At 36.6% G+C, this 105,050-nt stretch overlaps 2 protein-coding genes across 5 annotated transcripts; both read left to right on the plus strand.

The window, feature by feature from the left end:
* Window positions 1–3,380: 3,380 nt before the first annotated feature.
* Window positions 3,381–28,208, plus strand: LOC122138276 (KAT8 regulatory NSL complex subunit 3-like). 4 transcript variants are annotated; one of them, XM_042730172.1, is made up of 22 exons: window positions 3,381–3,600; window positions 5,031–5,315; window positions 7,443–7,613; window positions 7,740–7,830; window positions 9,190–9,375; window positions 9,484–9,615; window positions 10,010–10,126; window positions 10,333–10,431; window positions 12,498–12,569; window positions 12,659–12,733; window positions 12,853–13,010; window positions 14,397–14,460; window positions 14,656–14,844; window positions 15,640–15,796; window positions 16,276–16,353; window positions 19,310–19,489; window positions 20,151–20,238; window positions 22,287–22,411; window positions 23,186–23,274; window positions 23,387–23,597; window positions 25,891–26,002; window positions 27,640–28,208. In XM_042730172.1, the coding sequence occupies exons 2-22, from the start codon at window positions 5,101–5,103 to the stop codon at window positions 27,653–27,655; spliced, it is 2,625 nt and encodes an 874-aa protein (XP_042586106.1). In that variant the 5' UTR covers window positions 3,381–3,600; window positions 5,031–5,100; the 3' UTR covers window positions 27,656–28,208. The 4 variants fall into 4 exon arrangements, with proteins under 4 accessions (XP_042586106.1, XP_042586105.1, XP_042586109.1 ...); XM_042730171.1 differs by having other exon boundaries at window positions 3,382–3,747; XM_042730173.1 differs by lacking the exon at window positions 3,381–3,600 and adding an exon at window positions 3,972–4,104.
* Window positions 28,209–35,677: 7,469 nt separating this feature from the next.
* LOC109104348 (bone morphogenetic protein 1-like) lies at window positions 35,678–101,757 on the plus strand. Its single transcript, XM_042730170.1, has 20 exons — window positions 35,678–35,890; window positions 57,003–57,116; window positions 57,449–57,577; window positions 59,600–59,717; window positions 68,070–68,248; window positions 69,963–70,068; window positions 77,276–77,400; window positions 81,988–82,103; window positions 83,460–83,562; window positions 83,654–83,770; window positions 84,030–84,175; window positions 85,493–85,688; window positions 85,974–86,099; window positions 89,180–89,340; window positions 90,826–91,006; window positions 91,246–91,371; window positions 92,560–92,687; window positions 93,935–94,148; window positions 95,062–95,312; window positions 98,764–101,757. Exons 1-20 carry the CDS (start codon window positions 35,746–35,748, stop codon window positions 98,899–98,901), a joined length of 2,919 nt encoding a protein of 972 aa, XP_042586104.1. The 5' UTR covers window positions 35,678–35,745; the 3' UTR covers window positions 98,902–101,757.
* The last annotated feature ends 3,293 nt before the right edge of the window (window positions 101,758–105,050 follow it).

Consider the following 105,050-nt stretch of genomic DNA (forward strand, 5'->3'; position numbering starts at 1 on the left):
ACCGCTGGTCGTGAAACAGACCATGTGTGTAGTGGCTAATCATTTGAAAAATGATAGGCTCATATTCAAGACCTAATTTTCTTAACCCACATTTGAATTTGCTTAAACAACTATATTCGCTGATTAAAATGTCCATTTCCATATTTTACTCATAAAGCATGTCAACCATTTTTAAATAGAGCATTGCACCACACATGTCTCCTAATATACATATATATATATATCTGTTGAGGTGAACGCTGTGATGTTTTTATTTTTTGAGTATTCAGAATTTGCTTAATGATTTGCCCGGAGGCTGAAAATGAGTCAATAGAAAATTCATAGATTCCAAATGGACTAGGGAAAAACCAGCAACATGCTGTTGCCGTATAGTTTACATTTTTAGATTTGCTTAACCCAGTTTGTGCATAAATTTAAATGTTTTACATACCTCACATTAATCTCAGGGGTTAAAGCAAAAACAAAAAATAGACTGAAAATGTTTTTGATGGCCAAACCCCATTCCACAGCCATACCTGTCACACACCCAGTTTAAGAGCAGTTTTTAGTTTTCTTCTTCTTCTTGTAATTAGGAGTATAGTGAGTACATGCTTTACCTACACAAATTAAAGGGATACTCCACCCCAAAATGAAAATTTTGTCATTAATCACAAATTAATCCGCCATTTTGGAAAACACCTGCTAAACGCAAACCTCATTAGGTTTTGAATAACTGTGTGTATATGATATTTGCAACGTGAGATAAATATTTGTGTTTAAAGAAAAAAAAAAAAAAAAGTTATCAGTTGGAAAAAAAAAAACGCAATGAGTGTTTTCACATGTGAGGAGTTAGTGTGAGACACTGATTAATTAGTGTGGCATTTTGATTGGTTGTGTCTGAAAAAGGAAATCAAGATACTTCCTGTTAGATTTTTTGTGTTACATAGAGAGTGTCAGGTTTCAGAAATTGTGTGACAAGTAAAGATTTTGTGTGTAAGCAGTTGAAAAAAAAACGAACTATCTAGAAAACTACTCACACCAAATCACAGATCTCAACAACATTTTCAGCTAGTGTCTAGTCTTTATGATGTAAAAGTAACTTGCTCAAGCAGCATGTGGCTAGGTGGTTAAACCAATGGCTTGGGACGGAGCACTTCTTTTGATGGGAACTGCTTCTGTGATGTTGTGCTGTAGTATTTTCCAGCCAGATCAGGCCTCCCGAATGTAACATTGCTCAAAGTCCTAATACTGGGTCCATCCACATGCACTGGGAACTCTGAGCGGTTAATCTGATAAAACAAATATCCCTGAGTTAGAAACAACACGCTTTGTATTATTGTAATCTTTAGGCAGGAATAATTTGCAGCGGGTCACACACCTCTAAGAAGAAGGACTGGTTTGTTGTTGACAGTCTCTCCTGGTTGTCTGTAAGTTTTTCTCCTTTGAACACAGAGCTGAGAGTCGGGCATCTGCGCTCCAGGTGAATAGGGCCTGGTAAAAACAAACTTATTAAAGTGACACACTTGATACACTTGATGAATATTTCATACGTTTACTTTCTGGAAAACTTGTGAGGAGCCACAAGTTTCATCATCATGAAGTTCCCGAAGCTTGAAAGGCTGAGGTTTCTTTCTCTTGTAAAGCAGACATTCAGAGCTGTTGAAAAAATATGTTACTGATTCTCTACATGGTTTCACATTGATCTTAATATAACAAGGTGTGATAAAATGTTATTTCTAGAGCTTGAATTTTCTATAATCAGACTTGACACAATCCTATTGTTAAAATGTGGTTGTTTTGTGATGTTGCATCAGTACCTGTGGTCACCTGACTGTCTGAAAAACCTGGAATAATTGTCTTGTATTTTATCTCGGTCTCCCATTGGTACAGCTGAATACTGAACTCATTGCTGAATGAAATACAATAAATAAATAAATTAAATGATTGAACTGCTACTTTAATTGCACTCTCTGAAACCGCCACCAAAGGATTACTCTTGCTAAGTAATTAATTACTAGCTAATTACATCTTCAACAGTGTAAGATTAGTGTACTAAATACTCTAAAAATACTGGACCAACCTGCTGAACAATACAAGGATAGACATGAAACTGCTCTTTTAATAAATAATATAAAATGCATAAATTGACCAAAGGGAGATGGATGCATCAAACACATACATTTTAACATTAAATGCTAAAATTTTGATGTTAAATCCACTATTGCCATAAATAGTTACATAATTGTTTCATGGTTTAAACAGTATTTATTGCAATTAAATCAGAAGTAATTGTAATTACCGAAAAATTAGGAGTAATCCCTTATTAAGTAATTAAATAACAGTAATTAATTACTTACAAATGCACTACACCCAACACTGCAAATTATGTCTTTACCTTCTCTGTGGACTCCAGAGGAGAAAGAGGAGGACATCCGCTGTACAGGAACTGCTCTTGATAACTACAGTCATATCTTTTCTTTTTATCCTGCCGTGGACTTGATCCAACACCTGATTAATAAAAAAATAAAGCATCATCTGTTCAAAAAATAGCAAAAAAACAAAAAGGGCAATAAACATTGTGAGTGTGCAATATTGACCTGCGCTCCCTGAATCCTTTGCAATAAGTTTTGGAGACACCTCATGTTTGGTGTAACTGGATCTGTATGTTGGCTCAGGATATTTTCCTTCCGGCACACTTATTCAGAGTTTGGTATTTGGTCAAACAAGTTTGGCTTTAGACATTGGCAGGGTCTTGAAATCAGAATGAGTGGTCACAAAGTCACCACTCCTGTCCACAAAAGTCATTTTAAAGTTTGTCCTTTGCATTGTGAGGTTGGTTATCTTAGGTTGAATGACAGGGATGGGGGTTCTGTCAGTGAGTCTAAAGTGGCTCTTGGTGGTGGATTCATAGATGCCATCTGGTTTATACAAAAATGGCAAATTTGAAATTCTTGAGCAATACATCTAAACAGGATTTATTTATTTATTTATTTTGCAGATTGCAGATAAAAAGTAAAAATGTTTGACTGAAATCTTTTGGAAGCTTTGAAGCAGCTGTTAATCACTGATCTCTGTAAACAATAATTCCAAATAGAACCGCAAGGTCATAATAAGGCTGGTTATTACTCGAAGTGGGCGGGGCGACACAACAGCCAATGTCATTGGTTTATACATATGCAGATGCTTGAAGATGCTCGCATCCAGCATTTCATCCTGACTAGGCCTACTGGACCATTAGCAAGAGCCAAATATAATACAAAATAAGCCTAGAGTAATGGTATGAAGAATGTCAAAACAAAGCACCAGAATATTTAAGTGTAGTACTTGGATAATAATACCTACGGTAATTACGAAAATTACAGGATTGACATCTGGAATGTAAAATCCAGTCCGGGTTTCTCGCAGCGCCGCTGACGCGAGATACACTCCAGCTCGGGTCTTCCGTTGATCCGCTGTGGCGCGGTAGAAAAACAAAAGCTCAACCTTCTTTACAGTGGATATTATTTTGTTACAGTTTATTGTTTTCTCCTCGCATGAACTCGATTTCCTCGGTATTGTCTACATTACTTAGAAGACCGTTCTTTGGACCGAAATGACATGAAAGGAACCCGATACAGGGCAGTGAGTAATGTGAAATGAGTTAGCCTCCGAGCTAATAACGTTAGCCTGCCAGACCATATTATAGCACTGTAACGACTAGCTACACGTAAACGTTTCCGGTTTCGTACGCATTGCTTCACAAGTCAAGCAACACAGGCGATATTTCAGGTAATTTATTGTGATTTAAAAGCTTAAGTGTATCACACTGGCATGAATGTGAGGAACTGTGCGGTGCGGGCCGTTAAACACGCCCATGACTCGCGCCACTCCCCGGGTCACATCAACACTCATGGCCCGCAACTGAAAATATTTACTTACTTACATTTAAATACAATTTAAAGTCAATTAACTAAGCTCAGCGCTGTAACACCAACCACCTTCGTATGCTGTGCTTTAGAAACTACTTGAGCAGTGTTTGTTTCTGTCAAGAACTGTGTTTGTGCGGTTTACAACAAGTCCTTGGGCTTACAGAAGCATTTAACATGGTAACTTTGTTTCTGCTTTTGTTGCTGCAGTAAACCTGTGGTAAGTTTGCATTAGCCACCGTTGTCATTAACAAAATAAATGCCAGAAAGATCTTAACAAAGATCTCAGTAATTTAGCACTTTACTCTAGTATCAGGACCCACTCACGGTTTTTAACAGAAACGGTTATCATTGAGAAAAGAGTACACTTAACTGTATTGAATGTGCACTTGTTGTGTATTTTAAATTGTAAAAAATAGCCTATATTAAAAAAAAAAAAGTGCTTAAGATAAACTGTAATACATTTTCACTTTATTGCAAATAACGTGCTATTAAGTGTCTGAAAACGTTACATTCAGTTTGCACGTAAATGTTTTCTTTTATCTCAATAAGTATATTATTTCCACTATACCTCATTTGTGACCCTGGAACACAAAACCAGTCATTAGGGTAATTTTTAATTATTTTTTTTATTTTTTATTTTTATAGAGATTCAGGGCTATACACATTCATTTGAAAGCTGAATAAATAGGTTAAGCCTTCCATTGATGTATGGTTTGTTAGGATAGGACAATATTTGGCAATATTTGACAACTATTTGAAAATCTGAATGTGCAAAAAAATCAAAATATTGAGAAAATAGCCTATGAAGTTGTCCAAAATAAGTCCTTGGCAATGCATATAACTAATCAAAAATGAAGTTTTGATATATTTACTGTAAGAAATTTACAAGATATCTTCATGGAATATGATCTTTACTTAATATCTTAATGATTTTTTGCATAAAACAGAAAAATTGATAATTTTGACCCATACAATGTATTGTTGGCTGTTGCTACAATTATACCTGTGCTACTTATGACTGGTTTTGTGCTTAAGGGTCACATTTTATAAAATGCAGTAAAGTATGTAACGATGACACTGTCACATGAATGCAAACACTTTATTTAGCAGGATGCTTGATATTGACAAATTGTTTCATTGCAGGGTTGATGTTTACGGTGCAAGCGTCCCATTTTGCGGGAACCGCAGAGCCTCCGTGTGGGGCTAGAGGACCATGTTTCGTCCTGTAGGAGAGAGAGACTTCCAGACGTCGGCTCGAAGGATGGGAACGTCCCTGCTCTTCCAGCTGTCGGTTCATGAGCGAGAGTTGGACCTCGTGTTTCTTGACCACAGCTATGCCAAACCCTGGAATGCCCACCCGGATGCCAGCAGTGCGCGGCCCACCCGCATGCTGTTCGTCACCCCGCGGCGGCAGCCGGAGCCCTCTGTGTAAGTGAAGAAATGGCTAGGGGTGTGCTGGTATGAGTATCGGTACCGAACGGTTAATGGGCAAATTCCAAATGGAAGTGAGCAGAGCACGTGCAAGCCATTATGTAGTCGTTAGGAATGCACTTGGCAAAAGGAGCGACATAATTTTCTCATTATCTTCAGCTGGCATGTTCCCATGACAACGCAGCACGGTGTCCTTCAGCAGATGTCGCTGTTTACTGTCATAAATGTCTTTTTATTGTTGTTAGCGTTACTGTTGCAAATAAACATACATTTTATATTTTAAAAAGTTTTTAAAATATTCTATGTAATATATAAAAACTAATATATATATATATATATATATATATATATATATATATATATATATATATATATATATAAAAACTTTTAAAAATATAAAATGTATATTGTTTTTATGTTAGTGTCCATCAGCGAATCTGAAGGATACATGCTGCATTGTCACGGGAACATCCCGGCTAAAGATAATGAGGAAATTATGTGTCTCCTTTTGCCAAGTGCATTCCTAACGACTACGTAATGACACGCACGTGCCCTGCTCACTCCAAAGTCCCCACTTTAAGGGGATAGGGATGACACTTCCATTTGGAATTTGCCCCGTGAACCGTTCGGTAGAGATACTTGTACCGGCACATCCCTAAAAATGGCACAGCTTTTTATATATCTAAAAGTACACTCTTAACATCAGTCAGTCAAGCATTACAATATGATATTAGGATAATCAAGTATTATATAAGGATAGAACTTTAGTAATTAGAATGAAAACTGGGTGACCGTGTATTAATGCATAGACATTTTAACTGAATTTAGGACTGATGGTGGTGCTCTTTTGGTCATTCAGTGTTTCTGTAAAAAAAAAAAAAATATGGGGTAAAAACTAACAATAATACAGATAAGATGATGACGATGATAATTATGGGTGTATTCACACTAGGGCTGCTCGATATATCGAAATATCGCAAATGTAAATATCGCAATATGCGTATTGCAAGGGCGTGCGATATCTGAATCATTTTAATAATAGGCTACTTAAACCGTTGCAAAAGGTCAAAGTTTTAGTTCAGTGCATATAGCAGAGAATTGCTTGACGTTAAAAAGTTAAGTGCAATAAGGTACAGAAAACAACTCTTTGCCGTCTCGTCTTGCTGTCTGACTCACACCTGAAGCGCGCGAACAAGCCGCATCTGCACAGTGTCTCTTCATTTCTGCCGTACACATGCAAAGCGTGCGCGCACACACACACAGACACATTTTGTTGATACAAGATCCTCGTCTTTGGATGCACCCCAGCACAGGGAGGTTATCACGGGGCAGACAGCACGTTGCTTGTTATATTTTGGGCTGCCTTGAGCGCAATGGCACTGAGAACATTATATTTCACACACTTTAAGCCCTTTTATTTTCCAAATGTAATAGGATTAGTCCAACGAATCGTTCGGTTTGTAATGCGTATCGAACGAAAGCCTCGTACTGAACGGTTCAATATGAATACTTTAATCGTTACACCTTTACTAATCAAGCATGTCTAATTAATCCAATTCATGAAACTTGTACAATCTAACAATAATTTATTAAAAGTTTATAAAAAGATAAATTTTTTGGGCCCATATGCTATCCGTTATATTTTTTCAGTATTATTTTGTATAATTTCCATATTGTTTTTCCCCACATTCTGTTTTCTGTTTTCATTTTTCCATTTCAGTGGTTTAATTTTTTTTTTTAATAATCAAAAGACATCTAATCTAACTGAATTCCTGCAGTTTTATCTTTTGATTCATTTAGTATACAATAATAGACCTTAATCGGGTGTTTTTTAATTTGTTGAAAAATATTGTATATACATTTATTATCAGCAATGTTTGTAATCAAAAGAACGCATACAATTGAAAATAATTTGTGAATGAATAATTTAAAATTAACAATTTGTGAATCAATGAAAGGTTTTTTAAGGATAATGAAATTAAATGAAATTTTTTGATAAACGAGGTGTTGCACAACAGTGCTTGTGCTGAAATCATAATGCCCTAGACATTTTAAAGCTAATTAACTATCAGTAAACGTATATAAGTCATAATTCATAGTGGGTTGTGATGTTGTCTGCTACAGTGATTCGGATGTTTCCATCGACGTAGAGGCGGTCACACCCACTACAATGCCTCTCTATGACAATCAGAAAGCCCGTAGTGTGATGAACGAGTGTGAACGTCACGTTCTGTTTGCCCGAACCATCGCTGATGGACCACCTCCTCCCGATGATTGGGAAGAACACATCAACAAGTAAGAAAAGCTGCTGACAGGTCACTACAAGATATATGAGAACGAGGGAGTTCATATAAAAATATAGTTTTCCTCTTACATCAGAAATGTTTTGTTTGTGATCAAAATTTCTTCAATCTGTTTTAGGGCTGGCTGGTCATTGGCTCAGAACAAGCTATTCAATAAAGTATTGAAAGCACTGCAGGCAGAAAGACTCAGCAGACTGGCCAATGAGGGTGTGAGTTTTCAGAACTGGGTTTAACATGCGTGTCTGTTTTGTTCAGTTGACTGTAAGAGTTGCTTTTTATCAAAGGCTGTTTCACTGGCTGTAATAGTGGTGGTCTTAGACTGTATTTAGAATAGACTTAGAAGTCTATTCTGGTCCTAAGATGTGTACCTGATCACTTCTTACATAAACCTGACATGCGTAAATTATTATTTTTTAAACAAAAGAAAAACCCAGCCTGAGTTGATCAAATATGAAATCCCACATCAGATCCTCCTCCCTTTTTTTAAAGTTAAAATTAATTCTCTGATCCTCCTCCTTACCACTTTAGGTTTGGTAATTTACAGATTTACAGACAAACAGAGAAAGAAAATAAATATTTAAAATTACTGAGGCCTGATCACAATATATTTTTCTGTATCATACGATATTGATGATATTTATCTTGATGTTCATTAATGGGGAGGAAATGCTTTCCACTTGCTTATTAGGCATTGACAGTGAATTTAAACATAACTTGTTTCTTTACAATTAAACTATTTTAATTTAATTAAGTTTTATTTTCTACTAAATTCTTTTTGTTTACTGATTCATTACAAATGTATCATCAGAAGGTGTCTAATGAAATTAAATAATTCAACTTTAACAATTTAATCTAATCAAAGGAAAGTATAACAATTAATCTAGATTAAAATAACCTTGGTTGCATGATATTCCTTAAAAATAATAATGTTACTTTGAGAAGTACGTTTTAGTATATAGTAGTAATATATATCTGTCATAATTTCTTTAAGTTAAACCCAACTTTGATGTGTTGTGAAGCAATTGTACTTTTGAAGCCTACTGTCATAAAAAATGGGAGGCATGCGGTCGTCCGCTCAGAGCCTCCGTACACACTCTTTGATGATGATTTTTACGTCACGCGCACCATAGCGGACACTAGCAGACTCGCGGACGCGGAAAGTATAACAGAGGCTTTAATAGCGAAATGCACAGACCGGCCGCTGTTGCCTTTATTTCTGTTGTGTGATAGACTGTTAAATGTCCAGCGCTTATCATTGTTATCAATATTAATTTTATCGAGGTCTCGATATGATATTGTTTATCATCCAGCCCTACTAATATCAGTATCAGTTTAATGTCAACAACAAAAGATATGAGATCCATTGTTCCCTTTTAAAAGTTGATAATCCTATTTGTTTAGCTATGCATGATTATTTTCTTAGATTAGATTATTTGCTTGTAGCATTTTTTGTTCCTGCTGTCAGAACAGACCTGCCATAAAACCAAATGAGAAACATGATGATGGATAGATGGATGTTCTAATGCAAACATTCTCTCACTCACTCTATGTGTCTCTGCTCTTCACAGGCCTGTAATGAACCTGTCTTACGCAGGATAGCGGTGGATAAATGTGCTCGTAAGGTCCGCCATGCTCTGGCCAGCATCAACTGGGACATAAAGCTGACACATTGGCTTCACAGCACACTTGTGGAGTCTTTGAGTCTTGCTATGCTGGCGGCTTACCTTGATGTACTGCAGACACTCAAAAGCAAGGTGGGAAGCCTTATTATTATATTACCACTGTTTGTGTAGAGTCCATAGCAGTAGGTTACAGAAGACTGTTTTTATTCTCTTGTGACATCTCCACATTTACCTTTTTAGGTACCATCCCTGATCGACAGGATGTTGCTGTCATCCTCTGTAAAAACAGGAGCGGCAGGGGCTGAGGCTCTTTCTCTGCTCCTTAAGCGGCCATGGGACCCTGCTGTGGGTGTGCTGTCACACAACAAACCAGTATGTACTGCACTTTTCTTGCTTTAGTTCCTCTTATCCCTATACTGTATCATATTTGATTTTTATGCCATCTAAATGATCAACACAATCAAAGCTTTCTTTAAAAAACTGTTGTATGCAATTTACTACATGCCTTCTGTCGTCCAATTAGTAGTTCATACATTTTTGGGAAATAAAAGGTATCTAGTAAAAGGTGTAGTTTCTCTTAGTATAACTGTAAAAATGTCCCCGTTCAGGTTGTGTTCCTTAGTGCATTGGATTATTTGTTTGCATATGAATTTGTATCAGCATATGCACCAAATTGTTTGTGGTAGGATTTCTGTAATATAAAAGACTTCAACTGGAAATGTCTGTTTTCTGAATCTAATCTGAATATTTATGTTTATTTTTTCAGAGTAAACTTCCTGGATCCCCCCTGATCCTGATAGCTCCATCAGGACCAACAAACCCCGCCTTCTCTACCTCTCGACGAATGAGATTCTGGCAATCTCAGCTCTCCTGTCTAGGGAAGGTATGCAAAATCACAGGCAAATACAGCTGTCACAAACATTTTGATTTTGTGTTCATCATAATTTCTGATTTAGGCTTGGCTTCATTTACATTAGAATCATTTGTAAATAAAATATTTTATTAATGTTATCATTCTTGCATTCATAGAGTCATTTTAGGTTCTGTTTCAAATAAAACTGATTCAGTGATTTGTTTTTGGTGATTCAGGTCATTCCCATTAACGTTCATGTGGGCAGTGGAGCCAACATCGGAATTGCGCAGTGTTTAGAGCACATGATCGGCACAGTCAGAGGAAAAGTTATTGAGGTACAAAACAACACACAGGACTAGCTAGACAATTGCACTGTTGCTTTACAGAATAATATATGGTAACACTTTATTTTAAGGTGTCTTTGTTACATGTTACATGCACTTACTATTATAATAACAATAAATTCTGCATATTTACAAGCAAGTAACCCTAAACCAAACCCTAATCCTAACCCAAAACTCTAACCATATAGTAAGTACATGTAGTTAATTGATTTTACTCCGTACTTAAATGTATAAACACACTGTGACAAAGACACTTTAAAATAGTGTAACTATTTTTTATATATACATATAAAGTATTAGGGCTGGGCAAAAAATCGAATGCGATTTTCATGTGCATCTCGTCAGTAAAGCCGCTCCTGTGATAGGTAGGTAATCTCCTGCAGGTTTAGATCAGAGTATGTGACATAGTGGAGCAGCAACAATTTTCCCTCCGTGCTGTGAGCATTTAATTTTCACTCCGTTCCCGGGAGCGGCATTTACAACACAGAGCCGTAGTTCACTGACAAACAACACAAAATTGGGTTCAAAATCGCTGGGGATTCATTGCCGATTTTAAACGCGATTTTGTGTACCCCGTCTGGCACCAACAACCATTCCACATTCAAAGTCACTTAAATCCCCTTTCTTCCCCATTCCTGATGCTTGGTTTGAACTTCAGCAAGTCATCTTCACCACATCTAGATGCCTAAATGCATTGAGTTGCTGCCATGTGATTGGTTGATTAGCTATTTGTGTTGCAATTGAATAGGTGTACCTAATAAAGTGGCCGGTGAGTGTGTATGTGTATATATATATATTAGGGATGTCAATTTTCGATCATTTCCATGATTGATCGTCGTTTAAATTAACAATCAATTAATCAATTAATCATTGACCTTAATGCTGCTAAATGTGTCTATTTCAATAGCATGCAGTCATCGTTATGGCAGGATGTGCAATAGCCACTCAAAAAAAAAAAAAAAAAAAAAACTTTCTCACTTGATTTAAAGGTGTTTTAGTCTGAATAAAATGCTAGTAGCAGGATTATAAAATGAATAGATGTGATTAATCTACGTTTTGACTGTAGTAACCGAATGCAGCATGCTGTTGAATGCTGAATGGAGGATGAAAGACAGCCGCAGCAGAGAGAAGAGTTTACGTGAACTTGAATTTAATGACTTAAATATTAAAGTTTCAGAGTTTCGCGCTCAAGTTCAAAAAGACCGAGACGGCAGAAAGCACAACCTGTTTGCTTTCATTATTTTAAAATAAGGCAATGTTTTGTTGTTATTGTGAGTGCACACAAATAAACATAGTCTCTACAGATTCGAAAGATGTATTACTCTTATCTGTATGACCATCTGTATGAGGCACCAGCGCCTCCATCTGTCCTGCAGTGAGTGCTACTATTTATCTTCCACTCCCCGCACAGACACTATAGTGCACATTTTTCTAGGTTAACATTAGATTGAGCAGCCATGTAAAGTTGCTAATACTTACATGTTTCGGATGATAAGCCATATTTGAGGTCGATGAATGATAGTCGAGTGTTTGGAGGTCCTGCCCAATATACTGTATTACCATAGACCAGCTGTTAACGATCTGTCCGTCACGATCTGTCCTGTCTCAACTGTGTGACTTCACCGTTTTTTTTTTTTGTTTTTTGTCTGCAACTAATCAACTAATAACATTTTGGTCAACCAAGCCTCTTCTGGTTGACTATTAGGGGGCAGCCCTAATATACATGTTGTTTTAATTTTTGTATATCATTTATAAACAAATTAAGCATATTTTACCAAAATGTCCTGCTCTTAATATCATTAGACAAAAATTATATTTTTGAATTGACTCTAAGAAGGTCTCACCAGCATATTTGAATTGTAAATGATAGAAAATTAAAAAGTATCAAAATACAGTTCCTTTTGTAGTTTCTATATATTCTTAAAACTCCATTTATTATTTGTCATTGTGTTTTAAATGATTCTGTTCTTGCCATAAAATTAATCTTAGGCTATGACATGGCAAATAATAAATAAATCATGTTGTGTATTTAAAGATTTGTTTATTTTTTGTTCCAGGTTCACAGTCACTTTCCTCACAAGCCGATCATCTTGGTGGGCTGGAATGTGGGCTCATTGATCTCTTGTCATGTAAGTCTCTCTTAACATTAGTTTTCTGATTTGTCGTCTATGATCAGGTGTAAACTGATGAATTTATAGATGTCTGTGTTTGCGTCCAGGTGTCCCTTATGGAGTATGTGACTGCTGTTGTGTGTTTGGGTTTCCCTCTCCAAACTGTCAATGGGCCCCGAGGGGTAAGAGGAAACAGTTCATAGTTTCTCACTGCTTTTTGCCTTGATGTGCAGCATGAAAACATTTAGATGATACATTTAACATTGCTGGCTGAAGTATAACGTTTGTATTGTTTTGTCAGGATGTTGATGATCCTCTGTTGGACATGAAGACTCCAGTGCTGTTTGTGGTCGGTCAGAACGCTCTTCAGTGCAGTCCTGAGAACATGGAGGAGTTCAGGGAGAAGATTCAAGCTGATAACAGCTTGGTAGTTGTTGGAGGGTCAGATGACAACTTGAGGTTTGTGTTTAGACATGTCTGTTTAGACTGGTTGAAAGTAGGGCTGGGCGCCACATGGACCGTTTATCCACTCGGATCACAGTTCAAACTGCTGCGCAGCACGAGCTCACTAGAGGAAATGTGTTTCAGTGATGTGAGATCCAGGTGCGAAGCATGAATTCAGAGAAGAACAGAAGTGACTTAAACAATGAAACAGCGCTGTCAAACAGCAGAAACACTGTTCGCAACGATACAGTCAGGAGGCTTTTCAATCTACAAATCGTCATCATTTACCATGTAGTATTGCTGTAGTAACACAAACTGCATTGTGGTATTGTGTCAGAAATGTGGGTATTTGTATTTTGTGGGTATCTAATTTTATTACATTATTAATGTAGACATGAATTAAATGTATTAAAAGTAGTGCTGTCAATTAGTGCAGTTTTTGTTTACATAATGTATGAGTGTACTGTGCATATTTATTATCTATATATAAATACAAACACATGCATGTGTATATATATTAAAATATGTTATGTTTATATATAAAATATTTATATAAAATATAATAATATAAATATGTAAATGTATATATGTGTAAATATTTTCAAAATATATACTGTGTGTATGTATTTATATATACATAATAAATACACAGTACACATATTGTATGTAAACAAAAACTTTTATTTTGGATGCGATTAATTGTTTGACAGCACTAATTAAAAGAGTAATGGAATATAATTACAGTATTTATATAATAAAGATATACAAACAAATAACTAAAAACAATATAAATATTTTTAACACTACTCTTTTTCATACAAATACCTAAAAACCATATAGTTATATTTTTACCATGGTATTGAGGTGTGCTATATGTGTGGTTTTAACTGTTTTTCATGATTTAAATTGTGCCGCTATAGAAGACCTATGATTAATTAAAAGAAAGACTCAGAATAATTAAATTTCACCATTTAAATATGAGGTTGCTACAATTTTTTACAGATGTTAATGATTTTGATCATGAACTTAAATTTACATCTACATCCTAACTCAAGCTGCTACTACTATCACATGTGCATTCCTAAGAGACAAAAAAAGTTATTTTGTTATTAATGTTATCAGGCAACACAAGCCTCTTTCTTGATTTAAACGATATTACATGCAGAAACTAAAAAATATATTTTTCTATTAAGATATTTATTTTCTTAAGGAAAATGAATGGGCTGGTTTCTACAACTTTCACTTTGGAGCAAAAAATCTGGCTTTAAACTTGGAAGAAATAAAGATTGACATTTATCGTGATAATTATAGATATCGACTGATATAAAAAAAAAAATATTGTGATAAATTTGTTAGCCTTATTGCCCAGCCCTAGTTGAATGCATTCGGCTTTGTTTACAGGATCAACTCCACTAAGATGAAGACGGAAGGCCTGACGCAGACCATGGTGGATCGCTGCATTCAAGTCAGTACTTCTCACTTCTCTTTGCCACATTTATGGTGTTAAAATCAGTTAAGCATGATTTCAGCTGTCATTCAGAGTGAAAATAAAGGCCAGAACCAGCTAAAATCAAATTTTAGGGAAAGCTGAATACGTGATCTGTCTTGTGTGTCCTCTATAGTCTTTAGCCATAATCTTTTTGTTTTCCTTTGTTTTCAGGATGAGATAGTTGATTTTCTGACAGGAGTTTTGACCCGTACTGAGACCCATGGCCACGGCTCTGGTGAAACTCGAGATTTGGATGCTGAGAAGAAGAAGAAACCGCGTCGTGAGCTGCCCTTTGACCTTGAGAGGTCACGACCCTCTTCACCTGCTGTGAGGGTACCTATCTCCCCATCTGGGTCAGAGGTAAGAATATAATTTTGAAAACAAATGTTGGATACACCAGGCGATATGTGTAAACTTTGTTAGCTTTACCTTCAACTACATAAAAAACTACATAAAAAAATATTCTGTTCTGTTCGGCTTTATTTCTCCCAAATTCCATTTTTTTTTTTTTTTTTTCTGAATTCCATTTTTTCTGGATTCCATTTTAATGGTTAAATTAAATTGTAGTAATTAAAAAGAATATCTAATTAATTGAAAGAAAAAAAACAACTATTTATTACAAGTTTAATAAATAATACACTTGTGGGGTCCTGTGAATTATTATTTTTTTCTTCTAAATTCCATTTTAGAATTCCATTTTGGATTTATGATTTTAAACAAATGTATTATATACAGTGGTCAAAATGAAGACATAAATCCATAACAATTTGATCTTTTAATATGTAATCAAATAAAAATCTTACAGTTTATTTTATTTTTTGGCAAAGTGTTGCAGAACAGAGATTTACTTTTTAAATTTAAACATTGAAGAAAAAAATTTGATTTTTCCTTAAAGTAATAATAATAATGATTATTATTATTATTATTAGATTATTATTTTTTCAATAGAAGTGTACAGCTCTGCTTTTGACTTTGTTATAAGGTGAGAATTCAGTGTTTATCGCCACCTTTTCCACATTCATAGGGCCCCAAAAAAACTCTAGTAACCACATAGTAACATGCCTAAAACCAATCAGAACGTAGTTTTAGTTAATATAAAGAGGCAGTGGATCATGTGAAGTAATTCAGACCTGTGCAATAATCTTTTCCCTACAGGATATGTCCAGTGTGTGCAGCAGTCCTACAGCCAGTCCCAAACCCAAGATGGTCGGACTTTCTCCAGCTCAGAAATCCAGTCTCATTACTGCCACACAGCTGCTGAAGACCCACATGCAGCGCTCAGGAACTGTGCTCACACAAAAGCAAGCACAAGGTGTGTAAACACACAGATTCAGCCCCAGAACCCCACACACAGGATGCTGTTATTTGTGGTTGTTTTTGTCTGGTGGAATACAAATGTGTGAAATATATGACTGGCAACCAATTTTATACATTACTCATAACAAAACCAGTGGTAATGTGTCTCTTGTGCCCTGCCTTTAACTCTATTTTTGTTTTTGAACGCGAGTTTGTCCTGTGTTTATCAGCATAACTGATTCATGATTACGCCTGATGGGCCTCTTTTAACCCTGAGCTGTTCTGCCGATGCCTGTGCATGTTAAATGATGAGGGCTACACAGTTTACAGTTGAAAAGCTAACGTTAACCCTCTGGGATTTGCAGTCACGTTCTCCCTATATTGAGGAGAATCTCAGATCCCATCAAGCTGTAATGTTGTGTGTGATTCCTGTCTTTTCTATCCCCTCTACTTTCGTTCTTCACTCTCTCCATCTTTGTCTTCCGTTGGCCACAGCTCAGTTTGCTGCTTTTATGAAACATAATATGCTGGTGAGGAAAAGCATTCCTCCTGGCAGCACATCATGTCTCTTTGGTGAGTATCTCTCAATCTCTTTTTCCTTCTGTCGCACATCAGTCTGCCCCTTTCATCTGTCCTTCTCTACTAAAAATTGTTTGTCTTGTCTGTGTCACATGTAATTTTTACGGTTTCACCAGCTTGTGTTTGCTAAAGGCACTAACAATAGTGAATGCTTAAAGTAACGACTGCTTGCAAACTTACATTCTTCTTGGCAGAATCCATCTTAAATCAGTGGGAGAGGGAAAAAAATGTTTGTTTGGTTTTTTTATTTTATTTCCCCTAACAGAACAGATGCAATGTTAGTCTTTTGACCCTTCAAAACATTTAAAGTAGTATTTGACTGATAAATCGCATAGGCCTATTTTATTTTTATTTTTTTAAACAGTGTCTATTTAAACTAAGTGCAAATAGCCTGCCTTGTTGGCAGAAGCTATTTACACTTACTCTGCCCACCAACAAGTGAGTGGGCATGTCAACACTACAAAAGACGATTATCTTACAACGGCTCCAGTGGCATAGATGGTAAAGCACATACCACAGACTTTTTGATGCGATCGACCCGAGTTAGACTCCGCCTTTTGCCAAACTTTTTTCCTGAAACCTTTTCAAATCTCATATCACTTCAGAAAGGCATTTATTTTCAATAAAAATGAAGGAAATAATCGAAAAGTTGAAAATAAAGTATTGGGTAGGGTTCGGTTAGGCGTGGGGGGGGGGCTTTATTGTCCTAATAAGGTGGCATCCATTTAATAATTTGAATTAAAATTATAATTTATACTCAAAACATTATTATTGCTTACTGTTTTATAATGTACTACCAAACTGAGGTGGAGATCATTGCCACTATATGCAATAAGAAGTATTAACAGCAGAAAATCCTGTTATTTTTTGAGTAAAAATCACATCGCTAAAAAAATATGCTATTTTCACTTAGTGAAAATAGCCACTGCTTTTTTAAACTATTGGTATTGACCAAAATGTTTTTCTGTTTGGCTGATGAGAGTCAAAAATAGGACTTTTATTTTATTTTGACAGTTAAAAACCCAGCTCTCATTCTCCGTCTTCATTAATGTCTTTGTTTAACAGATCTGTCTAATAATTGAAAGGTATACCCTATAGTACTTTTTCATACACTGTCGCTATTCTCAAATTTTTGAATATCTAATAAACAATAGCAAGCTTCTGCAAAGCCAGCTGTTAGATCTTCTAGTGTGCACTGTAACCTGCATACGATTAGGGCTGTGACCGTGGTAATGGACCAACTAACGCCGGTGGCGCTGTTGATGCATATAAACGTAATAATATTTGAAACACAAATAATAATAAATTAGGCTCGATCATCTATTAACAAAAGTGCGTGCTTATTTTAGCACTTCCGTCAGTAAATGCAGCCTGCAAAACACTAAAATAATATCAAAGAAATAATAGTCAAACAAGAAAGTATTTGGTCAGTTTGGAGAAAGCCTCACCAAACCTGACCAGCCAGGCATTTGCGATCACGGGAACTTTAAGACACTTGTACAAACGCAGATGGATGACTGACATGAATAGAGATGGCTCCACATCGGCGATGTATTATTTGGTTTCCCAACAAGGTCCATTGCCCAACACAAAATCAATTTGCTGAATGCATAAACTTTATTTTCCTGCACTCAAACCTACCAATCTAAAGGAAACGCTGTGTATGTGAAAATAAAACAATTGGCAACTATTACTGTTGTTACACTTGTATACAAAAGAAGTGTGCGTAGAGTGCGTGACGTCATGAGCACTACCGCCGGTGGCAGGTGACGCGGTTGTCACGGCGACCGTCACAGCCCTACATACAATATATGTGTGATGGTCCATCCATGCAAAGGATCCTGTGGGAATTAGAAGCGGACAGGAGAGTTCAAATGTCACTGGACATGCACATGATAGCAACATTAAATTCTTGGCCTCAATCTATGCTGTGCTTATGTAGTTTGCCACTATGTCATGTTCACTGTGTGCTCTATGTAAAATGTCACATGGCTAGTGCACACGGATCAAGCAGATTACAGAGTTCATTACTGGTTACAGTGTTTACTTCGTTTTTGTTCAGGTTTTTAACAACTTTTGTACTTGTTAAATTTACTATTAATAGAAACTATATAAAGTTCAAAACTTTTTTCAAATTAATCTGTACAGTGTTTGTAACTATCTTAGCAAATTTTACGTAAAAAATAATAATAATAATAATTGAATTAATCATGCATGTGCAAACTATCTTTAAATTAAATATTGAGATATTGGCTTTATATCGGCCATTGGCCACTCTGCTCTCTAAGATATCAGCATCAGCCAAAAAAAAAGTTTATATCAGCTGAACACTTTTATTTATCAGCTATTGTTTATATATGTTTTTGTATTTGGTTTAAATGCAGTTTCCAAAATTAAGTTCAATTCCACTTTTCTCCCCTTACAGCGACAGATCTTTCACACTGTATTATTTAGTGGTACAATAAATATGATGTACCAAAATGAAATGTCTTGGTCAAAACGTAAAATGTTAGATACTAGACATTAAACTTGGATCATTTCACACAAACATTGTTTCTCCAGATCCTTTTATCAGATTTGAAGTTTTTACTACTTTGTAAGACGCTCGTCAAAAGTACAGTACACTACACTATAATTCTGATTTACTTCTGCAAATAAGGCCTGATAATTTTCATGCTAAAATTGTGAACTAAATGGTCCATATGAACTATGCACTACTGTTGTTAAGCAATCTAGAGTGAATTTCCATGTTTTGCAGTGGAGTTCAGAAAGCATCTTTCACACAAACCAAACACTGATGTTGAAATGACTTTAGGTCTGAATGCATTGAAAGCATCTTAATCTGTACCCCAGACCACTGCGGTATTTCATATTGCCTGTATTGGCACCTTCTGAGCCCTCAGTGAGCTTGAGACTGTTGATGCTTAACCTTCAGCATTTTTTGTTTCAGTGCCGGTGCCCAGTGAGCAGGTGGAGGGTTTGGACCGAGACGACCCGAGGCTCCACCTCAAGAGAAGACAGACTCCTAGTCCCACTCCCACCAAAGCCTCCAAAAAAGCCAAGATCAAAGTCACCATCGTCTCCCACGGAGATGTGGCAGGAAACACGGCTGGATCCACTTCTCAGGAAGGTAATGAAAACATTCAGCCCACTGAGCCGCTGGTTAAACTATATGAGATGTATTGATGCATTTGGGTGGAATGAGAAAATATTAATTTATGCAGTTTTCAGTCAGATTGATAACTTTATAATTCACCCAAAAATGAAAATAGTCATTTACTTTTTTACATTTATTTTCTTCAAAATATCTTCAACAGAAGAAAGAAATTCATACAGGTTTGGTGCAACTTGAGGGAGAGTAAATGTTGACAGTTTTTGGGTGAGCTATGGGTTTCAGGCCTGTTGTTACACACTATACAAAATAATTCTGTCACAAATAATATTCTCAATTTAAACAACGCGATGGTTGCGCCAGTGCGACCGCACACAAAATCTTGAAAAGCAATTATTTGTTATGCATGTTGAAAACCGTTGTTTTCTTTGGAAACCATGATGAATTTTTCAGGATTCTTTGATGAAAACAGCATTTTTTTGAAATAGAAATCTTTTGTAACATTATAAATGCCTTTACTGTGACCTTCGGTCAAGCCTTGGTAAATAAAAGTATTACTTAAAAGAAAAAAAGAAAAAAAAAAAGATAAACTTGCATAGAACATAATATTTGGAAAAGGTGTCTCAGACTGTCTTGCTGCCTCAAGGTGTTTACATTTGTATTGGTGTTTTCTGTGCAGTGGGTTTGTCAGGAAAGCCCCTCGGACTGACAGTGGGCCAGACGGTATCGGGGGCCAAAGAGCTGTCTGAGCTTCTCACTGCACAAAGGTACCTTTATCTTTTCACACCAGACTGTACAAGAGAAACAAAGACACTTAAGGCTCTTTACACCAACACAAATGCACAAAAATGTAGTCGAAATTCGTATGCCATTTGTCTGTTCAGGAAAATTCGTACAAAATTGAATGAAAATGCAGATTCCTTCTGACAATAGTTGGCGCTTACAGAAAAGCAGAAATACCCAGGTTACTCCGGTACACAAAGTGATTCTATCAAAATAGGATTTACATGCTTTTAACAGCTGTTCAGATTTTTGTATTTGTGTCGGTCTGAACAGTGCATTAACAGCAGTTCACTCAAATTAAAATGGTTCTCACCAAATTTTCCCACGGAACATTCATGATGTTGTGAAAAGTATTTTAATCTTAAGGAAATGACCAGTGCTGTTTGTATTCTTGTGTAATGATAAGGCATGGGCCGGTATGAGATTTTGATGGTATGATAACCTTAAGCAAAAATATCACGGTTTCACGGTATTATTGTATTGTTGTTACAGCTCTGAAATGTGTTATTTTTAAATGACTGGGTAAAAAATAATTAAAAATTGTTTTTGAGCAACATACAGAATATTAGAAACAGTAGAATTAGTTTTTGTTTTCTTTGATTTGTTTCCTAAAAAGAAAAAAGATAAAGACTGACATCTTTATTTAACCTAAATCTGTAATTACAGTTATTTAATTTTAGTTATATAATTCATATACATATCACTTATATAAGTTCATATCATTTAGTTATTTAACACATTATTTGATTTAATAATAACCCAATTTGAAGCAAAAACAGAAAACCCCCACAAGCTTTGTGAAAATATACCACCAAAACTTTTCAGAAGACAGTCAGCTCCCCTCAGAAACACATTCATATAAACCCCCAAATCAATATTGAGGATTTTCTTACAATAGTTTGTGCATCATGAACCGTGAGTGATCTGCCTGCTACAGTATTTTTCTCTGTGCGTCCGTCTTCAGCGTCTCTGGCCTGTGTTAACAGGCGTTAACAGACTTTATATTTTCCCATAAATGACATTTTGGAAAATGATTGCATTTGTGCAAGTCCAAAACAGAGAGTTGCAAAAAACATCCAGTTGCCGATCGCGTAAAGGCCAGAGTATATTTCGGCCGTCTGCGCACCGTCTGCATTACGTTATTTTCGTCATCAAGAGGGCTTGCGGACTGACCACTCGCTCGCACCAACAGGAGGAGGAGGGGTCAGTGTTTCTCTCTACACTGCACTCAGCCTGAGGGATTCCTACACTTTCAGTCATCGAGGAGACATGGAAAACAGCGATATAATGGAAAATATTAGTGGTTTTGAAACCGTGAAATTTTCAAATCGCGGTATACCTTGAAACAGGTAATCGGCCCATGCCTAGTAATGGTAATCTTGCTACATCGCCTAATTGTTATATTTTGATAGCTGTTTTTATTGTGACATTTGTGTGATTTATGTGATGTCATGCCATATGTGACCCTGGAGCACAAAACCAGTCATAAGTATACAAGCCAACAATACATACATTGTATGGGTCAAAATTATCGATTTTTCTTTAATGCCAAAAATCATTAGGATATTAAGTACAGATCATGTTCCATAAAGATATTTTTTAAATTTCCTACCGTTAATATATCAAAATGTAATTTTTGATTAGCAATATGCATTGCTAAGAACTTAATTTGGACAACTTTAAAGGCAGTTTTCTCAATATTTAGATTTTTTTGCACCCTCAGATGCTGGATTTTCAAATAGTTGTGTCTTGGCCAAATATTGTCCGATCCTAATAAACCATACATCAATGGAAAGCTTTAAGCTTAGTTATTCAGCTTTCAGATGACATATAAAAAAAAAAAAAAAAAAAAAAAAAAAAAAAAGACCCTTATGACTGGTTTTGTGGTCCAGGGTCACATATTGGATTTGATAATGTTCTCCATTACCCTGCATCTGCACTGTATTTTGTAAGTTTCCACTTGTACATACAACTCATGTATAAACTATAAACTTTTAGAAAATAATAAAACAAAATTGTCTTGTGCTATTAGGTCAGGTTTGGCAGACGTGTCTGGAGCTTTGGGTTCCAGTGAAGGGCCGTTTCACAGCCTGCAGGGGAGTGTGATGTCCGGTTCTTCCTCTCCTGTCCAGGCTCAGGCCCCTGCCACTGCACAAGGTGCCACCACCATTACATTCTCCCAACAAGATCATTTGAAAGCTCTGTTTCAATTAGTGTTCATTTCGTTTATGAAAATTATGAGAAATATAGGTTTGTTGATTACCTAGACGAGACAATAGCGATATCATTAAACACTCTGACTATATTAACATGCAGTATTCTTGATGGAAAAAAGACAAGACCAACTTAATTTACAAAAATAAAAACCAATTTCAACAAAAAAAAAAGTGGAAGTAAAAACAAAAAGCAAGCCTCTGAGTTTTATTGCTTGGGGTTGCCAGATGTCAGGAGTTTAAATCCATTTATCTTTTCTCTGGATGCTGTTTGTGCCTTGTGTTTTACCTAATCCAGGCAACCATGCACCATGTTAATTTAGTAAGCAAGTCGAATATTGTTGACATGCTCAAAATTTACCCAAATTTGCCCATTAAATTTCATAGAGTAAAATTACATGTAAATGTGCCTGCACCTTAAAGGAATAGCTCATGCAAAAATCAGAGTTTGCTGTTTCTTCATTAGAACAAATTTGGAGAAACTTAGCATTCCATCATTTGTTCACCAATGGCTCCTTTGCTGTCACTGGGTGCCGACAGAATGAGAGTCCAAACAGCTGATAAAAATCACAATAATCCACACCACTCCAGTCCATCAGTTAAAATCTGACGGCACCCATTCACTGCAGAGGATCCCTTGGTGAGCAAGTGATGGAATGCTTCATTAACTAAATTTAAACCTTTCTGTCTCTCTTTGTATGTGTGTGTTTGTGTTTAGCTCCCTCTGCCAGTAGTCTGCTGCAGGGCCTCAGCCTCAGTCTGCAGGAGATCAACACTAAATCACCAGGCGTCCCCTCCACCACACAGGTGCCGGCCGTCACACCGCACATCTCTGACTAATACTCTGTTGCTTGCTTTATAACAAACCTGATGTGTAATTCCCACTGAGCCGCTCCCGTCTGTGTGTGGTGGTGTTCAGGTGTGCGGAGGGAAGACGCAGTGTCAGGGGCAGGTGTTGACCTCGCTCAGCTCGGGCGGCAGCGGCACACTCGTGCGGACGGTGCCGGTCATGTCGACAGGATCCGGGATGACCAAAACCACAGCCATCCACCAGCTCCTCACCAACGGCGGCCTGGCCAAACTAGCCCATAGCCTGCCAGGACTGGCCCACGTCTCCAGTCAGAGCACGGGTACGTCCTCGTCACCGCTGATGACACAGCGATCCAAACAGAGGCGTCCGCGATGAGTAGGGACACTAGAGTAGCTGCAAGGTTAAAGGTCAAGTCCATGAGTAGCATCTGGGCTGAGCATGTAAATATGTACCATAAACGTTTGTGTAGATTTGTACTGTTTTTTTAATGCATGTAAAGAGCCTTATTGGGTGATCTTCTACAATACCGGGCTGGTTCAGCTTACAAACTAATGTACATTTTGAAGTTGTTCATTTTAGGGGTCGACCTTTAACTCAAATGGCTGTAACGTCCAGAAGACCAGAATATTTATATGGCAGTGATGTAAAAATGACGAGTCATCATCATTTCCCACATCAGCGGCTTCATTCATGCTTAATGTGACTACTTCATGGTTGTGTTTTATGCTCCATTTTTATGTTTGCTTCTGTTCTCAGTTTTGTTATTTGTTTACCTGTTTTTTGTTGTTGTTGTTGTTTTTTGTTGGATGATGAGTATGTAAATCATAAGGCTTGCTCTACTCACAGACATTCATTAAATCCCCAACAGCAAACCATTTTTCCTACCTCTTCTTTGTGTCATTATTCTGTTTTCTGTTCTCTATTTTTTGCAACAGTTGTAAATACAGTCCCCCCCACCCCAAAAAAAAAAAAAAATATATATATTTATTTATATATATATATATATATATATATATATATATATATATATATATATATATGGATTAATACCTAGTTGTTTGGTCAAATGCAATACAAAGCGTTAGACTGTAAACGGTATGCTGATATTTTGTATTTTTAGGCGGTGTATACTGTGCAGCAAGCAGAATTGATCTTATTGACAAGATTTAAGACAACAGTTTGATTCACAGTGCAAACTAAAGGGTATTTAGATGGATAGCATTATTATAGTGCATAGCATGTTTAATGGTGATAGTATCCTGTATGTAGTTTTTAATAGTATGCAGTATAGTGTTACTGTTCATCATGCAGCTCTATCTTTGGCGCCCCCAGCTGACACCTCATCACAATGCAGTCACATCCCACAAACATACAGACTTTTGTATGGGACCTTTGATTATGGTTCACAAAATGGATTATACACAACATGAACAAAAAAAAAAAAAAGAAACTGGTATCTTTTCATCAAATACTGGAATGTGTTGGACTAAACGCTTCAAAATAATTAAATCAGCAGGGATTCATTTTTGTTTGGTAAGTCTTTCAATATTGGTGGAGTTAAAACTAAAAAACTATGAACAGAATGGCCTGTTTCGCTCTTTCATAGGAGTCAGGATCCAACGTGCGTATAAACTATGAAATGCTTTCAAAAGAAGATCAACAAAAATGTTAGTATCTGTTATAGTTAATTGTATTTTTGACTATAGGCTTTATAGGCGGTGAATAAAAAAAAAATCAGATTTTATCACATTTGTTGCTCTTATGAGATGCATTTAGCTGCTTCATATATAAAAAACATTAATTTATTCATTACTTGTTCATGGTAAATGTACTTTATCACATTACAAGTTGTTGCTGCTGAGGTAAACACTCGCTCTTTCTCTGCTGTCTCTGCTGTGTCTGTAGAAATGGTTGTTAATTCTTAATTTGGGTATGGCACACACGTTACAGGTAATAATATAATCAAAAAAATCATGGCAACAAATGATGTAAGTCAGTTTAATAAGCTGAACCGACTTTCACAGTCAGTTTGATTCAACTTATGTTTAACCGTTGCTTCTTATTGTTGGCTTAGGCTACTTTTTTCAATGAAGTTTAATGAATATACAAATTAAACAAATTATTCTTATTATTTATTACAAATTGTTCATTAATTTATGTTTAACATCACACCCCCATTTTTTCGTGGGCTGCACTTCAGGGGGTGCAACTTTTTATACTACACTGGTATACTAATACATTAATATTTCTTTATTTTCTGGAAATCATGATGTTTTTTGAAGTTAGTAAGGATTGTGTTTAGGGGTTATTGAATAGAATATAATGTTTGTACAGTATAAAACTCATTACCTGGTGTCACAGACAGGGCATAGACTAAGCTAGGATTAGGCCATAGTTCAATTAGGATATTTAAGTCATTTTTATAAACGTGCCTTAGAGAGAAAAAAAATACTGGTGTCCATCTTGAGACAAAACCAAGGCACTAATATATTTTAAGATCGGTCAGTGCAAGTTTCTTTCAGTTAAAGCAGCTTTTAGTCTGGGACTAGGTTTAAGCCTCGTCTGTGAAACCGGGGGATTATAAAACAGAAATGTGTGTGTGTTGTGTGCAGGACTGAAAGCTCCCACCACTATCACAGTGACGCTGCGCGGGCAGCCCAGCAGATTTCCCTCTCTGAGCCACACGGGGGCGCCAGCGCCGCTCACAGCGCACCAGACCACCAGGTGTGTGACCCGCCGCCGTCAATACGACACACACACACACACACACACAGGGGCGTTGCACAAGATCCCGGGCCCTATGCATAGGCAGTCCTGATGGGCCCCCATGCCCCTCCCCCCCAAAGAAAATATCCAGGAAAAATAAAATATATTCCAGACTTTTCAAGGGCCCTCTCTTCCTTTGGGGCCCTGGTAATCAGTGCTGGTTTTACCCCCAGTCCGACGCCCCTGCACACACACACGTTTGTTTGTCTCTGTGAATTGTGGGGACTTTCCATATGCTTCTATTACTTTTATACTGACCAAACAATATTTTCTATTCCCTAAACCTACCCCTTACAGAAAACAGATTTGCATTGTTACACTTTCAGATAAACATCATCAACATAAACATCATCATCATAAACAAGTACACACACACACACACACACTGAGTTTCTGAGTAGCAGAGCCTAACAGAACAGCAGGTCGCTTCACCGTGGCTCTAGGCCTCCCTCTGCTTTGACTCACGCTTGACAAATTAGAGGAGCTCATCAGAGTCATTTAGGAATGTAATTAACATTGATTAGTCCGTTTAGGGGAGTTTTATCCTCTCTCTCTCTGTCAGATGATGTTATTGTTTACTCACTCTGCAGTGTGTCTTCGGAGCGGTTGCTGTAGTAACCATCTCATTGACCATGCAGAGAGATGAGGTGTAATTATTTGCTTAATCACTCTGAAGAGCATAATTATATGCTTGTCATTTTTGTTTTGGATCAGCTTAGGTTTTCGTAATGGTTTTGTTTATTTAAGAATGCTTGTGAGTCATAAAAACACTAGACTGGACTGACCACAGTGTAACTTTAGTTCAGTAAACTTTGTAGAGATGTATTTTAGTGGTTTTACAGGAACAAGAAACAGTGGGTTGAATGAATGAATGAATGAATGTCATATTTCACCTAATGATAAAAAAACTTAGTCGAAAATTAAAATTTATCACTAAATGCACATCACTATAATGTTTCCCCGTGGTTTACTTTTGAAGGTTTATTTGTAATTCACTTTAATTTCACAATTATTGTTATATGGGCGGCATTATGCAAATATTTCCACATAGTGACGTAGACGTGTTTGAATGAGCTGTTTTAGGGGGGCGTGGCAGAGTCCTAACTTTGATAAAGAATATCTCTTTGGTTTTGAAACTTTACTCTTTGCAACTTCAGGGATCTTATCTATACACAATCAGCTTGTAACACTCCAAAGAGAAAGGAAAACTTGAAATCGCATTTAAAAACATATTACTGGCATCAATTTTTGGTTCCAGTAATATATTTTAATTAAATCAATACTTTAAAACTGACAATACATCAAAAATGACACATTTATACACAAATTGATATTTATTAATTTATATAAATTTATTTCAATTTATATACAACACATTTAGGCTATATGGCATCCTATAATAAATGAATGCAAAAAAAAAAAAAAATGTAAGTAGATCTATGTTAAAATTATAATTATGATAATAATAATAATAATAATAATAATAAATCTGTTATCATTATAAGAACGATACGATCACTCTTGGAACAACACTCATCCAGAGCACTCTATTATATAGTTATGGTCATGTGATCAATCAATATTTTATCTTGCAGTGACCAGAAACTCTGAAATGGATGAAGGGAAGCTGAAATGGGCGTCATTCACACTTCCAATGTGCATCCAAAAGATGAACCGAGAGGAATCAAATGCAGAAACCGGGGTTGAAGAATAAAAAGACTGCTGATTTGCCTTACAACCTGCAAGAGCGCCATCTATAGACACTTTCTTGCACACATGGGACTTATTCATTTGTCTATTTTTTATTATTTCCCTTATTCTGTTACACTCTGGCTGTACAACATAATGAGAAATTTTCCTATTGTATTTATTCTTATTATTATACCCCCCCCCCCCCATTTTAATATATTTTTCCACACAGCAATTCTTTATGTGAACAAAGTGAATTAGTGGAATATACACTGTCTTTATTCTTTAAAAAAAATTCCTCTTCTATTTTATTAAAATGTTTTGCCAATATAAAATTTTAGATTTGTTTGATTTTGCCAGAAATTTTGCCACCAGAGCCTGTGCTTTATTTCCTCACAGCCATAAAGAGCCTGAGAGAAATGGATCATTAAACTGTCAAAATACTGATAATAAATTCAAGATGTTTAGAAGATGACATGAGAGCTTTTGAATTTATTATTATTATTATTATTTTCATATTTTGATTGTCATGCATCAAAGCATCGTTCTTTCCTCAGGACATCAGAATGTAGCTGTCCTTCAAATAACCGTTATGATTATGCCAATGGGGATAATAATTAGTCTGCCTGATTAAGTCACAATTGTTTTGATTGCTGATTGTTTTTATTGCCTCTAATGAGAGGAAACCAGTGGAGGCTGACAAGCATGAAACAGAATGATAGACACTGATTAATGCAGCAGTTTGTGTCCTCAAAACATTATGTGAGATGAGATGATTGTGAAGCACTCCAACTGAAAATTGTTTGATGCCATGGACCCAGAAATATTATTATAATCTGTGAACCAGTGGACTCCCTTGTGGCCCAGTTGGGTGTTGCTGGGATGTTCTGGGTGATCGTCCCTGCATTCATCTTGTTTCTTCAGTCCACAAGTCCCCGTGGGCATGCTACTATTAAAACCACCTGTCCTGGTTTTCCATCATGTCCCTCTTAACTAAAATAAAGGTTATGATATAATGGTGCCATTGTTGCATTTCCAATCTCAATACATTCCTGGATGATCAGGACGTACAAATGCAATGTTTCTCTTCTGAGAATAATAAACCCAGGTTGACATCCAGGAGTGATTCTTTTAAGATTATTTCCAGGATTGTGTACATCAAAATTGATTATACTTTCGAAAGAATTCCCAGTCGTGTTTCCAGTGAAGGATTTGCATAATGAAATTTGTTGTGCAACACAAAGATGGTTTTAATCTTAGAAACGCTGCAGTTCTCTTATAATCTGTTGGCCGGAGACTTACAGAGCTTTCTAGACATGAGATTTCCACCTGAAGGATAAAGATGAAACTTAAGTCAATAAAATCTTGAGGTGCAAATGCTTGACGCATAGTGGATTGGCATGAGAAATGTAAAAATCTTTCAGAACAGAAATACAACTAATTCCCTTGCTTTAACTGCTGATTCATAACAAACAGGATATACACACTTGACCACAATCACAAAAAAACAACTGTTTATGTCAAGTTGGGTTATTGTCCAAACATTGACTCAAAGTGGGGAGTTTGGGAAGTAGTTTTGCAATCAATGTGTATTTCCACATCATCAAGTCTCTGACACTTCTATGACGCATTGAAATTGTGATGAAATATTTTCAAGACTTTGTATTCACATTATGATCACTATTTTCCCAGAATTCAAGCTGTTCAGTTGTTTCAATATCAACAATCAGGACAGACACTCAAACAGTTATGATTTATCTTTATTTTAGTTATCTTTATTCTACTAACTGAATGTCATAACATATATCTAAAAAATAAATAAATTATATATATATATATAAAATATATATAATATATCTATATATATCTATCTATATATATATATATATATATATATATATATGTTGTCAAACGATTAATCACATCCAAAATAAAAGTTTTTTTTGATATAATATATTTATGTGTACTGTGTATATTAAAAACACACACATGCATGTATATATTTAAGAAAAATATTACGTTTATATATTTATATACTATATGAATATAAATATACAGGTGCTGGTCATATAATTAGAATATCATCAAAGAGTTGATTTATTTCACTAATTCCATTCAAAAAGTGACACTTGTATATTATATTCATTCATTACACACAGACTGATTTATTTCAAATGTTTATTTCTTTTAATTTTGAAGATTATAACTGACAACTAATGAAAATCCCAAAGTCAGTATCTCAGAAAAGTAGAATATTGTGAAAAGGTTCAATATTGAAGACACCTGGTGCCACACTCTAATCAGCTAATTAACTCAAAACACCTGCAAAGGCCTTTAAATGGTCTCTCAGTCTAGTTCTGTAGGCTACACAATCATGGGGGAGACTGCTGACTTGACAGTTGTCCAAAAGACGACCATTGACACCTTGCACAAGCGGGGCAAGACACAAAAGGTCATTGCAAAAGAGGCTGGCTGTTCACAGAGCTCTGTGTCCAAGCACATTAATAGAGAGGTAAAGGGAAGGAAAAGATGTGGTAGAAAAAAAAGTGTACAAGCAATAGGGATAACCGCACCCTGGAGAGGATTGTGAAACAAAACCCATTCAAAAATGTGGGGGAGATTCACAAAAAGTGGACTACAGCTGGAGCCAGTGCTTCAAGAACCACTACGCACAGACATATGCAAGACATGGGTTTCAGCTGTCGCATTCCTTGTGTCAAGCCACTCTGAACAACAGACAGCGTCAGAAGCGTCTCGCCTGGGCTAAAGACAAAAAGGACTGGACTGCTGCTGAGTGGTACAAAGTTATGTTCTCTGATGAAAGTAAATTTTGCATTTCCTTTGGAAATCAGGGTCCCAGAGTCTGGAGGAAGAGAGAAGAGGCACACTGTCCACATTCCTTGAGGTCCAGTGTAAAGTTTCCACAGTCAGTGATGGTTTGGGGTGCCATGTCATCTGCTGGTGTTGGTCCACTGTTTTCTCTGAGGTCCAAGGTCAACACAGCCGTATACCAGGAAGTTTTAGAGCACTTCATGCTTCCTGCTGCTGATCAACTTTATGGAGATGCAGATTTCATTTTCCAACAGGACTTGGCACCTGCACACAGTGCCAAAGCTACCAGTATCCCTGTTCTTAATTGGCCAGCAAACTCGCCTGACCTTAACCCCATAGAAAATCTATGGGGTATTGTGAAGAGGAAGATTTCAATATACAAAATAAGTATACACAATACACACATATATTATATAAACAAAAAGTTTTATTTTGGATGTGATTAATCGTGATTGATTGTTTGACAGCACTAATATATATATATATATATAGCATATATATATATATATATATATATATATATATATATATATATATAAAACAGGTATTCCATCTTGACTGGACAAGTGTCATGCAAACTATGCATTGGTGGGGATTTACAATGACTCTCTCTGTATATTTCATCATTACACCAGTAGGTGGCGACCAGTGGTTGTCTTTATAAGTGAGTCAGTGAATCATTATTCAACTGATTCGTTTGAATCACTGACTCATTCAGTGTGTTGAATGCAGAGAAGCGCAACAATTTTCTTTGTGGCTTCACTTGGAAGTTTCAAATTGGAACTATTATCATGCTGGATAAAAAATAACATTGTGGCACCGTTGTGCTAAATAATTAAAACTAAAGTTAGACTACTTAATACCAGCTTCATTTGTTTATTTATTTTAAAGATCTGAGGTAAATTATCCTAAATTGTCACTGCCATTATGGCTGCTAATGTCACGCAAATTGATATTCAAACTCAAATTTAAAAACTTTCATTGAAAACAATCACTGATTTGACAATACAGAAATGTAATCTGTTATTGTGTTTAACTGTAGGCTATTAAGATAAGAAAACATTTCATTAAAATAACAGATATTTGGCTACATTGACTAACTAATTGATGGATACATTTTTGATACATAAACTACCAAAACACTATATATATTCTAATAAAATATCAGTTTCTTGATTATATTGGTTTCGAAGAAGCAACATATAACAACAGACCACTAAACATATGCAGTTGAGTTCATTAGCATTTGGCAAATGCTTGAGACATATTATGTTATTGAAACCATGACTTTGCTGTTGTGAGCATTTATGTCACTATAAAGTCTAGACAAGATGAACAATAAACAGGGAGTGGAAGACATCCTTAAACTTGGATAACTTTCCAAAATTCACTGTACTTGACATGGACTCAGATGCAGGAGGGATTTTCCTTTGAGTATCATTATGATGAATTTGTGTAAAGAAAGGAAGTGACTGAAGACTTTTTGGCATCTCTAACAATAATTTGATGGGAACACAATGACATCTGGGATCTCATATTGTATCAGATCCATACAAACAGTACTGTGATTCAGTGTGGGTCAGATGTTAAGCTGCACATCATCATTACATACTTAATAAAGAAACCGCATGTATCCCAACAGATGCATGAGAGGGGAATTCCACTATTCCACTCCACAGATGAGTGTTACAATGGCTAAGAGGATAAAAAAATATATATGGAATTCCCCTTTAACAGAAGAAAAGAAGCAGGCACAAATGTAGTACACCATACCTCACTTCAAACCAGGGAGTTTATTATATATCTGGATTATGGTGGTTTCTGTATATGATTTGAAACTTCCATCCAACATAAATTATAGCGTTTATTACACAGGGGATTTAGAAGAAAGACTATTATTCCCAGAGAAAGAGGGAATACTAAACTAGACAAATGGATCATGTAATATCTGTACAACAAAATTATTGATGGTGAAGACATTCTAAGTAATGGAGAACAATGTCCATCTGTTACAAATTACATGCTTTCACACTCAATGAAAACCATGCCTTCGCAGTATGAAATGTGCTGTTAGTTTGTATGTTGACTTGTGACAAATGACAGTGTGTTGTTTATGCAATGTGACGCCACCAATAACATCACTTACTGAGATGGATTTGCACTGTGGTGTAGTCAGTCTGTAGCAGTGTGGTAGACTTGACTAACGATTTTTACAAATCAGGTTTTATTCAGCTTTTATGAAGGTGAATTTATGACTTTTTAAAGACCTTATAAGGCCAAATGAAGAAAATGTAAGGAATGCATTAACCCTTGTATTATGTTCCGGGTCAATTTGACCCATTTTGATTTTCGAGCTGTCAGAAATAGCAGTTAATCTGTGATTTTATTCTTGATATTTTATGACTTTTTCTCATTTAGGGATAAATGAGTGAGGATAAACTGATGTGTTTTGAAGTGCACACAAATCATTTTCTGATGATTTTGATGTTCGTGGGTCAATTTGACCCACCTTTTTTTTCAAGACAACTGTACAGAACCAAATTAAATATATTTCTTGGGTATATGTTGTTATGTTGGTGTTTTGCTACTCTGGAAAGGGAAAAAATGAGCTTTTTTCTCATTATTTTCAATACTGAAAAAAATGGTAAAAGTGAGCTATCATTTCTATTTTCAATGTATATGAAATACTATTTAACTTATCTTTTTCTTCCAGAAATTTTGTAACTTTTCTCATTTAGGGCCATGAACATGTCTAAATAAGTTGTGTTCCAAATTTGAAGTTGATATAAAAAAAAGTTCCTGTTCAATTTTGTTTAGGCGTTATACCAAAACTAGCCACCGGTTTCCATTCAAACTCCGTTGATTTTTTTTTTTTTCCTTTTTTTTTTTTTTGAGGCAATTTTTCTGTTGCAAATATATACATTTTTTTCTCATAATATTACTTCCAATAACACACCCAACAAATATGGAATCTTGAGACTCAGACCTTTCCAACGATATATATTTTGTCGAGATTATAAAAAGTTTTGATTCTAAAATACCATAATATATTTTGTAAAATGACACCCCCCACTAAAGGGGAGGAGTCCGCTAAAAGATTTTAAAGTACAATTTCCATGGTAATTCAATGTCCGATTTCATTCAAATTGTTTTCACAAGATGAATTTTGAGGTTTTAAGTTTTCAAGTGATATATAATTTATGATGATTACTAAAACATGTGATAGGGAAAAATTAAATGAAAAATAATTTTTGTGACAGATCAGAACTCCTGTTATTATGTAGTATATGTTTTGAGGTGCATTCTTGTCATAAATTAATCTATTACTGTTCCTACATAATTTGTAACAAAAACAGTGATAAAATATCTATTTACGAGTCTTAGACCTTTCCAACGATATATAGTTTGTAATGATTAGATTAAGATTTAACTGTAATATAGTAATATAGAATATAATAATACAGAAGTAAACTTCTACCAAAGGGGACGGTAACAGTTAAGGGGTTAAAAAATGTGGTCATACACATTTTTAAAAATCACACTTTTTGATATTAATTGTTTGCACTGTGACAAATACTGATATTACAATTTTTTCTGTTCATACCTGATTCCTTTTTGCCTACTCCATTGATAGATTTGAGCATAGACTCAACTTAATTTGGTTCAGTTTTTAAAACTTCATTTTACACTTGCATCTCAAGTAAATGTAGATATTCGAATTTATAAACAAAAATACTGATGAAGATATATTCTTTTAAAATGCAATGACTTTATGGATTTAATTAAGACTATCTGCTGTGAATTAAGACCTTTCTGAGGCCTTAAATTGAGAAAGGTTGAATTAAGACTTTGCAAGACATTTTTATGAGCTGCAGTAACCCTGCAAATAAATCAGATGACTAAAAATATGTAGAGATGAACATAAAAAAAAAAAAAAACAATAAATCATCATTATTGCAAAATAAGTTCTAGTAAATGTTATCAGGACGCAATCTGAGATCAAATTACTGAGTGATACACTTGAAATGAATCTAGAATTGTATAGGAGATGGTTCAGATCAAATATACAGTTTATTTGCAAAATATTTACACTAAAAATACTTAATTGCAGAGTGCAACAGCTGACCACTCAGAACTACAGCTATTCCAGAGAGACATATGACTTGTGTCTACACTTTTGCCTATATGTGATATATTGAATATTTATTCTCCATAACGTTTTAAGCCAAACAGTGTACACTATGTAGGTGGCTCCTCAATCTCAACATGTATTCATCATAACATAAACAATAATAGTGATATATTTCATTTGACCATCATCGATTTAGATGGATGGATACGTAAAGAACATACATGGAACCATTTCTGTAAAAACAGAAAACACACACAGAGTATTACAAACTGAATTTTATACACTAAAATGTCCATTTGGAACAATAAAGTATACCTTACCTTACATTTTCAGAAGAAAAATTACAAAAGCTGTCACTGAGGTGATACACTTTCAAAGGGTACACCTTTGTACCTTATTTACACCACACTGGTACCTAGAAGGTACATAGCTATAGTGTAGGCCTACATAAAAGTACCTAAATGGTACACATTAGTACCTGAAGTGTACATATTAATACCTAAAATGAACACATAAGTATACCTATTAGTACCAGAATGTACCTACAGTGTACATATTATTGCCTTTTGAATGGGTAATGCCTGAGTGACAGCTTTTGTATTTTTTTTATGTATTTATTTTTTCTGAGAGTGTACTATGCACAGAGAACAGCACTCCCAGTGAACACAATATATACAGAACTACAGTGAACGTAGCTATAGTAACACAGCACACACTGGAAACACTACATAGGTAGCCTACACCGGGATCTCGGCATACATAGAGGCATGTCACAAACCAGTGTGAGAAGCACCAACACCTCTCTCCTACAAAGTTTGTAACCTATGCACTGGCACACAGGCCTGCTGCACAAATCACTTCACTGCTATGGGAACACAATGCGAGTGTGTCCCTCTCTGAGTGTGTGTGTGTGTGGAGGCAGAGCTGCGTTGTTAAACCCGCCCTCGAGAGGGATCTCATTTCCCCTAAAACCTCCCATTTTTCCTCCCTCCCTCTGCCGATCATCTCTCTCCGTCTGTACCTCTATTCCTGCTCCACTAGCCCAATCATGGACCTCGCATCGAGGTGTGCGTTCCTGCTCTCCAGCTTCGCCCTGCTCGCAGCGCTCGATCTGGACGCGATTGACCCAGGCTACTATGTGGAGACCAGCAGCCCGTCAGATGTGATCGACTACAAAGATCCCTGCAAAGCTGGTGAGCCCGCAAGACATTTATTTCCCCTGCTTTGATAAGATGCAAGCTTTCGCGCAAGCCACGTAAGGCTGCTGTGATACTGTGCGAACTATAAACTGTAACGTTAGATGACAGCGCGAAATAAACACGCGATCCGCGGCGTCAGGAAACACCAAAATACTTCGCGCAAAGTGTTGTTGACACAACGATTTCTTAAAGATTACGCGATGTTTTGACACCAGACACGAAAATATTTACCTGGAGGTGTTTATTTATTTATTTATTTTTCGCCAAATCACAGCCTGAAAGTTTTTCGTTTTGTTTACGAAAAGTTTCGCGAAAGTTTGAATTTTGCGAACAGTGCGCCAACGATTGACATGTATTTATTTGAAGTGTAAATTACAGTTAGAAGTATGTGTAAAACTTTTAATTGTTATTATGGGATGGATTGCAACAAAGTTGCAGATTGGGTTGCTATAGCATTGCAATTTTATTCCCTAGATAGTGTTCTCAGTTTTGGGGTTGGAACATCCCCCCCTTTGCCATGTCACTCTGTTGAATGACGTAGTGACCGGCCGGCTCGATTTTCCTTTAAAGGGTGCACTACCTCATCAATCAGAAAAATTGCATTATGACATAGGGGATGTAATTATCTTCGACAGTTATTACTGCATACTTTTTTCATTTTAATATGTGTTCAGGGGCAAGGACCACACCACAACCAAATATGTAATAAGAGGATAAAAAGGTATAGGGGATAGGATGATGGTCAGCTTGATCTGGGCATCTGGAATTGATGGCCCGGAGACACTCAGGAAACTCAGGAAATATCATCTCGTTTGTATATTTAGGCCAGACGATAAGGACCCCCGATGCAACCTGAAAAGAATAAGTATAGCTGATTTGATTAAAGGGGAGAGTAGGGTGGGCTGGAGAGAAAGAGACAAATGAGCGGCCCGATATATGAAGGATTCGGGAAGTGAGGCGTGGCCTCACTCCCGAACCTCAGTTAACTAGTTAACTCCCTAAACCGTAACCGAGTAGTGTGCTGCATTGTTGTCACATGACTTCCTCATATTTAATTCAGAAAGTGGCGCCCTGTTGTCATCTCACAAATAAACATGGTTATTTTGCATTTGTAAATGCGTAAAAAATGAAAACTCTTGGCAGACCAATTAAATCGTAAAATCATGTTTGATATTACTTATGTTACACAAATTAAATGTCACATAGTGTACACAGTATACATACTATACACTGCAAATGTGTGTAGATGCTGTTTGGCACACAACCAAAGTTATAAAAAGTGCTTAGCTTGATGTCCCCAGTTTCATGGCTAGATCAGACTTGTATCATATCCACATATTCCAGAGGATAACTTTATCTCGACCTGAATTCAACCAATTATGTCTGATATAATTATGGTTTAGTAGCTCTAGGGAAGTAATTAATTCTTTGGTTCCCAAGAGAAGCACTGTCTATTTTCACATTTCGTGTTTTCAGGGCAAGCGCCCTTATTTTATCGTTCGCCAAGAAGAGGTTAGAGTTTCACAGCTGAAAATGTTTACTAAGAAGGAATGGTCCCAAATATGGCATGCCTAAACTTTGAGCATCTAACTAATGCTTGAGATTTCTTAAAAGTGCCTGCCTAAACTTAATATTGAGGTGATGTTAAAGTACTTTCTCCAATCCAAGTTAAGATACAGAGACGGGTTGAAGTAATCTGGTTGATTTCCCTAAAGAGTGTAACACTGTGACTTTGTGGTGCTATCAAAACATTGCTGTTTGTTTGAACATCCTGACCCAACAGAGCAAAATTGGCCTAACCAATGTGGTGAGATTGGGGTGGCATTACCTTTTTAGTCAACCAATGACAGACAAGGGGAGTTTTTGGGAAACCAGTTTATTTTTGTAATATATGATTCTAGAATGGAACTTTATACTCAGTGCTGTAATGATGATTAATACAGGTTTGGAATGACCTTAGAGCGTATAAATGATGACAGAATTGTCATTTTTTAGGTTATATCACTTGAAGAGATCAAGCGTTAACTGATCTACTATGAAATTAAGATATAGAACTTGAATGTAGTTTCTAGGGATGAAAGCACACCAACAGAACATTAACCCTAATCTTCAGCTTGTGGTGGGATGTTACGGATTTCCTTTGTTTTGCCATCTGCAGGTTGACGTTTGATTGGTTTTTACACTGTTAAGTGGATGGATTGAAATGAATCCAAGTTTCTTGAAGCTCACACAGGGGTCACTCCGGAGACGTGTAAAATCTCAGGGACCTTGGTGTCTATTAACTTGTCTCCTACTCCTCTCCACCTCCTTCCTAACTCCCTCTCTTTCATCTTCCTATTTTTTTTACTCTTTTAGGCCTGTTTTTTCTATGTCCTCATTTGCAGCTGAATGGGGCCCTTGGCTGTTCATTTTTACATTTTCACCCCTCTGAGAGACAGACTTTCCTCTTAACAAGTAGCTATAGGACAATAACGCAGGCCACCAGCTGAAATTGGTATTCCAGGCAGATTAGGCTGGTTGACCCGCAAAGGCTCAGGGGGCGTCGATCTCATACTAGGATTAACTTCCCGGATTGTTATGTCACTCTGTGATTCAGGCTCTCCAGCGACGTTAAGCCAAAGTGATTCTGTTTTGGTTGCTGACTCCTCGCTATCGCATTTCATGCATCATTCAAGTTAGCTTAGCTATAAGAAGTGGCCCTGTCTGCTTTCTCTGCAAATTTTTTTAGTTTATTTGGTGTGTGAACTTTTCGTAAAAAGGAAGCGATGTATTTACACAGGTTGTTGTGAGTCAGAGTTCACTCGCCATTATGACGAGATACGCCGATTATCTGTTCATTCACAGCTGTTTATCTCCTTCTTTTATAAACAGTTTAATTGCTCCGTCACCACAATTTCCGAACAAACAGATTTGCGAGTTGACGCCACTGCGGAAGTAATGCGCTTAATTTTTGTGTCAAAGTTTGTGCTGGTCAGGAAAAAGTATTGGCCGATCCTTCATTACCCCTAATACCTTAAAGGGATAGTTCACCCAAAAATTAACTGTGATGTCAATACCCATAGTGCCTGTCTCTCTGACCTGATTGGACTGTTGTAAACACGTCTATAACTTTGGAAAACAACACATGTGCACTCTCAGATCTGAGTGGTAGAAGAGGACAGGGTTTGGGATTGGTTCTGGATGGGGCCCAAGTGGCCCAGCTGTAGCAGAGATTATGCGAGACGAGAGGTCTGCGTGTACAAGAGAGGAGTAGGAACACAGATGTAATGTGCCGTGTTTACACTTCATCCAAATAGATGTGGTAGAATGATCAAGCTGTCAAACAGAGTTTCTGTTAAAATGCACTACATATTTATCTGCTTACTGAATTGCATTCTTAACACTAGCAAAATGAAATGCTTGTTTATAAATCAGGTTTTAAGGAAAATGTTGCATTGAATTTACTGCAGATATTTTCACCCGAAAATGGCAATTCTGTCACTTTTTATGCCATTCTTCTTGTTTCTTTCGTATGACACAAAAAAAGGAAATTTTAAGAACCATTTTTTCCCATGCAGTGAAAGTCAATGGACTCCAAAACAATGTTATTTTGAACCCTCACTGGCTTCAGTGTAGAGACGAAAAAGGCATTTTTCAAAATTTTTCTTCCTTTGTGTTCAACCGTAGAAAGAAATCCCAACGGACTAAATGCCAGAGTTTTCCTTTTTTGGGTGTACTATGCCATTAAGCCTGGGGTGTACTTAGTTTTTCCACTTGCTGTTATGTTTCATGCACAGTCTATTGTTGTAGTCTTCAAAGTATTCTCAATTGACCATGACCTCAGTTGACCACGACCATGTGTTCAACTTTTGATACTTCACCTGTCCTGTAGAGGTCAACACAAACTTGTATTGTTTTTATACTCAAGTCGTACAATCACGGCAACCTTTTGACTTCCTTATATATCAATTATTGTCATTTCCACTTTTGCCTTCTGTTGTCTTCATTGATCTTATCCTTTTTTTTTTTTTTTTTGACTAGATCTTCAAAAACTGTGAGTGTTGCGAAATTAACTTTTACATGTGGTTTGAACATAAATGTCTGTTGGCAGTGTGTGTACACACAACCACCCTATAATGATAAAAATCCACCCAGTGTTTTTTTTTTTTTTAATCTCGTTAAATCATTTCCCCTTTCCTTTCTCAAATCAAGCGATTCTCAGCTTCTTGTCTGTGTGACATCACACAGACCCAGGCCCTCCAACGATAGTTGATTGATATGGCCGTCTTACCTTAGACCTGCCCTGAGTGAGCTGTCATCATTCCGCCATTGTTTCGACGCCGGAGCAGATGTAGACAAGAATGGCTCCTAAGAGATTGAAGTGTTTTGTTGTTTGTTGTAATAATAAACATAGCAGTCGTCATTAACTCCCGAGATCTGAGTCGTTGAAGACACAGTGGATTACATTTGTTTTTGAAGGGAATGCGCCCCCCATCTACCTAAATGCATCAATGTTCACACAAATCATTCGGGATCCAGCTTCACCTATACAAAAGAAGCGAGTATATGTATATGAGTATATCTTCACAAATTGCCTTTCCTAATAGTGTGCTAGTTAGCAAGTTTCACAATGAATGTGGCTAAAGTTTACCATCTCTCAGAGAGCGGCTTGGAAGAGAGGGGAGGGGTGAGCAGAGCTCATTTGCATTTAAAGTGGCATGAAAGAAAACAGCTTGCTCTGAAAAGAGCTGTTTTGACATGATAAAAAGGGTGTTGTTTTACCATTGAGAAATTTTAACCAAAGTATATTATAAACTTTTCATTAAGACCCTAAAGAATCATATCAACTTGTGGGATCTGATGAACCCTTTAAACCCCGCCTCTTCAAGCTCACCTTCATCTGATTCCACTTTTGAGTGCAACGCCCACATCTCAACAACCAGTCAACAATCAATGCATAGAATCCGCCTTATTCCCATTAAGTCCTGCCGTAAGTCCCGCCCTACATTTATTCTTTGTCGATAATCTGTTTGACTCACATGCATGTCACAGTATGGAAGAAAATATCTCTAAATCTCTAATTCCATTTCATTGTGACATTTTACAGCTCAGTGCATGGCAAAATTGTCAAGAATAACTACTTAAATTGTTTTTTCATATGTTCTAAGAAGACTTGGAATTTAATGTAATATTTGTATGGACCTCTTTTGTGATGCTTTATTTGCTGTTTTTGTTTATTTGGTAATTTTTGGAGCTATTGTTATGAAGAAGCAACACTGTGTGTAGATTCTTTAAAATATCACATCATTGTCCAGAGAAGTTGTACAGGTTTGGATCATGGAGGATATGATGAGTGAATTTTAATTTTTGGTTGAACTATTTCTTTAGGAAAGACAATAGGATGAATTCTGGTTTCATGTTGACTTAAAAGACTTTGTAGTTTTGTCCTTGTTTCTCTCACATGTCTTATGTAAGTGGTTAATTCATAAACTGAAATACACCAGACAACAAATATACAGAGAGGCTGCAAAGCTCTGACTGCTAGCTTGCATTCAGCTGTAGTTCTCACATGACAAATGTTGTTCCCCGTCTCTTTCCCCAGCATGGTTTTAATAAAGCACTCTTTGACCTGATTCCCTGTTGCACCACTCACCAAGAAATGTGGTGCTTGAATTCCTTCTTTTTGCGTCTTCAGAGTCTATCTCATAGCTCGGCGTGGAAAACCACAAGCAAAGATGGTTTAGCTGGAGCCGCTGGCGGAGCGCAGAGCCTGTCATACATGCACAACTGGTGACATCATACACTCCCATGGTTCATTTTTCTTTTGGAGAGGATTGGTGGTTATTTAATGACTTTTCAAGTGATTCTGCCTAATTCCAAACAATTTCACAGTCGGAATCTGTTGGAAAAATGAGTGAAATGTAGTAGTTTTAGGTACATATGTGGAATAGAGTGCTTAAAAAATCTTTACACACCAAAGTATGCTTTGTGATTCTAGCCACTGGATTTCATCATAACTGTTCAGAGAGTTGTAATCACATTCATTAACGATGTTGTAATTTTGTCATCGCCAAAATACTCTTTCCTATCCTATAGTTTAATATTCACCACAATAAGTAATCTGCTGGTTAAATATTTGTGTTGTTATGAAAACATTGTGCTGTTTGTTTGAGCATCCTGACAAGCCCACCATAGCAACACTTGCTCAGCCAATGGTGTGAAGTAGGAGGAGGGGCTTTTTATTTGGCAAACCAATAGGAGATTGGGGATTGCTTGTGGAAACCTGTTTGAAAACAGTTATTTATGCAGTTCTGTTTGGTGATGCTAGTGGCACATAAACACACTTCCTGGAATATTTCATGTTTTTCAAGATTTAGATAAAAAGCAAAAAAATCAAGGTAATTGTGAGGCATTAACAATGAAAGTAGAAAAGAAACAGAAATGATAAACTTAGCATTTTATAAAATCACCCACATTTATTTTTCTGTTAAAATGTGTGTCAATTGAGCTGTAAAGTTGTACTTTTTGTGAACATTTCAGGGTTTCATGTCAACAAAACTGTAAAACTGGATATTATGATGTATTATTTTTACACTAAAGTCAATTGACTTAAAGTGTCAACACAGTGTTTAAAATCTTGTGGCTGTTAAGGCAGTGCGTATTTTAACGTTTATGGATCGGCCACATTTACTTTCATTATAAGTGCCTCACAATAACCCAGATTTTTATATATATATATTTTAAGAAGAAAGTTTAATTGTCTTAATTTGTTTTAATCAACATTATGCCAGAAGTGCCACTGATTGGGTTTAACTTGTAGTTGAACCTTGAATATTCCCTTAAATAAAATAATTTTTGATCCATGCCACATCTTTTTATTTTTTTATTTTTTGTATTTGGTAAAAGATTTAAAGTGCTTTGCGACAACCGCTAATCTCAGCTAAAACATTAGGTCTTAATTATGGCTCTACAGAACACCGTGACAAATGTACTTGGCCTGATTGTAAGGAAAATCTCTCTCAGTATTATAGGAATCTTAGGAACTAAAATAGTGAAGCTGTCTGCTTAAAAATAGAAGGCTGTTTTTTCTAACCTGAAAGCCCTCCTGGGAACTTTCGGTGCATTCATCTAGATAAATTCTCTCGTTTATGGAATGAAAAATGAATGAGACGCAGTCATGCACAATTACTGTATGCCTGTCCAACTGCAATGTCTTTTTCCTAAAGGAATTGGATAGCTACGTTCCGTAACATTTGTCTGTCGACATTATTTCCATAATCTAGCCTCAGGACAACAAATGAGAAAGTTTAATTTGTAAGACCTCATTTCCATAAGCTCCAGGATTCACCTAAACTCTCTAGGTGCTGTTGTTTCCTGGCTGCACTCATTTCATTGAGCCTGTCTCTCCCCTTGTGCAATGGACCTTTATAACTGTAACCAAGCCAAAGGTTTCCTCTCTTTCTTCCCCCTCTTGCCCTCTGGGTGAGGATCACAGAAAATGAGGGCTAGATATAGGAGAGTGAGATGAGATGAGGTGAGTGTGTCTGCAGACTGTAGGTCATTCAGTGCATGCCAGCATGGCCCGGTCCTGTGGGTTTCTGCGTCTGTCTGCCAGCTGATGTGACTGCGGTGCATTCAGACCCCTCTGGCAGCTAAACCGTGAACCATACATCACCCCGCTGCACGTCTGAACCCATTTCAGATGCTGTTTTTTTTTTTTTTTTTTTTTTTTTTTAAATGTTTGAGGTAAGAACTGATCTGAGACCTGCACGGAGTTATATGTCACCCCCAGCCATATGCATTGTTGGGGAAGCTACTTTGATGATTTGTGAAAGCTGTAAGCTACTTTTAAAGGTCAAGTATGTCATTTCTGTGCCACTAATGTTATCAAATGAATCAGGGCCAAGACTTAGAGATGTAAATGAGTTTGTTTCTTCATGGGAACAGATTTGGAGAAAAGTAGCATTGCATCACTTGCTCACCAATGAATCCTCTGCAGTGAATGGGTGCCGTCAGAATAAGAGTCCAAACAGCTGATAAAAACATCAAAATGATCCACAAGTAATCTACACCACTCCAGTCCATCAATTAACATCTTTGTGAAGTGAAAAAGCTGTCTTTTTAAAATACAAATTCATTATGAACTTCAAACAGTTGCTTCCAGCTTAAATATGAGTCTTCTATCTGTAATAACGCTTAGCCAGAAACATTGGTTTGAAGTTAAATGCCTTAATGATGGATTTGCTTGTTGAAGCTTTTCGCTTGACTCAACATTATTTGATGGACTGAAGTGCTGTGGATTACTTGTAGATTGTTTGATGTTTTTATTAACTGTTAAGACTCTCATTCTAATGGCACCCATTCACTGCAGAGCATCCATTGCTGAGCAAGTGATGTGATTCTACACATTTCTCCAAATCTGTTCCCCTAAAGAAAGAAACTCATCTACATCTTGGACGGCCTGAAAGTCAGTAAATTTTTTGCAAATTTACTATTTAACTATTTAATTGAAAATAGGTCACCCATTTTTTATTTTTATTTTTTTTACTAAATTTGAATAACAGCACCAATTTACACACATACATTTACATACAGTATAATAATATAACAGCCATTAAACAAAAACCTCTTGATAAATGACAGTCCCTTGAAATGTTCTGAAAAACAGTTTGCCAAAACAAACTGGCCAAACCAAGCGATTCACTAAAATGAATCAGACCTCCCAACCCTACACTAAAGAGACAGAGAGGAATCTTCTAGAAGACTGCATTTGATTATTGCCTCAGGTTGCTCGGTTGTAAAGCTCTGCAATATAATGTAATAAACAGTTTGTGACAGGCTATAATCTTTGTCATGCTACTCTGCCACTTGTTACCAGAAAAGCTGCACAATTTGAAAAACCACTGAACTGCTGTAACAAAAATGTCGTTATAGGGATAGTTCTCCAAAATATAAGCATTTTGATTTACCCATCCTCATGTCGTTCTGAGTTTCTTCCACTTTCGAAGAAGACATTTTAAAGGTAATTTTTCATTCAGTTACAGTGATGTTTTCAAGCTTCTATAAGGATGAATAACAACATAAAGACATCATAAATGAGTTCCATGTGAGTTGAAACTCTGCTTTTAGGTGGAAAAACTTCCAGAATTTAAGCAACGCTTGCATGGGTGTTTCTAACCCAGCGGACTCAGGCTGTCAGCTGAATGTTAGCAAACAGCTTGAGTTTGTACATTTGACTCAGATAAGAGAAGGTCAAGAGAGGTAAAAAAAATAAAAAAAGAGCGTGGAGGAGGAGGAGGAGGAGGACATCTGGTTTTCATACATCTGTCATTCTAAGAAACTATATGTTGTGATACTGGTTTTCAAGTCAGGAAGTAACTTCCTGTTTCTTTTCTTTTTTCCCTAGTATGCTGCTTTCTGCTCAATCAGTTATAACAATCTAAATCTATTGCCCGGCAGCAAAAAACATCTGCCAAGCACAGTGAGATCCAAAATGCTGCGTCCTCTGGTTCAAATGCTTCTATTTGGCATTTTTTTTCAAGTTTCAAAAGAATAATAAATTATATTAACAGCATAACAGTTTGAATGGAAATATTTGTTTCATAACAGAAGCAGTAAAGCTGCATGAGCTCCACACGTTGATCGAATGATCATGTTCTCCAGCATGATTTGAAAACGATCCAAAAAGAGCATCTTGTGCTTCAGTGGGATCCAGAACATCTGTCTGTACAAAGTCACGTGATCAGTGTCCCAGAAATAGTGCACATCTGCAATGTTATTTTAAAAAGTTCTTTGAATTTTTAGTTATAAATATAATTGATGCTTTCTTGGACTTAGACCATTTGGCATAATAATCAGCGTCATTTTTTTTTTAGATCATGACAAACAGAGACACTCCAAAAGGAACCGTTTAGGTTTAAATTGAACAATTTTGAGTTCTCCAAAGAACCTTTCTGTGAGAAGTCTGAAGGACATTTTAATATTCTAAATAACCCTTTTCCACTATTAAAGGACCTTTTGTCCAAAGGAAAGGTTAATAGATGTTCCTCAAGGAACCTGTAAAGAACATTATGTCCAGTTGTTTGGCTGTTAGTATGTTTTTGTATTCATTGCCCAATAAGCACTCACTCTTCCAATTTTCTTCCAAAGCAAATGAGCAGAGAACATGAAAGAGAGAAACTCGAGTCTGAAGACGCTCTTCACATAATTCACTAGTATGAGCCTGTTTGCCACCTCCAGCATTGCACTCCATTTGTTCAAGTAATGACACAGCAGGATCTAACAAACAACGCGAGCCCTGTCGATGTCTTCAGCATGTGTGTACACCGAGTGAGAGAGCATGTACGGATGTTTATATATGTGTGAGCCGTGCTGATGTAAGCGGGCAGTGAGTAATGAAGTGATCTGAAGAGTAAGGCATGTGTTCCTCGGGGAAGTGTTTAAGCAGGCTTGAGAGCGTTTTGCTGATATGGGTGTTATATGTGCGGTAAGAGGATTTCATTGTGTGTTCATTGGCATTCTGTAACAGGTCAACTTTTATTTTGGTTTCGGCAAATTTCAGCTCTCAGCCAGAGATTTACTCTAGAGTAATGTCTTCTTTGCCAGGTAGATATCTTCCCACACATTTATGCTGTTACATGCTAACATTACAGTAAGCTACCGTTGTCGTCTGTTGTAATGCGCTTCTTCATTTCTACTGTTTCTACTATTAGGATTTGTCCAGTGTTGTAGAGTTACATTTGAAGGAGTAGTTCACCCCCCCAAAAAAAATCATAAAAAAAAAAAAAAAAACACTAAGTGGAATTTTATCATTATAGAGTGGTTGTGTACACACACTGCCAACACACATTTCAGTTCAAAAAGTGAATTTTGCATCTGATTACACCCTTAAAGCTGTCAAATTCACATCTTATAATTTCACTTTCACTTGTTTGTAGCTTGGCTAGCTACAGTTTCAGAGTAGCTTCCCACACAAGTAAATGACACAGTTAAATTATGAATTTTAAAGATATTACCCCTTAAACGGCTTAAGTGTAGTCAGCAACTTTTTGTTAACAACTAGCATTTGTAACTGAAGTAGCTAATAACAGTTTCAAAGTAGCTTTCCCTAACACTGTTAGTATTTGAGGTTCCTATCCATAAAGTTTGTCTGTCTACACTCTCTGAAGGTTTCATCTAATTAGCCTCACAAGAGTGTGTGCATTGTCTTCCATATAAAGCAGAGCCCTGCATGATGCACAAGAGGGAACAATATGCTTTGTTGTTGGTGTGAAACGATCACAAAAACCTTGGGAAGTTCTCTGTCCAATCATCTCGTTCACACCTAATTAGCCACAATAATGAGAACGCAAACTGACCATGAAAAAGTGAGTGTTGGTTCGCTCACTATGTTAGCGACACCTCTGCCATGTTTATGTAGCTCTGAATAATTCATCCCATCATCCTAGCACAGACTTTGGGGAATATAGTAAATACTAGTTATTAATTCTTTACATGCATATAACTGTTTGAGGAGTACTAAGGCTTGCTAAGGTTTAAAAATGCAAATGTAATGAGTGGTTAAGTGTTTGGATGGTTAGAGGTACCATTATTCACACATTCAGATCTCAGATCAAAACAATGCAGCTAGCATATACAACGAAAAGGAAAATTAGTTCAAAAATTGGTTGTACACCCCGACATTAATAGCTCTTTCCACTCATCAGGTGTCATTAATATTGGTGTGTAAAATGAGGGCGGTCTGGCTGATGGTTGGATCAATAGCTCTTTGTAGGCAGTAAATGGTTTGTTATGGTTAGACGGGCCGCAGCCAGTGTTCTGACCCCCTGCTACCCTACAGCAACTGTTTCCATTTAACACACACACACACACACACACACACATTTAAGTGTGTGTTTAATTGCACACATGTAGTCGCACAGACCCAACCTGGTGAAAATGCTGAAACCTCACTTAAAAGACCAAAAGAAACATGTTCTTAAGTCATTTTTGGTTCTCTTACTGTATTTTAGATGCACAGTTTGCATGATATATGTTTTTTTTGTCATTTTTTTTCCATTGGTGTAGGTAGATATTGGGTATTGAGGCACTTAAAAATTAACTTAAAATTTTTCCTGTAGCTTGGCTAGCTACAGCTTTCAAAGTAGCTTGCCACACACGTTTTAAAAAATATTCTATAGTTAAATTCTATATTTTGGTAGAAATTTTGTAAATTATGTTATCATTGTTCCCCCCAATTTTTGATTATTTTGAACAGTAATAGCACAGTAATATTCTGAAATATTATTGCAATTGTTCAACATTTTTTTAATATACTGTAAAATGTAAATCCGTCAGTGTAATATGATCTTTCAGAAATCACTCTAATAATGATTTGCTTCTCAAAAAAAAAAAAAAAACATTTCTTATTAATATCAATGTTGAAAACCGTTGTGCTGCTTCATATTGTGGTGTAAATTGTGATAGGTCTACATGCTTTTATTTTTTCAATTATTTGATGATTAGAAAGTTTAATTTGTTTATTTGAAACAAAAAAAATTATAACAATATACTGTATTTGTACAAAGTCTTTACAGTAATTTTTATTCATCAAGGAAAAATGAGTTAAATTGATCAAAAGTTAACTTCTTAAGAAAAAACCTTACTGACCCAAAACTTTTTAATAGTAGACTATACTTCAGAAAAGCAACTGCTCTGCGACTAATGTGCGGATCAGGAACGACTGTGAGCACGATGAACGACCCGTTTGTTTTCCAAATGGCTGGCATCTCTTTGGTCATGTGCCTTCAGAAGTCAACGATCATTCCTACGGGTCGTCTGAGAGTCTAGCCGTCTGAAAGCAGTCGGCCCTTCTATCGCACTTTCTTCATCCCGGCCTCCCTCTGACAATCCCTGAAGGCGACACATAAAGCCCATTCCCCAGTCCGTGGCTGGAGTCTGGTCTGGGACACAGACTATGATTAGGCCCTTCAAAAGCAGTAGCCGCGTGGGCTTCTGCTGCCTGATGTCCAAATTGCAGTGTCAGGAAATGTCAAGGTAAGCATTTGCTAAGGAAGAACAGCTGGAAGTGTTTTTACAGGAGAGACGAGTGAAGGGGCTGCGCTGTTTACAAGATTCCCTCATCCCCGCGCTCCTAACACGAACGCTCAGCACCATCTGCGTCTGTCCAGAGAAGAAATGTGTTTATCTTACAAGAAAGGAGATGCCGTTTCCTCCAGGGAAATGTCAGTTTATTATTGGATTTGTACATACTTGTAAATATTTCCTTGACACTCTAAATCAACATTTCCCTGGACATTTGATTATCTGGATGAATCTCACTAGTCCATGTCCAGGTCACAGTTCACCACAACATTATATAATAATGTAAATAATAAATATAAATATTACTTAAATATTAGAGAAAAAAAAAATAATGTATATACATACAACATTATGCCTTATTTGTCTCCCCAAATTCTCATTACTGCAATTCATCTGAACATTTCACTTGTGTTTTATTATTATTATTATTAGTAGTAGTAGTATTATAGGGAATCAAGTATTCTTACTACATTTTCACTACTTTTCAGTATAAATATTTTTGTTGTAAAAACAATATTTTATAGAAATGAACTACATTTACAGTGTAGGGTTTTTAATAATTATATATATATATATATATATATATATATATATATATATATATATATATATATATATATATGTATGTGTGTGTGTGTGTATGTATATATATGTGTGTGTATATATGTGTTTGTGTGTGTGTATATATATATATATATAAAATAATAGAAAACTTGAAATTTGATTACATCTAAATTATATCTATACAGAAAGTTGTAGCTAAAGTATTCCTTGTAAATTGTAAATGTCTTTTTATATATATATATATACACACACACAGTATACAGTATATGGTGTTGTAATAAATATTTTTACTGTAAAAAAAAAGTAATTACAAATTTATGTTCGATTTTATTTACCATAAAAAAAAAACTAAATCATGGGCTGCTAGATTTTACACTTACTGGTGACATTAAGTGAAACTGGGATGGTGAACTCAGACCTGCCTAATAGCCGAGGTCCAGATGAATGTGAATAGTGCATTTACATTTCAGGAGGTGACAGCTATTCTCATGCGCAGCAGGCCTGTAGTCTAACGTGCGTCTGCCTTACGACCCCCAGCCTAGACGCTCCCACTGTTCACCTCAAAGATGCTGAAGGCCTGAAATCTCTGATATCGTGGGTGGTAACTTCAAGACCTGTCTAGACCTCACATGTGATCCCCTCGGGCTCTGAATAGAAACCAGTCTAGGTGAAACGGGTGGCACACTGGCTTTTGTTAATGAAAGTGCTGTTGTGTTTGGAGCCAACGTGATCATCAAGAGAGGCCAGGCTATGAAAAACACATGAGAGAAAAAGGTTTGCCCAGCTGGACCACAATTACAGATCCTCTTAAAAGTATCAAATCTAGGCGTTCAAACCCAATCCATCTACGGGAGAGCTTCTGTTGTTCTCTTTTAATAGCTTTTACTCTCTGTCTCCGCAGCAAATCTCTCTTCATGGGTGGTGGAGGGTGTGATTGACAGTCATAATTGCGTAGATTACTGCAGACAGACACTGAGTTGTGAGCAGGAGACCATGATTAAAAGGCCTTGCACATTTTGAGGTCTGCTCAAATGAGAAAAATTAGCTTCCTGAGTGTCAGTTTTAGTGATAGACTGATATATTTGCTATTTTGACTTCAGTGGCATCAGATAATAACTGTGTTGGTCCAAGTAACACAGAAGTTTTTCAGGATCTACTGAGAGTGGATGAATGTCTTTGTGGCATTTTGAATAAATATGTTTTCTAAAATAAATGTTCTTTTCAATTGTTTTCACCAAGTTTGGGTAAATCTGATTTGTTGTCATAAATTGTTAATATTATCCATCATGCTCTGAGATAGCTGCCCAATTATTTGCATCATTCAGACAAAAGTGCAAATGTTTGTAGTTTAAATTTCAATGATTTTCTTAGTTTGAAGAAATGCAATTGTTTTACAGGCACAGATTTTATCAGTATTCAGTTATTGTCACATTGAAAAAAAATTGAATTTAATAATAAAATAAAAATTAAAAGTGATTTTTCTTGAAGTAGTAAATACATTTTTGTTGTTATTGTGGTGTGTTTTACAAGAAAATACTATTTCAGTCTTTCTACTTCTGAACTTCACATTTCATTCAATGTGATACTTGCCATATCTTTGTAATTATTTGTGAAATTTAATAGCAGTTACTGAGGGAAAATTGTTTTTAAGTGTTTGTAATTTATTACAGTATAAATTAAGTACAGTAGTCATTAATACAAAAGAACATAACTGTTGATAATAATGAGAGCGATTTCATTTCTCATGTTGCATAGCACTGAATATTGCCACAGTAGACACAAGCTCTTTACATTTGTGTTTTCAGGCTTGTGAAAAATACATAAGCCATGTGAAACAACATATATTATATGTTTATACACTACTGTTCAAAAGTTTAGGGTCAGTAAGATTTTTGTTTGAAATAAATTGATACTTTTATTCAGCAAGGATGCATAAAATTGATCAAAAGTGACGGAAAAGACATTTATAATGTTACAAAAGATTGTTATTTTTAAATGAATGCTGTTCTTTTAAACGTTCTATTCATCAAATAGGAAAAAAAAACAAATTCTCACAGTTTACACAAAAATATGAAGCAGCACAACATTGATAATTATAAGAAATGTTTCTTAAGCAGCAAATCCGCATATTAGAATGATTTCTGAAGGATCATGTGACACTGAAGACTGGTGTAATGAAGCTGAAAAGAGCAATAAATTACTTTTTAATATATATTCAAACTAAAAAACAGTTAACCTATTTGAAATTAGAATAATAATATTTCATAATATTACTGTTTTTACTGTATTTTTGATCAAATGTAGCAGCGTTGGTGAGCAGAAGAGTCTTCTTTTAAAAGCCTTACAAAATCTTACAGACCCCTAACTTTTGAACAATAGTCTTTTTTTCATACAAAATGTTTGTTTTTGCATTACGCATCATCCACGCCACTGGGTGTCAGTATAGTCCAAGATTGTTGTCATATCAGCTAGTGCAACATGCACAAAAAATTACAGAGTGCTCATTAAAATGGCAAAACAAAATTTTTTGAGCCCAAAAAATTTTCAGTCCCTTGGATAAATTCTTCCTCATTGTCTTTTTTTTTTTTTTTTTTTAGGTTGAAATGTTAAATCAAAAGCATGCAGTGGGTTCTGAGCTTCTGCTGCAGCTGTTGAGAGTCTCAGTAATAAATGTGTCTGGATAAAGACCAGCGTAAACCCCAATCTGCCACCGCATTGCTTTATTCCAAGGTCCCATCTTTTCTCGTGTCATTTATAGATCCTCTTTTGGTACATTCGCTGAAGTTCATTAGTTCACAGCCATTGTGCTTCAGATTTGTAACGTGAATCCCTTTAGGCCTCGTGCGATGAGATTCTGTGGGTCTTTAGGCCTTGCGCGCCAATAAGCTCTTTTTCATTTTGGTGTATAGAAAGCATGAGGATTGGGATTTCGTCGGTGTGGATTTCAAGCTAGAAAGACAGAGAGGATTAAAACGGGAATCCCTCGAGGAAATGCAGATAAAATGCATCGCGGGAAGAACTGGACGGAGAAATGAAAGGAGGGAGGCTGGGCTGGCGTTTGGGCACTTGTTCTTGCCAGTCCTGGCATCTGATGGAGCACAATTACACGCTAGATTAAGGGGCTTGTGGAGATGCGGGGGATTGCGTCCCTCCCTCGGGAGGCTGGGTTGGGGATCTCTAGCGGTCTTGCTGTGTGTCGCTGGCGCTCTCTGGCACTGCTGCTGTCGGTGCCTTTGGAGTCCAGGTTTGTGAGCTCAGACACAGGCTGGTAGCCTAGCAACTGTTTGTTTGGGTTTTCAGTCGTGGCGGTGAAGGGACTTTTTCATATACGATTGTTTTGGGTTCCTTTATACACCCTATGCACTTGAATACTCTTATTATATGAAATTATATATATATATTCTCTGTACGTATCATATACAGTATAATATGTGTATACACACTATTTGTGTGTTCTTGTCTTATCAGAATATGATTACTTTATGAATATGACTAGCCTACTTCATTACTTTATACTTTCAGTTCAATAAGTTTCTTATTGAAGTGTGATGATTGAGCTGTAAATTATAGTTTTGACCTCTGTCGAAGCAGCACATGTCGATGATGTTACTGTTGCTGTTCTCAGCGCTGGTCAGGATGGACCAATCACAGTCATTTGTGATTTCCAGATACGGATTTATTCATAATTTCACGCAGTAGAGAGTGAAAGACATCTGCCTGCGTCCACAGTCTCCAGAGCTTCTCCATGTACTCCCTGACATCTGCTAGCTGGCTCTTATGAGAGCACGCTTTGGAGATCTCACACTCTTCTGGTCTGATTTATTAATGCCACGCTGTATGGCGTCATCAGTCACTGTCAGCTCCTTCTCTTTCATCCACCCGCTTTTATCTGTGTGTGTGCGTTTGCGAGGGTTGCGATGTTAGGGTTAGTGAGAGGATCTTTTGGGTTTTTGCATGTTTCTCCAGAACCGTCTTCTGACCTTGTCTGGTCTTGTCAGAGACAATTTACACCTTTGTTTTTGGTCAGTGTTAGAATGCATCCTCATATAAAGTAACAAATCATATAAACTACTCTCATATAAGAGACACTGAGAGACCGCAGTGCAAACAAAATCACATTTTCTAGTATTCCAGAAAAATATCTAGTGCCATCTTAAAAGCAAAATAGTCCAGTTAATGCAACACGGTTTACAATATCATCAAACTGTTCTTGTCGCAGCTGTTTTCTTTGGAGCTTCATCAGCGTTGCCTCTCATGGCCTGTGGTTGTCTGTGGATGTGCTTTGAGAAGTAAAACCCTGTCATTTCAGCTCTGTCGACTGTTTTTAGTTCTGTTTTTAGACAGGGGTGCAGTGAAGTTTGTCTGCAGACCTACAGAGCTGCCCAGATCCTCAGCACTGATCATTCTAGAAATGATTCTAACCAGTAACAGTATAGATTAGCAAAACGCTGCTTTGTTGTTTATATGGTGTTGTTTAACACTCAAATGTTCTAATGGTTTACAGTGACAGTGATTTGTGAAGGCAGCACAAATCCATGTCATTCAGTTTTCTGTGGAAATAAGGAAATTGAGTTGATTGTCAGAGACTGTTGGTGATCAAAGTTGAACTTTTATTCCCATATGCTCTGTGATGTGATGCGCAGCTACCAATGAGTTCAGACAGCATTGCTCATGTGATGCTTCAGCTTGATTCAGATTGAGTAGGAACACAAGCCTGCAAATAAGTTTGATTGATAATAATGATTCAGCGAATCATTTGAGTCAATACTGGTCCCAGATATCACTGTGCAGCATTTTGCATCTTGTTTATTTATTTTGTGGAAAAATTAATGTTTTTTTTTTCTTTATTCTGTATGTATTTATATTTTTTTACATCATTCATTGACAGATCAGTTGTGTGGCAGATAAAAAGTAGCTTACTCTAATTTATTCAAGAAAATACCTCACAACAAATATCCCACAGGATCACAGGATACTTGATCAAAGCTACAGCAAAAATGGTAATAATTTGAAATATTTTTACAATTTCAGAAAACTTGTTACTATTTGAATATATTTAAAAAATGTAATTTCTTTCTCAAAGCTGAATTTTCGGCATCATTGCTTCAGTCTTCAGTGTCACATGATCCTTCAGAAATCATTCTAATATGCTGATTTGCTGCTAAAAAAACACATCAAATTACAATAAATGTTTAAAACAGTTCATAATTTTGTGGAAACCGTGATGTATATATATCCTAATTCCACCAAACTTTTCAACATTTCAGTTATGTACTACTTTAGTGTTATTTTGTCACATTGCACAACATTTTCAATGTAAGTGTGAACAGACAAAATATTTCCAAAGTCTTTGGAAACTGGGTTAGAACAAGTTGTTAGTAACTCTTAGCTTGGCAAACAGCTATTTCAGTGTAGCTTAAAAGAGTTATGTGTATGCCACCAATAAATAAGGTATCAAAATACTCTGACACAGCCCGGCGGCAGCAGACTGTTACTCTAAAGAATAATTGGCTTGATTGTGCAGTGCAGGAAGCTGCAGGTCTCTGCCCCACTGCCGCAGGCTGAGTTATGAGGGGCTGGACGTCCCGTTTGATCCGGCGCTCTCACACGCACACACGCCTCCTGGAATACACCGTAAATCCAGAAAACATGCTAATTTTCATAGGCTTTTTAAAAAAAAAAAAACACTAGCCTCGGGTCACACACACACACACACACTGCCACAATGCTGTGCATATAGAAGCAAATAGCCTGTGTTACGAGTCTCGTAAAGTGTCTTTTTTTTTTTCAAAACTCATTAGGAAAAAGAATGTGTGCTACTTTCCAGGTGTTGGTTAGCTAAACAATGTGTAACGTTTTCTTGCCCAAACAAGATACAGTACACAGACATATTTGGATAACTGCGTTTATGACTAAGATACACGTTTTATTAGGCAAGCTAGCATTGTAATACCTTGGTTGTTTGGACACGTACTTTGAAGCACCTTGGATACGACAGATATTGTTGATGCTTTAACACCGATAACTTAGTATTTGCCCTGACTGTCATAAAAATTAAAATGACAGAAAGACCGTGAAAGCCTCATAGGGTATTAGGAGGACATGGGAGTATTATTCAATATGATTTTACATTAGTAACAATAACTAGCATATTTTTTGACAGAAACTGTTCTGTGGTAATTTTTTTTATGGTTAACCTTAGCAGGCAAATTTGTGCATGACGTGCAAATGTGTGTATGCTCATGTAATCTTTCATTGAGCGGTTCTGGAAAAGCATTCAGTGTTTCTAAAGGCTTGGTGTGTTTTTTCAGTGTCTTTTAACTGGCAGATACTGTCATCTTTATCTTGCTTGCTGGGGATTTTAAAACCATGTTCTCTGTAAAACCGCTTTAAGATTATTTATTGTGCTGGGAAAATGCTATACAAGACCTGAATGTGGTTAATATTTTGTTGGTAATTAATAAATGAATTACTAATTTTTAAATATTTATTTTTTAAGTAGTTGTATGTCTGTGTTTTATGTATATGTAGATATGTGTGTGTGTGTGTCTGTGTGTAACTTTAATAAGCCTATATATGTGTATATGTAATATTATATTAATTTATTTATATATATGCGTGTGTACATTACATTATATAACATTACTGTTTAGTCACATAACAGACTCAGACATTTTACAAACTGGACTTCAGGGAAAACCAAAAAGAAATGCCACAAATGTGAAGAATATGTTTCCATTTAATTCATTTAATCATCATTGCACACTCGTGTTAATTAGAAATCTGAAGATTCTGTTGATTCTTTTAATCTCAATCAAAGTGGCACTGCTTCTAAAGATGCAATTAGTCCCTGACGAGCTAATTAATCTCTACGAACGCATCCATTCTCATGTAGGTCAGCAGCATCCTGTTGTAGATCATTAGAAGTGTGCAATCATCGTCATCGTCGCTAATCAGCTTCTCTCTTTTGATGGATGATTTATTTATCATAGCTGAAGTGATGACCCCAGCTATAAATGGCATCATTGATGATCATTAAAAAAAGATGAGGTGTTTGTCAGCTCGCTGGACTCTTGTAGGGGTTGTTTTTGAAAAAGATCCTGGTAAATGTGCACCCTTTTTAAAATATTAGATTTCATACCATTCACTACTCACCAGTTAGCTCACATAAACAAATGCACAAATAATGTGAATAATGCAAAAAGGCTTATAGTTATTTGAAGTACAAATTATTGATTCCTCTTAAACTTTAAATCAGTAGAGTATACATATATAATGTATATAACATATTTTTGATTTATTTATTTGTTTCAAAACCAATTATTTATTTATTTATTGTATTGGCTAACTAGATACCACAAAATCTGTCCCTTTTTTCTAATTAATGTTAATGATAATTAACATAATCATTACTTTCAAAATTAATCATTATGTAACCATTTCTTGAGAAATTAATAGCACACTTCTATGTTTGTTTCAGTTGCTTATCTCGGAGATATTGCGCTGGATGAGGAAGATATGCGCATGTTTAAAGTGGACCGCATTGTGAATTTAGCAGAGAGAACAGTCACAGTTCTGAATCACACAGATGCGGGTAAGTGTGCATGTTTGAGTGCATGGGTCTGCTTTATATATACTTTGTGTCAAGCTTAATTGGCAGTCAGAGATTCAGGAAGAGAACTTGAAGCCATACGTTATCGAACCAACAGAGAAATGCCTGTCGAGAAACAGTTCCCACATTCCCAAACAGAACAACACAGGCCGTAATGGAACAGGCCCTTACAACTTTGCAAAAGTGGGTTTGCATTTATTTAAATGTAAATGTAAGATAAGAAGTTGATATGTAAGCTTTCTCTCTCTGAAACTCAAGATGATGATGTTCCAGATGACGGTTTCCTAATTAAACCCTCATGTTGGAAATGGTAGGTTCACTTTCCAATGAGACGGATACAAACAATACGGCGTCCCATCGCAGGAAGAGGGCAGCGACGTCCAGATCTGAGAGGGTTTGGCCCGAGGGCGTCATTCCTTACGTCATCAGCGGGAACTTCAGCGGTAAGTCATGTACACATGCACAGCTTTTCATGCTTAAGATTTGGTCGAAAACAACAACATGTGATTGATAACATCTGTTTAATTATTAATGGTTATAGTCAGAGCTGGGTAGATTACTCACATATTGTCGTTTATTACTTGACGTAATCTAGGTTACTCATTTTAGGTAATGTATTCTGACTACTTTTTAGATTACTTTTTTTAATCAAACTTGTTTTAAACTTATCATATTGAAATAAAAAATAAAAAAGAAAGAAAATAAATTCCATCTTTTGAAATCAACGTCATAAATGCATTAAACATTACGTTAGGTCAGGGTTTCCCAAACTGGGATTTTTGTAAAATAATAACAATAATAATAATAATTAATTACATTAAATAATTAAATATAGAGCTTTTCTAAGCATTCAAAGCACTTTTACATTGAGAGGGGAAATCTTCTCATCCACCACCAGCGTGGAACTCTTCTGTGGAACTCAGTTGTAAAAGAACTGCTTTACATTTAAAGTAATTCAAGATGAAATGGTGTTTTTCTTAAGTCATGTGTTGTCTTGTATAAAGCAGCAAAAGAGCCAGAACAAAATAAAACAAATAGGTGCATGACATTCCTGGTGCAACTGTACACAACGTTAGTGAATTAATTACTCTTAGTTCAATCGAAACTATTTTAAGACAACAAATGTACAAGTTTGATTTGCAAAACCTGATGATTATTTTCTCCAGCATGATTTGATAATGATCCAAAGAACATCTTGTGCTTCAGTGGAGTCAAGAACATCTGACCGTCACGTGATGAATCACATGATGCCAATAGCTGCATCCCAAATGATGCACTATACACTATGCACTTATACACTATATACTTATGCACTATATACTCAACTTAGTATGTGTATTAATTTTATAAGCTTATTTTGTCATTCATAATCATGTCTGATAGCTCCTTACCCTCTGCTACATAATTAAATCTCCGACAGTTGAGTGCATGAAGTGACTAAAAAATTCCACACTTCATTTGTTTTTCGGTTATTTAAGTGTATCATCTGGGTATTTAAAGTGCACCTTTGTTTTTGAATCGCACTATTTACACTACAAAACTGCACTAAATACATACTTACCAGGTTTCAGTTAGACTTTAAATGCATGTGATTTGTATGTGAAAATTTTTTTTTTGGGCTGACTTTGCAAAGAAAACCACAATATCATGACATATATTATTACAATATTGTTATTTTACACTTTCCCCACCAGCTTCTTTTTTTTTTTTAAGTTGCCAGTTACCGCCAGCATTTTTGACGATTTTCACAAAAATTTAATGGAACCTGGAATACTTTGTTGTATGAATATCTGAACATGCAATATGTCAAAAGAAAGAACTGAGCCTCTGTTTTAAACAAAACATACAAATAAAGATTTATTCAAGCTTCATGCATTCTTTTTTGAACATTGAACATTTGATAAAAAAAAATATATTGGCCTTATACCATTTCCTGGATCAACATTTCATTCGGTAACATTTGGCCATTTTGATGCTGTTTGTTTGATCACGTTATTTTACATATGCATCTGCTTACATATGCCATTGCTTGTTTCTACTTCTTCGCCATGTTTTGATCCAGGGATTCAATATTCTTTCAGAAGATGTGTAATAGCACCTTCTAGCGTTGACAGTGAAAACCCAGAAAGCTGGAGTATTCCATCAATGGCAGGGAAAGAAATTAAAACTAAAATTACTTATACTATGAACTAGATTTACTCTTGTTTGACAATTTTTGTTGGCAAAATTGCATCACTTTCATATGAATCCACATGAATTGGGAATTCTGTGTGGAATTGATATTTCTCAACAGGTTCAAGTCATCATGCAAATTTGCTGCATTGACCAATAGAAAACTGCTTGGTTTGAAAGTGACAACTATCTGAGCTGATAGTGGTCGTTTTTGTCCAAAAGAAATCACAGAAATGTCTCCGTGCCTTAAAGTTTGGTCGCCCTGCTCACTGCTAGTCCCGTGTGTGTTACAGGAAGCCAGAGAGCCATATTCAGACAGGCCATGAGACACTGGGAAAAACACACATGTGTGACGTTCATCGAGAGAACAACAGAAGAGAGCTACATCGTCTTCACCTACCGGCCGTGTGGGTAAGTGCAGTGTTGGGAAGGTTACTTTGGATATGTAATAGGTTACAGATTATAAATTAGCCTATTCAAAATGTAATAAGTTGCATAACGATTTCAATTGATTTTTTTAAAGCAATGTAACTGATTACATCTTGTTACTTTTGATTACATTTCTAAATTTCGAAAAAAAATTTTTATAACATACTATTTCAGTGTTTTCAAATGTTAATCATTTTCAAACATTTAAACTATCGAGGGTTAACCTTACAGTAGTACTCAACATGAATTATGTGCGCTGCAAATTCAAACAAGAAAACCAATCAAAAGCATCACAATAGCATTGCTTAAAGGGTTAGTTCTCTCAAAAATGAAAATTAGCCCATGCTTTACTCACCCTCAAGGCATTCTAGGTGTATATGACTTTATTCTTTCAGACAAATCCAATGGGAGTTATATTAAAAAATTATCCTTGCTCTTCCAAGCTTTAGAATGGGAGTAGGCGGGTGTTTTTTTTCAACAGTCCAAAAGACGTCAAATAAAGTATGCGCATTCATAATAAAATGGGCCTCCCACAACTCCGGGGGGTTAATAACGGCCTCCTGTAGCAAATCTGTGTTTTTGTAAGAAAAAAAATATTTAAAATGTTTTAAACACTTTTCTCTCACAACAGTCATACGTGCAAGTCATTCCGGCAGATGACGTAGGATGTATGCATTGCACATGCGCCTCTGAGATATTCTAGTCTTACGAGTTTGTTTACAGGAGCAAAGGAAGCATAGTTTCCTTACACTTTACAAAAGGAAAACATACTCTATTACTAAGTAACCTTGGTTCCTTGAGATACAGGAACTAGTACTGCGTCTGCTAAGACGCTATGGGGAAAACTCCTTTTTCTCCGGTGACTGAAGCCTTTTCAATAACGCAGTGTAACTGCTTGGCCATTCGTTTGTGCAGTGAATTAAAAACAAACTAATGGCCCGGCAGTGGAGCTGCACAAGCCTATGGCAACGAAGCCCACCAGAGCCAGCCAGAATGGGTGGGGCCAACTGGCTATATAAGCCGGCATTCCGCCATAGGATTCTTAGGTTACTTCAATTGAAGCGACAACTGAGTTGTGCAGCTACATGGCACAGCTAGCAATGCAGTACTCGTTCCCGTATCTCAGGGAACCGAGGTCATGTTAGTAACTGAGTATGTTCCCTATCAATACTTCACTCGAACTAATTCTGCTAAGAAGCTATGGGGAACCAGTACAATCCTGCCGTGCTATGCTAGAGGAACGACTAATACTTGAACTTGCCTTAAGCACCAAAAGGGGCCCAGAGGGACCAAGTATTTTGCAGGGAAGCCCCGCAGGAGGCAATAGGGCCAAACTCATGGAGGTCAGCCAGGCCTGAGTAATCGTTCCAAGAGAATTCAATACAGCCTCAGAACTCAGTGAGGGCCAAGAGCATACAGGAAGAAGGCAAACGCCTCAAGAAATGGTTTGTCATATGACAAGAGTGAGCCCGTTTATGCAGACAGGACCTGGGCCTGTAAGGTCGGGACGTACAGATTATAAAACCTGGTAAACGTGGACAGCGAGGCCCAGCCAGCCACTGCACAAATCTCTGCACACTGCTAAACCAAGCCCAGGAAGAGGGGACACCTCTGGTTGAGTGGGCCCTTACTCTCATGGGGCATTGTAGGCCCAGAGAAGAGTATGCTAATGCAATTGCATCAATTATCCATCTGGAAAATCTCTGCTTCATGACTGGAAACCCTTTGGTGCAGCCACCGAAGCATATAAAGAGCTGTTTCGACTGCCTGAATGGGGTGGAATGACCAACATAAACTCTCAACGCCCTGCCGGAGCAGAGTAAATTCAACTCTTGGTCTTGCTCCAAAGAAGGAAGCGCCGATAGATTTATTACCTGTGCTCTGAACAGAGTAGAGAGCACTTAGGTACGTAACCATGCCTTGGCATCAGGATGACTTTAGAGTCGCTGGGCCCGAATTCGAGGCAGGTGGGGCTCACAGAGAGTGCCGGGAGATCTCCCATATGCTTTACCAATGCTAACACCAGTAGCAGAGTGGTTTTTAGCATCAGGGAACAATGGTCAATGGTCTAAAGGTTCCTTAGAGCCCTCAACACCATGAGCAGATCCTATGTAGGGACGGTGTTGGGGTGAGGCGGATTGAGCCTCCTAGACCTCTTCAGAAAATCCATTGGCCAGCTATAGAATGTGAGATGCTGCTATAGATGCTACATAGAGCTTGAGCATGGAAGGGGAGCGACCCTTATCCAAAAGCACTTGGAGGAAGAACAATATGTTGCAGGAAACTGGGTCTGTGCCACGGCTGTACACTAGGCGGAAAAGACAGACCATTTAATGGCATAGAGGCATCTTGCCTATAGATGGTGCTCTATCCTGAAAGATTGTATTTAGTACGCTCTGTTCGCCTGAGAGAGGAGTCCTGTCTCAGGGGGATGGGCCACAGGGCTGCTGAGAGCAACCAGGACTGCTCTGCGAACCAGTGTTGGTTCCTTCAGAGTGTGGCCACTAACAGAACCTTGTTTCTACCAGAATGAAGAGGCGCTTCGAGGAGAGACCTGGCAATTTATATAGGACACCACTGTCATGATGTCCGAGCAGACTAAAACGTGGTGTCCCCTTAGGTCCGGCAGAAAGGTGCGAAGGCCCAAACATACTGCCGGCATTTCCAGGCAGTTGATGTGAAGCCGAACCTCCTCTTTCGACCAGTGGCCAAAAGTTGGTTTGCCATCGCACAGTGCTCCCCAACCTGTTTTGGAAGCGTCTGTCGAGACGACTTTCCTTCTGCAGACCATTTCCAGGGGCATGCCCCGTTCCATCCACTGAGGGTCTTTCCAAGGGGCAAGAGCTGCTATGCAGGCCTGTTCTGCCTTGATAGGAAGGCATCCAAGATGCCAAGTGTGGGGTCGAACTCATGGTTTCAGCCATTGCTGAAGGGGCCGCATGCTAAGCAGGCCCAACTGAAGTACTGGAGTACTCGTAGCAGACGAGGTAGGGGTGGGTCTGCCTTCATTGAAGAAGGCGAACCGCGAGCAAAGCAGAGCGAGACATAAACTCTCGTAGAGAGCGGTCTGTCTCAGTAATCACGGCCTCAGTTTGAGCATGGCCCAAGCGGCGCGCTCAACTCAAAGCTGTCAGCGATATGAATCATTGGTGACAGCATTCTGCTCCGATCCACTTAGAAGGATTAAGCCACTTGACAAATGAGGGGCCCTGATCTTCACGTGTAAACACTTTGGGAGATCAAAGAGCTGCGTGAAAAGTGACGCACGCGGGGGCTTTGCTGGAGTGAAATCATTCAAGTCTAGGGTTGGGAACCGAAAACCAGTTCTTATTTAGAACCAGTTCTGTTTTTTGAAAAGAACTCCAACTTTCATAACTGTGCACGTTGTTTTGTCTGATTGTACATGTACCGGCAGCGCGCAGCACCTGCCACCACTAAATTACATTATATTTGTCCCATATCATCATTAATATACATACTGACTTCAACTTGGACCACTAAGGGTGCTTTCACATCTCTAGTTCGGTTCATTTGGTCCAAACCAAGGGCAAACAATTATACATTGTAGCATTTTTCAGCTTTTTTGGTTCCTTTTCACACCACGCTGATTGCTTTGGTCCGAACCAGTTGAAACGAACCAAAATGCAGTCACATGACAACATCCACATCACTCATTGTCCATGACGTATTTCCTAAACTGCTTTTCGATTGGTCAGAATTTACGTGCGGGAAAATTCACACATAAGAGGAAAAGCCAGCAAACAACACGGAGACAACACAACTATGCAGAGACGACTGGGCGGGCTGGTTTTGTCCCTGGCCATAATCTATTACATTGTTTGTATACACCACAATATGCAAACAATACATTTCTATAATGAAGCGCGGATGCGGCTTGAAAACAACGTTCTAATGCACTGCAAATGGCGAGCGGGCATCGCTCGTAACGTCAAGCGGAGGCGTGCATTAATCCACGAGCTGCCATGCTAAAGTGCAAACTGTCAACAAACACTTCCTCATCCCATAATGCACATCGCAGCTGACTACGGCAGCTGGTTTAGTCCAAAAATAATCAGTACTTTTTGCAGTTGGGTCTGTTCGAGGTCGGATCACGTTCTCACCAACAAACCGCTCCAGAATTCGTTAGAAAGCGTACCGATACCACCTCTTCAAGCAGGTCTCGGTACGCTTGTTTGGTCCGCCTTTGGTGTGCACCCGAGTGCGATTGCTGCTTTCACACCTGCCCAAACGAACCGCACCAAAGGGGGAAACGAACTCTGGTACGATTCAACCGAACTAAATGAGGCAGGTGTGAAAGCACCCTAAATAAATAGACTGCTATTGTTATGTAAGTATGAGGGTTAGATAGTTTAGTGTACAGGTGGAAAAATGTGGAAACCACTTATTGCATCACACCATCTCCTGACTACATTATTATTTGTAAAATACGGATTTTATGGAGTGTGTATACATGGTTATAAGGCCAACCAGCTTATTCCTGCTTGAAAAGCAAAATGTTATTGATAAAAAATGTCAACTTTGAAGCATATGCCGATTGATGGACTAGCATTACTCAACATTACTTACTACCATCCAGCAACACTACATTCAATGAAGGTAAAATAGTAAAAAAAAACATTGTGCATTTTTCCTTACCACTATTTTTTTAATTGTTTAATGATTTTAATGGAACCGGAACTGGAACCGTTAGGCAGAACCGGAACTGGAAAATTTCTAATGATTCCCAACCTTACTCAAGCCTGATCTCTCATTCCCGTGAGTTCACCGTTTCCTCCTCCTAGGTAACTGGGGGGAGAGAAACATGAGAGTGGGGGAGGCGGGGCTGCAGACCATCTCCGATATGAGAGCGAGCATGTGGGCTCTAGGCTTTTTAATATAACTCCCATTGGAATCATCTGAAAGAAGAAAGTCATATACACCTAGGATGCCTTGAGGGTGAGTAAAACATGGGCTAATTTTCATTTTTGGGGTGAACTAACCTTTTAATTAAATAGCCTTTAAATGGGGGTAGGCATTGTGCACATCAAAACAATAAGGCAAAACAATAAAAAAAATAATATTATTCAACATATCCTAGCTTTTTGCAGAAAATATTCAGATTTAACCCCTTTTGTAATCGTTAACATTTTCATAAGTAACTGTAATTTAATTACACATTTGTTCTCAGTAACTGTAATGGATTAGTTAAATTTATTTTATAATTACATTACGTAACACCATTACTCCCCAAAACTGGTTAAGTGTGCATGTTAGCGGATATGTGCAGTGAGTTTCACAGGGGTGTGTATTGTGTATGTGTCGGTGTGTCAAAGTGAGAGAGAGTTTCCGCAGCAGGAGGACGAAACCTTTGACTCTTCCAGGAAGGAATCAAGCTTGCTTCTCTCGCTCATGTGGAGCGTGTGTTTTTCACTCTTTTCTTTCTCTCCTCTTTCTTTTCAGTCTCTTCCTGATTTATCGCTCAAGTGGTTTTCCATCCGATCCATTCCTCTGTTCCAGCTTATCTGCTTTGTGTGCCAACAGATGGATTTGTGCGTTTATATGTGTGTTGGCTCTTGTGTCTTGACCTTGCAATTTCTCTATGCTTCGCTGAGGTAATACCAGCCGTTTGTGTCACACTGTTCGCCACGGGACTGTCACCTGAACATGTGTGTTTTAGCCATGCTCAATGGCTCCCCGTAGATGCTTCAGTGGCGTGGCAGAATTTCAGAGCCCATCTTGACGGTCACATCCGCTGGAGACAAATCAGTCCCCGGGATGCCGTGTTAGCACATCGGTTTTGCTCTTAAGCTGCTTCTGTCTGGTGGAAAACAGGATTTATTTTGCTCTCTTGAAATGCATGGTTGACCAGAGTTCACTACTCAAAGCTCCTCCACAGACCACACGCAATATTTAGAGAAAGTAAGCTGCAAAGATGTGTCGTTTGAACATCTGCATTTGAATATCAACACACATTCAGTGTTCAGCATCTCGGCCTGTAAGGATGAATGATTATAGAATATGTTTATACATATGTATGATTATTGGTCATTTACAAAAATGCTTCCATATGAAAATCTTAGTATCAAAATGCCTGTTAATTTCTGAGGTGCGGAGAGAGGGTGGAGGGAAATAAAAAACAAATTGCTCAAATTCACTAAAATACTAAATTTTGTAGGGTTAATATAGTACACTAAAGCTAAACTCATAAATATTTGTATTACTTAAAATGAAACTTGTTAACTGAAATACAATAAAATATATAAAAACTTTAACTTTAGCTAGTTGTGTAAGCAAAATTGGCATTTTCATTTAGATTATTTTGATGAACTAAAATACTAAAGTATAAACTAAAATAATTATAATACTGCTGTTATAACGTAAAAATAATGCTGATGTATTAAAAAGGATACAAGATGATAATAGATACAAGTCAGGGATTTTAATATGACAATTTCTTCATCGTTCAAAAACAGATGATCAGAGCTGTGCCATTCATATTCTGTTGGTCTAAGATGTAATAATATTAAACTTCTGGCTCTACACTGTCTCAGTGGTGTCCATTTTATTCCTCCAAATGAATTTTAGGAGAAACAAAGCTGGTCCCTGAAGTGAAATGTCTATTAAAGAGCAATAAATAATGTCTGTCAATCTGAGCGATGAAAGTTTCCTTTGGCAAATTTTCCAGAGCATACAATGTCTCATACTGCCTAAATTTATAAGCGAGATGAACACAAAACCAAACCAACGATTTCCTTGTTTACAAACGAAGAAGGAAAGTCATACTGACAGAGACAAATGTAACAGACTGTTTGCTTTCTCACTGTTTAAGCAGACGTGCCGTTGCGGTCGGGCAGCAAGGGGAAACTTCAGAAAATATAGCACTGTGCAGTCTTTGCCAGGCATTTCGGTTCTGTGTGGAAGTGCAGGGGGCCTTTATGTCCCACTGCAGGCCATGATGGGCACACAAACAGTGTAATGAAACATTAAGATTTTTTCCCCTTTACATGCGACAGTAGTTGCCAATGGGCAACCCATGCTTTGATGAGCCTGTGTGTGTGTGTGTTCAGGCGATTCCTGTCGTTCTGTGCAAAGTTCAAGGCAGAGTTTCTGGAGCTAGCCGCTGGCTGCTCCGTAATTAAAGACTGATCTTTTGCACCCACACAGGCTGCACATGTGGCTTTGTATGTGTGTGTGCACTGATCAGCAGATTTGAGAAAGGGATCGTTTGATTGTGTGTTTAGTGTGTGTCTTACCGCTGTGACTTCGCGCACAGACTCCCCTGTTTCTCTCTGGATTTTGCAACACATAGCTTTAAGCAAACGCACAAAACAAACTATGCATGACATTTTGTTTGAGTTCACGTTGTGTTCTGTTTCATTTTGTGACTTCGCTTGCTTGTGTGTTGTTGAGAGTTGACAAAAACATATTACATGTTGCAAGATAAAAAGAGTGTTTCAAACAGATTTAAAAAGGAAAGAGTCAATTATGATTTGGGTTAAATAAATTAAGCTTTATTTTATTAGTATAATGTGAAAAATGTATGTATTGATACATTGTAGTATTCCTTGTTTTACTAAATTTAATTTATGAAAAGTTTATTGAAATATCAAACATCGTGTAATGAAAATTAAATTAGATGTTGTTGTTTTACAGTAATTTTTAATGGAAAATGTGCTTAATTGTCATGAAAATAATGCAAAAATATGAACAGTCCTAAAAATATTAAGTTTATCCTTAGTGTGGTATTGTAGATTTATTGTAGATATGTATATATATACAGTGGGTACGGAAAGTATTCAGACCCCCTTAAATTTTTCACTCTTTGTTATATTGCAGCCATTTGCTAAAATCATTTAAGTTCTTTTTTTTTTTTTTCTCATTAATGTACACACAGCACCCCATATTGACAGAAAAACACAGAATTGTTGAAATTTTTGCACATTTACTAAAAAAGAAAAACTGAAATATCACATGGTCATAAGTATTCAGACCCTTTGCTCAGTATTTAGTAGAAGCACCCTTTTGATCGAATACAGCCATGAGTCTTTTTGGGAAAGATGCAACAAGTTTCTCACACCTGGATTTGGGGATCCTCTGCCATTCCTCCTTGCAGATCCTCTCCAGTTCTGTCAGGTTGGATGGTAAACGTTGGTGGACAGCCATTTTCAGGTCTCTCCAGAGATGCTCAATTGGGTTTAAGTCAGGGCTTAGAATTAGAACTATATTATTTAATATGTTTTAATGTTAAGATGTATAATTACTAAATATTAATTATTATATCATATCATATCATATATTTTAAATGATCTGTGATATAATAATAATTGTGTACAGGTGCTGTTCGTATGTGGGCCGGAGAGGAGGGGGTCCGCAGGCCATATCCATCGGGAAGAACTGTGATAAGTTTGGGATTGTGGTGCACGAGCTCGGTCACGTGATCGGATTCTGGCATGAACACACGCGACCCGACAGAGACGATCATGTCAGTATCATACGGGACAACATTCAGCCAGGTAGGAAAAACAACAGCGGCAGAATATCACTCACATTTGTGTGAAATGACTGTATTGAAGACTCTGTGTGCAGATTATACAACATCTGTTGCTAACTGAAAACTATCATGATGACAGAAAAGTGAGGTCAGCACTCCAGCTGCAATCATAAAAGACGATTTCAGTTTTCACAGAAGCAGTTATTACAGCATTTGCTTGGAACGGCACGGCCCACTTTATAAAACAAACTCTTGACTGCTGAGCTCAGCACAAATCCACCGCTGCACTCGCTTCTGATCAATGCTGGGCAAAACAGTGTTACTTTCACCTAAGACCTCATAACCCCTGACTTAATATACAGTGGCCTAGAACATATCGACACTTAAGACAAGTGCTTTTGATAGCAAAATATCACACTAAATGGCATTTATTTTAAAGAAATAAACCATACAGTAACACTTTACTTAAAGTCTTTATGCATAGTGCATTTATGTTCACTATCTAGGTTGTAATGCATTATATCTTTTCAGAAATAATTGTAACCAAAGTTAAAATGCATTATAAAATGCAAAGATTTATTGTCTTGTGTTTTAAAAGTGTAACAATAAATAGATAAGTATTATATTGTATTATAACTGTTGTTACAAGTATTATATAATACATTATAAGATGCATTAATGCATTAAAACAAGTGCTTAAAATGCTTTAAATAAAGTGTTAACTAACACACTTTTCAAAGCAAAACATTTCACATTTTTTTGTTTTGTTTTATATGATACACTCAACACCACAACATTTTGTGATGTTCTGTGATTATGAAACATTAGTGGATCATGTTGGTAGTTAATATGAATCTGTTCCCTCTGAAAGAACACCTGTGTGAATTTAAGCAGAACTGACATCATTCATCCACTAAAAAACACCAAACACCAGCCAAAACACTGGAGAAACTCTAGCGCTTGTTTGCAGAAGGTATTTGTTTTATGGTATTTTATATCGAATGCAGTGAAGCTCAGACCTTTTAAGTGTGAATTAACTGTCCAAATATGTGCGAGGCCCCTGTGCGCCTAGAAATATCTCAACCATGGCATATTTTGACTCCCGACCAGCTGTGCATCCGAGATCTGTCTGATGAAGAGCCCAACATTTTTCACACTTTTTAGGCAGCATTAATGAACAAGATATGCTGAAATAATGGCTGTCGTTAGACATCTGTGCAAATGGAGCTCATTACAGACTCATTATATGGCACAGAATGATTCTCCGCGGAGAGGAAGATTCATAAATAATGTCTGCGATTTTAAAAATTCACTGATGATAGAGGCTGTAAAAATATTATTTGTAACAGTTTTGCCCTTTTATTACATTAAATATTTTGAAGCACAATATTTAAGAGTCTTTCATAATAATTAGTGGCAGCAAACAGGAAATGAGCTGCTTGAGCGTGTGTGGTGTTACCATGTGAACCACCCAGGAATACTTGGGAATTTTCCCAATGCATGCTGGACACACAATGCTCTGATTTACTCAACATACTCTCTGACATAACAAATTTGAAGTATAATATGTCATAATAAACAGAATGATTATAATAGTAATTAATTAATAAATGTGATAATGCAATGATGAAAAAATCTTGTGAAAGCAGACAGCCTGTTTTGTTGAATGATCAGTATGGGCTCTTACTGTTGTCATCACTTCCTGTCTGAGTCGCATTCTTTGTTTCGTCTCATAGGACAGGAGTACAACTTCCTGAAGATGGAGCCTGGTGAGGTGGACTCACTCGGAGAGGTCTATGACTTCGACAGCATCATGCACTATGCTAGAAACACTTTCTCCAGGTAAGAACCTCTTAAGCATTGTCATATTTTAAATAATTTCCCTCCATATACCAAAATGTCCACCCCTTACTTAATCATAATTAATATAAAACACACACACAGACATGTTTGTTTCTGTGAACTGTGGGGACTTTTATTACTTTTATACTGACCAAATGATATTTGAATTAAATTGAAAAATTTTAATTAAAAATCGGTCATTATTTACTCAGCCTTGTTCTAAACCTATAAACATAATAAAAAATATGCACAAAAATAAACAGTGAAAGTGAAAGTGAAAGTGACGTGACATTCAGCCAAGTATGGTGACCCATACTCAGAATTTGTGCTCTGCATTTAACCCATCCGAAGTGCACACACACAGAGCAGTGAACACACACACACTGTGAACACACACCCGGAGCAGTGGGCAGCCATTTATGCTGCGGCGCCCGGGGAGCAGTATTGGGGTTCAGTGCCTTGCTCAAGGGCACCTAAGTCGTGGTATTGAAGGAGAGCGCTGTACATTCACTCCCGGACATTTAAATAAAGGCGCCTTTAAATAAAATGTATTATTACCATTAAATTTGAACTCCTAATCTCAAACCATTAGGCCACGACTTCCCCTGAAGTATCTTTTGAAGAATATTTAAGCAACGCTTGCAATGTAACAGTAATAATGGGGAAGAATATACATCACAATGATTTTAAATTTTAGGTGAACTGTTCCTTTAAGAAAATACATAGTTCTAATTGTTTGTGGGCAGCTTCACTTAGAAAGTGTTTTTGAATTCCACTGCACTTCTCTTTAATTATTTTTCTTCATAAACGTGCGAGGCGGATGTCTCTGACAGTTGCATCCGGTCTTGCTGTTTTGCAAATGTTAAAAAAATGCATTTCAAGAATCGTGTCTTTTATTCTTGTAACAGTCAAGATTCGAACAGCTCAGTTATTCACATTGCTTGATTGTTGCTCGTTTTTGATGAGGATTCCTCTTAGAGGTCGACCGATATATTGGTTTTGCCGAATAATCTGCACTGATATTTTTCCGGGCTGTGCCTGTTGCTGGAGCGGCTGAAAAGGGTCCAGTGTCATTATGCAGAGCGAGAGCGGCCTCTAGAGGTGGTAGTCACTGACACCTCGTGTTGTTTGTTTTGACCAAGCGGCAACGTTCCGGCCTCTCTCGTGAAACCAACAAGGAAGTGACGTAAACTGCAATTCATCGACTGCCAGCTGGAGGCTGGCTCCAAAAGGGAGTCAGTCCCATAGACTCCCCATGTTAAAATGCCCAACTTTACAGGAGAAAAAAATGTGTTTACAGCCTGGTACAAAAAGTGGTTTTTGTCTATATAGCTAATTTTGCCCTTCATGACAACAGTGAGGGGGGTAAATTTTTGTATAACTCATCCGATTAAATTGTATTAAGCCTTAAAGCTCTGCTTAATTAAGGGCGTGGCCACTTGAGTGACAGCTGGATCGCCGCTGCTGTCACTGCTGTCGAGCAAGGTGGGCGTGGTTTCATTAGCCAGCTCCCGCCTCTTTGCCCATTTTCGCTTTATCCAGGAGTGACGCACGGTGACGCACTGCCAAGATGGCGACGGCCAGCTCCGCCCACTTTGAGCTTCAAAAACACTCTTCAGAAACCTACAGGTGACATCATGGACACTACACCCATGTTTTATTACAGTCTATGGTTTTGACAAGTGAGGCTGCGTGCTGAACAGAGCGGGACACTTCAGAGACGGATTTAAAACCTGCCGCACCACAGAGCACCATTCACATAGTTTTCCAGTAAATTAAGTCATATTTGTCGCTGTTAATATATAAAATGACTTAACCGTAGGCTGTAAAATTTTGTTGTTTCCTTTTTTTAGCGAAATGCTTGTCTTTCTGTAGCTCTAATAAAGTATGCTTCTATCGGTATCGGTCAGTGTGGTCTAAGCTAGCTATCAGTATCGGTAAAATCCACTATCGGTCGACCTCTAATTCCTCTTTGCAGTCTTTTATGCTGAATGATGCTGTATTCAGCGCAGTCTCTCTGTGCTTCTTCTCATTATTCTCAGGGTGACCTCTGAGCGAGGCATCAGCAGTTCTGAGGCGGGAGGCTATCTGAGCATCTCTCTCCTCTTACACTCTTTCTGCTGAGCTTTCACAACGCTGCTATTGTGCTTCTCAGTGCCTGTCAGTTGTTCACAGAGCAAACTGGTCGGTTTCCATGTGTGTGGAAAGGCTTGGTTCAGATATCATCTATCCGTTCTCTCAGTGTCAGATTAATTTAATTAACTTCCTGATTCTCCTCATGCCTCATGATAGGATTTTGGATCAGAGTAACTGTGTAATGCAAGTTTGTGTTTGGCCAGATTTGAAACTTTATTTATTTATTTATTTTTAAAAGAAAAAATAGCATTTATTTGTCTGAAAAACACTAATGGAATGGTTTTCTCATCTCTGTGCCCCAGTGGACTGACTGACCTCTTTTTTCATTCTCAGATGAACACACACACACACACACACACACACTAAAACAATTCATTTCTGTTTATGACGTCTGTGAAACCACACGGTTATCCTGTAATTTAGCAAAGTGTACTCTGTTATCACCGTGGCTCTGGATTTGAGCAGAAAAAACTGGCTAGCTTTATGCTAAACACTGTTTGAGACACTTTCATTTTTCTTTTTTTTCAACAACCTGTTGTTGTTTTTGGAATTGGCGTTTTCAGTATTGTTTTAAGCACGTCAGTGCTCAGCTATGCCAAAATCCAACTGAAAACTAACCCAAATTAAAGTACTTTTTTTTTTGTGCTAATGATTATTTAAGTAGTATTTAATATAATCCTTAATATATCGGTATAATATACATAATATAAGTATAATTTAAGACTACAACCTTTTATTTTTAAACTAATACCTTTATTCATAAAGGATGAGTTAAATTGAATTTTTACATTGAATATATTCATTAAAAAAAAACATAGTTTACACATAAATATGAAGCAGCACAGCTGTTTTCATTATTGATAATAATAAATGTTTCCTGAGCAGCAAATCAGCATATTAGAATGATATCTGAATGATTATGTGACAGTGGAGTAATGATGCTGAAAATTCAGCTTTGATCACAGGAATAAATTACATTTTAAAATATATTCAAATAGAAAACAGTTCTTTTAAATCTTAATATTATTTCACAATATTACTGTATTTTTGGTTAAATAAATGCAGCCTTGGTGAACAGAAGAGATTGTAGTGTTTGTGTAAATTGAATTTTGGTTTTTGGCTACATTTAATCTTGAAGAAACACTACAGCATGCTATATACGAGGAAAATAAATGTTAACTGTAGATTGAGACGTCTTAGACTCGCTATCTCCATTTTCCTCTACACGAACTTTTGGATCATCCTCAAAAGGCTTTGCTGATGGGATTGTAGAATGTTATTCCCATTTTATGTATTTATCAAAAGTTTTTCCTGACTAGTTTTGACAGCAAACATTCCCCCAGAGCGAGCGTAACACGAGTCGAGGCACACGTCTATATGAGAAGAACCATCTGTTTCCTCTCCTTTTTTCCTCCTTTCCCCCCAATTGCGCTCTCCTATTCTGTTTTGGCATTTTTTATACATTTTTTACAAATTGCAGTTTTTTCATAGCCGTAGGGTTCTAGGTAGAATAGGGATTTTCTTGATAGTACCTGAGTTGCAGTGTTGTGAGGTGAAAATCTCTCTCAAATTATTTTTACCTTGAATTGTACTGTTGAAATGTTTCCGTTCGAGTGAAAAACCTGCCTGTTTAAGCCATTTCATAGTAAAGAGAGGAAATATGGAGTATCAGTTTTTAGTAATGCCTTTCGTATTCCAGTGAGTATTAAAGTGAGGATAGAAGTTGTATTTATTTGTTAGCAAGGACACTAAAGGACTGGTTTCCGTGTCTGTAAACCATCTTCTGGGAGTGTGCTGGAAAACTCAATCCCAGAGTTAAGTATAGCAGAACAGATATAGACACGGTGAACTCATCCAGGGCTTCCTCTCATTTCAGAGCCACCCATGATTATTAAATGATTACTAGATTCTCTGAGTTTATCATAAATACCTCTTCTCTTGACCCTCAGATGTTTTTACCCAGAAATGAAAGGGTAAGTTAGATGGATTTATGAGTCTTGGCTTTGTAATCAGGACATCAGAAAGCTCGCAGCAGCTTGAGAGAAGCTAACAGTGTTTGTCCACTGTCCTGTTGTCCTTTTTCCCATCATTCCTGCTGTGTTTGAAGAGTACTCGTACTGTAAATCTCCGTGGGAAGACGGGCTCTTTGATTGCACTTGTATCGGGAGGATTTCATGGCCTTCCCTCAGGTTTTTTTTATTTCCCCTCAAACCTTTCTCCTGGAGAAGCGGGTGAGCCTCCTAGCTTTTTGTCTGGGGCATGTTTTCCGACCTCCTCCTTTGTCTCCTGGCCCCCGTTCCACCCACCCTGCTCACAGAGCTTTTTCTTCTTCAAACTGGTACTGGCAAGTTGAGCCAAAAGCAAATAAAGAGCTTGCAGTATGTCTTCAGTGTGAGATGACACCAGCCCACACATCTACTGTTCAGCCCTGGACTCACAGACCCACAATAAGGCTGAGACCTGCCCAGGTCACATTTCACCACAAAATCAAAAGATAAAATAATATTTTACATAAATAAAATATTGTTTTAAGAGCATGATTTTTTTTTGTTTGTTTGTTTGTTTGTTTTTCAAGTTTGTGACATTATTTTCACGAGAATTAACCACATTTTCCTGATTTCCAGACTTTTTTTCGTAAATCTCATTATAGTGAATCTCATTACTTAGTCTTATTACTGTAATATACGTACTGTATAGCACACTTAATATAGTGATTTTTTTATTTTGATTTTAGCATTAACATTTTGATTAAAAATATTATCCAAATAATATTAAATAGGCCTAAATATTTTTTTTTTTTATTATTTGCCTTTATTGTTTTTAGCATTCAATAATTAAAATTCGATTTTTTTTTGTTTTTGTTTTTTTATTTGCATTTCAGAGATGCAAATTTGTAGAGGAAAATATGCCTAATTGTTATTGTAAAAAAAACAACAACAACAATAATAAAATATATTGTTGTAAATGAATTGTTTTACTATTTCCAATTATAAAAATTATGAAAAATATATTATTTTTTTCTTTGTGTGTAAGTATATGCCTAAAGATAAATTATTTAATTATTTACATTTTATACAAAATAATTTTTACTACAGTGAATATGGGAATATTATTATTTTTATACACATCAAATATAATGTAAGCTCTGTATGTACATTTTATAGTAGTGATACTACTATTGTTTTGGCAATATTAGAAAATATTTAGCAGAAACAGCTATAAACAACAAAAACAATAATAATAATAATTATTATTTTTATTTAAAAAAAGCTATTTTATTAAAAATTTTAAAATCAAAAATTAAATTGGTATTTTATATAAAAATAAATAAATTAAAAAAAAGTGTACTTTTTCGATTGAGTATGACCTGGAATTCCTCTTAAAAGCTTTCATGAGATTCACAGATATGGGGATTTTTTTTTTTTTTTTTTTTTTGGTCTCTTGTAGCTGTAAGTGTCTTAGATCTTTCTGATTTGAACCTGAAGACAGGACATATTTAAATCACTGCACTGTTTATTGATTTGAAATGTGGTTTGCATTTCTCTGCTGATTTCTCTCATATAAAGCTGTTAGTTGATGTCTGGAAACGCCATCCTTCCTTATTTGAACATGCCTGCTGTTGACTGGAAGGTTCCCATGGGAACAAACAAATGAGCAGACCCTCGCTGGCCACCGTCAAGTGAAAAGCTCGACGATAAACTAGCAAAGAGTGTCAAAGTACGAAAAGAAGGGCGAGAAAACAGACAGCTTTTTGATACTGAATCACTCTTTGCGGAACTGTGCAAACATTTTTTCAGCCTGAGCTAGCAGGACTGGAGAGCGGGGCATGTTGGAAAGCATTAATCTGTTTCATATTACTCAACATTTCTTTTGTTTATAGCTTACGTACAACCACATGATGTCATGACTTTTAAGGAATTGGCCTGGAGCGGCCAATCAGGAGTCCTGTGATGTCACGCAAGAGATTATTGTGCCGTGTGAGGTTGCCAAGTAGAACATGAATTCAGGTCATGTTTCGACTGCCAGTTTAGTGGTCACTCTCTGTCTCAGGCCTGCCGGATTTAGTGACTGTCCCAGGAAGGGTCATTGTTTTTCTGTCGTTACTGTGGAGTCATCAGACCTGAGGGGTTTTATTATGCTTTGAGTCATCATCATCCAGACTCCTGTTGATTGGTTTGATGTAACACAGTTGTACTCTTCCAGAGTTGGAAAATTTTGGTGATCTGCTCCCTTAAGCCACATTCAGCGGTGGTCCAGGCCAGTGTCCTGATGCATAACAAATAATCTAAAACAGGCCAAGCTAAGTCATTTTGGACATGTTTGGAAAAGGCTACAAATATACCTGAAACGTTTGTGGTCACAGACTTGTTTGAGACATATTAAACCAGATAAATGTTAGTAACCTAAGTAATCTGACTTCTAAATCTGTCAGTTTTATCACAAAATACAAACAGAAAAATATGGTTTTGACACTTTTTAATGTGGCATGACCGATTGCTGTAGCAGCTTCAGTTCAATCAACATGTGAACCGATCATCTCTTCTACTTGACTACTAGTTATAGCACCAAATAAACATGAATAAACATCAGAACGAATGCTGAAAGAAACAGAACATCTTACTGAAATGTCTCATGTAATAACTTGTAAACAATAATGCTTGAAAACGATGTCATGTAACATTAATTACCTCAGGAAAGACATGCCAAATCCATAAACTCGATAGTCAGCTGAAAAAAAGCCACAGCTTCCATGACTGCTTTCACGGATAACACAGCTTGGCTTGAATTCCCTTCGGATTGTTGTCTGCTCCACAAATGACTTTACAGCCTGTCAAGTCCTAACTGCCACATTGTGTACATCTGCTGAAACTTGCAGTATCTTAAAGTGTGAGATAACATTTGTGTTTATAGTACTCATGTTTTTTTTGTTTTGTTTTTTTCTGTGGGTGTGGAGAGTTTTGCTAGACATTCCAGGAAACAAGAGATAGTGAATAGGGATTAAAGTAATGAGACAGATTTGTCTTTATGCATCTGTTCGTTTTGATTGAAGTCATGTCTTTTTTCCTGACAGAGGGATATTTTTGGACACCATTCTGCCACGATATGATGTTAACGGAGTACGGCCACCCATCGGTCAGAGGACCAGATTGAGCAAAGGAGACATTGCACAGGCACGCAAACTTTACAAGTGTCCAAGTAAGAAAATTACACACATAAACCGTACAGAATTACAGAATGCTAAAGTGTCACATTATCATCTTTCTGTATAAATGAGGAGAAGCTCCTGTCAGACTCAACAAGAGTTAAAGATGGTGAAGATAGAAAATCTGGGTCATTGGAAACTGTAAGCACATCATGAAAACATGTCTGACTGCAAACATCACAAGTATCCAGGTCTGGACAACAAAATCATGCAAAAACAAAAAATCTCAGTCAGTGTTTTGTCTTGTTTTCCAGTAAAAAAAAAAAAAAAGCATCTAAATAAATAAGGAAATATATATAATTAACACTTGAGCAATACAATGATAGACATGAAAACGCTCTTATAATTCTTTCAAATAAATAATATAAAATTGCCTAAATTATTCTTGAACAGACCAAAGTATTTAAAGGAAGAAAGGTTACATTAAAATTATTTATTAAATGTCACATTTTGATTCACTATTGTTTTGTATAGAATTTTTCTAATCTTATATCAGAAGCAACTAATTAAATTACAGAGAAATTAAGAGTAATCCCTTACTTTACTTTGTCAAGAGAAAAGTAATTAAATAACAGTAAGTAATTGCTTAGTAATGCATTACACCAAACACTATATATATATATATATATATATATATATATATATATATATATATATATATATATATATATATATATATATATATCTATATTTATTTATATATATATATATATATATATATATATATATATATATATATATATACACCAGTACATACATAAGCAAAATCCTCAGAATGACCACCAGTGGCTATTTTTATGTAGTTTGCCCCCATTTTGTGTCTTTGGTGGGACAGGCTGAGATTATGTTGTTTGGAAATAGCATGGTATCCACAATTAATGTGGTGCGGCATCTTGGCGACGGTCTCTGTGACTCCTGGCTCGGGAAGGCAGAGTAAACACTGGTCAAGCACAGGAAGTTTGTAATTTGTCTTCTTTCCCTGATAAAACAGAGGAGAGAATGCTTGCTTTCTAGGAGACAGCAGCTAAACGCAGTACAAGGAGGTCAAGACATTTTTCATATAAACTTTACAGAGATGTTCAAACACACACTACCAGAGAGTGAATAAGTGTAAACAGTCAAGAGAATACGTCCAAACCAGTGGTACTTAAAAGCTCTTAAAATGTCTTAAATGTGGTTTTGTCAAATTTAAGTTCATTAAAAAAAAAAAAAAAATCATTAAAAATTAAATAAAAGCAGGAAAAATAAGATTTTACTTTGTACTTGGAGAACATACAAATAAACACAACCCTGCAACGTAATGTATATTAATATTTTATTTTATTTTATTTTATTTTATTTTATTTTATTTTATTTTATACATTTGCACTTGACATTTGCACTTGCTTTTATTTATTTTATTTTATTTATATAACATGCTAATATTATATTATTATTATAACATTAATATTAATTTAATTTTATTATATTAATTTAACATTAATACAAAATATTAAATTAAATAAAAAATAATTTATTTATTTTATTTTATTATTTTATTTATTTATTATTTTATTTATTTATTTTTATGGTCAAATATTCCATTTCAGGTTAAAAAAAAACACAAAAAAACAAAAAAGTGTACATTTATTTTATTTATTTATTTTATTTATTTTATTTTATTAGGTAATCAGTGTAAAGCCGGCTGTACATTATCCATGACATTTTCTGAATATATTATGAAACTGATGATATTTTGACATTTAATGAAGCATTGCTGGTTTGCCATTATGACCATCAGAGCATTTAATTACCCAGCTCTTGTGACAGAGTATGCTGCCCGTGAACTGTTTCATTTTAATTGCACACTGAATATAAATCAATAAAATAAAAAAAAATAAAAAATGAATAAAACAGGAAAAAACAGGAACCACGATGCAGTGTAATATGATTAATATGCTTCAAAAGGCTACAATTTAATTGCACATGTATTTATTTAATTAAAACTATTTTAAAAGTGTAATTAAAACAAGTTCAAAGTAAAAAATGCAGCCTTGTTCTACTGGCTTGTGGTTTCAGTTTGCAATTAGTGAATACCGAATATTTATACCAAACAATTGCTGGTGATGAATTATGACAATGGTTACATTATGGTCTTCGCATTTTTTTTTTTTTTCCAGATGGTTGCATGAGTGTATGTTTTTGATTGAGCAGCTGTAAACAGTAAAGCCCAGATATTTTTCTAAATAAGAGTCCAGGTGTGTTTCTGCCTGAATTATAGCGTAAAATTACAGTATAATAGAATATTGAATTATATATAATTATAGCATACTTTTTATAATTATAGCATAATTTTGTTACACAATAAACTGTATCTGCCATTTAATTCAGTGTAAAGCCTTGTAGATTCTCTGTCACTGTCTGCAAGGAAACTGTAAGGGCATTATACTTTTATAGCAATTTTTTATAGCAAATTTTTTTTTTTTTGCAATTTTATATAGACCTAGTCTTTAGCATGGCTTTAGTTTAAAAAAAAAAAAAAAAAAAAGGCACCCATAAGTAATCTCATCTGGGACTGGTGCTCGTTTCTGAAGTCCTGACTGAAGTCTGTTGGAGGAACCTGAATCACGTGATTTGTTCATGCAGTACGCGGGGAAGGATGCTGGAAAATAAGGTGTAAGTGTGGCAGATCTTTTACACAGCATTCCTTGCGGCGTCTGTCACTTGCTGTGGCTTGCCAGACTGCTTGTTAATGGTTCTACGCACTGAATCCACTCCACACTTGGCCTGACGGATCTCTGATACTCTAGTTGTACATGACTGAAAACTCGTGTGTGTGTGGTGACTGTGAGGAGTGTAAACAGCTCAACAAGGTACATTTACAAGCCCTCTGGAGGGAAAGTTAGGGAGAAACTTGGCTGCTAGATGACCAACCATAAAACCCATCCCATAGATTTTAAAAATGACTGGTTGTTAATCAACTTTATATGTATTTTAGTAAGAAATAGTAAGAAAATTTAGTAAGAAAATAAATACATAAGATTTTACTTGGTATGTTGGGGAAGAATCAGATATATGATCTATGTTCAGCCACTTACAACGTTTAAGTTTCATTTTCTTTTGTTTGGATTCATTTTAGTACTGTATTGGTCACTGCACTTGTTTTGTTTTATTTTTGTTTATATTTTAGTCTTAAATATTTGGTGATGTGTAGTCCCTATGTCCATATGAATGCCTGAATGTCCATATCAGTTTTATTTTATTTTATTTTATTTCCAGTATTGAAAGTGTCATAATTATTTTCTATAATATTTTCTTTGTTTTCTTTTTTTCTTTTATTGTCAGTATAGTAAGTGTCATTATTATTATCTATATTATTTTATTTTTTAAATGTTTTATTTTAATATCATCATTATAATAATAATTAATAATTATCTACAATATTTATTTATTATTTATTCTTTTATTTTAATTACAGTAATTTAACATTAATCATTCTCTACTATATTATTGGATTTTTAAAAATGTTTTATTTTATTTTATTGTCAGTATTGTAAGTGTCATTATTATTATTCTCTATATTATTTTCTTTTTTCTTTTATTTTATTGTCAGTATTGTATGTGTCATTTTTCTTTTCTATATTATTGGATTTTTTAATGTTTTTTATTTTATTTTATTTTATTGCCAGTATTGTATGTGTCATTATTATTATTATCTATATTTTTTTTTTTTTATGTTTTATTTTATTATATTGTCAGTATTATAAGTGTAATTATTATTTTTTATATTATTTCATTTTTAATGTTTTATTATTTTATTTTATTTTACTGTTGTATTATATTTTTTTTAATTTTATGCAAGTTTTATTTTCTATATTATTTTAATATTTAATGTTTTATTTTATTTTACTTTGTGTTGTTTTGTCTTTTTCTTAGATAGAATTATACTGCATCAAACTAATGTTTCATGTCTATTTATTTAGTCAGTTAGTTAGTAGTTGTGTGATAAGCAGGATAATGTACAATCATCTGTTCATTATCACAAAATAATGAGCTGAAAGGGTAATCAGGACCCCAGCGTAAAGCAGGCTGTACATTATCCATTACATATGTTCTGTTTTATGAATATGTTTTGAAACTGCTGATATTTTGACATTTAATGAAGCAGCGCTGGTTTGCCATGTGTATTTCCACAGTGACCACCAGAGCGTTTAATTACCCAGCACATTTTATACTGCTAATAATGCACGCAGCACCATATAAATGAAAACTCTTTTGATTTGAATTTTGCATCACTTTTATTTCCTTCTCTTGCTCTTTGCTGTGAATATCAGGCAGGTGTGTAACATTAGAAGCAGATGTGCTTCATAACATGAAAGTGCTCAAGGCGCACACTGTGAAAGACAATCCAGACTTTTTCATGGACTTTTGTCTTTGTTGCGTTCTGTGACGCACAACAATATTTTATATACAGGCAGCTTACTGTCTCTGTGGACCGTTGTGTAACTGATCGCATCTTGTTTGTATAATGAGCTGTTCACATGTTAACTCTTCTTGAACACTGACAGCTCAAGACCTTTCTTTCTTTCTGTCTTTCTTAGAATGTGGAGACAGTTTGCAGGAGAGTAGCGGAAACCTCTCTTCACCTGGTTTTCCCAATGGTTATTCAGCATATATGCACTGCATATGGAGAATTTCAGTCACACCGGGAGAAAAGGTGAAGAAGCGCTGGTGAATCACTCTGATTAGCTGCTGTGAGAGATGTTTTTAGGCCTGTGGACAGTTTATTGAATTGACTAAATTGTGATATTGGAGTTGGGAAGTCCAGTTCATTTTGGTTACTCGCAGTACTCACTGATTCTCTCACTGAGTCATTACTGAAATCTGTTTACAGAGATTCACACAAACCATTTTTCAACTATTTTTTCACATACATTACCACATTTCACGGTTTCAGATTTCAGTGGAAAAAAAATATGTTAAAACCATTTTTACTTGGAAATTGCTAGTAAATAGCACAATTAATAGTAAAGAAATGATAAATAAACAGTGTTGGGGTTACACATTAAAAGTAATGTGAGTTGTGTAATAAGATTACTTTTTCAAGTAACTAGTAACACATTACTTTTAAATTTACAATGAAATATCGGAGTTACTTTTTCAAATATGTAACATTAGTTACTTTGTTTTTCCATTTTATTCACTGACAGCTTTCCTGTCCTTGTGTTGAGAGGAATTGGGAGTGAGGTGCTAAGGCTTATTAATTTCACTTTTGGTTTGAAAGGGCCTTTGCAGTTTTTGTTTTTAAAAAACAAATAAGCAAACCTTGCACAGGTGACAAAAGGAAATAATTAACATAGACGTGCATTACTTTCCATAAAGGGTAACTAAGTAATGCAACTGGTTCCTTTTTTAATGGAGTAACAGAATACTATAATGCATTACTTTCCATAAAGAGTAACTAAGTAATGCATTTGGTTACTTTATGGAGTAATGCAGTCTTATAATGCATTAGTTTCCATAAAGAGTAACTAAGTGACATTATTGGTTACTTTTTTATGGAGTAACGTAATACAGTAATGCATTACTTTCCATAAAATGTAACTAAGTAACTCAGTTGGTTACTCTTTTATGGAGTAATGCAATATTGTAATGCATTACTTTTAAAAGTAAATTTCCCCAATACTGCAAACAAAAACCTGTTAAATTAAACATGAAATTTTAACGTAGAAAGGGTGAAATTTTATTTATGTATTTATTTATTTACTTTGTAAAACGTACAAAATATTGTTATTTATGTTTCTCACTACGCAGTTTTACTCTAAAACAAACATCCTGATTACAGTGGAGTAATTTATGCTTTGCAAAATGGTTTGAAAGAATAGATTAAAAAAGACTTCTTAATGAATCTGACAGCTATTTCCACAGAGTGTAAACTACCAAGTAGATTGTCTAAAATTAGGAATTCTGAATTGAAATCCTGCTTAGAATCATTGCATTTGCACAGTTATTAAGATTTTCACAGATTTCCAACATTCCTTCAGTAACAGTTTACTACATTTTTCCCCCTAAGATCATTCTGAACTTTACATCTATGGATTTATACCGGAGTCATTTGTGCTGGTATGATCATGTGGAGATCAGAGATGGATTTTGGAGGAAAGCACCACTAAAAGGTTTAAGATGAACACCTGACATTTCAAAAGAACAATGTGACCAAGTCAAAGTGAAGCTTAATTAATGTTGAGTTTGTACCTCTGTATGCAGGTCGATTTTGTGGGGATAAATTACCGGAGCCGATCATCTCTACAGACAGTCGCCTTTGGATTGAGTTTCGCAGCAGCAGCAACTGGGTGGGAAAGGGCTTCTCTGCTGTTTACGAAGGTACCAGCATTCAACCAAATCAACAACTATCAAATATTATCAAATCCAGAGTGCTCGAAATAGCATGTCAACAGAAAACACTGTCAAATTTGTTCATAATAAGTGTTTGGCCCCATCGACCTAAATCCAACCATTACTGAATTACTGAGTTTCCTTTAGGTGAACACCTAACAATATCCGTTTCCAGTAGTTCATATTGTGAAAGAAGTCATTTTCATGCTTCATTATCATGTTTGCGCTGTAATCTTTTATCTTGCAGCTATTTGCGGTGGGGAGGTGAAGAAAGACAATGGTCAAATTCAGTCTCCGAACTACCCAGACGACTACAGACCTAACAAAGCATGTGTGTGGAAGATCACTGTGGCTCAGGGTTACCATGTAGGCCTTACCTTCCAGTCGTTTGAGGTATGATTCAAAAAGTTGCTATTACTGCATTATAAGCATGTAATTAATTGCTTATACACTGTTATTGTGTTAGAGGGTGTCCTAAACAACAACACACAGTGTATGTCCAGAAATAAACATTAATAGGACTGAATAAAAGACTCTGAAAAGTGGGGCTGCAGATAACTTGATAATAAATAATGAAAACATTTTATTACTAGTTAATTGCACTGTGCACAGTAATAAATAAATTAATAAAAATGATTAATTGTTTACATTTTACTTTGTGTTAGAATATGTTATACTCTTATATTATATTATATTGCGCTTCAGAACATGCATGAATTTAAATCAAAAGTAATTATTTGTTTTGAAGATTGAACATTGAATGTAAAAGGAAGACCCTTACATCTCTATATCATTCTTTTATTATATAAACTGAGTACACTTAAAGGGATAGTTCACCCAAAACTGAAAATTTGATGTTTATCTGCTTACTCCCAGGGCATGCAAGATGTAGGTGACTTTGTTTCTTCAGTAGAACACAAATCAAGATTTTTAACTCAAACCGTTGCAGTCTGTCAGTCATGTAATGGAAGTGAATGGAAATCATGGCTTTGAGAGTCAAAAAAACATACACAAACAAAACCAAATTAAACCCTGTGGCTCATGACGATACATTGATGCGTAAAGACATGAAACGATCGGTCTGTGCAAGAAACTTTGTGTATGTTTTTTTGACTCTCAAAGCCGTGATTCACATTCACTTCCATTAAATGACTGACAGACTGCAACGGTTTGAGTTAAAAATCTCAGTTTGTGTTCTACTAAAGAAACAAAGTCACCTACATCTTGCATCCCCTGGGGGTAAGCAGATAAACATCAAATTTTCAGTTTTGGGTGAACTATCCCTTTAAATACTGAGGGTTTTTTTTTAATCACTGTTGATTGTAACTTTAATTCAGTGCTTGTGTCATTCGTCTGGCTGACTCTGATTTTGTCGTCATTGCATTGGCTCTGGGTTTGGTTTAGATTGTCTCTAACCAGCCCATGATCTTTGTGTTTAGAAATAAGGGATGTTGTAGATCTGTAAAAGAAAAAGGCTAAAAAATTCAAAAATAAAACCACTTAAAACATTCATCTTTGTTTAAACTTGATTAAATTAAGATGTTCTAGACCTTGATGAAAAGGTTGGTTACGGTCACAGCTGGATGCTATCAAATTTTAATCCAAATTATGAAAAGAAATCAAATAAAAGAAATTCATTTCAAAACTTACATTTTCAAATTTACTTTTTCCATTTCCTTTTTCTCCATTATCTTTCCTCTTTTCAATCCAATCGAGAGACATGATAACTGTGCGTACGACTACCTGGAGGTTCGAGATGGGAACTCAGAAAACAGCCCGCTGTTGGGCAGATTCTGTGGTTATGACAAACCCGACGATATTAAATCCAGTTCCAACCAGCTCTGGATGAAGTTTGTGTCTGACGGTTCTGTCAACAAGGCTGGATTTGCTGCTAATTTCTTCAAAGGTGAGGTGAAAGTTTTTTGCTTTATGGTTTCATCTTAGATTTGATCTATGGAAATTGTATAGGAGTGATGATTGGCATTATAGTCCAGAATTTAACATTACAGCTCAACATTTTTGAAATTCAGGAATGCACATAAAATAATTGGCCTATAACCAACATGATGAAACATTTAAGGAAAGAAAAAGAGAATCCCTGATAATATATTACCACTAAATATCTCCTAAGATATTAGCATCGCTCCTTTAAGGTACTGTAACTCAAGTTCTGATGTTCTTGTTGTTGCAGAAATGGACGAGTGCTCCAGACCCGACAACGGTCGCTGTGAGCAGCGCTGTGTCAACACGCTCGGCAGTTACAAGTGTGCCTGTGACCCTGGGTACGAACTGGCGGCAGACAAACGGAGTTGCGAGGGTTAGTATGTGAACAGTGCTGGATACAGGCCAGTGCCATATTTAAACTGTTTACGGCAGCATCGAGGGAAAGCTGCACATTCTCAGAAAAGTCTCAAAATAGGGCCCAATATTCTAATATAAAGTAATATAAATGGTAGCATAAAGTAATTTCCAATATTCTTTTTTCATACATGTTTTACCCATACTTTAAATTATGCATTGCATTGTGTTGCATTTTAGGCTTAAAGGAAATGTCCTTAAATTTAATGGATAATGTCCAGGCAGAAAATCACCTGTACATTTTCCATGTTGGGGATTCGGTGGCTTGCTCAAGGGCACCTCAGTCGTGGAATTGCCGGCCCGAGATTTGAACCCACAACCTTAGGGTTAGGAGTCAAACTCTCTAACCACTAGGCCATGACTTCCCCCACGACTTCGTAGTGTTGTTGTTGAATTTCAGATTTAGCAAAAAGTCACATTACACATAATTGACCGATCTTTCTTTATGTTAGTGATCAATGGTTTTTAAAATATTTTAAGAGTATTCGTGCAGATTCCTAGTAATAATGTATTCTTTGTAGGTATTGTTATGTTAGAAAGCTTAATATTTGAAACAACCTGAAAAAAACATTCAATAAATCAATAAATTCAATTTAACATCTTACCTATGGGAATTTAAGACAAGTTGAATGTTATACTAACATTTAGAGGTTATGTACAAGGATTTTTAAGAACATTCTTCTCAAGAATTCAAATTCGTCATACAATATTCTGTATATATTTTAGTTAATCACTTTAGTTTAGCATTATATTACTGAGTGCATGTTTTGAGCAGCCGGCTACACTGACCTCATTCTGCCTCTAGTGGACAGTATGTGCTACTGCATCCTCTTAATTACTACTCCTGCTTGCGCTGTTGACATACCGCCGACATCTGCTTTGTGCTATTGGCTGGGGGCTGCCAGCAAAGTTATGAGCACCTTCCTCACATTGACAGCAGGCTCGCCTGGCTTTCTTTACCCTCCTCCGCACGACACTTACAAAGCACTGCTCTGTATTCTGAGCGGCTGGAAATTCTGCTGAAGTTTGAATCTGTTTATATCATATTCTTCTCAAACAAAGCGCTACAATACAGTTGGGGTTAAGGGTCAAAGCATTCTTAGGTAAAGTGTTGTCTCATTATATCGTCGGCTAACGTCTGGATGCGTGAGGTAGTTGCTAGGACAGCACGTACCCTGCGGCTGCTATATTGAGCAAAAGTCTGTTTGTTCAGACATGCACTGAGATGACTCAACAGCTCAATCGTGACAGACTGGAGCGATCGGAAAATGAGTCTCCATTAGATAAAAGAAAGACTGGCCCACCAAAGCTTCCCGGTGGCTATCATCATATCAGCAGTAAATCCCACATTATTATAATGACTGTGCTGCTTGTTGTCACAAAACAGGTTTATTGCACGACGGCCCTGAGGGAATAAATAGAGACTGATAGGGCTTAAATGTACATAAAGCTAAAACTTCAAGGCAAGGGCTATCCAAAGGCTTCATGCAGGTAGCCATGGAAACCTCTCTCCCCAAGCACATGTGTTCGGTGGAAATCGCTGTAGGGAATATGTTGAGTAATTTGGATCGTACCGCACGAAAGTAAACTACACTTTTTCTTTCTGCTCGTGTTTGATTAGATACGAAGCCTGGGGTTGTTCCTTGTTTTTTTAATTAAAACAGGACCGTTCTTGTTATTTTATATGTAGCAGGTGCGCGTTTTGACGAACCACAAGCTAGTCAGTTTGATAAATTGAAAGTTTAAGAGTGCTTTGTAACCCAGGAATGTTGTGCATGAAATATGTAGCAGTTTTAGGGAGTTTTTTTTTTTTTTTTTAAGGAGCTGTGTTGTACATTTTTTGCATTTATTTTTTTACACTCTTAAAAAGAGTGTCAACATCTTGTCACTGGGACAGTATCCTCAAAAGGACACTTTTGTACCAACAAAGGGTGCATAATAGTACAATAAGAGTAGATATTAATATCTTAAGGGTACATATTACTACTCAGAATTATTAATATGCACACTTTAGGGGTAAAAAAAAAAAAGTTACAACGGTAGAAAACAGTCAATTTACCTACTGTATAAGACTTCTGTATGTAATTGAGCTCTGGTATAATTGGATAATTGCTTTGTATGTGGGGGAAAAAAGTGACACCTCTCACCAAAACGAAACTTCTGTCATCATTTAATTATTCAAGTCGTTCCAAACCTGTATGACTTTCTGTCTTCTGTGAAACAAATGTTGAAAAATGTTTCAGTGTTGTTTTGCACATCCTGCAATGAAAGTCATTGGAGTTTGATGTTGTTTAGACACCATCAACTACTTTAGATTAGAAACGTTCCATTTTTGGGTATACTACCCCTTTAAATATATAAACATAGTGCTAGAGATCAGAGGGAAAAAATGATATTTGTTGATGCATCATGATTCCTTCTCAAACGATTCTTGATCGATTCACAGAAACAAAATAAACACACATGAGTGCCTTCAAATTAAGTTTAAAGACAAGGACAAAAAGACTTCTTAAAGAAAACAACAACCTAACGTTCTACATAACAAACTCTGTGTATAAAGAGAACATGAAGGGAATTTCACAATAAATCTTAAAGACAGCACAGATTGTGCTTTTTCTAAATCTACGTCATTTGAGGTTATTAGGAATGATTCATCCATGCACATGTTCCCTTTTTGACCTTGTACTGATCAAAATGTCATAACTTGATCTTCCAGTAAAAAAAAACAACACTAACATTTTTTTCTGGTGATGTATCTTGACTAATCATTCAGTCACTGCAAGCTCACATTCAGATCTGCTAATCAATGGAAAGAAAAATGTATCCACTTTTTTCCCCGATAATCTGCTTCAATCTCAATGTAGAAGAATATGTTGATACTTTAACTTTCAGTTTAAAGCTCCTATGCTTTTACTTGAAAAGGCTTGGGAATCAGATCATTTCAAGAAATGTTGTGTGTGGACTGAGCAGCTGAAGTATTTCTTCATAGTACATTAGTATCATTTGTCTTACAGTTCTTTCCTGTTGTCTTTTTCTCAGCTGCCTGTGGTGGTTTCATCACCAAGCTGAATGGGTCCATCACCAGTCCAGGCTGGCCCAAAGAGTATCCACCCAACAAGAACTGCATCTGGCAGCTGGTGGCGCCCACGCAGTACCGCATCACGCTGCTCTTCGACGTCTTCGAGACAGAGGGGAACGATGTGAGCACTATGTTTTTGCCTCAGCGTGGGGTGGGTTTGTCTGGTTCATTTCAGCTCGATCGGTGTGAATCACCACGGGGCTTTAGGGACTGACTTCTCCAGATTGCCGTCATGTTTTCTCACTTGTTCATTGTTGATAGCTTACAGCAGTTTTGCCCTGTGCAGCTCACATGATTAATGCACTTATGATCTGTTTGTTAAGATGAAGGGTAGTTTTCTGGCTTCGTGCATGTTTATCACAAACACTCTGGTAGTTTATAACAGAGCTATCCTGTTAAAAAGTTGCCATCTGTCTTTTTATACTTCATTATTTTAAATTTCGCAGACTTCAATAGAAGCCGGTTATTTTGCTTTAATATAACAGCAATGTCATTACATTAGTGCTAAACAAGAAGAGTGATTTTGAGAAAGAAAATGAGGTTGTTGGTTCAGGCTGGGTTTTTTAAATAGCTGTTAGTCCTCTAAATTAGACGACACACTAAGACATGTTTAAAGCAGCTGTGTGTTCTCCTGAGCATTTAATAGCTTTTGCCTTAATGGCGTACTATATAATTGCTGGATAAATTAAAGCTAGGAATGATTTGGGTTCATACAGGTTCTGCATCAGTGACATGTTGCCAATTACCACAGACAGTAATTATGACCACAAAAACGAATCTGTCTGCAATAATGGATTTACACTGAAAGTCTACAGGGCACGAACCTGCACAAAAATAACTTTTGCACAGTATGTGAAAGGATACCAGAAACGAACATTATGTAACTATCTGTTTACATGGAGCAAACTTTGTCCACTGGACATTAAACCAGATATTCATTCTCTTACAATAGCTGCCCCACCATTAAAAGCATAATTTATGTACTTAACACAGTTTCTATATAAGAATGCATACAAGTGCTTTTTTTAAACTACAAGCCACCCCATAGATTTCCATTGTAAGTGCATTACTGTGAATATGATTTGTGTTTGTTTTATCGATATTGTCTGTGTTAATGCTGTCAGTAGAGCTTAACTCTTATTGAACCTAGAACTTTCCTTCAGTTTACTGGCTCTGCTTTAATAGAGGGAGGTGAGAATGGCTTCAGCTTTATTGATTGCCAAAAACAACATGATTAGTGTACAGCTTGTGAACTATTATTGGCAAAAGTTGCCATGCACTCAAGTGTTGCAATCAAAATGAAAAGCTGTGAAAAGCATCAGTGGACTATTTAGAGCATTTTGTGCCACTTAAATGAAGGATTCATCCAGTTTCTCATAAAAAAATAAAATAAAACATGACACTCTTTTTCCCTCTTTATTTTTGATTCAAACATTTATATTTATTAGATGCTTTTATCAAAAATAATACATGCAAAAGAGAAAACAATACAAGTGATTCCACTATTATATTTCCCTTCTTAAAAGAGCATCACATGCTGTGTTTTGATGCTGCTGTCCAGCAGTGGTGGAAAGGTCTGACCCGTGTGTTGCTCTCTGCTGTGCAGGTGTGTAAATATGACTTTGTTGAGGTGAGAAGTGGTCTGTCTGCCGACTCCAGACTGCACGGGAAATTCTGCGGAGCTGAGAAACCAGAGGCCATCACCTCTCAGTACAACAACATGCGCATTGAGTTTAAATCTGACAACACTGTCTCCAAGAAGGGTTTCAAGGCCCAGTTCTTCTCAGGTTAGTGTGTGCTGTGAAAAAAAAAAAAAAAAAAAGTTAAACACATATATAGTACAATGCTGGAAAAAATATTTGATCGTAGCCTTTACTGAAAATGCATTTTGTTATAATGTGTAAAAAGTGTAATGCTTTTATAATTTATCTCATTAAAGTAGAATAATCTTCTTTTTTTTTTAAAAAATCATCGTAGTGGACAAAGAATATCTGTGTTACTGAGATCTGGTGTTTTGTTCTCACAGATAAAGACGAGTGCTCTAAGGAGAACGGCGGATGTCAGCACGAATGTGTGAACACCTTTGGCAGCTACAGTTGTCAGTGCAGAAGTGGCTTCGTTCTGCATGAAAACAAACATGACTGCAAGGAAGGTGAGAAACACACACATGCGCTTGTATGTGAATATACACTGAGACAGTGTTCCTTTGAAGTAATAGGCCATGTAAACTCTCTTAAAATCATGCCATATTGTAATGTTAAATGGTAGCAATATAATAAAATACAACAATGTACAGTAAGTGATGAAATATGTTATTATTAAATGGATAACTCATCCAAAAATTAAAATTGTCATCATTTACTCACCCTCATATTGTTCCAAACCTGTGTGACATTTTTCTTGTGTGAAACACAAAAGGAGATATGATGAAGAATGTTCATGCTGCTCTTTTCCATACAGTGATAGTTCATTGTGATCATAGCTATCAAGATTCAAAAAGTACAAGTAAGCACTATAAATGTACCATAAATATAACAACATGACAATATAAGCTTCTTCTGAAGCATTATGATATCAGGAACAAACTGAAAAGTAATCATTTAATCATTTAAAAATCTTTCCTTGAAGTAGCTTTCAAATCTTGTTCTTAATTCCACACATTCAGACCGCAGCACGTTCGATAATGATGCACTCAAAATCCAATCCAATTTTAGTGCTGCAAGCAACATGAGGAGAGTAAATAGTGGCAGAATTGTCATTTCTGCATGAACAGTCTCTTTACTTCTGAAAGGTTGACAGATATCCATAAATATATTAGCTTTGACTATGCTTCCAGTCAGGGCTGAAACTCTCTATTTTATAAAGAAAGAAAAAACACAACCCTAGATTAGTTAGCCCATGTTGGCAAAAAATTATCTGTGAATTGTTTTAGGTTAGGTTTTGGCAAGTTATTACCAAATATATTACAATTACGTGCTGTATGCCTGGAAGGTCACATCACGAACAGCAGTCTGGTTGTTTTATTTTCCCTATTAGTGCATGACTGCTCAGAAACCTTCACCATCGATTTACAGCTCACTGACACTAACTAGAGTCTGGATATTTTTAGAGAACGCCTTCCCCTTGCTGTTAGAAATAGAAAGAGAGTGGCAGTGCTTGGGAGAAACGAAAGAAAATGTTGTTTGAGGAGGTTAGGAAATGCATGGATCTGGGTGCCAAAAACAACAGTGATTCTCGTTGTCTGGGGTTTGAACGTTGCTCATATGATGAGTGTGAGCATGAGGCTGTTTGTGTGGGTATTTGAGTGCTGGACGTCACGTGTTATTTGTATCTCTTTCAGCCGGCTGTGATCATGTTGTGAACAGCGTGAGCGGGACCATCACCAGCCCCAACTGGCCAGATAAATACCCCAGTAAGAAGGCCTGCACCTGGGCCCTCTCCACCACCCCGGGACATCGGATCAAAATAGTATGTAATAGTACATCCCCTCTCCGTCCATATTTACCATCGTTGGGTAATGTACAGTCCAGACGGTCATTAGTTCAAAACAAAACCCTGCAGAGTGAGATTGACCCCAGCGTGAAGCCTTGCATCACCCTGAAGGGGTTTATTTTGCCATAAAGACCAGCTGACTGTACATTATTCACTAATTACATGCCTGTAAATAAATGAAATGATGTCATTTTAAATTATTTTATTTTAAGAAGAAAGAGTCTGTGGACTGTTATGAGGTATGTAACTAGCGCAGCTTTATAGGAAATTGGTTTGTTTGGCACGTTTATTACTCTATAGCATAATTATACAAGAATATTTGACTGCAGAATGCTGCGATTGACCGATCAGCATCAAGTATCCCTGAGAGCAGTGAATGAAAAAATCATGTGCATGTTTGTGCACAAATATTGTTTAATATCCCGGTGTCTTCCTCAGCATATAGACTGAATAATGACTAAGTCCTGACAGCACTATTGCTCTGTTCCAACACTTAGTGTGCTGCCTAGCAAAAATGACAATTCTGTCATCAATAACTCACCCTCCATTTATTCCAAATCTGTATGAGTTTCTTTCTTCTATTGAACGCAAAATACGATATTTTGAAGAAACAGTTGGCGGTAGCCATTGACATCAATAGTATCCCCCCCCCCCCCCCCATACTATGAAAGTCAATGGCTACCATCAACTGTTTGGTGACCAACATGATAACCAAATAGTTAATGGTAACAGGACCAACATTTGAAGAGTATTGGTAAGCAAACAGTTTATGGTAGCCATTGGCTTCTATACTGTGGAAGTTAATGGCAACTGTCAACTGTTTGCTTACCAACATTCTTCAAAATACCTTCTTTTGTGCTCAACAGAATAAAGAAATCATACAGGTTAGGTACAAGTGAAGGGTGAGTAAATAAAACACAAAAACAAGTTATGTGTTAATGGCCCACATGCACTAGATGGATGTGTTTGTTGCATATTCTCATGCATGATACACCGTTCTAAAAATTTTAAAATGACTCCAGACAATCCTTTTTTTAAAATCCACTACACTCTGTCTCATGTTTTTAAACCCAAAAATGTATTCTTTGTGAACAGCCACTTAGAAGATAGCTGTCTATATAGCTTTTGGAACTCAGTTTCGAAAGAAGTCTTGTTTCCCTGTTCATTATAATAGTATATGGAGTGTCTGCCGTTCAAACGTTGACATGGGCCGTATATTTCAGGCTTTCAATGAAATCGACATGGAGCCTCATCTGGAATGTGCTTATGACCACATTGAGATTTACGACGGTCGAGATGGGAAGGCACACAGCCTCGGACGATACTGTGGCACCAAGAAGCCTCAACCGATCATATCCTCCAGCAACAAGATGTTCATCCGCTTCTTCTCTGATAACTCAGTGCAGAAGAAAGGCTTCGAGGCTTCCCATACTGCAGGTGAGCACATCCATCTGTTAAATACAGTGCCACTAAATACTGGAATTACACGTAGTCTCATATAATAAAACAATAACCGTGCAGCGCTCTGCTGTGTGTCATTAACAACAAGCCATGGTAAAATCACTGAAGCACATGGTTCAAATGGCTTATTGCTTTTTAAAAATGGCACCAACGTTAAATAAATAATGACTTTTTCTAATATTAATAATAAAACAATTTTTTCCTTAAGCAGTATAGTTCATTAGCCAAAATGTTGAATGTTTATGGCAGCCAAGAAAATGTTTTTAGACGGTTTTTAAACTATATTTTAACTATTTTGTTCCTAGACAATAATGATAAAACATGGCTTGAATGGTTTGTGTTGGTTGCAAAATTTGCAATCCATGCATATTTCATATTTAGTGTATATTTATTATATTCATACATTGTATTTGAGAGATTTTATATTTTCCCTTTTATATTAATGCTGAATTTTACCCAAATGGGTTTATGAGGGAACTGGAGGACATTTGTGAGTTGATGGAAAGCTAAAAATTAATTCAAGCATAACATTTAAATATTTGATTTGTTTTCCTGTCTATATTTTGAAAATTAACCAACATTAGAGAACCATGAACATGCGGATGTCTTGTTAAATTATTGAAATATTAACCTAAAATGTAAGTGTAACTAATATTTAAGTCAAAGGGGTTTTGCTGACAAAAAAGTTTGAGAATCTCAAATGTATAGCGTGCATTTTTAATACATAAAAATGTAAGTATGCTATAGCAACTCTCTAATGTTTATATCATTGAGTGCTAGTCTCAGTCACAAGTCTGGTTACTAGGGACTATTGACTTGCAGTGATATGCTGAGATGCTGTATTCACCGGTGAATTTCTTTCTCACGTTCATTTCCTTCTCTTCTCCAGAGTGTGGAGGCCGTCTGAAAGCGGAGGTGAAAACTAAAGACCTCTACTCTCATGCCCAGTTTGGTGACAATAACTACCCCGGGGCGTCAGACTGTCAGTGGGTGATCACAGCAGAGAAGGGCTACGGCGTGGAGCTCATCTTCCAGACCTTCGAAATAGAGGAGGAGGCCGACTGTGGCTATGATTACATGGAGCTGTTTGATGGGGCGGACACCAAATCACCCAGACTAGGCCGCTACTGTGGATCAGGGGTAAAGCACAGATTTAGATTTGCTAGATAAAATCAACAAACATCAAAATGCTTCTGCATTTCATGTCAGAAGCTATGGCAACAACTTGTAATAAAAGTGGTTTTTAAAGGGGTATTTCGATGAAAATGAACCCTCATGTCATTTCAAACCCATAAAACGCGAGTCATCTTTGAACCTCAGATCATGATATCATGAGAGATTTCTGCCTCTTCATTGAGTCACTTCTGCCTAAATTTTGACACAAAGATAATAGATAGTAAAAGTCATCCATATGAATCAAGTGGTTCAATCCAAGTCCTCTGAAGATACGATTGATTTATTATTTAACATATTTAATTGAGGTTTTTATTAACATATAAACTTTCATCACATACATAGACACAGCAAATATGGTAAACAAGCTCAAAGGCAAGCTCCAACCTTGTTGGTTCTTGTGCATCAAGCAAGTTTAAGCTTATATTTAACATATTTAATGCACTATTTAAGTTTCTTGATCAGTTTTTTATATGAATAAATGTTTAGATTAAATCTGTTCACCATATGAACTGCTTGATTCATATGGAATTATTGTACAATGTCTTTATGAACTATTTGTAGCATCAAAGTTTTTGTGGAATGGACTTTTAATGGAGAGACAGAAATCTTTACAATTTAATTAAAATTTCTTCATTCGTGTCTTGAAGATGAATGAATGAATGACATGGAATGACATGAGGGTGAGTAATTGATACCATGCTTTTTTGTTTTTGGGGGGCTATACCTTTAACTGGCAGTTGAAGTCCACAACATCAAAACTTGAATGCAAAAAAAGTTCAATCTAAGAAATTCCAAGCAACCAATCACTCAGCACCAGCACTATTCTTTGTGAATTAGTGCAGCTAATCATGCAGAACCACATTTATTCGCCCTTTCTCACTCAAATTACTTTGTTAGGCTTGATTGGTTGCTACGAGCCATCAGACATTGTGTTCACTGGCCCTTACAGTCCAGTTTTTCTTTGCTGTCCATCACCCTGTTAGAACAGACATGTGGCCCATTTTTGAGACACAATCCACCACTTGAGAACCACTGCCTTACAGGATAAACAATGATCTTTGAAAGATGCCATAAGGGATTTTCCTCATTTCTAGTTCTGGAGAGATACAAAATCTCTGAAACATACAAATCAAACAAAAATCTCTGAAACAAAAAGAACAGTGTGTGTGTGTGTGTGTGTGTGTGTGTATGAATGAGAACAGCATGATTACATTTACTTCAGTTCAACGAGAAGGACTGATGCTGAGTTTAGACAAGGTGTATCGGGTGATGTTCTGATATTGAAATGGGTGCAACCTGCTTATCGACTAAGAGATTTGTTTAAATTGAACCAAGAGGATGTTTGACAATGTGCATTTGTCTCAATCAAGTTTTGGTAGCTTGCCATTTAGAGCATGCTTTTAATCCAAAGCAACTGACAATTTACTAACAGCAGGGAATATGTCCCTCGAGCAACATGAGCTTAAGTGTGCTGCCACATTAGGCTGTCACAGCCCAAAATAACCCATGTAAGCTTGGTCAGAAAAGAGCCACTGCACAATAAAAACTACTCTGAAACCGTATCAAATGCTTTGAGATTTCGGTTCTTATGTGAAGCGCTTTTCACTATCTACATAGGCAGATACCTTTTAAAGCTCAATGTATACCTAATGTTTGATGCAGTGTGTGCAATGCAATTTTGATCATTAGCATAGTACAGAACACACATACATATTAAATATTTTGCACCTTAATTTTTTTTTCTGTGATAATTAGTTTGTTCACAAGGTGGCGACACTGACCCAGCCCATTGTTTCTAAATCAAAGAAGAAAACCAGAACTTTTACAGGATAATAAAAAAAAAAAACTTTTATTTGTCAGAAATTCAGGAGAGAAAAAGCACCTGTGATTGCGAACGCTATCGAATCGAGTACATAATAACTGTGTTTCAGTGTACCTATACGCTAAGCATTCACATCAAAACTTGCACTTTGGACTCAAAGAAGCATCCTCACCAAAAAATAAAGTGCCACTCAACTAGAGCTCATAGTTCAAAAACATTTAAATGTGAGCATGTCAGGTCACCTTTATTTATATAGCGCTTTTAACAATAAAGACTGGTCAAAGCAACTGTACAGCATTAATTGGGAAAATAGTGTGTCAATAATGCAAAATGACAATAGTAAACACTAAGCTAAAGACTACTCTTGTAAGCACAAATATTTAATGAATTCATTTTTAATTACGTGGAACTACTGTTATTGCTTTTCAGTACTGAATAAGCTATTTCTGTATTTAAAATATCTTTCTTGGTAGAAAATTTTCAATTCATCGCAGTAGATTATGGGATTAGCCAAAACAAGGTATCCTATATAGAAGCATAATTTTCATGCCTGCTTTTTGGAAAAGCTTTCAATAGTTAGGTCTGGAATACACTACACCAGTTTTAAAATCGTAACAGGTTTTAAAACAGTACTACTGTATTCCATTCTGAAGGGCTCGACCCTATGCCCTAACCACTTCAGAGAGTTTACCCTACAGAGTGAGAGCTTTGTAGAGAAGAAGGGTGTAGGGGACCAAAAACCTGTTCTTTGGAACCCACTTCTGCGTCGTATTGCCAAGCCCATTAAGGAGGTGCTATCATTACACAATTAACCTGTGTTAAGAATCATGGGAGTGCAGCATCCATCAGTTGTACCTTTCGAAAAACTTCATTCTCAAGGGCCCTTTGAAGTGACCAGTTTTAAACACTTCAGTTTAGAGAAACCCTTCAATATTGTGGCCATCATTGTTCATACACTGAAGTGTCCTTCACAGGCAGATTTATCCCATTTGGGATGCGGCGTAGGTATCATACACTTGCCTACTTTGTAAATTGAGCTTGAATTCCGACTTGTGGTCTTTCTGACTCCTGTTAACTTAATGCTGACTCACTCTAGACCAGGTGTGTCCAATCCTACTTGTCAAGGACCACCGTCCTGCAGATGTTAGTTCCACCCAACTCCAACACAGTTGACCAGAAGTTTCTAGTGAGTCTGAAGACCTTGATTAGCAGGTTCAAGTGTGTTAAATTAGATTTTGAGCTAAACTCTGCAGGACAGTGGCCATCCAGGAACAGGTGTGGACACCCCAAGTAGTTCCCAAACAGTGGTTCCCAATCCTGCTCCAAGAAAAAACCCACATTTTAGTTGTTTCCATAATCAAACACACCTGATTCAACTTATCAGCTCATTAGTGAAGACTTAAGGATCTCAAAAGTTTGGGTCAGATAGGACAGACATCAAAAATGTGTAGTGTTGGTGTTTTCCAGGACCAGGATTGGGAATCACTGCACTAAAATGTCAATCTCTAGGACTGATGAGGATGTGTTGATGTAATGAAAGGGAATTTGTTCTCTCTTGCCTACTCACGTCTTCCTCCATCTTTGTGTTTCCAGCCTCCAGAAGAGATCTACTCTGCCGGCGACTCCATTGTCATCAAATTCCGCTCAGATGACACCATCAATAAGAAGGGCTTCCATGTGCGTTACACCAGCACCAAGTTTCAGGACACACTCCACTCCCGTAAGAAGTGACCTCTAGTGGCCGGGAGGGGCCGTGCAGGGCCTAGGGGGAAGCGAAAGGGTCCCAAGGGGAGGGCCTCGCCCATCGCTCGGAGCCCCCCGGCCGCCAAGAACACCCAGACTCGACGGACCAGCCGCAAGAACGCCAACCGCACCTCAGTAGTTCACAGGGGTTCTGGCATCCCCTACTGACTGTGAGGAGTAAAGCCATTCCGCAGTAGACCTTGTTTTTACCTTTTTTTTTAATTATTACTTTTGGGGCAAGATGTGGAGAGGGGAATGTATTCAGTTGCTGGATACCAATATAGGGGCAAAATCAAAAGGGGAGGGTGGGAAGGGTGGGCGTAGCTGATCGGATACTGGAATCCCCCCGTTTGTCAACTTTCATGAGCCGAGAGTGTGTTGAAAAACACAAATACACTGAGGAACTCCTGCAGGAGAACCGAGCAAACTCACCAAACCAGTCATCTGTGCAACAGTGGGATAGAGGAAGTGAAAAATGAGCGAAGCATGGGCATTCAGGACGGTGTTCCTCGCATGTTTTCCAACCTTGCACCTTGAAATTTACCGCTGCACTGTGGGGAAACAACCATCTCTTCTTGACATTATTGGCATTGATTGTTCATAAAGAGTCTCGTAGGCCATTGTGGGCCTGTTTCTTTGTCGTTACTTGAGCAAATGACACTGTATGTCAAAGAGATGCATGTGGTACAGCTAGAAGGAAATGTGGACGTAATGGCACCAGCATTTGTAATAACTCGTTTTTTTTCCTGGCCAGTAATCTAGAAGGTTCCCTGCCCGATATGATCACTCTCCAGGAGGTTTTCCAGAATCAGTTATCACATTAAAAGACTAATAAACAACTCGTGGCCCAAGTCTTTTGGCTGTTAATTGCTTTTGCATAAAAAACAGGATGGTATGGTGGAAAATGCTTAGCTTTTGTTAGGTTAGATTAAGCACACACTTTTTTCAAGGTCTTGATAATTTGGTGCTGTCCTCGTATCACACTCTGTGCTTCGCCAATCATGAACAAATTAGGCACAATTGCATGAAAATTGGTGGGCCCTTTTGTGTCCTGACATCCTACAGCTGTATTCTTTCATTTTCTTTTTCAGGCTCTTTCCTCGCAGTCCATGACCGAAAGTTGTTTTCAAAATATATAGCATCACTAGTGTAAGGACCTCAGTCAGGGTAGTCAATGTAAAAAATGTAAACTTAGACATGACCTTAAAGAGGTAGTTCAGCCAAAGATTCTGTCATCATTTACTTCAAATTTGAGTAAATGACTTACTTTCTTCTGTGAAACACAAAAGAAGCCATTTGGAAGAATGTTTTTGTCCATACAATGACTCCAAATTAAACATAATGTTGGACCCCATTGACTTTTGTTGTATGGACAAAAAAGCCTCAAAATGTCTTGTGTGTGTTCTGCAGAAGAAAGAAAGGAACATTGTAATTTGAGGTTGAGTAAATAATTGCAAGATCTTCAGTTTTGGGTGGATTATCTCTTCAAGACCTAAAACCTATTCAGTGAACTATTTGCGTATCTCGTTTTACAATTACAATTTTGAGTTAATACCTGAAAGGACTGTACTTTTTAACAATCCTCAGATGTCCTATTGCTAGGTAGATGTTGCTCTTACACCGCCGACTATGGGAAAACTGTTAAAACTGTAAAATGTTCATTTGTACCAATAACGTACCTCAGCGTGTGGGAGACCGGTGGGATGGTGCTATTTCAAATGAGTCCTGCGCCCCAGTTCTTTCAGTCGCTCTTTCTTCATTGATATCCAGTGTCAGTTGGGAAAAGAGCTTGTTTGATGTCAAATCTGTGTGGAATAGTGCTGAAGAGCGTGATCTCCAGGGCTGATCATTTGATCTGAAGTGTTAGCACACTCCATTTCCAGGATCATCCCTGTGAAGTGTGCTGCTCCCTACCTCTCTCGCTTTCTGTCTCCTGCAGAACTCCTTCAAAGGCTGTTGACTTGGTCTCCTCCGTCTCAACCACTCTTTTCATCATATGATATCATTTCACACCTGTTTGCCTTTGTGGATTTTCCTAAAGCTCTTTTAAATCTCAGGTTCAGGATATCTGATTGTTGTTACCCACTGAATCATTCCAAGACACTAGATTTTAATCGTTTGCAGGACTTGGTGACTGTTTGACTCGGATGTGTGAGATCCAGGAAGGCAAATGATGAGGATTATGAGATTTAGAGGACACATTTTGGGGTTTTAAAAGGTTTTAGACAATGCCTTCCATCTGAACCTTGAATCAGTTCACCTCGAGCCACGAGTGCTGTGACCAAACAAGTTGCTCGATGTACGATCTTGCAAGCTTACCCTCATGCTCAAGATCGACTAACTTCTATCCTAGTTCTTCAAACTGATTTTATTTTGTGTTTAAGATACCCAGTTTAGCATCTCTGTATTTGAATATGCTTCCTAGCATAGCTTTTTAGAGTAGTGGAGCACTTGTTCATTTTGCTAATCGAAGCACATCCTCCTAAGCATTATTAATGTTTTTAATGCCCATGTTATTTCTTGTTAGAAATAGTGTTTTGTGGGTGAACTCGGGCTTCAAATGATCTGTTTTAGCACATGTTACCTCAGCATTTATTCACCCTGACTGGCCTTCCCACACAAGACTTGGTACATGTTTATGCATTTTATCATATGTATGTATGTAAATATGTATTAATGTATTCAAAGTACACTAAACCATAGACAACTTGGAGAACTAAGGCTATGTGTAATTGCAGACAAAAGATGCAATTTATTTATATTGTATAGCTAATTTTCACCTATGTATTGCACATAGTGTTAACAAGTGCATCTATTTCATAAAATGTCATTTTCATTTTGAAATGCTTCGTCACATTTTGTCTTGTAGACTCAGGAATTATTGACTGACCATTTAATTAATTGAATAAAAGCCCAAATATACCAATTAAGTTACAGTAGTTAACACTATGTTAGAGCAAATTCAAGGCAAAGTGCTCTATCATGTAATTTTGAATGCTTTCAGTGAATAATTTTTTTTTTCTGCTATAACTGGTGTTTTTCAACTCGAAGCTGAACATTGAAATGAAAAGTCCTACATGTATTAAAGGCTTTTCATAAGTTGCTGATGGTTTCAAGGTCTTGAGCTCACACTGAGGATGGACTTTGGCTCTACTGCTCGTCTTGATGACTGTGGATTTCGAAATAAACCACATATCAGTATTGAATTTGCTATATAACAGATCATCAATTATGAATGGTCACAGTGCATTATTCATGCCTATCTACCATTTCCAACATTAAAAATTAAGCAGAATTGATGGGAAGAGCTAAATAAAGTCAAGCAAGTGCTTTAAAAATTTTGAAGGTGAGAAAACTCTTACCAATGAACACATTAAGTATAGTTAAAATGTAGTGGGGGGAAAATATATAATATATATACTCAATTATATAACTGAGGTTTAAAACTTTGTATTTTTGATTTGATTGTTGTAATGTAAATATGATATTTTACCTATGATATACCCATAAACAATCAGTTTAGCTATGGTAGACAAACAAAACCACTAACACCACCTCTACATACCCATAAACTGTCAAGAAATGCCAAGGACATATTTGACCCCCCCCCCAAAAAAAATGTTTTGCATAAAGAAAATAAAGCAAATTTAACAAACCACCCATCCACTGTCAGTAGCTTATGACTGTAATATGAATAAATTACTGTATTTATTTATAATGTATATTTCTAATAATATTTATTTTTGCTTCATACTGTAGTTATATATATTTAATTTAATATTTTAATTGTATTAATATATATATATATATATATATATATATATATATATATATATATATATATATATATATATATATATAGAAAGACTATAGGGAACAAAAATCAAAATTAATAATTAATTAAAATATTAATTAATTAATTACATTTTCTTGATTTCCAAAATAAAGCAGCTAGAGCTGTGAAGGTGAGCTGAAATCCTGCATGTGGAGGGCATTGGAGCACAGAGGAGAGCTTTTAGGAGGACAGCGAGTGTCTGTGGCTGAAAGTGGATTGCTGCTGAAGTGCTGTATTATTTCCAGACTGCTGGTTAAGGGTCAAAATGATCAAGCCGTTTGAAGGTCGCCTGCGATCATTGTAACTTTGTGTGTGTGTGTGTGTATGTTTTGAAATACAGATAAATGGCAACAATCAAAAAAGATGAAGACAGACAGGAGTTAAGTGGATCCGTCTGGTGTGCAGAAACACGAACGCAAAGAGTTGGTTTCACTGGGAATTTAACAAACCACATCAGAAGCACATCACTCTGCAGAACTCAATATTTGTTTCACCAGAATCTTACAAAAGCCAGCATGAAATTCACCATGATTTTACACTTTTATCTTATAAAAGTTCAGACAATACCCTTAACATTTCACAGACAAAAAAACAACTCTTTTTCACATGTTTTCAAATACAACTAAGTGCCATAAGCAGTACGATCTTTACTTTAACCCTCTTCATTGTTTTTGGACAAAACCATGCATTACAGTAACCTCTTACATTAAGGTAGGAAAATGTTGGCTTTTGTGTTCTTTAAAGTCAACATGAAATCAGAAATAGATCATATTTTCCTAGCTTGTGGTGTTACTGAGCATGTAATTACAAAGAACACTCGTAAAGGACATTAAACATTAAAGAACATTACGTTTGGGGAATTTCCAGCAGCTTTGTATGTTTTTGCTCATATATACGTTTTCATATAAGTCCCTCTGATGAACAGGTTAGGGGTAAACTTTCATGTTGTTTTTCTAAAACTTTAAAAATTTTATTCTAAAAACATTTTTTGCACAATTAAAATTACATTTTTCCTAACAAGATCAAGTCAATTTTCAGGTACTTTACAAGGAAATTTAAGTTATTTAATCTATTTATTTTATTGTTTTATTTTAAGAAAAACAATGTATTAGTTAACAGTTTCTTTTCTCTACCTTTTCATCTGATGTAACCAAGGCTGTGTAGACTATTGGTTAATGTTGAACAATAGCCAATTTGCTTAGTAGTGAGTCACTGTTGTAGCTAAAAATCTTTCAATCTGAAGACAAAGTGATACGTTAAAATAATCAGGAGGGTGAACATGACTTTTTACTAATCAATTCCAGATTTAAAAATGAGTCTTGTGGAGAATTTGTACGATCTAATTTTCTTTTTTTCTACAAATCACGTATTCATTTCCACCTGGTAAAAAGTTTTGGATATTGGGTTGGATAAAACAAATATCCTGTTTCACTCAGAAATGTCACCTTGCAAAAGTAAAATAGATTGTGAATGCCATTTCATGTTGACTTACAGTAAACGGGCTTCTAGATTTGGAAATCAAATAGTTAACTTCAGCATAAAACACCAGCTCCGTCATAACATCCTTCAAGGAGCTTCGTCTTACATGTTCTTTCTCCTCCAGTGTTGTCCTGCTGTCGCGCACGAGATGAATTCACAGAATTCATGTCCTCCTCTTCTGAGACTTCAGGGCCTCGTCACGCTTGCACCGAAAGAATACATGTCCTCACGATCCTCTGAGGCACTCCAGTCCAGTTTGTGAATAAAATACAAAACACCGAGGAATAGTCAGCTCTTTTAGTCATACATTAACATTAAACACAAGTCCCTATCAAAGCGATTCTTGATAGTTATTCATCTAAATGTGTCCGACATCATTTCCCACATCTGTAGACGATCCACATACTGGGTTTCCTTATTTCTAACCATGTGCCATTTACAGTGGTGGCCAAAATTATTAGAACACTAGTATTTTCACCAGCTAAAATGGTTTTAAGTCAGTTATTTCTATCTTTTGCTGTAGTGTGTCAGTAGGAAATATCAGTTTATATTTCCAAACATTAATTTTGCCATTAATTGTAATAATCCAGTGAGATTTTTGTGCTCCACACAGAGATCTGAACTTATCATCATCAGTCTGTCTGAAGAAACAGAACAAACTGAGACAGACTCAATTCAGAAGAACTGTGGCAATGTCTCCGAGATGCTATAAGAAACCTACCTGCAAAGCTCCTTGAAAAATTCTGTGCAAGTGCACCGAGGGCAAAAACTGCTTTACACGCAAAGGATGGTCACACCAAATGCTGATTTAATTTAGTTAATA

This window comes from Cyprinus carpio, chromosome B8, assembly GCF_018340385.1.
Source record: "Cyprinus carpio isolate SPL01 chromosome B8, ASM1834038v1, whole genome shotgun sequence".
Lineage (NCBI taxonomy): Eukaryota > Metazoa > Chordata > Actinopteri > Cypriniformes > Cyprinidae > Cyprinus > Cyprinus carpio.

What these genes read in the sequence shown, in the direction of transcription:
- LOC122138276 (XM_042730172.1), top strand. Translation starts at nt 5,101, where the DNA reads ATGTTTCGTCCTGTAGGAGAGAGAGACTTCCAGACGTCGGCTCGAAGG. An exon ending in TGGTGGATCGCTGCATTCAA is followed by an intron (nt 14,461 to 14,655) that starts GTCAGTACTTCT and finishes CTTTGTTTTCAG; the next exon opens with GATGAGATAGTTGATTTTCT. An exon ending in GCGTCCCCTCCACCACACAG is followed by an intron (nt 23,275 to 23,386) that starts GTGCCGGCCGTC and finishes GGTGGTGTTCAG; the next exon opens with GTGTGCGGAGGGAAGACGCA.
- LOC109104348 (XM_042730170.1), top strand. Translation starts at nt 35,746, where the DNA reads ATGGACCTCGCATCGAGGTGTGCGTTCCTGCTCTCCAGCTTCGCCCTG. An exon ending in GCTAGAAACACTTTCTCCAG is followed by an intron (nt 70,069 to 77,275) that starts GTAAGAACCTCT and finishes TTTTCCTGACAG; the next exon opens with AGGGATATTTTTGGACACCA. An exon ending in GAGGAAAGCACCACTAAAAG is followed by an intron (nt 83,563 to 83,653) that starts GTTTAAGATGAA and finishes CTCTGTATGCAG; the next exon opens with GTCGATTTTGTGGGGATAAA.